We start from the raw sequence: 101,387 nt of genomic DNA, 5'->3' as shown, positions 1-101,387 counted from the left end.
AAAACAGATGCTGTATAATGTATGACTTTGGGTGATATAATAAGAAACATCCCCAAATAATCTAGTTTTCACAGAAAAGCAGATCAAGGGGAAAGGGGGGGGTGTAACAGTCAGAAAGTCAATCATTACAAGTCTCTGAAGAAATTAGCAGGAAACTGCCTGGCTTTGATATTTCTAGTGCCTTGTGTCTTCTTGTGTCGATAAGAAAAAGAAATTCCCAGGCTGGTTCCTAGCAACCATCCTCGCAACCTCCTCCCCTTCCCCCACTTGAACTCTCCGCTTGTCAACTAACACATTCTTACCTGTTTCTCTGGAAGTATTAAATATTCTGATTCTCTGAGAAACAGGAAGGGCCTCATCCACATCCATTAAACCAAATATAGTGTTGTTTGCCATTCACTTCTCATGGAATACAGCCAGTGGCTCTCAATCCCCAACCCATTTACTCCAGAATAGTCACTGGAGTTAATGGGCCTGTTCCAGAGTTGGTTGCAGACAATGCGGCCAATCTGCCAAGTGGTGCTGATGCTCTACATCCATTCATTCCAGTCATGCTTCACTGTTTGCACTGTGCTTGGTGGATATCACAGGACTGAGAACATCCAGAGAAAGAAACATATTGAAATTGTTCGGTGTTTCAGCATGCATTAAGTTTACATTCCCATTATAAGCATTCCCCATTAATGCCAATGGAAGAAGCAGCCACCTCCATCTGTATTCCTTTTATGCACATGGATCTTCTCCATCCATTGCAATAAATGGGGCAAGCCCCACCAGGCACACAAAAATCTGTGAATATGGGGCTCTTATAGGGGCAATTACCTTGTAGAACAAGAATATAGAACAATGTAGGATAGAATATAGTGCTGCCTCCACACAAGGATTTCATTGGCTTCTTGGAATTTTGTTATCATGTAGGAGAGTTGAATCTTCAGCTTAAGTTGTATAATTTAAGGTTTTAATGTATGAATGTGCATTTGTTGGGGGAGGGGGGACATGTTGTATAGAACCTGGACCATTGTGGAAAAACCTGACTGAGAACAAAACAAAAAATCAATAGTTTGCCTAGGAGTGGAGACGATTTGTTCATTTGCTTCACCATTCATTTGTTTCACATTTTTCCATTAAGCTGGAAGGGAATCCCAACTTCACAACACATTTACAAGCACTTTCTTTTGAGTTCTGTGAGCTTCAAGGGGGAATTCCCGGCTTTTGTTATATCCCTCCCCAAAGGCTGTTGATCGTTCAAATGTAATTTTTTATTTATCTTCCTTTTCTTTTTTAAAATCATAATACTTTTCAATATTTTTTTTCTCACTGCTTTCTCTTTTGGTCGTGAAGCATCTTTAAATGTGATTTATGTAATTTGGATGAAAGATAGACACACACACAGAGAGAGAGAGAGAGAGAGAGAGAGAGAGGCCGAATTTTTGTGGAATCCTGGTCGAGTCCTTTGAAAAGGGGAGAGAAAATGTGTGTATTCCAAAGGAGACGTATTTTTAAGTCCTATAAATCAGGCTTGTGGTGGGAAGAATTCTAGGCTGGAAGCTGGAGAAAACTCACCCCCCCCCTTCTTTTTTTTTACTGGTGAAAATACAGCGCCTTTTTTGTGCGCTGAAGTGCGCCAGCTTTTTCAGACAGCAGGAATGCGGAGTGTCAAGGGGTCAGGATCAATCCGGTGTGAGTTGATGAGGCAGGAAGGTGGAGAGGAATGTCAGGAATGTCGCTGTTTGTGTAGGACTCCATTCAGCCGATTGGCGAGTCCTGGGCGCCCGGAGTGTATAAAAGCAGCCGGGCCGCCTGCTTGAGACTCATACCGACGATCGCTCTGCTTCCAGGACAGAGAGAGACAGAGAAGCGGAGGGAAAGTGAGAGGCTGCTCTTGAGAGAGGGACACGCTTTTCAAGAGGCTGCGAAGCGACGCCGATCGGACAGGAGCGGCCCTCGCCAGCCAGCGAGATTTTTAAAAAGTGACTGCAACCCGCCCGGACCAGGAGATCCCCTCGCTCCCAGCAGCTCCGCACAGCTCGTCGCAAGCGTCGCCCGCTCTGAACCGCAGCGCCCGAGCATGCTCGCCAGGATGGGGCTCGGCAGCTTCGCCTTGGCGTTCCTCCTCGCCCTCCGTAGCCCGGTAAGCGCCTCCTCCTTCCCCGCCACGGTCGCCCAGCGAGCCTGGCTTCCTGGGAAGCGGGTGGTGGGCGGCAGCAGGGCTGGCTTTTCGCCGCGGCTTCCACTCTTTCTCCGTCGCCTCGCCGGATCCTGACCCGCCGTCTCCGCCCCCTCCTCTCCTCCCCAGGGGGTGTCCGGCCAGGACTGCAGCGGCCAGTGCCAGTGCGCCTCGGCGCCCCCGCGGTGCCCGCCCGGGGTCAGCCTGGTGCCGGACGGCTGCGGATGCTGCCGGGTGTGCGCCAAGCAGCTGGGCGAGCTGTGCACCGAGCGGGACCCCTGCGATCCTCACAAGGGGCTCTTCTGCGACTTCGGCTCCCCGGTCAACCGCAAGATCGGCGTGTGCGCCGGTGAGTACCGCGGCCTCGGCCGGAGCGGGGCGCTTTGGGCCGGCTTGCCGCCTCTGGGGGCAGCAGCCGCCGCAGCGTTCGGGGCAGGGCGGAGGCGCCTTCCGTGCAGTGCCCTGAGAAGAAGGGCCAGCGGTGGGGGCCGGGGGCTCCGATGTCAGGGGGCCCGGGAATCCGTTCTGGGTTCCAGTCAGAACTCTAAAGGAGCGACCCAAGGTGCTGAACCCGTTTTGGGGACAGGGTTTGGCACCTCGGATAGTCCCTCTGAAGGAGTTTTCTGACTGCAACCCAGCGCGGATTCCCAGCCCCCCCGGCTTCAGAGCCACCAGCCTCCGCTGCTTTAGGGATGCAGGGCACATCCCGCCCCTTCTCTCCCGGAAGCCTGAAGGAGTCCTTGGGCTCAGGAGCTGGGTCTGCAAGGCCTCCAGGGCTTCCGAGCGCTGACGAGCGGATTCTCTCTTCTCTGTGTGCAGCAAAGGATGGTGCCCCGTGTGTGTTCGGAGGCATGGTGTACCGGAGCGGAGAGTCCTTCCAGAGCAGCTGCAAGTACCAGTGCACTTGCCTGGATGGGGCCGTGGGCTGCGTGCCCCTCTGCGGCATGGATGTCCGGCTGCCCAGTCCTGACTGCCCTTACCCACGGAGAGTGAAGCTCCCAGGGAAATGCTGCGAGGAGTGGGTCTGCGATGAGCCCAGGGACAAAGAACAGACCGCAGTCGGACCTGCGCTTGCTGGTGAGCTGGGAGCTTCCTTTCTGTTCCATGTTCATGTTCTAGCTTGAACCGTACAGAGCCACCTCCCCCAGCTCGGCACCCTCCAGATGTGCTGGACTACAAGCCCCCGGGGAGGTTGTGGGACTTGTAGTACAGCCAGAACATCTGGAGGGCACCAGGCTGGGGGAGGCTGTTCCAGAGCATTTTCTGGTACAGGTTGCTGTGACCTGCATGCATTCCTACAGCAATAATATTAATGGATTCTGTATAATCTGCATGAAGCTCCTCGTGCTAGAATCTAATCCTTTTATTTTCACTATGCTTTTCAGCTTACCGACTGGAAGATACCTACGGGCCTGATCCATCCATGATGCGCGCCAACTGTCTGGTCCAGACCACGGAATGGAGTGCTTGCTCGAAGACGTGTGGAATGGGCATCTCCACCAGAGTTACCAATGACAATGCCCACTGCAGACTGGAGAAGCAAAGCCGACTTTGCATGGTGAGACCATGTGAAGCAGACCTGGAGGAGAGCATCAAGGTAAATAGCTGTCCACTGCTCTTTAGCAGTCACTCCTACAAAGGTGTTTCATAGCAGCCCTGTCTTGGAAAAACTCTAAAGCAAATGGATTTTCAACCAAATGCACATATAGTACAAGTGGGGTGTGCAACAACAAAAAGTTGCACTGTCAAGTGCTCCTGTTGAGGACCCTCCATTCCATTCCCTGTCCCAGCCAGTCTTCTGTCCCCGCCACCCATCAACAGGCAGGCAGCATTCTGTGGCCACTGAGTGTGCTCAGTCCACATTGGGTCCTTGGAGTCTTCTTCCGTTAGGGCAGCCTTCCCCAACCTGGTTCCCATCTTATGTTTTGAACCACAAGTCCCAGCATTCCTGACCACTGGCTTTTGACTGGGTTTTGAACACCAAACAGCTGGAAAGGACCAGGTTCAGGAAGGCTGTGAGGGGCCATATCTCAGTGGTTGAGTCCCTGCTTTGCATAGAGATGGTCCCAGGCTCAATCCTCCACATCTCCAGGGAGGGCTGGAAAAATTCCCTGGAGCACTGCTGCCAGTCAGTGTTGACATTATTGGGCTAGATGGACCAATGATCTGATTCAATATAAAACAGCTTCCCATGTTCCTAAGGCTGCCTTAGGTGTGTGTGTGTTTTCCTTAATATTTTTGTGCACTTTTGCAAATCTGTTCTAAAAAAGGATAGCACAAAATTGACTTTACTTTAAATGAATATGAAAAAAAAACCCTTCAAGGTACCAAACATGAGCAATTTGATACAAGCAGATTCACATGGATAAAAATCTCACTGAAGAGAACGGGGTTTTGAAGTAACAGGGACAAGCCAGCCAAAGCTAAGCACGGTAAAACTACAATCCTGTACATATCTACTCAGATGTAAGCCCACTGAGTTCAATGGGACTTACTTCCCAATAAGTTGATATAGGATTGCAGCCTAGTCTCATTTACTTCATTGAGCATATTCTTAACTCTACCAATAGAATAAACAAGTGCTTAACCTTAGTTGGATTATACCCAGTGGGATAGATCCAGATGAAGTCAGCTGAACTTGATACCAATGGGACAAGTTATTCATGACTTAATTGATTCCAATGAGACTTAACTAATTGTGTCTGGAACCAACCCAATGTATTTATGATTGGAGAGTAAGAAAACTTCTATGCTGGAAATAAAGTCAAGGTATTGGATATTTTGACTATCTGATATGTAATTATATGAATTCTCTCTTCCTTTCTCAACAGAAGGGCAAAAAGTGCATTCGTACTCCCAAGATCTCTAAGCCTATTAAATTTGAGCTGTCTGGCTGCACCAGCATGAAGATGTATCGAGCCAAGTTCTGTGGTGTCTGCACTGATGGGCGTTGCTGCACCCCACACAGAACAGCCACCCTCCCTGTGGAATTCAAGTGCCCTGATGGGGAGGTCATGAAGAAGAGGATGATGTTTATCAAGACCTGTGCATGCCACTACAACTGCCCTGGAGACAATGACATCTTTGAGTCAGTGAACTACAGGAAGATGTATGGAGACATGGCATAAAGCCCAACGAGAGACTTTGAAACCTGACTGTCAACTTGAACTGATAATTGCATCTCATTTTGTAAAACATGATTCAATAGCACAAGGTATTTAAATGTCTTTTTTAAAAAAACAAACAACAAACTCTTCCATGCAATGTAAGACAAAATTGTCTCCTGACCCCAAACATTGGTTTGAAGGAAAAATAAATAATAAGATGGACAGTGAGGAACGACAGCCAAGTTGTGCCTCAGAATAGCGTATAGGGGTGTTGATATATAGGGATTACTTAAGGGGACACATGCAGTCTTCAGCAGCATTTTCATGGTGTGGTAGCATGTGTCCCACCTAATAGTGCAATCGAAAAGGACCCTTAGCAAGGTTACTGACACTGGTTTTCGTGACAGTAACAGCTGGACTGGAAAATCTCACCCAGCTAGGTGCTAAGACATTGTGTTCTCTAAGAATGGCAATATTTCTGCTTTGATGTTCTGATTCAGATGGTTTGTTCAAAATGAATTGGAACTAGACTGGACAGCTTGTGGCAATTAATTTGCCTGTCACAAGCTAGATTTTTTAATATTGTATTACAATACTGTAATATTGTAAATACTGTGTGTGTATGTGTGTGTGTGTGTGTGTGTATATATATATATATATTGTACAGTTATCTAAGTTAATTTAAAGTTTTGTTGCCTCTTTTTGTTAATGCTTTGATACATCAGTGTTAGCATCTTTTTTTTTTTAATGATTCAAGGCTTGTCTGAACCAATGCATTCATTCAACGCATGAAATAGATTCTCTAATGGCAGTTCTGTTCAGTTAGTTAGAGGGGAGCAGTGAACTGAATTGATGCTTTGCTGAAGAAGATGCACCAATAACCTTTCAAAGCATTTCATCAAATCAAGGGCAAGGAGGGGGGAAATATGGTTCTCTCTGCCTTGATGAACAAGGCCTGAAGTAAAGTAAATGGCTCATTTGTAGCTGACCAATCTTTCCACCTGGAAACAGTTTGTTACCTGTTGAGAAGTGTGACCAAAAGTTACTTATTTGCACCTTTCTAGTTGAAAAATAAAGTATTTTATTTTTTATATAAACTGACTTGTGATTCTCTTGATTTGTGTTGGGTCTAGCAGTTACTAGGAATGGCATCTGTCTATTTTCACTTCACTGTATTCCAGCCAGTGCTTCAATGGCTAGTATTCCTTGATGCAAGGATATAACTACCAAAGCAGCCTAGGGCAAAAATAGTTCTGCATGCTTGAATGACTGGGTCTCTTGAGCAGGAGAACTTCCTGGTAGCAGGGCTGGCGTCAAGGGTAGGTATGGTCAGCACCTGCTGAGGGCCCACACCCCAGCAGGGCCCCACTGACAAGACCCCCTGGACTTGCTCCTCCTCTTCACCATTGCAGCCTGCTTGTTCTTCTGCCTCTCACTCTGGCTCAGATAATGGTGGTGGTGAGAAAGAGGAGCAGGAGATGTCACTGCCCACTTGCTCACCGGCTCCCTGCCTGTCAAGCAAGCAAGTGGTGTCAATGATGAGAAAGAGGAGGCGGTGCAATAGCAGCTGGTGACAATGTTGGTGAGAAGGTAGGGAGTAGGCACATTGAGGGTTTCTTGCCCCAAGGCCTTCAAAAACCTGGAGCTGGCATTGCCTGGCGTAGCCTCGTTTCCCATGCAAGCCTGCAATAACAATATTGCATAGCCTGATGTTGAACATCAGTGTCAGCTAGCAATATTGCTGAAAATCTAAACAATGAAATCTTGAGTTCTTGAATGCAAAGCTACAGAGAACATTATATCAATCCTGTTCTTTTAAAAAACAACAGCAACAACAACTCATTATCCTGAACAAATCCATCCAGGGATAAAATTCATTAGCCACATGTTACCAGATCCTGCTTTCTATGGGCACTGTCTGCGATGAGTGCTTTAAAACTTCAGTCTAGGAAGGATCATAAAGAATAAATGTCGAACTTGGATTTAATTCAGTGGTAGGTCTTGGATGTAAACTAATATGCAGTGCAATCCTATGCATGTTTTCTTAGAATTAACCCATCCACCCTGCTCCTTCCCCTGTGTTCAGTCATAGGAATTCAGCCTTAGGGAGCAATATGCCTCATGTGGACACTGGCTGGTCAGGATTACACCCTCGGTTTCACTGTAGTGAAACTCCTATGTTCAGATTCAAGCCAGGGGAGTCCCATAAAAGACAGTTCTCCTGAGTCAGGAATTTCCACCACACTGTCCTCCTCCACACAAGGGTTTCCCCATTCAAATGCTTGTGTGTTTGTACTCTACAGCACGCACAGTGTTCAATTTGGACAGCAGGGTTTAATTGGCTTAAATCTAAGTGATTGAACTGTGGGGACCACAGCTTTCTCTCTTCACGGAGCAGAAAACATGACCTATTAATAGGAAACAACTGTAAACTGGTGGCCCTCTGGTCTAGAATCCAGTTAAGTCAGTGTACTTGGATTTAAGCCAATTTAGGCTGCAATTCTATACACACTTACCTGGGAGTAAGCCCCTCTGAACTCATTGGGGCTTACTTCTGGTAATTGTGGATTGTGCTTTTACTCGCATTTATTTTGATAGATGTAAGTTGGTATCAATCCAAGAGTTCTGGTTTAATTGGGTTGTGGGATGGCTAAGAATTAGAAATATTGCTATATGTTGTTGTTTTCAAACATGAAGGTTATAGCCATACACAATTCTTTCCAGGGAGATATGTCTAGTGCGGTTTTCACTCTGGCCTTAAGCCAGGGGTGGGCAACTTGTGGACCTCCAGATGTTTTGGCATACAACTCCTATCAGCCCTAGCCAGCATAACCAATGGTGAAGGTCCATGGGAGTTGTTGGCCAAAACATCTGGAGGACCACAAGTCGCCCACCCTTGCCTTCGGAGAACATGCTAGCTGAGATGGCCATGGGCTGAGGACGTACTGTGTCTTGATGGCGCCCTCATTTTGCATAATATGAATAGGTGAAAAATTGCTTTTTAGAAGAATTTAACAAGATTTGCATATTTCTTCATATTGGGTAAGAAAGAACTTGACGTTGGGGGAAAAAACTGTCAGGGGAAGCAAAAGTGACAGAGTCATCCACCCAGGTCCAGGGCTTTGGGTGCTTTGCTCTTTAAAGTCTGGATTTGAATCCCTGATTCAGCCATGTCTGTGGTGCTGAATTAGGGTTACCAAGGCCACTTTTTTTTCTGACAGGCTCCTTAGCTTTACCAGCTATATGACAAGCAGGTATGACATGGTTCTCTCTATGCTGGGAATAGCTGTGCTTATTGAATTTGGCTAGTGCAGAGAGGTAAGAATTCAGTTTCGGTTTATTTACTGTTATAAGACTTTACCAAAATTTACACATTTCTTCATATTCAGGACAGAAAGAACTTGAGATTTTAGAAGTCTGAGTGCAGGAGAAAGCAGAACTAACAGATTCTTCCACCCCTCTCAAAAAAAGGGGTGCCAAAATATACATAGCATATTAGCTTCTGCTCCCCAGTAGTATTTGTGTCAGATTTTGATATAGCCATTAATTTTCAAGGGGAAAGGTCAGACATACATATTGTAAGTCAGCTAGGATTGCTAGCTGCTCTACTGCTCTGCTCCCTGTCCCTTGACAATTGCAACTACTTGAAAGATAAATAGACTGTACAAGGACAATTCACAGACCATTGGTAATGGTGAAAATCCCATCCCTACAGCGGATGTGGATCAGTTAGCATACACAGGGAGGAACTGCATCCCACTAAAGAAGCATTGAAGAAACACTTTAGGAATCCAGAGAGGGCATCTTTCAGAGAGCTACTGCTAGGTGAGACAGGAAATAGGAAGAAAGTGATGCCAGAAGTCAATGGCTGTAGTCATTGCTAAACTGCTAAATCTTCAGTCCTTCAACTGGATTAATTTTCAGGTCTGATGTTTACAATATCATGGTTAAATTAAATGGTGCAGGGCATGTCTACATAGAAAGTGCCCATAATTTTAAAGGAAGGAAGTATCTTATTACTCCCAGCTAAAAATAACAATATTGTCATCACCTGCAGACTGTAGGGCTTACATTGGCCCTATAATTATTTCCATCTGCAGTGCAGTGCAGATAGCTGACAATCTCTGTGGGCTTCTATGCGGCTTGAAGGGATCAGATGTGATCTACAAATGCATCCAGATCTCATGAAAAGCCCCAAAGGGTTATGCCCTTTCTCTCCATGCTCCCATAAAGATTTTAAACAAACACAGTTCTTTCTAAATGCCAAAGTAATTACACCACTGAAGAGATACATGCATATTGATCGAACTATAGACATAGTTAAGAGTGCACTGGAAATTTGATGAAAATTACTTTTACTGAAGAAGGAAGAGGAGGAGGAGGAGGAAATTTTTTTGCAAAGTTGGTAAAAAAAATCAATATCAAATATTGAATTGATATAGGCAATCAGATCCTTAATTCCAAACTATGCTGCAGCAATTGGCAAACAGGGAGAATCAGACTGATCAAAATAACCTGACACTTTGCATGAACATTGGGCCATTTGCCAGATCAGCAAGCAGGATCTGATCTACAGGACCCTTGGGTAATTATTCACCATACTTTGCTGTAGAAGTTGTTTTTAAAAAACATACTTTCTTTAAAACATATACATCAGTCTTCAAGAATCACAATCAGCGTGTTAATTCATAGGGAGGCTTGTAAGAATAGTTACACTTAATAGGAAAATGTTCCATAAGAACAGTTTAATTTACAGCCATAATTTTGATTCATGGCACCACACTTAAAAATGTCTGAATCAAATGAATTAAAGCAACAACAAAAATACAGCTGTTTCAATAATACCCTTGAACAGACAGACAGATTGTTATCACCATCTTGTCTGTCTTCGTTACCTTGTTTAAGGGGTGATCCCAACATTACTTTGCTCTACTGCTGTCTTTACAGTTCTGATAAGAAAGAAAGGACAAAATGGTCCTCCAGGGTGTGTACATCAGGCTTGTGCCTGGCCACTTGACATTACAAAGACATGGATCCTCGGCCATTTACTTCCTGAATAGCAGGGATGCAATACCTCTTTCAGCCAAGGGCCAAATTTTATTTCAGAGAAGCTTTTGAGGGCCACATTTCAGTGGTGGGTGGGACCAAAGACAAAAGGGTCTTTTTTGGGCCCCCAAATGCCCAAAATATTGTAGCTCAAAGCTCTTACTGCCAATCACTAAGCCTTAGAAGAGGTGTTTCAGCTTTTTAGAATGGGGGAAAAATCTGCACAAACCAACAATTGGTGGTTGGGGAAAGGGGGTGGGGCCAGGAGAATGGGGTGGGGCCAATTGGGGAAACTGGAGGGCTGGATTTGGACTCCCAGAGGGCTGGATTTGATCCCTGGGTCTGAGATTCTGCATCCCTTCTGAATAGGAGCACATAAGCCAGAATCTGTGCCAAGCTTACTTGCACAAAGAAACTTTCAGATTTCCAAAATTCACCTTGGATTAGCCCAAAGCAACAAGAGTTTGATGCCTCGTCAGTTCACCCATCATGTCCCCACTGTTCAGATTGCAAACAGTTAAATATGATACATATTTGCCTGTGTTCTGCTCCAGAACAAACTTCCCCTCACATCTGTCTCCCCCATTGCCACTTTGACTCATGTCTACCATGTGTTTTGTTCTCATAAAACAGCATGGATTGGCCCTATATTGAGACAATCTAGAGATTACTAAGCATAGTTCAATGAATAACTCACTGAAATAATCTTTTAACCACATAGATACATAGCAATTATAATGACATAATCCATTTGATCCTAGCATAACTGTTCTATTGCACAGGAAATATTTGTCCTACCGAAAACCCAAAGAAAACATGTGTTTTATTTATCACTTGTGTTCCTGCCCCCTATTTTTTTTTCCTCCAAGAGCTCAGGGCTATATACATGAGGTTATCCCATTTTCCAGTTCATAACCTTGAGAATAGGTCAAGCTGAGAGATTATGAATTCCCAATTCCCCATTTCCTTATTAATGTTTTTATTTAAAACATTTTTAAAGATGCAATCCTCTGGTCCTGGGGTGGGGGCATCCCAGGGACCATAAGAATTTTTGGATATCCTTCTCTGAAGGTACCCTTAATGTGGCTACAGAAAGATCTACAGCCAGTGCTTCTTGGATGCCAGAGAAGGCAAAAAGGAGGCATGCAAGGCCGGCCCTACCATTGGGCAGAGTGAGGCAGCCACCTCAAGTGCCAGATGCTAGAGGGGCCAGGGAATTGCAGTGAGGTGTTGGAGAACAGAGCTGCATCTCTTAAGCTAACCTGCTGCCCTCAAGTGTGATAGAGGCCATTGTCCCATTGCCAGTGTTGAAGTTAGATTCAACTGCCGGTCCAGACACCTTTTGTACATGGTATGGGGTGGGGTGGGCTTTTCCTTCACCTCAGGCACCAAAATGTCTTGGGCCAGCTCTGTGTGTTGGGGCCAAATCAGGAGAGGCTCTGTATCTCAGGGATCCAAAGCCCTCTCACTTCTTACACTACCCTTATAAAGGGGCAAATACTATGCCAACCCTGGAGTTGACATACTTTATTTCCCCCCCATTGAGAGCAATGGGAGGGGAAAGGTTTAAAAACAACAGATGTAAAGGGGTGGAGAAAAAACTGCACTCCCCCCCTCCATTTCTCACTCCCCTTCCCCCATTAGGATTACTCTGTAAACCATCCTTCCTTATAGATACAAAGGTGGGGTACAAGTATAATACAGAATATAATAAAGCCATTAAACCACATCACCATAAACAAAGAAAGCTGCAGATACAACAGAGCAGACCAAATCAACCAATTAAAATACCTGGATAAACAAAAACGTTTTGAGCTGGTGCTGAAACAATTGCAGTGTTGGTGCCAGCCACACCTTCATGGTGTGAGCATTCCATAGACTGGACACCACAACCAAGAAGTCCCTACCCAAAGTAGGGTTAGGCATTCCCCCACTAGCCAAGGCTGGACAGGTATCTCTAGCTGCATCAAGCAGGGGGTTAGACAAAATGGCCTACAAGACCCCCACCAACTCTACAGTCCTATGATCTGTGATCAAGACTGGTACAAGATCACCCAGTGATGTTGTAGCTGAGGTGGAATTTGTACCCAGATATCTCCAGTTCACGTCCAGTCTCTATCCACTATATCAGGTTGGATCTTTGTCCCTGGCTAGGGGTGACTACCAGAATCATTTATGTGTGGACTGAAGGGGTGGCAAAGAGCATAAATGGGACACCAAAGGGATTTGTTTTTTTTGTTTCACCACTATCTCTGGCCAGCCTGCTCTGGGTAGTTGGCCTCAGACCTAGGGGCTGGAAAGCTGCTTCCCTCCCAGTTAGCTTCATTGGCTCCTGCTTGCTGGACTGGAAGCTGAGAGACCAAAGCAGGAGGCGTTTTTATTAAATACAAAACCACCTGCCAGCTTTTACATTTTGTTATTCATACTCAGACATTAATCTACTGTGATTGTTTGACAGTTAATTTGCTATGATTCATGAAGCTATAGTACTTTTCTGGTCAGATGTCTGGAGTCGCACAAGGGGTGGTGGGAAATATTGTTGGAGAGGTGCCTGCTTCTCCTTGCGACCCCCTCAGAGCCATTCCTGCCTATAACTGTGCCATGCTTTATTGTGCCACAAGCGATCACGTCACTTTCCCTCATTGTTTCAGCTTAGCATTCCATTACAATGCAGATGTGATCTACAGAAATGGGATTGGGGGGCAGGGGAAGTACTGGGTACTAGAGTCCAGTTGTGGTGCTGTCATCTTTGTTGTTGATGAAGTTGATGTTATAACATTCAAAAGACACCAGTTAAGGGATGAATTGTAAATATAATCTGTGACCACATTATGGAACAAATAAGACTTTTGTATAGAATCCAGTTGTTTGACTCATGAAGAACAAGGAGTCATTATGAAAATTGGCTTTTGAGTGCCCTGTCTAGAAAAAGTAAAACCCCAGTTAGGTAATCTGCATTCCTTCTTGTTACTGTAAGTCCTTTACCAAGCACGTAGAGGTGTAAGATGACACTTTAGCTATTCCTATTACTATAGCAAAAGTCATAAAATAAATGGGAGAGCAACATTATTCTTCCCCAGCCTTTTCCAACCTGGTGCCCTCCAGATGTTTTGGACTTCAGCTCCCATCAGCCTTAACCAGCATGGCCAATGGTCGGGAATGCTGGGAGTTGAAGTCCAAATCATCTGGAGGGCATCAGGCTGGGGGAAGCTGTTCTACCCACTGAACATTCAATTAAATGCTGCCTTTCTAATGTTGTGCTTTCAGTACACAATCCTTGCCTTCATTAGAAAAAGGCTTGGGTGTGGCTCTAACTCACGTAGATTGTGTTATGTTTTATGTTCTTAACATATGGAAACAGTTACCAAGACGTCTGTCCAGCCAGTGGGGAAGAAAAAGCAACGTAAGGCTTTGCCCAAAAAATGAAAGCAACCTGAGAACAGAAAGTGTTCAGTTAATATACTCTTTAACTTCATTTTCCATTTCTCCCCCCCCCCGCATTTCCCACATATGCCCATAAATGGAAGTAACCAAAATACCACATTTAAACAGAATTTTCAGCCTGACTTGAACCAGGAAATGCCAAAGATTTCTTAAGAGAACCTGTTCTGCAACCACACCGAGGCTACAGTTGGAAGCATACTTTCTTTCTGACATTGGATTAAGTGAGCCTTACCTTCAAGTAAAGGTGCTTAGGATTTCACTGCCTGGTTTTTTATATCTTCAAAGGTTTGTGCAAATCAAGGAATCGAGTTAAGGACATGCTTATGCAAAAGTAAAATATTACCGATATGAAATTATATATTTAATGGGTCAAAGATAGTTGCCCTGATCTAGTTGGAACATACAGGCCTCTCTGTACATTTACCTAGCTTATTGTGGAGTTGCACATGTTGTAAACAGATGCTGCAGGTATGATTCCTGACTTCTTTCAGCAGCAGGCTTCTGCACATACACGCAGGATATGCTGACATTTTCTCTCCAATGTGTATACTAAGTGTTAAGTTACCTCACAGAGTTGCTGAAATGCTCCTCCTGTGAAGGAAGGGCGGCATAAAATGAATAATAATTTGAAATCAGTACCTAAGAGCTCCTAGGTAATGAGGCCTGAGCATGCTCAGTGAAATGCTGACTGACTGTTGGGAGGGGGGGTGGAAAACTGGAAGGAAGAGAGAGTGGGGTGGAGTGTCCTGGAAGAGGACATAACTGGCTGGCTGGAACCTTGAATAGTCACACTGTAACATTTTGTGGCAGATCCCACTTCTATTTGTGATATTCTCAAATACATTAGCAGAGAGCTGGAAGAAAGGGGGGAAAGAGCTCGTGTTCTAGTTCACACAATGCTGTCAACTAGTTCAAAAGCTGCTGCCACAGGCAACTTTCTTCTTCTTGCTATCCTTGAAAAGACTGCAGCGCTCCACAAGAAAATTCTGAATAATTGGGCCGCACTGCCACCATGTGGCGGAGCCGCAGAGCACTCAGGAACCAGCAGAACTTTTGAAGTTGCTTCTTGACCCCACTGGGCGTTCTCCTCCGGGGTTAAACCGCAGCTTCGCAGGGAGGTCATTTTTCATTGGGACTGCAGTGCGAGGTGGGGGGCATGCTCAGAGTTGTAGGGCTGTTTTCTAGCGCTGGGCTGAATATGTCTTCCTTTTTTTTCCCGACCATTCTCATTCAGTTTGATTGAAAAGAAATTGTTTCTGAAAAGAAATTCAAAGGTGAAGAAAATTTCAGAGAAATTCTCATAGGTTGGGTTCTGGGTGATTGTACTTACCTTACTTAGGAGGTGGCCAAGGACTGGGTGCAAGTGTCCTGTCTTCAGTGTTCACTCATTTCTCTGGGAGCCTGTGGCCTCCTCAGCTTCCCACACTTTAATTAAAGCCCATCATGAGGTAATTCCTCCCACAGGGCTTTTTGGGATCAGGAAGTGCAGGTACTCTGGGAGGCTGTAAAGCAATGGAGAGATGTATAATAGAAAGAAAACACACACACTGCGCTTTTGGCCACCGTCAAATTTTCTCCTCCATTTTTCTGGTCCCCTCCTTCCCTTCCCTCCACCCACAATGCCCCTGAATGACATTTGGTTTGAGGCATGGTGAAGGATGCAAAATGGTGAACAGGCAGCATCACCACTTAAAGTGGCAGCACAAAAAACAACAGCCCTGAAGAAAAAAAAGAAGCTGTGCTACAACCACTGCTAATAGTGAGCTCCACCGCTAAGAAAATGTTTGAGAATTTCTCTTCCCCCTGGAGAAATTCAATGAAACTTCCCTGCCACAAATAGGGTGGAGAATTTTGAGAGCAATTTGTGCATTTTTTTCCCGTGTAAACATTCATAGGATTGTGCCCTTAATTTATTTAAGGTTTTCTTCAGAAGTGTAAGGGTGCAATCCTATGCATGTTTAGAAGAAAAAAAAGTCCTACGATTCCCAGCATGCCCCAGTCAACCATGCTGGCTAGAGCATGCTGGGAGCTATAGGACTTTTTTCTGTCTAAACCTGCATAGGATTGTGTCCTAAGAGAAGTAGAGAAATCAAGCCCAGCTAATAAAAGATGTAAATGCATTTACAGATAACCTGTGTGGAATGAATATGGTTTATATGAAATGGCAATCCCCATTATTTTAGAGTGGCACTGAATTTTACCCAAAGCTGACCTAAACCATAATTTAAGGCGAATATGAGATTCTGCCCCTTCATGGATCACTGCCTTCTTGTGGCGAAGGGGCTTGCTTAACTCAGTGAAGCCATAAGCTATGTTGTGCACAGCCACCCAAGACGGACAGGTCATGGCGGAGAGTTCTGACAAAATGTGGTCCACTGGAGAAGGAAATGGCAACCCACTCCAGTATTCTTGCCAAGAAAACCCCATGGAATGTATCACAAGGCTAAAAGATATGATGCTGGAAGATGAGCCCCTCAGGTCGGAAGGTGTCCAATATACTACTGGGGAAGAGCAGAGGGAATTTCCAAGTAGCGCCAGAAAGAGTGAAGCGGCTGGGCCAAAGCCGAAAAGACACTCAGCTGTGGATGTGGTAGTGAAAAGAAAGTCCAATGCTGCAAAGAACAATATTGTTGAGGAACCTGGAATGTAAGGTCAACGAATCAAGGTAAGCTGAAGGTGGTCCAACATGAGATGGCAAGATTGAACATCGACATCTTGGCAATCAACAAACTAAAATGGACAGGCATGGGCGAATTTAATTCAGGTGACCATTATATCTACTACTGTGGGCAAGAATCCCTTAGAAGAAATGGAGTAGCACTCATGGTCAATAAAAGGGTGGGAAAAGCAGTACTGGGGTACAATCTCAAAAACAATAGAATGATCTCAGTACGAATCCAAGGCAAACCATTCAACATCACAGTAATTCAAGTCTATGCCCCAACCACTGAGGCCGAAGAAGCTGAGGTTGATCGGTTCTATGAAGACCTACAACACCTTCTAGAACTAACACCAAAAAAATATGTCCTTGTCATCATAGGGGATTGGAATGCTAAAGTAGGAAGTCAAGAAATCACCGGAATAACAAGCAAGCATGGCCTTGGTGTACAAAATGAAGCAGGACAAAGGCTAATAGAGTTTTGCCAAGAGAACACGCTGATCATAGGAAACACTCTTTTCCAACAGCACAAGAGGCGACTCTACACATGGACATCACCAGATGGTCAATATCAAAATCAGATTGATTACGTCCTTTGCAGCCAAAGATGGAGAAGCTCTATACAGTCAGTAAAAACAAGACCTGGAGCTGACTGTGGCTCAGATCATGAGCTTGTTGTTGCAAAATTTCAGCTTAAATTGAAGAACATAGGGAAAACCACTAAACCGTTCAGGTATGACCTAAATCATATCCCTTATCAATATACAGTGGAGGTAAGGAATAGATTAAGGGATTAGACCTGATAGACAGAGTGCCTGAGGAACTATGGATGGAGGACCGTAACATTGTTCAGGAGGCAGCAACTCAATCCATCCCAAAGAAAAAGAAATGCAAGAAAGCAAAGTGGCTGTCTGATGAGGCTTTACAAATCACCAACATTCGCTGGATCATGGAGAAAGCAAGAGAATTCCAGAAAAATGTCTATTTTTGCTTGATTGACTATGCTAAAGCCTTTGATGATGTGGATCACAACAAACTCTGGCAAATTTTTAAAGAGATGGGAGTACCAGACCACCTTACCTGTCTCCTGAGAAACCTGTACAAGGGTCAACAAGCAACAGTAAGAACCGGACATGGAACAACCGATTGGTTCAAAATTGGGAAAGGAGTACGACAAGGCTGTATATTGTCACCCTGCTTATTTAACTTATATGCAGGGTACATCATGAGAAACACCGGGTTGGATGAATCACAGGCCAGAATTAAGATTGCCGGGAGAATTATCAACAACCTCAGATACGCAGACAATACCACCCTAATGGCAGAAAGCGAAGAGGATCTAAAGAGCCTCCTGTTGAGGATGAAAGAGGAGAGTGCAAAAGCTGGTTTGAAACTCAACATTAAAACAACTAAGATCATGGCATCTGGCCCCATCACTTCCTGGCATATAGAAGGGGAAGAAATGGAAGCAGTGACAGATTTTACTTTCTTGGGCTCCAAGATCACCACAGACGGTGACTGTAGCCATGAAATTAAAAGACACTTGCTCCTTGGGAGGAAAGCGATGGCAAACCTAGACAGCATAGTAAGAAGCAGAGACATCACCTTGCCAACAAAGGTTCATATAATCAAAGCTATGGTTTTCCCAGTAGTAACGTATGGCTGTGGGAGCTGGACTATAAGGAAGGCTGAGCGCCGAAGAATTGATGCCTTCGAACTGTGGTGCTGGAGAAGGCTGTTACGCGTCCCCTAGACTGCACAGAGGTCAAATCAGTCAATCCTAAAGGAAATCAACCCTGAGTGCTCCTTGGAAGGACAGATACTGAAGCTCAAATATTTTGGCCACCTAATGCGTAGAGAAAACTCACTGATGCTGGGAAAGATTGAAGTCAAAAGGAGAAGGGGACAGCAGAGGATGAGATGGCTAGAAAGCATCACCGATGCAATGAATATGAATTTGAGCACACTCCGGGAGAGAGCGGAGGACAGGAAAGCCTGGCGTGCTATGGTCCATGGGGTCATGAAGAGTCAGACATGACTGAACAACATCAATGAGATTCTGCTTAGGTTAAATATTTGTAGACATTTTGAGGGAAGGTAGAGGGATTTCAAGATTAACAACATATGTTTCTGAGGGTCTCCACTTTCCCATCTCTAACTATAGAGGTTCAGACACCCCTCCCCACCTGTTGAAAGAATTCATGAGGAGAGTGCATGAGGTAGCCCCACCCACTGTAGCTGTGCACTGCAGATGCACCACCCACACTCAGATGCTGTGGGAGTACTCTCCACACATACTGATCTGCATGCATTCCGCTCCTTCATGTGAGGTGGGCCTCTGGTACATAAGGTTTCTCCTCACATGGAGAAGCTCTATGTGTTTACATCAATATACATAGAGAGATGTTTCCCATGCTGAGACAAACACGGCCTTTCCCCGCTTCCTGCTAGACCATGCATCTGACCAAAGGACAAGCCCGGGCATCTGTAGGGGCCAAATTTTGCATTACTCCGCATCTGAGGCCTTGACTCTTCCCCCATAGAACTGAACCTTATGTTCCTTACATGCAGGAAAATCACCTGGAGGACAAATGATCAGGTCATCTCAGGCTGTTGATTCATCAGTATGCATTTCCAATTCCTCTCTGGGAATTGCTCATCCTGCATAGAAATTCCATTCTCTTTTTTTTCTAAATATATTTTTTATTTATTTTATCTTTATAAATGACATATACAATACCAAACATACCAACAACCTGATCAATACTAGAATTTCCCAACAATACAATATTCTGATGAGGACACCATAATAACAAAAAGAGAAGGAAAAAGGAAGAAAGAAAGAAAGAAAGAAAGAAAGAGGAAAAAAGGAAAAGGGAGGAGGAGGAGAAGAAAAAGGAAGAAGATTCTTTCCCCTTCCTCCCCTCCCTCTCCCTCCCCCTTAAAGAATTAAATTTAAACTCCAATACCCCCCAACCTCCGATGCCATTCTGTTTTACAAACTATATCTATAACCTCAACAATCTTACAGTTTAATAAACAACCTTACATTTCAATATCATATCATCAATCTTATATCCAAGAAACAGGTCTACAGTTCATTCCCAGTAGCCTAGATGATGATGATGATTAATAATAATAATAATAATAACAACAACAACAACAACAGAATATAGTGTTATATAATAATAAAACTTAAAATAAACCTTCAACAGTCAGTAATATATTTTATATTTTATACTAGATATATAAGTACTATATATAAGATCCCCTTCATGGATCACTGCCTTGTAGTGGCAAAGGGGCTTGCGTAACTCAGTGAAGCCATAAGCTATGCCGTGCAGGGCCACCCAAGACGGACAGGTCATGGCGGAGAGTTCTGACAAAATGTGGTCCACTGGAGAAGGAAATGGCAACCCACTCCAGTATTCTTGCCAAGAAAACCCCATGGAACGTATCACAAGGCTAAAAGATATGACGCCGGAAGATGAGCCCCTCAGGTCGGAAGGTGTCCAATATGCTACTGGGGAAGAGCAGAGGGAATTTCCAAGTAGCGCCAGAAAGAGTGAAGCGGCTGGGCCAAACCCGAAAGGACGCTCAGCTGTGGATGTGTCTGGTGGTGAAAAGAAAATCCGATGCTGTAAAGAACAATATTGTTTAGGAACCTGGAATGTCAGATGAATGAATCAAGGTAAGCTGGAGGTGGTCAAACATGAGATGGCAAGATTGAACATCGACATCTTGGGAATCAGCGAACTAAAATGGACAGGCATGGGCGAATTTAATTCAGGTGACCATCATATCTACTATTGTGGGCAAGAATCCCTTAGAAGAAATGGAGTAGCACTCATAGTCAACAAAAGGGTGGGAAAAGCAGTACTGGGGTACAATCTTAAAAATGATAGAATGATCTCAGTACGAATCCAAGGCAAACCATTCAACATCACAGTAATTCAAGTCTATGCCCCAACCACTGAGGCCGAAGAAGCTGAGGTTGATCAGTTCTATGAAGACCTACAACACCTTCTAGAACTAACACCAAAAAAAGACGTCCTCTTCATCATAGGGGATTGGAATGCTAAAGTAGGAAGTCAAGAAATCACCAGGATAACAGGCAGGCATGGCCTTGGTGTACAAAATGAAGCAGGACAAAAGCTAATAGAGTTTTGCCAAGAGAACATGCTGATCATAGCAAACACTCTTTTCCAACAGCACAAGAGGCAACTCTACACATGGACATCACCAGATGGTCAATATCGAAATCATATTGATCATGTCCTTTGCAGCCAAAGATGGAGAAGCTCCATACAGTCAGTAAAAACAAGACCTGGAGCTGACTGTGGCTCAGATCATGAGCTGCTTCTTGCAAAATTTCAGCTTAAATTGAAGAACGTCGGGAAAACCACTAAACCGTTCAGGTATGAGCTAAATCATATCCCTTATGAATATACAGTGGAGGTGAGGAATAGATTTCAGGGATTAGACCTGATAGACAGAGTGCCTGAGGAACTATGGACGGAGGTCCGTAACATTGTTCAGGATGCAGCAACGAAATCCATCCCAAAGAAAAAGAAATGCAAGAAAGCCAAGTGGCTGTCTGATGAGGCTTTACAAGTAGCTCACGAAAGAAGGGCAGCGAAAAGCAAGGGAGAAAGGGGAAGATATACCCAACTGAATGCAGAGTTTCAGAGAATAGCAAGGAGAGACAATGCAAAGAAATCGAGGAAAACAACAGAATGGGAAAGACTAGAGATCTCTTCAAGAAAATTGGAGATTTCAAGGGAACGTTTTGTGCAAAGATGGGCATGATAAAGGACAAAGAAGGCAGGGACCTAACAGAAGCAGATGAGATTAAGAAGAGGTGGCAAGAATACACAGAAGAACTATACAGGAAAGATCTGAATGTCCCTGATAGCCATGACAGTGCGGTCACTGAACTTCAGCCGGACATCCTCGAGAGTGAAGTCAAGTGGGCCTTAGGAAGCATTAGTAACAACAAAGCTAGCGGAGATGACAGTATTCCAGCCGAGCTATTTAAAATCCTAAAAGATGATGCTGTTAAAGTGCTGCATTCAATATGCCAACAAATCTGGAACACTCAACAGTGGCCACAAGACTGGAAAAGGTCAGTTTACATTCCAATTCCAAAGAAGGGCAACGCCAAAGAGTGTTCAAACTACCACATCATTGCACTCATTTCACATGCCAGCAAGGTGATGCTCAAAATCCTACAAGCTAGGCTTCAGCAGTATGCGAACCGAGAACTACTGGAAGTACAAGCTGGGTTTAGAAGAGGCCGAGGAACTAGAGATCAAATCGCCAACATTCGCTGCATCATGGAGAAAGCAAGAGAATTCCAGAAAAACGTCTATTTCTGCTTCATTGACTACGCTAAAGCCTTTGATTGTGTGGATCACAACAAACTGTGGCAAATTCTGAAAGTGATGGGAGTACCAGACCACCTTACCTGTCTCCTGAGAAACCTGTACGAGGGTCAAGAAGCAACAGTAAGAACCAGACATGGAACAACCGATTGGTTCAAAATTGGGAAAGGAGTACGACAAGGCTTCATATTGTCACCCTGCTTATTTAACTTATATGCAGAGTACATCATGAGAAATGCCGGGTTGGATGAATCAGAGGTCGGAATTAAGATTGCTGGGAGAATTATCAACAACCTCCGATATGCAGACGATACCACCCTAATGGCAGAAAGCGAAGAGGATCTAAAGAGCCTCTTGTTGAGGGTGAAAGAGGATAGTGCAAAAGCTGGTTTGAAACTCAACATTAAAAAAACGAAGATCATGGCATCTGGCCCCATCACTTCCTGGCATATAGAAGGGGAAGAAATGGAAGCAGTGACAGATTTTACTTTCTTGGGCTCCAAGATCACTGCAGACGGTGACTGTAGCCATGAAATTAAAAGACGCTTGCTCCTTGGGAGGAAAGCTATGGCCAACCTAGACAGCATAGTAAGAAGCAGAGACATCACCTTGCCGACAAAGGTCCGTCTAATCAAAGCTATGGTTTTCCCAGTAGTAATGTATGGCTGTGAGAGCTGGACTATAAGGAAGGCTGAGTGCCGAAGAATTGATGCTTTCGAATTGTGGTGCTGGAGAAGACTCTTACGAGTCCCCTGGGCTGCAAGGAGGTCAAATCAGTCCATCCTAAAGGAAATCAACCCTGAGTGCTCATTGGAAGGACAGATAATGAAGGTGAAGCTCCAATATTTTGGCCACCTAATGCGAAGAGAAAACTCCCTGGAAAAGACCCTGATGCTGGGAAAGACTGAAGGCAAAAGGAGAAGGGGACGGCAGAGGATGAGATGGCTAGATAGCATCACGGATGCAATGAATATGGACTTGAGCACGCTCCGGGAGAGAGCGCAGGATAGGAAGGCCTGGTGTGCTATGGTCCATGGGGTCACGAAGAGTCGGACACGACTGAACGACTGAACAACAACAAATATAAGTACACATTGTACCCTCTTAGAAATTCCATTCTCTTTGAAATCTTCCATTGTCTGAGTGGCTGGCAAAGGACGAAGAAGACTAAACCATGCTGTAGGCTGCTTTAGTGAGTTATTCTTAGGATTTAGATTGCTGATAATAAAGTCGTAGCTAGTTAATTCTATGTTTCATTTGATAAGAAATATACTAAATTGGAAACTAGGGTTGATGTAGTTCTTTTGCCTAGCCTGAGGTTGGACTTACTCATGCCTTGACCATTTGGTGCATCCTACCATGGTTTTAAGGAGAAATTATGCTTGCTTACATCTTGCCCTCCAGGCACCCACACTTTTCCTTGGCCAGGAAAGATGCCCCATGTTTTCCTGGCCATGTATTGCCTTATGAAGCATCTAGCCTTACTGATAAAAGAGGGCTCCTTCTCACTGCTTAACCCATCCTGCCAGCTACTGATGGAAGCAACGAACTGACATGGGTCAGCTCACAGGAAAATTCCTCTAGTATAACAGTAAGGATCAGATGCTTCATAGCCAGTGTGGTGTAGTGGCAAGAGTGTTGGACTAGGGGCTGGGAGATCTGGGTTATAGTTCCCACTTGGCCATGGAAGCTCGCTGGGTGACTTTGGGCCAGTCACAGACTCTCAGCCCAACCCACCTCACAGGGTTGTTCTGAGGATAAAATGGAGAGGAGGAGGATAATGTAAGCCACCTTGGGTTCCTTGCAAGGGGAAAAAAGGCGGGGTATAAATGCAATAAATAAATAGATAGATGATAGATATAGATAGATGATAGATGATAGATAGATAGATAGATAGATAGATAGATAGATAGAGCGAGCAATACAGGACCAGAATATCCTCCCCATCTGGATTTGGGCCTGAAAGACCAAGGAAAACTGTGGATGCATGGAGGGTAACTTGTAAGCAAGCACAATTTCTGTCATTGCACAACACCGCTACTAATTACGGGTCATGTCTGTTAAGGCTTCGGCCTTAGCTTCCCGTTTCCTGGTTTTGTGGAGCTTGAGCCAACATGAGATAGCCTTTACTCTGGTCTTAAACCGGCAGGGTTTTTAAATCACTGAATACCAAAACTTAATCCATGTTGCATCTTGCACTAATGAACTATTATAACAATGTAATGCCTCCAGTCTCTTCCCTGTTCCTCTAGGTTTGCTCTATCGACTAGGTCAACAAAGAGTCTTGTAGCACCTTAAAGACTAAAAATATATTATGGCACAAGCTTCATCAGATGCACAGAGTGTTATCCTCATAAATGTAAGATAAATGTAAAAGGTGCAATTATAAATGGTAATGAAATGCAAAAAAGCACAGTCTGTGGTGATTCAAATGGAGATTGAATGTATGCAGAATACGTAGAGTGACCATTCACAACATGAGTAACTGTTGATAGCATAAGGGAGGTTCACACACACACTGAAAGAAGATGGAAGGGCGGGTCACAGTGCCAAGTGAGCTAGCCCAGTCCCCACTGCAGCCAGTGGAGGCTGATGGCTCTAATTTGGGCGGGGCTTTGAATCCATCCTGGGTTTCAGCCAGCGCTCTAAAGGAGCGATTTGGGGGATAGTGTTCAGCACTTTGGAAAGCTCCTTTAAAATTCTGGCTGAAACCCAGGATGGATTCACACCCCGCCCAAATTGGAGCCACCAGCCTCTACTGGCTGCAGCCATACTCCCACTGACTGTCACAGCTGAAATGCTTCCCTACATGGGAAAGGGCTCTATGCATGCACTGAGATAAACGCATAGAGCACCTCCACATGAGACGAGGTGGTGGTGGGGAGAGACCTGGCTCACTTAGGGCTGCCCCAAGGAGCTCTAGGAGGGGCTGTACGTGTGTACATCAGTATGTGCCTTTCCCCCCAGCTGAACATGGGGATGGTGAACAAATGTTCCTGCTGTGGAAAGAGGCAGGTTGTGTGGCTGCAGTATGCATTAGCAGCTTGGGGGGTGGGCAGAGTTAGCCCATGCAGGCCCACACCCCTTCTGGTGTTCTTTCACTATGTTGGGGGGGGGGGTCATCTGAACTCCGCTATAATTAGCATTGCTAAGGTAAGTTCCAATTCACTTATTTCACATTGGAATCTCTGTTTCAAATCCCTCTGTTAGAGAATGACAATTTTCAGATAAGTAAGGACATCTCAGGAGACTGAGAGCTTTTCTGCAGGAGGCACTTCTTATGCGCTCGTGATTGCTTTCTCACAGTTGTTTACAGGTTCTTTAGATGACGTTGTGATCCTCCGGTTTCGCTTCTGCACTTTCCCAGGGTTTTTTTAGAACGGGAAAAATGGGGTATTATTTCTGAAAGCGCTGTTTCTTCTTATGTATTTGCACTATTCCGCTATAGCACATCTCCACCTAGAGGTTAAGTAGCAGGAAAGCAGGAAAGCAAAAACTGTGTGGAGCTCAAATCTCAATTCTGCGACAAAACCAAAAGTAGAAACACATCATGCTAACCCCCACCCCACAACTCTCTCTTGTGATTATATATCAGGCATCGTGCTGCTGAGCATATATTATAACCTGGTTGCACTTCAGGAAAATCCGAAGCTTTTAATGGAAACTTGCAGAATAAAATGTGGGGTTAATTCTTGGATGGTGGCCATACTGCTTCATGGTATTTATTTTGTTAGCCAATTCCTGCGCTTGGAAACATTTCTTTAAATCTTACTGTGTCTGAAACACTTGATGGCACTATTTCACTGTGCATACACATTTCTGAGGGGAGAAGGTAATACTTTGCACTGAGCATATGACATGGGATCACCTTTAAAGAGCAGCTTGGGCAAGGTATATCTGGACTGGAGTCTTAACTTTTCCCGCTAATTGCTAAGATCTTATCTAGACAGTACCTAGAAGTCCCCATCAAGAGATCTGTTGCTATATATCGGGGTGGTGAACCTGTGCCCCTCCAGAAGTTGTTGGACTACAACTCTCAGCAGCCTCAGCCAGCATGGCCAATGGTCAGGGATGATGGAAGTTGGAGTTCATCTGGAGCGCCACAGGTTACCTACCCCTGCTATATATAAAGATCTTCCTACACCTCCACCCACCACACTAAATAGATGGCCACAGACACATGGCTATAATGGAGCATTGTGGAGGAGGGAAGAGAGCAGCATCAGATGGCCTTTCTAAAGAGCCATTCAGCCAACTATGCTTTTGAACAGAACTCCTGAGCTATGAAGAGCTTTTTATAGCTTGAGTCCAGACACACTGGGATTCCTGCTCTGCCAGTATATTTCATTTTTCTCCTATTCCTTTTTGATCTCAAAGAAGAAGGACAGCTCCTCATTTAATCCTCAAATGGGTGATCAGCTCTCAGGAACAACAAGGGAGAGGGCAGGGAGATCCTTGCATGCAGCCATGGGCCCCTCTCTGACTGTATGTCATCTTCTGTGATGAAAACGTGGCCAAGGCTGGCTTACACACAGCGGCTGACTGGCAGCTGTGTAGCCAGCCTTCCCTGCTAGGTGGGGCAGCCACATTTCTAGCTGGGGCATTTTGGAGGAGGAGGTGCATACACAGCACCAGCCAATCCGCACACGCACACACTCCACCTTGACAGTTAACTCTCCCTTGAGGGTCCCTCCTTCTAGTCTTGTTCCTCACCTTTAGATTTTCCTTCCTGTTGGACAATCAAGGGAAAACATTTTAACTGGTTGCTATATAAAGAACTAAGCGATTGGAAACTAATTGTGGAAAGCAACTGGGGTGGTTCTTTTTTTACTGATTGCTGGGTTGATTTTTCTGCCCCAAAACCCTGAAAAGGCATCATGCTGAGTTGCGAACACTGGGAAAATCAGAAATTAAGCTGGAATTACAGCTGAGGTGGCCAGCCAGCCAGCCAACTGTAGTGTGCACAGCAATGTTTCTTTTCCTCTAGGGCTGTTTTCATCCTTTGCCATCAAGTACTCAGGAAAAAGAAGAAGAAAAAATAGCCACTATGATTGTGAGTATAGTGAGTTCTGGAGGGAGCACTCCTATGGCCCCTAGACAGAGTCTGGGAGAGGGAGGGCGGATAGGATAGTTCAGATTCCTGAATCTGAGGTTGGAGAACTTTCCTGAGGGTTTTTAAAGCAGGGAAAATGGAGTGTTATTTGTGAAAGCAAAAGAGAAGGTATGTTCCTACTTGCATAATTGTGTTATTCCACTACACCACTATGCCACCTAGAGGTTATGCAGTGGAAAAGCAGGAAAGGAAAAGCTCTTTGTGTAGAGCTTGGATCTCACTTTTGTGATGAAACTGAAAGAAGATACAGCGGATTAACAGCCTCGAGTAGAAAAACTCAATACTGCATTTTCCTTGGTCTAAAAACCCCCATGAACGTGCTCCTAAAAAGCAGAAGCAAAAGTGGAGGGTCACAATGTCGTCTAAAGAACTCACAAACTACAGTGACTAAGGAATGATGAGCACACAATAAATGCCAAATGTAGAAATGCTCATAGTCTCTGTGTGCATTTTGAAGGGGAAAGCCCTGATGTAGTTTTTCTGAACTTTCTGTTAAGGTATCATACTTGTGCCCAGGGGATCCAGTCAAAGAATATATAGATACACTCTTAAGACTCGCTAATCCAGTGCATACCTGTTCAGGATGAGGCGTACCAATGGCTATTCCAATACAGCATCACAAAGGGTGGCATGAATACTATGAAGATGTTGGGGCAGCGTGTCAGTGAGGAGCCATAGATCAGTGGTAGATCACGTTTTGCATTCAGAAGGTCCTAGGTTCAATCCCTGGCATCTCCAGGAAATCAGTAAGTGTTGATAATACTGGGCTGGATGGACCAATGGTCTGACACAATATTAGGCAGCTTTTTATGTTCCTATCACAGGCAGGCACACCAATGTGAATGCTTAGGGCTATCAGCAGGAAGCAAGTGATACAGAGATAATCAGTTGACATGTTAGCCTCTGGCAGAAGTTGAGGAGCACTATTGTTGGCTGCCTGCATATAGAGTATTTGTGTTGTGTAGCATGTATGTAAGGACGCCACCTTCATTTCACCAAGTCTTAAAGCATAATACCTACATAATAGGGCTGTTCACAACCCCCACCAACCCCCACACACATATAATCAACACATGGAAGGAAAAGCAGGTCTGTGACCATTGGCCATCCGCACATTGAATGGAACATTGGCATGTGCAGCTGTATATACATAGGCTCTCCAAAGCAACATGAACCCACATCATGCTAGGATTCCTGCTGGCTTGGAAAGCCTATGTACTTAGAGCCCCCTTGCCCAGGTTTCACTTAACCCATGCCATTGGAAGGCAAGACTGGGAGGTGCAGGGATGAAATCAGCCAATATGATCCTTCTTCTTCCGTGTCATATGGAAAGACAGAATGCATGTGGGGCAGGCAGAGTGGGGCTCCTTTTAACAGCTGTGTAGAACATCTCATTGTCTGGTGTGTGAATAAAGGTCTTCCACAAAAGGAATTTCACAACTGAAAGAAAAACATAAAAGGGAATGCATCGGTTTCTAATAATGAAAAATATAAGGGGTTGTATCCAATAAGCCCATCTCCCCAATGGAATGACTTCCATCAGTTGAACAGGGAGGGGTGAGTCAGGGAACCTCGAGAACAGATTTTGCATGAATGTGGTGGGCGGGATGGAGGAAAGGAGGGGAACGTCCTGTTGTGCATGCAAACATCCACTCCCGTGATGTTGGATTTCAACCAAGGTCTGTCTGCGGTAGTACTTACTGTGTTGCATGCTTTCACATGTGGACCTTCTTTATGTGTTTATATATGAAACATACAAAGCAAGAATTGGAGTTTTGGATGAAATAGCACATTGCCCTGCCATCTGAGTGCGCATGTGTGTGTGCGTGGGGGGGGGGGTCGCTTTTCCAATCTCTGCAGGAGCCACAAGGTGTATTAGGAGTGTTAGTAGCCCTTCAAAGAAGAACTAATCTTCTGATAAAGAAACCTAGAAACAATACATATAGCAGAGTTGTCTCAGGATGAGGTACATACTACAGCAGCTGCTTGAGGTATGTTTTGTGATATAGCTTGGGTTGGGAGAAGGGGAAACAAACCACCAGCTAGCACAGCTATATCTGTAATAATTAGAGCTAAGATTAATTTGGGGGAAAGAACAAATACTTTACCATTTTTTATCGTTCGGATAGTTTCATTTGTTATTAACATGTACTGCATTTGAAGAATAGTATTTCTGCTGATTTGCAGAGTATGTATATAACAGTGATTCCTGCTAAGGGGCAGCAGGAACTCTAAGCATGGAGTTACCAATTTCCACTGTGGAGTCAATTGCAGCACAAGATGCTATTTTGGTTGAGGTGTAACCTAAACCAAAATAGAAGTCTTCTGGTTGCTGGCTTCAGCTCCATAGTAACACTCAGAGGGTAGTTACACATGCAGCACATGATCTATTAAATGGTGCAATGTTCCAAATATAATTGAAATACACCATAAATTACAGTGGATATACCAGAATACAGTACAGGGTGAAAAACAACTTCAGAACACGGCTGTATTTTTATATAATATTTATATTATTTTTCATTTTTGAAATATACAAGTCAGTTTATTCACCTTTAATTAATCCACTTTGTAAAAAACATACAAAATAAAATAACTCCAGTACACTTTATGTAGTTGAAAAGAATGGTTTTTCTCACATGTGTGTCTGTTTATGTAATGCTAGCAGATTGGCGTTAATATACAAAACTTCTACCACACTCATGTGGATAATGAGGCCAAGAGAAATTGCTCCCCTCTGTTACACTTGATCCATAAAATGTCCCTGAGATACAAATGTTGCAACAGATTCTTTCCAACTCTCATTCTGCTCAAGAATCCTCAGAAAATGTTTAAAGCGTTTGTTTCTTGTAATATAGTCTCTTTCCAACGGAGTACAAAAATTAAAGTCAGGCTTTACCAAAACTTGGCAAATATGTTTTCAGCTGTAAAATATTAGCCACAGGCTGTTTTCTGTCATGGTAAAAGCTAAGACCTGTGAGAAGTTCTACGTCTCTGACTCGAGCTGCATGAAACTTCATTCTCTCTTCAACCCACAGGGACTCAGGCTTGCTGGTCTGTTGGAAGAGCAAAACATGGGTTAAAAAGTTTGATACAGAGATGCTCTGTTACTGGGTTGACATATTCAGCAGTCTACAAGGAAGCCAAGAACCTAGAAGATAGGAAGCTGCCTTATATGGACTCTGACCATTAGTCCATCTAGCCCAGCATTGTCAGCACTGACTGGCAGCGACTCTCCTAGGTTTCAAGCAGGACCCTTTCCCAGATCTACCTGGAGATGCCGGGGATTGAACCAGGGACTTTCTGCATACTCTACCACTGAGCCACAGCCCCTACAACTTGCAATAAAGGCATACATTTCAATGAATATATGGAGGTGTACCCCCTTCATGGATCACTGCCTTGTTGTGGCGAAGGGGCTTGCATAACTCAGTGAAGCCATAAGCTATGCCGTGCAGGGCCACCCAAGACAAACAGGTCATGGCGGGGAGTTCTGACAAAATGTGGTCCACTGGAGAAGGAAATGGCAACCCACTCCAGTATTCTTGCCAAGAAAACCCCATGGAACGTATCACAAGGCTAAAAGAGATGACGCCGGAAGATGAGCCCCTCAGGTCGGAAGGTGTCCAATATGCTACTGGGGAAGAGCAGAGGGAATTTCCAAGTAGCGCCAGAAAGAGTGAAGCGGCTGGGCCAAAGCCGAAAGGACACTCAGCTGTGGATGTGTCTGGTGGTGAAAAGAAAATCCGATGCTGTAAAGAACAATATTGTGTAGGAACCTGGAATGTCAGATGAATGAATCAAGGTAAGCTGGAGGTGGTCAAACATGAGATGGCAAGATTGAACATCGACATCTTGGGAATCAGCGAACTAAAATGGACAGGCATGGGTGAATTTAATTCAGGTGACCATCATATCTACTATTTTGGGCAAGAATCCCTTAGAAGAAATGGAGTAGCACTCATAGTCAACAAAAGGGTGGGAAAAGCAGTACTGGGGTACAATCTTAAAAATGATAGAATGATCTCAGTACGAATCCAAGGCAAACCATTCAACATCACACTAATTCAAGTCTATGCCCCAACCACTGAGGCCGAAGAAGCTGAGGTTGATCGGTTCTATGAAGACCTACAACACCTTCTAGAACTAACACCAAAAAAAGATGTCCTCTTCATCATAGGGGATTGGAATGCTAAAGTAGGAAGTCAAGAAATCACCAGGATAACAGGCAGGCATGGCCTTGGTGTACAAAACGAAGCAGGACAAAAGCTAATAGAGTTTTGCCAAGAGAACATGCTGATCATAGCAAACACTCTTTTCCAACAGCACAAGAGGCGACTCTACACATGGACATCACCAGATGGTCAATATCGAAATCAGATTGATTATGTCCTTTGCAGCCAAAGATGGAGAAGCTCCATACAGTCAGTAAAAACAAGACCTGGAGCTGACTGTGGCTCAGATCATGAGCTGCTTCTTGCAAAATTTCAGCTGAAATGGAAGAACGTAGGGAAAACCACTAAACCGTTCAGGTATGACCTAAATCATATCCCTTATGAATATACAGTGGAGGTGAGGAATAGATTTCAGGGATTAGACCTGATGGACAGAGTGCCTGAGGAACTATGGATGGAGGTCTGTAACATTGTTCAGGAGGCAGCAACGAAATCCATCCCAAAGAAAAAGAAATGCAAGAAAGCCAAGTGGCTGTCTGATGAGGCTTTACAAGTAGCTCACGAAAGAAGGGCAGCGAAAAGCAAGGGAGAAAGGGGAAGATATACCCAACTGAATGCAGAGTTCCAGAGAATAGCAAGGAGAGACAAGAAGGCCTTCTTAAATGAACAATGCAAAGAAATCGAGGAAAACAACAGAATGGGAAAGACTAGAGATCTCTTCAAGAAAATTGGAGATCTCAAGGGAACGTTTTGTGCAAAGATGGGCATGATAAAGGACAAAGAAGGCAAGGACCTAACAGAAGCAGATGAGATTAAGAAGAGGTGGCAAGAATACACAGAAGAACTATACAGGAAAGATCTGAATGTCCCTGATAGCCATGATAGTGCGGTCACTGAACTTCAGCCGGACATCCTCGAGAGTGAAGTCAAGTGGGCCTTAGGAAGCATTAGTAACAACAAAGCTAGCGGAGATGACAGTATTCCAGCTGAGCTACTTAAAATCCTAAAAGATGATGCTGTTAAAGTGCTGCATTCAATATGCCAACAAATCTGGAACACTCAACAGTGGCCACAAGACTGGAAAAGGTCAGTTTATATTCCAATTCCAAAGAAGGGCAACGCCAAAGAGTGTTCAAACTACCGCACAATTGCGCTCATTTCACATGCCAGCAAGGTGATGCTCAAAATCCTACAAGCTAGGCTTCAGCAGTATGCGAACCGAGAACTACCAGAAGTACAAGCTGGGTTTCGAAGAGGCAGAGGAACTAGAGATCAAATCGCCAACATTCGCTGCATCATGGAGAAAGCAAGAGAATTCCAGAAATACATCTATTTCTGCTTCATTGACTACGCTAAAGCCTTTGATTGTGTGGATCACAACAAACTGTGGCAAATTCTTAAAGTGATGGGAGTATCAGACCACCTTACCTGTCTCCTGAGAAACCTGTATGAGGGTCAAGAAGCAACAGTAAGAACCAGAGATGGAACAACCGATTGGTTCAAAATTGGGAAAGGAGTACGACAAGGCTGCATATTGTCACCCTGCTTATTTAACTTATATGCAGAGTACATCATGAGAAATGCCGGGTTGGATGAATCAGAGGTCGGAATTAAGATTGCTGGGAGAATTATCAACAACCTCAGATATGCAGACGATACCACCCTAATGGCAGAAAGCGAAGAGGATCTAAAGAGCCTCTTGTTGAGGGTGAAAGAGGAGAGTGCAAAAGCTGGTTTGAAACTCAACATTAAAAAAACGAAGATCATGGCATCTGGCCCTATCACTTCCTGGCATATAGAAGGGGAAGAAATGGAAGCAGTGACAGATTTTACTTTCTTGGGCTCCAAGATCACTGCAGACGGTGACTGTAGCCATGAAATTAAAAGACGCTTGCTCCTTTGGAGGAAAAGCGATGGCAAACCTAGACAGCATAGTAAGAAGCAGAGACATCACCTTGCCGACAAAGGTCCGTCTAATCAAAGCTATGGTTTTCCCAGTAGTAATGTATGGCTGTGAGAGCTGGACTATAAGGAAGGCTGAGTGCCGAAGAATTGATGCTTTCGAACTGTGGTGTTGGAGAAGACTCTTTCGAGTCCCCTGGACTGCAAGGAGGTCAAATCAGTCCATCCTAAAGGAAATCAACCCTGAGTGCTTATTGGAAGGACAGATACTGAAGCTGAAGCTCCAATATTTTGGCCACCTAATGCAAAGAGAAAACTCCCTGGAAAAGTCCCTGATGCTGGGAAAGACTGAAGGCAAAAGGAGAAGGGGACGGCAGAGGATGAGATGGCTAGATAGCATCACTGATGCAATGAATATGAACTTGAGCACGCTCCGGGAGAGAGCACAGGACAGGAAGGCCTGGCGTGCTATGGTCCATGGGGTCATGAAGAGTTGGACACGACTGAACGACTGAACAACAACAACAAATGGAGGTGTACAAAGACTACAGTATCGAATAGCTAATAGCAGCTATGGGGATGATCTGCATTGATCTGTATTCAGGGGAAAGGGTTGGATTCCCCTCTCTCTTGGGCCACAGCTGCATTCTAAATCAGCATCCTCCTCCTCCAGCCATGGCTGCTTTTATAAAAATAATCTTTATTTGGGGAGTACCGAACATGGAATTCAGATGTAGTGTCCAGTTTGGCACTCAACCATTACCTTGAATGGGAGCCCCTGTCCACCCATTCGAGAATCTAGCAATCCCACTCTCCCTCAGAGTAGCATGGACAGTCTAGTATTACTAGGATCCCAAGCAGCCTGAGTGTCAGACCATTAGGTTTCTCTATGAAATGTGCAGAAAGGAAGGTTCTGCTGGGAAATCAAGAATGCCTTGGTTGGTACAATGAATTGTTCCGGTAACAGCATCACAATCTGGATTGCTCCTCTGCTACACGGAATAGCTATGAGACCCTTGTGACACATGCTCACATATCAGCCATGACCAGGGCTGTTCTGGACTAAATAAAATAAAATAAAAATTCTGTGTCCAGACGTGAATGACCAGACCTATATAAATTGTGCAAGTCCAGTGCACTTGCATATATTTGTACAGCTTCTGGTAATTATGGAGCAAGGGTGGGGGAGCTATGCAGGTGCTGAAGGCCCATCCTTAAAGCTTCAAAGCTTTCAGCATGCACTGCCTGCACACTTTCAAGCTTATGTTTACATCCTAGAAATGTGCACCTAACAGAACATTATGGATTTGCTGACCTCCTGGAGAAGCATGCTATATGCACAGGTGGGTTGTATAGAAACATGTGTACTTATCTTATGTATGAAAAAGCGGTTTACTCACAACACAGCTTTCACTGTTGTCTTCTCTGTGAGGTACAAGGTAAGATACAACATCAAGGGATCCTTCACAGTGCAAAGGAGTCTGGGAAATATTTTTACAACTTGTCAACATAATGAAGTAGTGAGTGGGAATCAGGACTTCTGAATTACTTGAGAGTCTGGAATAAAAAAAATAAACATCAATATTTTAGACTTTATTCTTATAAGTGTTTAAAATGTAACAAACCACAATGGCATGGGTAGAGAAAGCTACAAGCATTTAATAAAGACAAAAGTGTAGCGTTAAAATAATTTAGTTCAGCCTTCCCCAACCTGGTGTCCTCCAGATGTGTTGGACTGTGACTCAATTGTGTCTAGAGATGCTGGGAGTTGTCCTCCAGATGTGTTGGACTACACCAGGTTGGGGAAGGCTGATTTAGTTCCACTGGGTGCAGTCCACCAGGACATTCCTGTACAAACCCTACAGAAATTAATCATACAGCAAAGCATCCTGGTGAATCACACCCTTGACATCAAGGCCATGAAATGTGCTTAAATGAAATCTAGAGAATATCAGTTGAATTAACTGGGCAATGGTTTATCATTTTTCTGCAAACGCACTTTCCTGTATTTATTTATTTGCAAGTATTTATAGACAGCATACATCTAAAGCAGGGGCGGGTAATGTGTGGCCCTCCAAATTTTTGGTGTACAGCTCCCATCCACCCTAACCATTGGCTATTCTGGCTAGGGCTGATGGAAGTTGTAGGCCAAAATATCTGGAAGGCCATAAGTTGCCCACCCCTTATTTAAAGATTCCAAATCATCACAAATCATAAAAACAGAAAATAAAGCTCAATACATAGAATATATCATATCTACATAAGATGGAAGGCTAAACTACACAGGGAACGCTTGCATAAACACATGAGTCTTCAACATCCACCTAAAAATAAAAAGTGTAGATGCATGTCTAATCTTTTAATACATTTTAAAGGAAAACTATCATAGTTTTCCAGTTAGCTCGATTGATAATGCCAAAGAGTTATTTTGAACTATGATGAGCTATGTTCTAAATATTAGCCAAATCTAGACAATTATAATAGCAACTCTGATGATGTAATTAATGGAAAAAAAATAGTGCATGATATTGGGTCTCTGTGTAGCTGACTCTCAGTTACAAATTACTTCTTTGAACTTTATGCCATGATATTGGTAGACAGATCCCTCTTGTTGGGAGCTAAATTGGTCAGTTTTATAATTTGTGGAAATAAAGTTTGTGTGGCCTATTGAGCCAACCTGGTTCACATGTAACAACAACCCATTGTTTAATTAACTATGATTTGTTGAATCATGCATTGTCGTTATGTGCGAACCCAGAACTATGGGTAAACTATGGGTTGTTGACCACAAACAACCCATGAAGAGAAGCCATGATTTGTTGTTGGGTTGTGAAATGTGAATTGTTTATACAATGGGTTGTCATTACAGGCAAACCCAGAATTGCGGGTTTCGCCAGGCTACAGAGGCAGTAGGCCAGAGTGGTCAAAAAATGCAGCCACTTTACATGCCAGTACTGCAGTACCACAAAAGCATTTAGGATACAGGGAGGGAGCAAGTGAAGGAGGAGGGGAAACAAACAATCCCAGAACTCAGAAAACAAACCATGGTTTGTTAGATCGTCCGCCAGACAAATCCTGGGTAGGACAACAAACCATGGGTTAAATACACATGCGAACTAGGTCAGTGAAAAGAAATAAAATCCACTCAATATACTGTTTTCTGCATCCTCCATTTATTTTGATAGATCCCCCCAACAATCGCCATTTAAATTAACAGTGGGTGAATAGCATCAGCAACAATATTCAACCTGATTGTGCCCAGAGACCAGCCTTCCCCAGCCTGGTGCTCTTCAGATGTATTGGACTACAATTCCCACCATCCCTAGCCAGCATAGCCATTGGCCCTGTTCTAAATATTATATATATATATATAGTAAGTAGTGATGCTTGAGAAGTTTGATCTTTGTGAATTCTGACACAAACAGACCTGATCCACATCTCTCGGACTAAAGGGAGAATCAAATTTACTTTATCCACCAGTGTTTACTCCTCCTGAATGTCCCAGTGCAGTTCTCAACTCAGAAACCCAATCAAATTATGTTAACAAAATAGTATTTTGAGAGAAAATATGTTTAAAAATGCAAAGTTTTGTGCGGATTTTTAAAGGAAAAAGTAATAGGTTCTGCCCAATGGCTGAACATATGCAAAAGTGACATGGAACACAAATAGACTGATTTGCCCATTCTTAACTGGAAGCCACCTTAAGCACTCTATTGAGAGTGAGGAAGTGGGATATAAATTCCATAAATAAATTGGGGCTGTTCACACAACATGCTAATCCACACTCAGTGGTTGAGTATGGGTTGTTTTGAACTGTGGTGTTTTTTTGTGTGTTGAACTATGGGTTATCCTGTTGTCTGAACACAGCCAGGGTGACTTGTTAGCTATGCAGAGTGGCTTATTTTTCTTTAGAGCCCATGGTTTGTTGTTGAGTTGTTCAGGGTGGTTAACAAGCCACACTGCATGGTTAACAAGACACCCTGGCTGCGTTCAGACAACATGATAACCAATCCTGCAGAAAACATGCTGTGTGCAGACATCATGCTAATCCATGGTTCAACAAACACCCCACGGTTCAAAGCAACCTACACTCAACCACTAAGTGTGGGTTAGCTTGTTGTGTGAACAGCCCCATAAACTGCATTTCAGCTGATGTTTCTTCCCAGAAATTAAGTTTAGCAGGAACTTCACTTCAGCATCCAGTGGCATAAAATTATAGTGTTTTTTTGTTTTTTTAAGATAGCTAAAACTGACATATGCCTACCTTTTGACTTCCTCAGGTGTATCATATAAGCCATTGTAGTCATAATCAAACACAGGACCAGTGATCACATTTACGCCATTTCTGGCTGAAGCATATGTTGGCAGTAGGACCGCATTAAAATAGTTCCATATCACTGGAAGCACAATGGAGAATTTTAACAAGGAAATGCCAAGCCTTTAATAGAACAAAGACAATCGAACACATTGCTAGATCACAGTGCATCTCTTGTACTCCCCTCGGTAAGACCATAGGCTGCCTTCATTTTACTTATTTGTCAAACCAGTTTTGTGTGGAATTAATGCATTCTGCTTCACTAAGAGTGGGTTGCATCACCACCCCCTCAGCAAGCTGGGCCCTTGAAGTTATAAGGCAAGACCTAACAAGGATCCCATCTTTGGCATGCTGGAGGCCTCAGAGAAGGGCCAGCCCAAGACAGTTTGATGCCTGAGGCGAAGAACAAGATGGAGCCCCCTCCAGTTGTATGTACAAAAGCCTACTGGTCTGCAGAGGAATCCATTCACAATGGGATAGTGTCCTCCACTGCACCTGAAAGCTGCAGATTAACTTAGAGGGCTCAGAGCAGGCTGCTTGGCACACAGCTATCTTCTCCAATACTTGATGCAGCCTCCCAGCATCTGCTCCCTGAGGTAACAGCCTCACTCTGCCTAATGGTAAGGCCAGCCCTGCCTCAAGGTGTATGAGGCAAGGCTTACTGAGGCCTGGGGGACATTCCTGGCTTAGCTAGGCCTTGATTTGTATCCTCTGACACCTCCAGTATGTCAAGGGAATGGGGTTAATTGCTTTGACCATCTCTTTTGTATTTCTGGAATGGGCCTGGAACCTTTTTACAAGCAGCAGTCCCAGACAAACCCATCAGTGTGGACACGGCTTCAGGTACTAGTACTTTTTATTTGTCAAAAGGAAAAATATGTGATTAATCTTTACCTTGAAAAGCAGGATACATTGGCACAATATTGCTTGAAAAAAGTCCTTCATATTTACTATTTTTTCCATCCTTTATCAGATCTAGAAATATAAAATGTATAAACCACTATTTATTACTAAACTGGCAGCATTTTCAAGATAAGATTTGAATGAAATGACCGAAAGATCATTCTAATATTTTGTATAAATGAATTATACTAAACACATAAATTCTAAACAGATTGGTCAGGATCTAAAACAAGCTCTGCAAGCTCAAGGAGAAATTGGGCTTGTGTGTCACAAATATCAGCCCTCCTTACCACATGGCACCGCCCTCTTGCAAATCTACAGGAGTTTCAAATGAACTTTGTGATATGGCATGAGGGTCTGCTGTTGAATGAGAAAAAGTTAAAAACAAACAAACAAAACCTCTTGGTTGCTCCTGAAATAGCTCTTTCAATGCCAGCCATTGGTGACAACCCAAAACAGATTTAGACTGCAATTCTATGCACATTTACCTGGAAGTAAGATCCACTGAACATGGCTCTTACTCAGGGAATTGCACCTGAGTAGCCACACCTAGGATTGTGCTGTTAGGCACTCTTAAATCACCCATTTTAGTGGGCTTAAGTACACATCATTCTGCTAGATTTTGGCATCTTAGTTGGAAATAGGCTTGCCTAACTGCAATAGGTCTCACTTTCAAATTAATGGTACTAAGGATTTCAGCCTTCATCTTTAATTGGAAGATTAAAGAATTAAATATTCTTTATGGTACGCTGGAGTGCACCCTCCTAAGAGTCCAACCCAAAGTTCCACAGGAGTTTGGATGAGCACATTGACCTTTCACACGAGCAAAGGCTCAGGGACACTTCCATACATGGGGATGCCACTGAATCTGGGCATATGTGTTTATAGGACCAATCATCAAGGCCAATCCACCAATTTCTTGAAGAACTTGATACAGAAGATATCAAAGTTTAAATGTCAAAATACATGCTCAGTGCCATCATCTGTGGAAGGCATCACAATTAAATTACCAGTTTCCCCACAGAAATACACGGTAGCTTTCCTGACTGCCTTTTCTGTGCATACTGTGGGGAAATCTAACCATTTTAACATGCATGCACCATTCACAGTGGACACCTCTGTGTCTATATTTCAACATTTACATTTTTGTATCAATTTCAAATTTAAAGTGTATGCTGACAGGGCTTTATATTATTTAACCATCTGCCAACCATAATTACTTTAAATATTTAATTAGTAAGATTTTACTGAGTCAGTAACATCTTTATAAATATCAATTAGGCATTTTCTATGTGGTCTTTTGATTCTCTCCAGCGCATTATCCTTATATATGGAGCAAGCTTGTCTATGCATTTTAAAAATGTGTAGACCCTTTATATAAAAGCAGAAATGGCAACTCTTCCTTTGCCTGCTGATAAATTACTCTGCTTAGAAATGAGAAAGGAAATGGAATTACTTGGTGGGAAAAGAAATCCATAGTTTAGCTGGGGACGGCTTTTGTAAAATGAACAATTCTGGCCGCCATTTAAAGGAATGCGATTGTCAACCTGGAAACAGCTTGGGGTGGATTTTGCAGAACCATTCCAGTTGTCCTAGTTAACAAAACAAGAGCATCAGTTGCTGTGCATGCACATTACACATAATATAAATTTGTGATATACAGACCGTAACTTGGTTCTAGTAGTACACTACTATTTGGCTATGTTTATGAAATGGTTTCACCTCTGAAGTCTATTTGGTTTATGGTTATCCCAGGCTCAGCTAAGGTGGCTGAATAGATGAGTTTTGAAGATCTCTCTAGTCATAGGATTTTAAAGTTTTACTCCATTGTCATGGTCAGACCATGTCCTAGTGGGATTTGAACTTACAGCATTACTTCCCTTCTGTGGGGATGGGGAACCCATTCAGATGGTCCCACCCCAGGAGACTGAAGGAATCCAATGGATTTCTGAATGGCTCTTGGGGATTTTCCAACGGAGAGAGCTGGTGATCCAGCTGAGGCCCTAGTCTCACTGTGGAATGGTGAGATGCAGAGGGCCATGGACTTGATTGCACCTGAGTGGCCTCTCTGGTGCTGTGGAGCCGACTGTGCCCTGGTATATTGGGAAGCTATGATCAATGAAACAGGCTGGACATCGGCTAGAGTGCAAATCATGTACAACTTGAGGAGAAGATGACTGAGCACGCTCTACAGCACATGATGATGCCTATTGCATGGCGGTGTGGGAAGCAAAGAAGACCTATTTAGCTGCCTCCACTGCATCCTCAAGTAGTCGTCCAGTGGAGCTCTTTTGGGTGGTCCAGGGGCTATTAACACTCTCCTCAACAAATGGGGCCCTGGTCCCCTCAAGGGCCTGCTGTGACCTTTTTGCATTGCACTTTGAGGACAAAATCACTTGTCTCCATGGCAAACTTGATGCCATTGTTAGCGCAGTTCCACTCGAGGTGTCTGACGCCACCATCTGCCCAATTTTGTGGGATCAGTTTCAGTTTCTGTGACCTGATAACGTGGGCATGTGATCAACCATGTGCCCTCTTGTTCCTTGCCCCTCCTGACTAATAAAAGTTAGCTGAGGGGGGTATGACCAGGCGGGTCCAGGGTGAGTTGAATGCTTCTCTAGGGGGAAGGGGTGGTGCCTGCTGTCCTTAAGGAGACAGTACTGCAACTACTCCTAAAGAAGACCACTCTATACCCAATGATATTAGACAACTGCTGTCCAGTTGCAAATACCCCTTTCTTAGGGAAGGTACTGAAGAGGGTGGAACAACTGCAGGTACTCTTGGAGGATACTGATTATCTAGACCCATTCCAATCTGGGTTTCTACATGGTTATGGGATTGAATCAGCCTTGGTCACCCTGACCTTTACTGAGAGAGAGACAGAGGGAGTGCAACCCTGTTAATTCTACTCGATCTCTCATCAGCTTTGATACCATCAACTGTGGTATCCTTCTGGATCGATTCCATGGGATGGGCATTGGGGGCACTGTGTTACAGTGGCTCCAGTCCTACCTGTGGGGTCAATTTCACAGAGTAACATTGGGTGACCATTCCTCAGCCCCTTGGCAATTGAGCTACGAGGTGGCGCCGGGTACCATCTTGTCCCCAGTGTTGTTTAACATCTATATGAAGCTGCTGGGAGAGGTCATTGGGGGATTTGGAGCCAAGTCCCTTCAGTACACTGATGACACACAGCTCTGTCTCCCTGTGACATCTGAATCAAGAGAGGCTGTGCAAGTCCTGGATCAGTCCCTAAACTGAGTAATGGGCTGGATGAGGGTCAATAAACTGAAACTGAATCCTGGCAAGATAGAAGCCCTGTGGGTGAGTGGTTCCCAAGTCTGGGAGACAGGCTCATTGCCTGTTATGGATGGGGTTGCACTCCCTCTGAAAGATCAGGTTTGTAGTCTGGGGGAACTCCTGGATCCATCACTGTTGTTGGAGGCCCAAGTGGCTGCAGCAGCTCAGAGTGCCTTTTCCCAGCTTCAGCTGGTTCACCAACTATGGACTCTCCTGGACAGGGATAGCTTGGCCACAGTGGTACAGGCATTAGTAACCTCAAGAGTGGATTGCTGCAATGCATGCTATGTGGGGCTGCCCTTAAGGCTGCTCCGGAAGCTGGAACAAGTGCAGAACGCAGCAGCTCGGCTGCTGTCGGGAGCTGCCCCTCTTCAGCATGCAACTCCTTTGCTGAGGGAACTGCACCAGCTGCCTATTCACTATCAGGCCAGGTTTAAGGTTCTAGTACTAGTGTACAAAGCCCTAAACAACTTGGGACCAGGATACCTAAGGGAGCGCCTTCTCCCTTATCAACCTGCCTGGTCACTGAGGTCATCAGAGGGCATGCTCCTGGTGGTTCCCCATGGACCTATGGCCTGATCGGAGTCCACCCGGAGAAGAACCTTCACTGTGGTGGCACCCTTTCTTTGGAACTCCCTGCCCCTGGAGGTCAAGCAGGCGCCAACACTGTGCCGCTTCCAGTGCCTCCTGGAAAAGAATTCTTTTCCAGGAAGGATTCCTTAACTGATCAGCCATGGTTTCTATTGGTATTCTGTTTTTAAAAGAACAATTTTAATATGGTGTTTTAATTCTTTTTATCTTTTTATCATTTAAACTTTTATGTTCACCACTCCGTAATCTGTTTTAGATGTCAAGCGGTATACAAATGCTGTAAATAAATAAATAATAAATAAAATAATTCTACACATCTGCCTTTTTTCTCCAGACCAGGAATATATGTGGCCCTAATTTTGAAATACGTCATTTCAGAGCTTCAGACATTTTTTCAGATGATGCTGGACTCCCACCAGCCCACATAGCTAATGTGGGACAAGCTGCCTTCAGGAGCCCTGAACTCCAAACACCAGAAGTGAATGATGTGCATGTATTGTGGGCCATCTGGCCTTTGTCAAACAGAGGACTGTCACAGTGCAGGGCCTAACTTCAGGCTGCTATGGAAGATCCTAAATGCACAAACTCCTTCTACTTCTAATCAGTTCAAAGATGAGTGACGTAAATTAGCTAAATCCTCACTTACTTGTCCCTTATGCGCAGAACTGTCTCCTATAATATCTATGGAGCACCACCTCTCTCTTACTTAAACCCCAGCTGAAAACCCATCTTGTCTAAGAACCGTTTGGCTTAGCTCCTTAGGCTTCATCCCTGACTGAAATGGAGCCTACGTATGGCTCGCTACTCTTGTTTCTCCTGCCGCTTGCCACCACCTTCCTTTTCCCTTAAGTATAAAATGTGCCTTTAATTACCAACATACTCACATGCTTGTTAATCGTATAGGCACTCCACAAAGGCATCTTGATGTTCTGGCTAAATCCATTTACATAATGGTGGTTGTGAAGAAGGCAATAGGTGTGCTTCTTTTGGAGTACTCTGGGCCTCCCAAATGGCAAACTGTCTTTTTCTATCTTCTTTACTAGAGTAGGGAGATGAAATTCAACCTTTATATATTTCCCCAGAGAAGATTTTCTGCTTAAGTACAAAAATCAAAGTAGTTATAATGCTTACTTTCTGAAGTAGTGAGATTTATCTGCGGTCGAATCTGTGGAAAGCCCTAGACATAAGAGAAAGCAAAAGGTGAAGACAAGTCATTTTGTGTAGCATCATTCTGAGACAAAGTGTTGCTCATTAAAAAAAATCAGTAACATCTAATTCCAGAATGTCCGTTATCTCCATGTGCATCTTTCTGACGTCCAGTGTGCTCCTTTGAATGTTTTGTAATGTAGCTTGCATTTTTTTACTATATTAAAAAAATATGAGTGCTAGAAGGGTCCCATTTATGGACCCATTCAACGCTGTAACAGTCTTGCTGTAATAAGGGTTTCTTAATGTAAGAATGTTCAGATTTAATTCTTATTTGAGATTGGTGAGTTCTCCCTTGCTCAACTTGGATTAACTCAGAAATGATCTGAGCGATTCCCCAACTCCTATATCAGAAATTACTCAGATCATTTTCTGAGCTCCAAATGGTGATGGAACTACTGGGAAGAACGGAAGTCTGTTGTTCTCCCCTCCCCTGCCCCCACCTATCTCAGTGCCCTTGGCACACTGGAGTATCCCAAGTCCCAGGAGCCCATGGGAGATATAAGGATAGTTCTTTCTACTACCTTCTCCCCATGTATTGCTGTTGTTGCTCCTACTGCCATTTGGGTAAGTAAAGGGAAGGGCATTTGCAGGGGATAGGGAAACCTGGTGCAGATAGGGACAGGGGAGGATGGAAGCTAGGAATTCCTCTCCAGTTAGGATTTTGATCTGAACTGGAGGCTATTTGCGTTGCCCTTATTTTCGCTGTAGTCTACGTAAATCTTTACGTAGACTACAGGGACCAAATAAGGAGAACAAATGGCGGCGCCCCATGGGGGCCGCCATTTGCGTACGCGCTTTTTTTTTTTTCCAAAGTCACCCGTGATAGGCTACGTAACAATTAACGTAGCCTATCACAGTTGACTTTGGAGATCTAGCCTTTGATTAACAATTAACAATTAACGTAGCCTATCACAGCTGACTTTGGAGATCTAGCTGACTTTGGAGATCTATCTCTAACTTTGGAGATCTAGTTAATTGTTACGTAGCCTATCACGGGGTTTGTTTGTTTTTTTACTTCACTTGTAATGGCGGCGGCAGCCGGTTGAAAGACCGGCTGCCGCCCCCGCCCTGACAAAAACCCGCCGAACCGCCGCCGGGACCCGCCGCCGGGAGGGACATTCGTCAAAGGTAAGTCCCATCCCGGGGGGGGGGGCGGGGGGGCGGAGAATTTCACCACCGATTTCGGGAGGCCGAATGCGTTGGCACTCGGCCCCCCGAAGTTTCGGGGAGAAATTCTCCCCCATCCTTACATCTGAGGCATACTTTTACAAGCCCCCAAATACGTCTTCAAGCACAGCTCAGCAACACTTCACTGGCGTCTCTAGATCTACAGCTTGCCACAAAAACATGCTCAACTATGATACATACATGCCAGGCTTAAATCGGCAAGGGGTGGCTTTTAGTGCATAATATTTTAACATGATTTTATTCTAAATTGGCATTGTTAGTTGATCTCAGACTGCAGAATGGAACAGGCAACAAATGCAGTCTACAACTATTTAATAGATAAAGTATTTAATGAAGTCAAGTAGTCCAAACTCTAATGTTTAGCAAAGCACATCTTGAGGGACTCACATCCAAATTTGCCCATACATACACCAATGAAAATGGGAGATATTACTCCTATTACAGACATAGAAATTTCTCACTGAGATTGCGGAACATCAAGTGATATTGATAAAGATAATACAGTGTTACACAGCCTCATCCAAGAGTGCAAATAATTGCTAAACGTTTTTGTTCATCTGAATACTTACCGATAAATTACACAAACAGCCCAGATCATCTGCAGAGGTTCTCCTCCCCATGAAAGGACATGTAGAAGGATTGCTTTCTTCCTTGGGATGCTTTGGGATATAACTGGCTTTCTTTAAAAGGTGGTTGAGGCTTCCATGAGTTCCATTGTTGGGGGCTGGTGTCACGTCAAGCAGGTCTGCCATGGTTCAGAAAACAATGACAAACATGTTCAAAAATACACTTTTGCACTGCAGTTCGCATGTAATTATAATTATGAATATGATATGCCTTCAGAATTTCAGTGCTTATTTATTTATTTTGTATTAGTTGTATTAGTACTTTTATGCTGCTTTGGCCAAATGTCCCCCAAAGCAGCTCATAAGCATAAGTATATAATATACTGAAATTTTAAAAATCACAGATCAAAACCAGCAGTCACTAAACTATATCTGCATAACAATAAATATAGCAGTAAGAGGAGCCATCATTAATAAAAACAACAAAAACAACAACAAAACAATAAAAAGCATCGAGCAGGTGGTTGGACTCGATGGTCTTATATGCCCCTTCCAACCCTACTGTTCTATGATTCTATGATGTTATAATCAAGGGGAAAACCAATCATTAAAAAACCCCATCAAAACAAGACAGGCTTTGCAAGATATCTGAAGGCAAGAAAGGAAGGTCCCATCAGGGCCTCAGCCTTAGGTCCTGTCCCATTTACTTATCAGTATACTTCAGATGTAAGTCGGATGTGGAGTACAGCCTCCTCTAAAGTTATCAGTGGGCAGGCAGAATCACATGGTAATGAGCAACCCTTTAATATGACATAGTATTCTGGTCACTGCCCCCAAAGCATTGTCTTATCATAGATAGAGGTCAGGTTGGGACCATCTGTCTTCTGAAAGGACACACTAGCCTAGCCCTAACTTTCACTCAACCTGCAGAAACAGCCTGCCATCAAAAGGATTTCCCACTCACTTCCCTCACAATATCACTGCAGACAATGCAATTGCTTGAGACCCTTGAAGACTGTGATGCTGCTGGTAATAAAGAGGAAGGCTAAACTTCCTTTCTCAGTACAGCCCAGTCTCACTAACACAATCTCAAGCACACAGGCATTTCAACTGTGATTACTATTTACTAGTAAGTGGATTTCTCCTTGAATATTCAGTTATTTAATAATAACAGGCAGGACACTAGGAACACAGTGAACAGTATAACCTCTTTTTTGTGGCAGTGTTAGGAGACACCTAAATCATTTTTTTAATAGATGCCTAGAAAATGCGAGAAACTATTGACATAAAGGGAAAACAGATAACGAATTTGGCTGATCAAAAGATTCAGGTAACCAAGGTCTGTACAACAGGGCTTTACTGTACAGCTTCCTTGACCCTTGTAGAGGATAGACAATTGGGTTTTACCACTTTGTCTTTCACCATTTATAAGAACGTAAAAAGAGCGATGCTGGATCAGACCAAGGGTCCATCTAATCCAGCATTCTGTTCACACAGTGGCCAAAATATAGTTCCAAAATTCAAGACAAAACAAGTGAAGGGTCCTTATGATTAAAGTGAAGGAATCATGTGGCTTTTTGCCTATATCCAAGAACCAGTGGAACTCAGAGGCACTATTCATGCATTACTCACGTCAACAGGGTAAGTGTGGTGGAAGGGACAGTGGAGCCATGCATTCAGCCCCACGGCACCCCCAAGACTGTGCTGCATCTCCCACCCCTGCTCTTTGTGTAATCAGCAAGCATCTGAAGGAGGGAGCCTCCTGTACTCCCCATGTGATTTAAAACCCTAACTATGCATGAACAGCTTCCATGAGCGCTTCAGAAGGCAGGAGGAGCAGAACAACTTTGAGGGCGGGCCTAAACGCACGGCTCCACTGCCCCTTTCAGCACACTGACCCTATTCATGTGAGTAATGTGTGTACAGGGCTAGAGTTTCCGTAAAATACCAAGTAGACAAACAAGTTCTGTATCAGGTTCAAACACTTATTTCACGGGGTAAAGGCGTTTGGAGGTAGAATCTCCTTTAAATGAGGGGCAGTTAGACCAAAGCAGACAGTACTTTGAACGTTTGTCTACCATTTCATTTACTCTACAGTAGATGCAGGGCCCCCAATCCAGATCTTCAAAGCTCCCATATTCCCAACCTGGATCAGAGGCCCTGTGCCTACTGTAGAGTAAAAATAGCTGCTAGGCCCACATTTAAAATGGTATTTGTTTTTGGCCCTTAGCAATTGCTAGGGAGAGCTGTAATAAAAAAAGAGGTGAAGCAAGATATGGGAAGCCTTGGAGAATGAAAAGAGAGGATGAGACTCCTAAGGAAAGACCAGAAATCAGAAAAGGGTAAGGAGAAAAGACTGAAAAATTTAGGGTTGGGCCCAAATTCCAATTCTGACAGAATCTGAGATTGGCACTGGCATAGAAAAGACAATAGATTGCGGCAGCTTCTCAATATAAGAAATACAGCCATAATGAGAAGTAAAACTCCAGTCTAATCAGAAATATTTTTCAAAAATGGTTTTGAATTTAAGAGACAGCGTGGAAAAATTCCAGCTATTTTATCGTACCACACATTAAATTGTAGATTTCTATGTTTTCAAAGGGATCAACTTCGGTTTGAAACTTGAATCCAGGTCCAAATCCAATAAACAGAGCCTAGAACAAAACCAAAATTCTATTTTAACTTGGAACATTCATTTTGTCTTCAACTGATCATTGCTGAATTCCTTTGATTACAAATGCAGTCTTAACGGATCTAAAATGGACCAGATTTGTTTAAAAAGTATTTCTGGGAAAGTCAGAGGGGCCTTTCATTGTGTTCATATAGGGTAGCATCCTACTGTGTCCGTGCACTTGTAGGAGTGACCGCTTGTGCAACATGGCTTTGGAACTTCTAAAAATAAACTGAACCTAGCAGAAATGCTCATTTCTGGAATGGGGCAGATCAGCAGCGCTCGCAGAAGGGAGCTCCATTGACCTACCCCAACCTGGAAATTAGCATTTTTGCTCATTTCCGGAGTTATTTTTAGAAGTGCCAAAGCCCCATTGCACAAGTGGTCACTCTTGTGAGGTCAATGGACCCAGCAGAGGCAGAGCCACCCTGCTGGATGCTGCTGTTAATCTGCAATGTGTGGAGAACATGCAGTTTAGCATAATGTACATTTTGCTCACATCTGCTTTTTAAAAACCTCTCCAGCAGAATCCATGCTGCTACATGTAGCTACGTGTCCTTTAAAGGGTGCTATCTCCAGTCTTATATATCTTTACCTAAATCAAACGGCATACAGAAAATCCATACAAAAGCAGGTCTAATATGCCTGGCATGGGACTTAAATTGTTGTAGATGTTCAATTTGAGGTACTTCTACTTTCTTTGAACAATTAGAAAACACACCAAATCATACACATTTCTGTGTCATGATTTAAATTTTACAATTTCTTTATAAGCATCCAGACTATTTTATTTGTTTATTTATTACATTTTTATACTGCCCAATAGCCAAAACTCTCTGGCCAGTTCACAAAAATTAAAAGCATAAAATGCAACATGATAAAACGTAACCAAAAACAACCTTTTAAAGTTTAAAACAGAATAAAGCCAAAGTAAATAGCAGAGCAAGAGCTAGCAGCAGTGTACAGTTCTAAAAACACAACAAAAACATTTAAAAAACAAAACTGGAGGACTAAACAGTCTACAGCTGTGTTGAGACAAACAGAAGCAAATAACAGGCTTTTTCATTCCAGGCAAACAGGTTTGTCATCTTCTGTGGTAAATGTGTTTTTTTCCCCTTAAAAACATCTGTTATTTTCGCAACCACTGCTAACTTCTACTATAAAGGACATTTGCATGCAGTCCTTCTCAGACACGCTTCCTACAGTAAAGATATTTGTTGTTGTTGTTCAGTTGTTCAGTCGTGTCCGACTCTTCGTGACCCCATGGACCATAGCATGCCAGGCCTTCCTGTCCTGCGCTCTCTCCCGGAGTGTGCTCAAGTTCATATTCATTGCATCGGTGATGCTATCTAGCCATCTCATCCTCTGCCGTCCCCTTCTCCTTTTGCCTTCAGTCTTTCCCAGCATCAGGGTCTTTTCCAGAGAGTTTTCTCTTCGCATTAGGTGGCCAAAATATTGGAGCTTCAGCTTCAGTATCTGTCCTTCCAATGAGCAGTCAGGGTTGATTTCCTTTAGGATAGACTGATTTGACCTCCTTGCAGTCCAGGGGACTCGTAAGAGTCTTCTCCAGCACCACAGTTCAAAAGCATCAATTCTTCGGGGCTCAGCCTTCCTTAGAGTCCAGCTCTCACAGCCATACATTACTACTGCGAAAACCATAGCTTTGATTAGACGGACCTTTGTCGGCAAGGTGATGTCTCTGCTTCTTACTATGCTGTCTAGGTTTGCCATCGCTTTCCTCCCAAGGAGCAAGCGTCTTTTAATTTCATGTCTACAGTCACCATCTGCGGTGATCTTGGAGCCCAAGAAAATAAAATCTGTCACTGCTTCCATTTCTTCCCCTTCCATATGCCAGGAAGTGATGGGGCCAGATGCCATGATCTTAGTTGTTTTAATGTTGAGTTTCAAACCAGCTTTTGCACTCTCCTCTTCACCCTCAACAAGAGGCTCTTTAGATCCTCTTCGCTTTCTGCCATTAGGGTGGTATCGTCTGCGTATCAGAGGTTGTTGATAATTCTCCCAGCAATCTTAATTCCGACCTGTGATTCATCCAACCCGGCATTTCTCATGATGTACTCTGCATATAAGTTAAATAAGCAGGGTGACAATATGCAGCCTTGTCGTACTCCTTTCCCAATTTTGAACCACTCGGTTGTTCCATGTCTGGTTCTTACTGTTGCTTCTTGACCCTCGTACAGGTTTCTCAGGAGACAGGTATTTAGCTCTTTCCAAAAATCATGCTTTCAAGTACTATTGCAACCTGCACAGATAACCAATTCAAGATATAATGGAGATCTCTGTGATCTAGCCAGAAGCTGCTCTATTCATCAGAAATCAAGCAGGAAGCGCTAACAGCCTAGATCCTAGAGCACGGTGTTGAACCTCTTTCAGCTTAAGGGCTGAAATCCATCTCAGAGAAGCTCTCGGGGTCTGCATTCCAGTGGTGGGTGGTGCTGAAGGCAAAAGGGGCAGGGCCAAGAATACAAGCATATTTTAGCTTAAAACTCTTACTAAGCCTTAGGAGAGGCATCTCAACTTTTTAGAATGGGGAAAATCGCAAAGGCCAGGAAACTGCCAAATGATTGGCAGTCGGAGAAAGGGGTGGGGCGGGGAAGGGGGCATGCCCATCTGGGGAACCTTAGAGGGCCGGACTAGGATCTCAGATGGGCCTCTTATACTTGAAAGGGATCTGTGACCTATAGATTTGGCCAGTCTGCTCTGTAGATGTACAGAAGAGTGAATGTTGGGTTACCCAGTCTCATCCCATCTCAGCCCAGTCCCAGCTCACAAAAAGGAAGAGATGGCAAATTAAAGGAAAATAAATGCCACTACTCTGGCTTTGGCTGATTAAAATGAGCATGTTTCATTTCTTTAATACAACATGGAAAGTACCAAAAGAGGGAGGGGGCAGGTTAGCACACTTGCTGTCAAGGCTCAGGACTTCTTCTGAACCACTTCAGAATGCAGGGGGAGGGCAGCTGCATATTAAAAATTCCCTGTGTTCGAAAAGCCAGCATATCAGTAACAACAGTTCCCACCTAGCTTTGTCTCTGATGTGCTCCTTTTCTATGTGAGAGATCTTTATTTACCTAGGGACAGCATTCTTCTTACATAAATTTGTCACCTGCAACCACAAGAGCAAGACATGGTGCCTTTTTCTAAAATACATTGATTAGATCTCAGGTGACTTCCTGCAATGATCCACTGAAAAGAAAAATCTTGAGAGATTTCCTTTTCAGAAGAAAAACAAGCAACTAAGTGGGGAGGAAACAGCCTTGGTGGTCCCTTACCAAGCTCCCAGTCCCATATAACACAGATAAGTGGAATGAGCATGAATAAGGGGGACAGAATCCCAGCAGGTAAGCAGACGTGAGGAATGTCAGTGGCCAGGCTGGCCCGGCTCGAGTGAGAAACACAGAGACCCAAAAATGGAGGACCATGCTTGATCCTGGCATCTTCTTTAAAGTTCACCAAACCTACTCAGGCTCCTTAGATGGCTTGGAAGGACACAGAGGGGGGTCCTACTTACCTGCATATTTGCAAATACATTATCTGACCCGTGGAATCCACCGGTGCAATACTTGATTTCAGGGGGCATCCTACAAAACACAGACATTAATATGTAATAACAGTGCCTGCCAGAATATATTATAGAAAAACCTTGACTAGTTCAACCTCCTCCTTTTTGGCTTTCCTCTTTCACATTTCAGTCCTTTCACCACTACCCAAATCAGCTCTGCCAAATTCATTCACCTCTCCCATTGCTTAGCCCGTGTGATGCCCCTTCTCAGATCTCTTCAGTGGCTTCCATATCAGCACAAACTCTTTGTCCAATCCCTTAAGGTTGTCCTATCCAGCAAAATTCAGCCTCAAGATCCTGCAGAGTTCCATCTGGCCGCAAAATGGCAACAGGCCTTCTCTGTGGTGGCACCCTCCCTTTGGAATGACCACCCCTCTACGATGTATCAGGCACTGACGATCATGTGCCTCCGATGATTATTAAAAAAAATAGTTATTTACCCTGGCTTTTCCCAGCCATTAACTTTTCTGAATGTTTTTGTGATTTCATAATGATATATCATTTTATAATTTGCTGTAAACTGCTTCAGGATTTTTAAAATGGGAAGCGATATACAAATATTCTAAAATAAATAAATAATAAATAAAATCCAGGGAAAAGAAAAGACGACTATTCACTTTGGATTTCTGTACAAGACTAGGCTAAAAACAAATATCATTTGCTCCCACTTAAGAGAAATGATTAGAAAACATGGAAACATACCTTCTGTGCCATGGCATAGGAATGAAACAATGTGCTGATGTGTGGGTAGATTTAATAATGTTAATCTTTTATAACCAGGGATGAAAAAGCAGTAACTTACCGAGCAAGTTGCCACTGCTGGTCCATATAAAAATTCACTTGTTCAATCCGGTCGTTCTTGGCATAATGAAATCGCTTGGGGAGCAGGTGCTTCATGTATGCCTTGAAATGTTGATCTGGGACCAAGCACTGAAATGTTGAAATTAAGATCCATATTTCATCATAATGCTATGCTTGCAAATTGCAAGTGTTCTCATATAGCTAAACTCTTGAGTGGATTCTATAGAAAACCTCAATGTAGTCTTTTGATGCCACCTCCTCTTTCTGGTTCTCTCCCCCCCCCCCATACATGCATGCACACACACCACAGACCACCCCATACATACCCCACACCACAGCATGGGGCCTCTTCCATGTAATCTAATCTCATGCTTCTGGGATGAAATCCCACATGGGCAGGCCTGACAGTGTGGGTGTTTCCCAACTCACCACCAGTCTGTTGGGAGTGCCAGTGTCAATCACGTCAGATTCGCACACTACTTTCTAGCAGCATGGGATTATGCAATGAAGAAGCAGCTCCCACGTTGCTGGATGTGTGTGACAAGGGGCCAGGATATATCAAATCAAGATGGGCAAACAAACTCTATATCTGATAAAAAAAGTTTGTAGCTAAAAGCCGTTGACAGGGAAGAAAGTAATGGCAATACTTACTGTAAGGTTTCTGACAATGCCTTCATAATCAACTGGAAGAGTTAGATGAAATAATTAGTTACCTGAAGGTTGAAAGAAAAATGAAAATAAAGGACTTCCTAATAAGTAATGGTTATGTAAATATTGCACAATCTTCCTTTATGAAGTAATTAGCCTCTTTTTTGCCACAGGCTAATCACTATCAGAAGTAACTCTGTATCACACGACACAGCACAGGGATGCCCTAGGCCAGTTTAGACAGGGCTATGCTGGCAGCAAGCTGGCTTGGCTGAAAAAATTCCCCAGTCTTATATTTAACAGTCAACTGTCTTGAATAGTAAGATATTTTTGAGTGCTCAATACAGTGGTTAAACCAGTAGAAGGAACTGTCAACTTCCTAGAAAGTACTCAAGATTTGCACCAAGAAGTTGTTATCTGATCATGGTCTTGGGTATATACTCATACAGTTTAATTGCTTTAGAATGAATGTACTCTATATTTTTAACACAGAAATTAATTGCAGCCTAAAAAAGAAAGTTAAGAGACTTTAGTCCATGATATTGTTGACGTGGGGGCATTCTGACTAACCCCAGGTCCTAACAGGGGTTGTCAAAGTCTGACGGAAAGATCTCTCTCTCTCTCTCTCTCTCTCTCTCTCTCTCATTCTCTCTCTCTCTCTCTGCCCCTCCAGCTGACCTTTGTTCCTGAATTCATCTTTCTCCCACAGAAGTGAATCCTTTCTAATAAGTATATGTACACAGATTAACTTTCAAGTGGCTCCCAGCAATGATCAACTGTAAAAAAAAAATCTTGGGGAATGTCCTTTACAGAGAAAAACCCTTAAAATGCTCTGATTATATTATAATAGTATAATGGATTATGTTCCCAGACAGATGATGAGTAAGATGAAGCAGAATGAATTCCAATTCAGTTTGAGCAAAAGTATATATCTGGCATGGGTTTCTCAAACCAACATGGCACTGCCAGTGTGCAAAGTGCTGATGGGCTGGGGAGAATTTTCAGGGAAGAAACAGTGAGCAGAAAGGGGATGCTTAACCCTTCCCCACAAATCACTTTTCCCTCAGCAACTCTTCTCCTGAGTAATTCTCTCTCAGACAGGATTTGCAAAACTTGTTTGAAAATTAACTATAGAAAAGCAGACGGTCGGGGGGGGGGGGCGAGAGAAACTACAGATAGATGAAAAGAAGTACATGGGAATGTATTAAGGACTACCTCTCCTTTCCATTGCTTCTTCCTCGCAAAGCCCCCATCAGCCACCCAGCTTTGCATACTGGGGGTAAACATGGGATAGGGAATCTTGCGCTTGCCATTGAACATGTAAGTTCTGCCTTTAAACTGACAGACCCACTGAATAGAGATCAGATGTCAAGTTTTGCATAACCATAACCACTCTTAAATGTTTCTGCCTCCAGATCCATTTGACCTTGACTTGAGATGCTGACAACTGTTCAGATCCACTGATCTCATTAGAAAAGACCATGTGGCCACGTCCACTGGCAAAGCAGTAGCATCTTTATGTTGTGCATGTGTGTGTTTTATCTCTCAGACATCATGTAACAGAGCAAAGTTCAGGTGCCATCGTGTGTTATTATATAACTAAATCTTTGAAGCATTTCAGATGCAGATCATAAATGTAATCTTTTATTTCTTTTAGTTTCCATTTTTATCCTGCTCTTTCTCCATTCATAAGGAACCAAAGGTCAAAGGACTGAAGCAGGGAGAGTATTTTGCTGTTGGTAGGACCATTATCTCAATTGGTATAATTTAAAACCTATAAAATATACAAGAAGTAATGCAAATTAGTCTAGCAGTTACATACAAGAGAAATACTCATCTGGCACATTTTGGGGTCTTAAGCGAGCTGCAGGGCCAGGTACTACAATCAAATCTTCAACACTATCCAAGTATGTACTCAAGTATGCTGCTTTGCTGCAGCTAGCTGTTTCCATCCCTTCAAAGAAAAAGAAAAAAAGAAATTTAAGAAATAGTAGTTCACAGATACTTTTTTTTAATACGGCGAGGAAACAAAGCTCACCAGGTGTAACAACTACCTGCAAGAAACCAACATCTAAGTCAGGGGTACGGAATCACTTTTAGCCCAAAAGCCAAATTCAATTTTATAGAAGCTTTCAGGGGCTGCATTCTGGTGGTGGGCGGGGCTAAAAATACCAAAAGGGGCAGGGCTAAAAAAAACACCAAAAATACCAGCATATTATAGCTTAAAGCTCTTCCTACCAGAAACTAAGCCTTAGGAGGGGCATTTCAACCTTTTAGAATGTGGGAAAAAAGCTACACAACAGCCAGGAGACCACCAAACAATCAGCGGTCACGGGCAGAAGGCTGTGGCCATTTGGGGAACCTTACAGCAAAAAAAAAAGTTCAAACACACGTTCCAAAAATACTTTCATGTGATCCAAAGACTATGAGTGCTACCAGACAAGGCTTACATCCTGCAATTGCCCTACCTCATTCACCAAATTTTACAACGAATTGGGGGGGGGGGGGCGGGGAGAGAGAAAGACAGAGAGAGAAAGAGAGATGATGTCATCTTCCATTTTTAACCCTCTCCTCTTTTCACACTGTTTCTTCCACCTATTTTCTTACAGGAAAAATATCCATTAAGGAGGAAAAGATAGAACACGTGCACAATACCTTTTGATTTGTAGTGCTGGAGCCCTCTGTCTGGAAGCACCCCAAACCTTTAGTGTATAAATTTCTCATATGCAGAATTTATCTAAAATTTGATTCATGCTTCAGGTCAGCATATGTAAGTCATTGGCTATGAGATAGGCGGGAATGGTGTTTCTCCCTTCTCCTCCTGATGTATCGAGTAACTGACCGTAGTAGACGAAACAGACAAGCTGTACAAGAGTGATTTTCCGGTTCGATTATGATAATTAACTTAATAAAGCTGAGCGTCTGGGGGTTATAGTTATGGTAACATTTTTTATCCCACTGACGAAGGCCCTTGGGGTTGAAATACATCTGGGACAAGTTGATGTGTATTAGTATAACCTACTATATGATTATTATAAATCAGGGATTTTACTGTGCTTTTGGACTGTTGATTTTTTGGGGGTACAATTCTATATGGTTTGTTATATAATTAAATTTTTATAACTACTTTTTACACTGTATTACAGATTAGTTATTTCATCTATTTTTTATTAAAATCTATTTAATGGTAGCTCCATCCTAATTTTCCGCTTTACAAACTCTCTTAAACCCATTTTGCTTTGTGTGTTGATTTTAGTTTAAGATAAATCCTTAATTAATATTTGCAATTTAAATGAGCTTACCATGATCAGAAAGCAGAATAACGTTAATGCAATTGTGCAGTTTCATTTGCTTAAGACCATCCATCAGCAACCCAACCATCTTGTCCACTCTCTGCAATGCAAGAATGACCTGCAAAACGCATAATTTAACATTAACATACATGTTGAACACAGAAATTAACAGGTAACATACATGCTAATGGGTGGTCCCTCCACAACTGGTGTCCCTCCACAAAAAACATAAATTAACAGGTAACATACATGCTAATGGGTGGTCCCTCAACAACTGGTGTCCTTCTGATGGAAGGCATCTTTCAGTGGAATGGGAAGGGAGTGATTTTCAGCGATTCCTTCTCCCTCTGCAGTCCCTGCCTCCTCAAATCTGCTTCAGAGGGTTGGGGGCCCTTCAGAACAGTGTGAAAGGTGGCACGGGGTGCTGTAGGGAGAGGGGAATCACCAATCAGATACACCCAATGGCTCTTGATGTTTTCAGCAGCAAGTTGCTAATATTAAATAACTTTTACTGCTGGGCCTGTGATCGCACTACTGATGACCCACAACTTTATGTGGAGGTAACTAATGCTGGATGGCTGTCTAATCGGCACTATAGTTGAAATGAGTAACCATCAGTGAATATCTGTGCTTACATAGGGACTGTCCATAAGAAAAAGCCCATTGAGATAAATGGAGATTTACACAGGTATTTAGGGAAGCTTCACAACTATGGTCAAAGGACGATATGCTTTATTTTTGATAATGATAAGATGTTTTAAGTTTTAGGCTAATAGACATTCATACACATATTGTTCTTAAAAAGCTACTGGTGTGAGGGGCTCATTAGCTTCCAATCAAACACATATTTAATAATAATAATAATAATACCCACATCCTTGGACCACTATGGAACTTAATTTAAAATCAAAACAGATATAATATCAAGTTACTCACTTCACTGCTGATTGGTCCAAACCTGTGACCTGAGGAATCTGGTTCTTCTAAATACAGAGTGTAAAAGTGTGGTCTATATCAAACAGCATCAAAATTTTAATATTTTACATATAAATTGAAAGAAATGTGAAAATATTTAAATTCAAGGTAATTCATCAGAAATAATTATGCATTAAAAAACACAACTAGCGCTTTTACAGCACTTTACATAATGGGACGTATCCAATTTGTCACTACTGCCAATGGAAATTTACATTGTTCATTAGTGATTTCTAGCACAATACCAATAGTGTGTGCTGGCATGACCAGTCTCACCAGCAAACACTACTGGTGTTGTGTTAGAGGTTGCTTGCACTGGCACAATGTAATTTACTTTTGCAGTAGTGTTGAATAGTGCCCAATATATCTGTGCTACAATAGATGTATATTAGAAAGCTGGTGTACTGTAGTGGCTGAGAGACTGAGCTATGAAACAGGAAGTCCCTGGTTGAATCTTGCCTCTGTCATAGGTGGCCTTAGTTTGCAGTCTTACCTACAATACAGGGGATTATAATGCTGACCTACTTTACAGGGTCATTGTAAAGATTAAAAGTAGATAATGCACGTAAAGCACTTTGGACATTTAAAAGTATGATATAAATGTCATTGCCATTTATTTATTTGTATTTATTTTTTATCAATTTTTATTAAGTTTCAACAAAACAAAACTAACAAAAAACAGGAACAGACAATTTAAAAAAAGAAAAAAATCACTTTAAAGGTCTCAGTTTCAAATATATTTGGTCTGCTTTTATTGAAGTTTATGTTGTTATTTACCATCACGTCACATATACCTATATACTGTGCCACCCACTTTCTATTATGCGAAGGTTTATGCCACAATAAATACATTAACTCTTGAAGGTGCTACAAAACTCTTTGCTGTTTTCGCTGCAATAGACTAATATGACTACCCTTCTGAAAACTGTGCATTATTATTAACTGAAGGAAAAACAATAAATATTCGTGGCCCTTAAGTACATGCAGCCTAATTTACCACAGGACACTTTGTTATTTTTGCTATCACAGACAAACACAGCTACATTTCTAACACAACTATGCTTCTGGAGTTATTAACTGAATAAACATATTACAAGGAGTTTAAGATTCTTAGCTCAGAAGCAGGCCTAATTTGGCAGTATTACTAAAATGCACAGCAGCATGTAGAGATAAATATAAAGGCTTGGCTTCAGAGGAACCCAGCTCATGGGATACTCCCACTTGCGGAAGGGTATAAGCAATTTTCATCTATTTCCCCTTCTCTGGCACCCCCGCTCCAAATCTACTCTGAATGGCTGGGGAGAGCCTCCAGAACAGTGTGAAAAGTTGTGCAAGGGATTGCAGAAGGAAGTGGGAATCAGTGAAAATTGCTTCCTCCCTTCTGTCAGCAGGAGTCTCTGCAGGATATGATATCCTTCTGTTCACAGAAGAGCAAGAATGGATCCAAACCAAATAGTATTCAAGTTAACCATTATTGTTCTTGTTTTCTAATATTCTAAACACAAGTATAACTTTGAAAATGTTGTATTTACCTTTCCTCTTCTGGTAACTCTAGCCATCTAAGAAGCGTTACTACTCTTTCTTCAAATGGTATTGATCTAAATCAGAAAACACAATAAAAACTTTAACTCAGAAAATCTGTGATGGATGGATGAATGGATGGATGGAAGGAAGGGGGGAAAGCTGCCAAAGGGAGGGAGAGAGAGTGATGCTGGAGAGAAAGAAGGAAAGAAAGAAGAGCCAAAGAGAGAAAAAGAGAGTGTGTGCAAGAGGAAGGAAGGAAGGAAGGAAGGAAGGAAGGAAGGAAGGAAGGAATACCAGAGAGAGAAAAGGAAAGAAAAACAGCCAGAGAGGGAGAGAGAAGGGGACACTCCTAATATTTTATGTAATCCACCCCCACATCCTCCTACAGCAGTTGATTTGTGGTGGTGCCTAGGGCACTTTTTTAAAATGCCAAATGTGCCCATGTATCCAAAACAGTTGGAGACCTCTGACATAATGTCTTTAGTTCTTCTTTCATTAATTGCTGTTCCTCAGTTTACAAAGTCTCACCCATTGTATAATTTGTAGATATTTGGAAAACTTCCATTAACGTTGACATCTGAGCCAGGCCAGAAGTATGAAGCAGATTTCAACCCTTGATACATAGCTGTCAGCCAAATCTGTACAAAAAGACAAATAATTGTTACTTGTGAATTATTTCTATTGATGGATTTGGTGGAATACAGTTTGCTGCTTCAAAAAGGGTTTCCTGGATTTTTGCCGGCCAACACTTTTCTTCTTCCAGGTTGTTCAAACCTAACAAATATATGCAATTGCGTAACTATTGGGAGAACAATATTCTGCATTGTCCTTGTACTATCCCTCTTACAGTATAGTGTAAGTTTTATTTATTGCTTGATTATTCAGTAAAAAAACTTATTTTAAAAGGCTACTCCCAGCCACACAAGAAGCTGTCTTAGACCCATCCAGCCCAGTAGCCCTCCCAAGGGTCTTTCATATGACCTGCTACCTTCTAAGTGGAGATGCTGAAGACTGAATCTGGGACTTTCAAGGATTCCTCTGCTCCTTAGGGATTTCAGCATTCATGTTGATAATCTCTCTGACTCAGCTGCCTCCCATTTCCTCTCTCTTTCCTTTCCCTTTGACCTTCAGCTCTGGACAGACTGCACCACACACTGCTTTGGGCACTGTTTTGGTCTTGTATTCACAAAGAACTGGAATGTTTCTGACTTTTCTGCAGCCAAACCCCCTGCATGTTCTGCCTCTTCCTCCTTTCATGATCTCTAGTCAATTCATTGGGAAAGGAGTATGACAAGGCTGTATATTGTCGCCCTGCTTATTTAATTTATATGCAGAGTATATCATGAGAAATGCCAGGTTGGATGAATCACAGGTCGGAATTAAGATTGCCGGGAGAATTATCAACAACCTCAGATACGCAGATGATACCACCCTAATGGCAGAAAGCGAAGAGGATCTAAAGAGCTTCTTGTTGAGGGTGAAAATGGAGAGTGCAAAAGCTGGTTTGAAACTCAACATTAAAACAACTAAGATCATGGCATCTGGCCCCATCACTTCCTGGCATATAGAAGGGGAAGAAATGGAAGCAGTGACAGATTTTATTTTCTTGGGCTCCAAGATCACCGCAGACAGTAACTGTAGCCATGAAATTAAAAGACACTTGCTCCTTGAGAGGAAAGCTATGGCAAACCTAGACAGCATAGTAAGAAGCAGAGACATCACCTTGCCGACAAAGAATCATATAATCAAAGCTATGGTTTTCCCAGTAGTAACGTATGGCTGTGAGAGCTGGACTATAAGGAAGGCTGAGCGCCGAAGAACTGATGCCTTCGAACTGTGGTGATAGAGAACACTCTTATGCGAAGAGAAAACTCACTGGAAAAGACCCTGATGCTAGGAAAGATTGAAGGCAAAAGGAGAAGGGGACGGCAGAGGATGAGATGGCTAGATAGCATCACTGATGCAATGAATATGAACCTGAGCACACTCTGGGAGAGAGTGCAGGACAGGAAGGCCTGGCGTGCTATGGGGTCACGAAGAGTCGGACACGACTGAACGACTGAACAACAACAACAACAAGACAATTCATCCAATAGTGCTCTCAGAAGCATTATCCTCTCTTCCATATTGCTCCTCTGCCTCCCGGTTCCTCTGTTTGTTTCCCCTGTGCAAAATTTTAGATCGTAAGCTCCTCAGAACAGGGGCCTGTCCTCTTATACTCTGGACAGCATATGATGGAGCTATATTTAACTATATGGACATAATAATAATAATTATACTAATAATAACCCCTTCATGGATCACTGCCTTGTTGTGGCGAAGGGGCTTGCGTAACTCAGTGAAGCCATAAGCTATGCCGTGCAGGGCCACCCAAGCGGACGGGTAATGGCAGAGAGTTCTGACAAAATGTGGTCCACTGGAGAAGGAAATGGCAACCCACTCCAGTATTCTTGCCAAGAAAACCCCATGGAACGTATCACAAGGCTAAAAAATATGATGCCAGAAGATGAGCCCCTCAGGTCGGAAGGTGTCCAATATACTACTGGGGAAGAGCAGAGGGTATTTCCAAGTAGTGCCAGAAAGAGTGAAGTGGCTGGGCCAAAGCCAAAAGGACACTCAGCTGTGGATGTGTCTGGTGGTGAAAAGAAAATCCAATGCTGTAAAGAACAATATTGTTTAGGAACCTGGAATGTAAGGTCAATGAATCAAGGTAAGCTGGAGGTGGTCAAACATGAGATGGTAAGATTGAACATCGACATCTTGGCAATCAACAAACTAAAATGGACAGGCATGGGCGAATTTAATTCAGGTGACCATTATATCTACTACTGTGGGCAAGAATCCCTTAGAAGAAATGGAGTAGCACTCATAGTCAACAAAAGGGTGGGAAAAGCAGTACTGGGGTACAATCTCAAAAACAATAGAATGATCTCAGTACGAATCCAAGGCAAACCATTCAACATCACAGTAATTCAAGTCTATGCCCCAACCACTGATGCCGAAGAAGCTGAGGTTGATTGGTTCTATGAAGACCTACAACACCTTCTAGAACTAACACCAAAAAAAATGTCCTCTTCATCATATGGGATTGGAATGCTAAAGTAGGAAGTCAAGAAATCACCAGGATAACAGGCAAGCATGGCCTTGGTGTACAAAATGAAGCAGGACAAAGGCTAATAGAGTTTTGCCAAGAGAACACGCTGATCATAGGAAACACTCTTTTCCAACAGCACAAGAGGCGACTCTACACATGGACATCACCAGATGGTCAATATCGAAATCAGATTGGTTATGTCCTTTGCAGCCAAAGATGGAGAAGCTCTATACAGTCAGTAAAAACAAGACCTGGAGCTGACTGTGGCTCAGATCATGAGCTTCTTGTTGCAAAATTTCAGCTTAAATTGAGGAACGTAGGGAAAACCATTAAACCATTCAGGTATGAACTAAATCATCTCCCTTATGAATATACAGTGGAGGTGACAAATAGATTTAAGGGATTAGACCTGATAGACAGAGTGCCTAAGGAACTCTGGACGGAGGTCCGTAACATTGTTCAGGAGGCAGCAACTCAATCCATCCCAAAGAAAAAGAAATGCAAGAAAGCCAAGTGGCTGTCTGATGAGGCTTTACAAGTAGCTGAGGAAAGAAGGGAAGCGAAAAGCAAGGGAGAAAGGGGAAGATATATCCAACTGAATGCAGAGTTCCAGAGAATAGCAAGGAGAGACAAGAAGGCCTTCTTAAATGAACAATGCAAAGAAATTGAGGAAAACAACAGAATGGGAAAGACTAGAGATCTCTTCAAGAAAATCGGAAATATCAAGGGAACATTTTGTGCAAAGACAGGCATGATAAAGGACAAAGAAGGCAGGGACCTAACAGAAGCAGATGAGATTAAGAAGAGGTGGAAAGAATACACAGAAGAACTATACAGGAAAGATCTGAATGTCCCTGATAGCCATGATAGTGCGGTCACTGAACATGAGCCGGACATCCTCAAGAGTGAAGTCAAGTAGGCCTTAGGAAGCGTTACTAACAACAAAGCTAGCGGAGATGACAGTATTTCAGCTGAGCTATTTAAAATACTAAAAGATGATGCTGTTGAAGTGCTGCGCTCAATATGCCAACAAATTTGGAACACTCAACAGTGGCCACAAGACTGGAAAAGGTCAGTTTACATTCCAATTCCAAAGAAGGGCAACGCCAAAGTGTTTTCAAACTACCGTACAAATTGCGCTCATTTCACATGCCAGCAAGGTGATGCTCAAAATCCTACAAGCTAGGCTTCAGCAGTATGTGAACCGAGAACTACCAGAAGTACAAGCTGGGTTTCGAAGAGGCAGAGGAACTAGAGATCAAATCGCCAACGTTCGCTGGATCATGGAGAAAGCAAGAGAATTCCAGAAAAATGTCTATTTCTGCTTCATTGACTATGCTAAAGCCTCTGATTGTGTGGATCACAACAAACTGTGGGAAATTCTGAAAGAGATGGGGGTACCAGACCACCTTACCTGTCTCCTGAGAAATTTGTATGAGGGTCAAGAAGCAACAGTAAGAACCAGACATGGAACAACCAATTGGTTCAAAATTGGGCTAGAGCATCTGTATTCCAGCTTTTAGCATTTCACTCTCAAGACAGCATCCAACATATAACAATAAAACCAAAACAAACAATAACACTGATAAAATCACATACAATAATAGTGGCAACAACAAACAGATAGCAGCATAAGAAGCAGCATCGTTGAGATAAAAACCTTAACAGATGAGTGGAAACCAAAACTCATAAAATAAATTTTCCTTCAGTGCTCAGACAAACAGCAGGATTGTTTTGATGTGGAACCTGAAAATAGGAAATAGCCTGGAATAAAAGCTTCTTGGGAGGAAAGCTATGGCAAACCTGGACAGCATAGTAAGAAGCAGAGACATCACCTTGCTGACAAAGGTCTGTCTAATCAATGCTATGGTTTTCCCAGTAGTAACGTATGGCTGTGAGACCTGGATTATAAGGAAGGCTGAGCTGCGAATAATTGATGCTTTCGAACTGTGGTGCTGGAGAAGACTCTTACGAGTCTCCTGGACTGCAAGGAGGTCAAATCAATCAATCCTAAAGGAAATCAACCCTGAGTGCTCACTGGAAGGACAGATACTGAAGCTGAAGCTCAAATATTTTGGCCACCTAATGTAGGAATGTCAGAGAATTCCACCACGGATTTCGGGGCGGCCAAATGCCAGTGCATTCGGCCCCCTGAAATCGGTGGCGGAATGGCCTGCCCCTCTGCCCCCCCAGGACAAGACTTACCTGGGGTGGATCTTCCGGGTGGCGGCGGCTCTGGCGGCGGCTCCGGTGGCACTTTGGTGGCGGTTCGGTGGCGGCGGCGGCGGCCGGTCTTCCAACCGGCTGCCGCCACCACCATTTCCAGTTAAAAAAAAAAAAGTCGTGATAGGCTACGTAAAGATTTACATAGCCTATCACGGCTAGGTTTTTTTTAAAAAAAGATGTGATAGGCTACGTAAATGTTTACGTAGCCTATCACGTCTGATTTTTTTAAAAAAAAACTCGCGCGTATGCAAATGGCGGCGGCTACGGCCGCCACCATTAGCGTTTCTTATTTTGGTACGTCTTAGTCTACGTAAATCTTGACGTAGACTAAGACGTGCCAAAATAAGGAACGCAAATGGCGGCGGCCGTGGCCGCTGCCATTTGCATATGCACGTTGTTGCTGTTGTTTTTAAGTCCGACGTGATAGGCTACGTAAACATTTACGTAGCCTATCACGGCTGACTGCAGGGACGCAAACAGCAGCGGCTACGGCCGCCGCCATTTGCGTCCCTGCTAGCCAGCGGCCGGATGTCCGGCTGCTGGCAGAGCCAGCCGGCGGCTCCGCAGAATCCCTGCGGAGCGGAGCCAGCTGGCCAGGATTCCAGGGGGAGGGACGGAACGCCTCCCCCCGGTGAGGATTCCGGGGGTAGGGACGGAACGCCTCCCCCCCACCATCAACATAATCCACGAATAGGTAAGTGACTTTCGTACATCCCTAACCTAATGCGAAGAGAAAACTCTCTGGAAAAGACCCTGATGCTGGGAAAGACTGAAGGCAAAAGGAGAAGGGGACGGCAGAGGATGAGATGGCTAGATAGCATCACCGATGCAATGAATATGGACTTGAGCACGCTCCGGGAGAGACCGCAGGACAGGAAGGCCTGGCGTGCTATGGTCCATGGGGTCACGAAGAGTTGGACACGACTGAACGACTGAACAACAACAATAATAGTAAATTCATACAAATACATATTAATCTAAAAGAGGTTCCACTTATATTAAGTAAAACAAAAACATATTATAAAGTTTAAAATCTCACTTCTTTGCATTGATATTAGCATATCTCATGGCAGTATACTTAAAAATAACACTTACTGGCTGTCCTTGGTACCACTCTGGGTTAAACTTTTCTGGATTTCTGAGTGTGAAGAAAGTATTTCTCTTTGGATCATACATTTTGTTATCCACTAGGCCATGGGATTCTGGGTAGAGGCCCTGCAAGTAAGATTGATTCATTATATATAGATCAATGTTGTTCTATTTCTGTCTGGGACATAAAACTGCATTTGGATAATAATGACTGGAGCTCCATCAAGCTTGCTCCTCATGAGCTAGGCTTAATGGACTACAATAGTGGTTTTCAAACTGTGTTCAACAAAATACTTTTGCTTACATTTACCTATCTCCCCCTGCAATGTGCAGCCTCAAAAGAGATGTGGGTGCTTTCTAATATATACTTTCTATTTACATAGGAGAAAAGTGAGTCCCAAGAGAGGTTAGGAGGTCATGCCCCTTAATGCAGAGGTGGGGAACCATTCTTAGCCTGAAGTCAAATTGGCCCTAGGCCAGGACTAGTGGGAAAGCATCACATTTCACTAACACAAATGCATAACACTTAGGAGTAATCCTTTGTTGGGATAAAAATCAGACTTGTTCTAAATGGTTGGTTCCAAGTCTCTTGACATACAGATTTTCAGGACTGGCTCTACACTCTACTTTTGCATCATCTTAGTTAGAGGTGGTTGTTACCCAGATGATGATCAGGTCCTTTTAGGTTATTAGACTAATAGGCTTTTACTTCAGGAATGGCATCCTCTGTGGAATCAGGATTTTAGGGAAACAGTGGACATTATGGATGCCAGAGAAATCCGCAACAGATTCAAATGAGTTTGGATTTCTATGAATCCAGCCTACAGATTCCACAGCGGACCAGGCTTTCTCTGAGTCATGTGGATTCCGCAGACTTGCGGACTGCTTTTTCACCTTGGGGAGCCGGAAGGGTATTTGTGCTAATGTGCACTAACTAATTTGCATTAGCGCAAGTGCACATTAGCAACTGCGCCAATGCAAAATAGTACTAATCCGAATTAGCACAAGCAGAACTAAATTCTGGTAAAAAGAAAAACAATTCCATCAATGAGCAGATGAAAGATGCCCTGACAATCTGCGAAAAACAGCTGGAACAAAACAAAATTTGTACCTTGCAAGGACATGTTGCAAGGACACGTTGCAAGGCTGAACAGATCCTGAGTTTGTGAGAAACATCTGGTTATTATGGGAAAGGAATAAGGAAAACTTCTCTTATTACTCCCTGTCAGTTATCATGCATGAAATAACATGGAAGCTCTACCTTAGGATACCCACTTCCCCCTCCTTCTTTCCCTGCTCCTCCCACTCTCCCTCATTGCTGGTGCAGTCTCTGTGGTCTCAGAATATAGACATTTCACATCACCACATCTTTTCAGCACACATTTTCTGCAAGACTTCCCAAACAGCTGCCAAGCTACTGAACTACAGCCAAAAATTCTCTAAAAATGTTTTGATTGTATAATTACAGGCTCTCTTACACCAGTTAATGTTATGTCTTACAAATGAAATGAACTAAAAATGAAATAGAATTAAAACAGTGTTATTCCTTCACAGGGTGTATGGAGTAGGGAGGGGGCAGGAATAATAAGTCGCTCTTACCGTGGCAATGCTATAATGATTGGGAAATGTTTTTGATGGATACACTGGTCTCATGCTACGACTGTATGTTCCACATTTTCCTGGGAGCGGGGAAAAATAAAATTAGAAATGCCTAAAAATTCCATAGTTATAGATAATTTAACTTTTCATATCAAATATTTATCGGGGGGCAGTATCCAGTGGGGCACAACCACTAATGTAAATTACATTGCACTAGCATAAACTACTCTAGTGTAACAGATGGAGTATGTACGTTTGGAAAGAGTTAACAAGAGTTAATTGGAAGTTAATGTGGGTGTGCTCATTCTGACCAGGTGTGCATTTAAGCGAAAGCCCAGAGGTAGAAGGGAAAGTAGGGAGGAGGAGACATTTGTCCAACTGTTCTGAGTTCTTGTTGAGTGAGTTTGTTGGAAGAAAAAGATTCATGGACAGAGCAGGAGAGGCTTCAATAATGAGTTTAAGACTGCTATCATAAATTGCCTGTTTTCTCGGGAGAAGAAGGATTGCTGGGCTGTCTCTACTGAGACAAGAAGCTGTACACAACTGGAAGCTGAGGGAAGGTTCCCTTCACGGTGTGAGGACTCAATCATTGCAAAGTAGGACCTGGTGGCTACTACAGTGTTGAAAGCTGAAAGGTGCCTGTTTTCTCCAGAGGCCAGGACAGTGGGTGAGTGAGTAGAGAGACAGAGAGAGCTACCCTGTGGGAGTGCTATGAGACTTTGAGTTTGTAACTTTGGGATTAATCTGCCTACAGAGACAAGAGGACCTGGGCTATGCCTCATAGTTACATTTTGCTCTATTGTTAAAGGTTTATGGGGATGGGCTTTGATGTCTGTTAGGAATGCACTATTTGTCTAGAATGTATTACTAAATCCCTCTGTTAACTGATTTGCCCTAGCCTGAGTGTGTGAGTGAGGTTCACTGCTTGGAGGTAAATGCTAAGACCCAGGTTACACTAGTGCAATACCAGTATTGGTATTGGCTTTGCGCTACAGTAGTTTACGCTAGTGCAATGGAATTGGTGCTAATAGTGGTGCCCTGCTAGATAATGCCCAGAGTGTTAAAATCATGTGACAAAATGAATATTCAGCAACTCCATTGAAGACTATTTCCCCACATACATTTAAAATGTGGTAGCTGATATGAACACAAATGTTTGGAGGAAGCACCACCAGCTGGTCCATTCAGGCAAAACAGTTCCACCACACGGTTTAGGCAGTTTTTCTCCATGGGTCCTTTTTGTACCCAAAAAGGGTACAACCCCTTTTTTCAGGGGGGAGATGAGAGTGGCCTTCTGAAAATCACCCAGGCCACCCAGTAAGCTGCTTTACATAAACTGTGGTGGGAGAACCACGTGTGGAGTCTGTCCACCTTGCAGCTGTGTTTAAAGTGGCTATTTGCATGTGTCAAGTGGCCCTCATAAACATGAAGAGAGCAAGCTTCATACAGGAACTTTGGATGTTAATGTTTTGCCACAATAACATAGATCCTGAAACGAGCTCTGCCTTTTCCAGTATTCAGTTTATCACCACCAGACATTACTAGAGCTTTAAACTGAATGTTTGGAAATGCATGAACAGCTGAAAAGGCATCCACTGATTTCTTTGGGCTTTCATTTTTAGTTGTAATATAAAGAACCCACAAAAGCCATCTTCAGAACTCGTGCTACCATAATACACTCTAAAGAACACCCTCTACGTCTCATTTCTTTCAGTAACATGCCACTCATTTCAGCTCTCAAATAAGGCGATGATGATCTCCAAAAAGTACCCTGATAACAGACAACCTGGCCTGTTACTGTTAGTAGGTCCTCAGAACTTTCTCCTTAACTTTGACTCCCCTTTTCACACAATGGACTCCTCTGTTTAAGCAGAACAAGGTAGCATTAGGTAAGAACTGGAAGAAGTCCAGCTTATCTACCCAAGCAAATGTATGCCTTGTAGTCAGATAATTTAGGTTTTTGACAAAAAGTAGAAATGTTAATTTTATTACTCTCCAGAATGGTAACTATGTTAGTCTGATGCAGCATAAGTAGAGAGACTTGTGGCACCTTAAAGACCAACTAATTTATTATGGCATTAGCTTTCATAGCAGACCACAGTCCACTGTGGATAAGACTTTATATATCTGATGAAGTAGGCTGTAGTCCATGAAACAAATATGTTGCAACAGATTTGTGTGTCTTTAAGGTGCCACAAGACTCTTTGTCATTTTATGTCATTCAGCTCACTAGAAATTTCTGGTATCAGCTCATATCAAAGCATCTCAAAATACTAGGAGATTTCAGGCAGAATCCTTGCATGAGTGGCCAGCCCTCAATTCTGGTCCACACACTGCCAGCAATGCCATTTCCAGCCTGTAAGGTGCCCCCTACCACTTGTGGAATGGCTGTGTAGTGCTTCCGTGGGCAAGTTCCAACACGAGTGAAAACTCTAACTTCTGGAAGGGGCAGGTCAGCGGAGCTCCATACGGCCTCTGCCAACCTGCCCCTTCCAGAAATGAGTGTTTCTGCTAGTGTCAGGGCTTGGTCCCAGAAGTGCTATGTTGCTGTTCCACAAGCGGTAGGGGCAACTGTGAACCAGAAATGACAGAACTGGCTGCGTGTGGACCAGAATCGGTGGGGCTATCCACAACCACAACAGTAGCATTAGATTCTGCCCCAAGTTCTAAGCCAAAGGTTTAGACCAAATGCTACACTGTGTCACCATTAAACTAACTTAGCACGTGCTTATATGATGTGCTATAGCAAATAAATGTACCAAAAAGATAGGCCAGCAAATGACTTTTTAGCGTACTTGTGTTCTATTCAGATTAGCTTTAGTGCTATTCAACATAAATGATTAAACAAATGTAAATTAGAATTACAATGCAAAAATTGCTAATAGGTAATCTCAGCAACCTTTGTCTCTCACTTTCTTCACAGCTTTTAAGGTACCTCTAAAAAAATGAAGGCACGCAATCCTATACACACTTACCTGGGAGAAAGTCCCATTGAACCAGGTGGTTCTTACTTCTGAGTAGACATGTATAGAAATGAAAATGAAGGGCTTCCATCGAATTATTACATTACTAAATTACAGACCTAGGTCTGCAAATGTCTGCCCCTTGAACTGATACAGTAAATCTATTATTCCCACTGGAGGAACAGGGAGTGGCAATTTCCCATTCCTTTTGTGGTACCCCATGCCACCTCTCATGCTGTTCATATGCATGCATTGAAATGGATATATTCACATTTATGTAGCTACAGTTTTTTTCTTTTTCTCTTTTGTTTTGTATTGTTGAAATTTTAAAATAAAAAAATTTAATGCACAAGAGTCAATAAACAACATGAACACTTTCAGGAAATGGGAATAACAACATATATTCACACACGCACGCGCAATGAACAGTAATGACAAGACATCCTTTTCTGACTTCTCTCTGCCTCCCCTCTCATAGCACTATAGAGCTAGAAATCCAAAGAAACAAATGATGTTTTAAACTATATATGTTTTCAAAGCAACTGAACTTCTTTCTAACTCTATTCTGTTTTTTAGCATTCTGCTGCCTTCATCCCCAGTACCAACTCCTAAGAGGAAAAGAGTCTTGTCTCACCAAATTTTCCACATTTGAGAATGTGGTCACTGCAAAATGATCGCTGTCCAGCCACAGAAACTGTTGCTTTATCACGTCAACACTTCAAAGGACCCAAGCTTGTCTCCATCAAACTCACTCTCATCTCTTGAACCATCCCCTGCTTTAACGCCCCCACCCCCATTCTTATTTGGGTCCCAAGGAGTTTTCGGGAGCTATAAAGAGCTTAGGAGAGCGGACATCAAGTGAAGGGGAAAAAACAGCTGCTTAAATTATTATTTTCCTTAAGAGATCAACATGCTGTTGCTCAGACAAAGTAGCTACTCACGTAATTTGCTAATAACAGGAAGAAGTCCGCCCCATGTGTGCAAATATTCAGCTCTGAATCCATCCAAAGAAAACAACAACACTGGAGGTTTTGTAAATCTGAGCAATTAGAAATGAGACAGTTCAAGACATTTGATCATTATTAACTCATTTTCTAGACACTCTTTCAGGGGAAGACGTTTTGATTCAGGCAGGCCTTTGGTATGTAAGCTGGTCTATTGCTGATGGAAGGGGGTTATTAGGTTGGTGCTGTTTATTTCTTTTATTCCTGTGTTTTTAATTTATCTGTATTCATAGTATAATTGAGATTTTGTTTTTAATCTGTATTTTACTATTAGCCTCCTTGAGCACCTGTTTTTTGGCAGAATGGTGGGATATAAATTAACTATAAATAAAGATTATAACCCCCTTCCAGCATTCCCTTCCATGCGATCACCAGTACCCATTGCCCTCCACCAGGTGTGAAGAGTGGAGCCTACTCTACATGCATAGGCTCCACCCACAATTTAGAAACTTGCACAGGATTCTACATCAAGGGCGTAGCTTATGCACATGAAGAAGACTCCCCTCTTCAGACCTTCCCCCCAAACATGTGGACAGGGGGAGGGGCCAGCATAGGACATGACAGCAGGGATAGAGCCAATTGGTGCTATTTCACTCTAGGAAAGGGCCAGACATCTACAGGAAAGATTGCTGACCAGAAATATGTAAAGATCATAGAATAGTAGGGTTGGAAGGTGCCTACAAGACCGTCGAATCCAGCCCCCCACTCAATGCAGGAATCCAAGTCAGAGCATCCATGACAGGTGGCTGTCCAGCCTTGTCTTGAATGCCTCCAGCATGGGAGAGCCCACCACCTCCCTAGGGAATTGGTTCCATTGTCGTATTGCTCTAACAGTCAGAAAGTTTCTCCTGATGTTCAGTTGAAATATGGCTTCTTGTAGCTTGAGCCCATTATTCCGTGTCCTGCACTCTGGGATGATTGAGAAGAGATCCTGGCCTTCCTCTCTGTGACAACCTTTCAAGTACTTGAAGAGCGCTATCATATCTCCCCTCAGTCTTCGCTTCTCAAGGCTAAACATGCCCAGTTCTTTCAGTCTCTCTTCATAGGGCTTTGTTTCCAGTCCCCTGACCATCTTTGTTGCCCTCCTCAGAACCCTAACCAGCTTGTCTGCATCCTTCTTAAAGTGCGGTGCCCAGAACTGGACACAGTACTCTAGATGAGGCCTAACCAGTGCTTAGTAGAGGGGAACTAGTACTTCCTGGGATTTGGAAGCTATGCTTCTATTAATGCAGCCCAAAATAGCATTTGCCTTTTTTGCAGCCACATCACATTGTTGGCTCATATTCAGCTTGTGATCTACAACAATTCCAAGATCCTTCTCACTTGGAGTGTTGTTGAGCCATGTATCCCCCATCTTGTAACTCTGCATTTGGTTTCTTTTTCCTAGGTGCAGAACTTGGCATTTATCCCTATTAAATGTCATTCTGTTTTCTGCCCAGTGCTCCAGTCTATCCAGATCACTTTGAACTTTGTTTCTGTCTTCCAAAGTATTAGCTATCCCGCCCAATTCTGTGTCATCTGCAAATTTGATCAGCATTCCCTCCACCTCCTCCTCCAAGTCGTTAATAAAAATGTTGAGGAGCACTAGGCCCAGGACTGAGCCCTGCGGTACCCCACTTGTTACCTCTCCCCAGTTTGAGAAGTTCCCACTGATAAGCACTCTTTGAGTCCGATTCTGTAGCCAACTGTGGAACCACCAGATCGTTGTTTCATCTAGCCCACTTTGTGCTAGTTTGCTCATCAGGATATCATGGGGCACTTTGTCGAAAGCTTTGCTGAAGTCGAGGTATATTATGTCCACAGCATTCCCACAGTCCGCAAGGGACGTTACTTGATCAAAAAATGAGATCAGATTCATCTGGCAGGATTTGTTCTGGACAGATGTAACTAGGAGCAAGATAAGACATGCTAGACAAGAGACTAGCAAAGATCTGACTATGTGTATAACCAAAGGCAGCTAGAGCAACAAACATGTCAGAGAGTTCATCTAACTCCTCAGTGGCCACAAAGAGCCCCTCTATGTCATTGTTTGAGGAGAGGGAAGATGGGAAACAGCATTCCTGATGGAATTCAGTTAGGAGTCACTTTTTTTTTTATATAAGACATGCTGCAAAGGGCCTAAAGTGGAGCTCAAAGGATTTAGGTTGAATATCAGAAAAACTCTGTAACTCTACTTAGCATTGTTGTGGACTCTATATCACTGGGGATCTTTAAGAACAGGATAGATAAATAATGGATAGGGTTTGTTTTGATGTACTTGATCCATGAGGCAAGAACAGCTGGGTGACCTTTTAAGTTCACCCACATATCCCCTACATCCCAAAGTATCCATCACTAGAGATGAGCACTGAATCTGACAGAGATGCTGCAGGTAGGATTCCTGTTGCTGGCAGGGCAGTTGGCTTGATAATTCATGAACCCCACCTCCCTCTATCAAATGTAGCGATGAAATGTACCAATGTTTTATGGGGGAAGGCTGCTTAAAATAGCGTGAATAGTGCTGCGTGGGATTGAGACCCAAGTATGTAACGAAGACCCGTGGACTCGCCAGCTATGTTGTCTCCCGGGAGGACAGATTAGAGACGTGACTGAGAGGTTGCCTGCACTCATAAAGCCCACTGACAGGTATCCCTTTCTTCTCATCCATGTGGGAACAAATGATACCACCAAGTGGAGCTATGAAGAAATCACATCAGACTTTGAAGCTTTGGGAAGGAAACTCAAGAACTTTGGGGCCCAGATAGTTTTCCCATCCATCCTTCCAGTAGTTAGAAGAGGGATAGAAAGGGAAAGAAAAATACTCTGGGTGAATGACTGGCTACGAAGGTGGTGCCGATGAGAGAGATTTGGATTCTGGGACCACGGGCTATACTTCCTGGAAGATGGGCTGTTAGCAAGGGAGGGGTTGCACCTCACAAAGGCTGGGAAGAAAGTGTTTGGCCACAGCATGAAGAACTTCATCAGGAGGGCTTTAAACTGAATCCTACGGGGAAGGGAGATGTAAAGTTGGGAGTAACAATGGACAAAGGCTCATGCACGGCAATGGAGAGAACATCTCTAATAGCGCCCAATAATAGTCTTCAGACACATGTAGGAAGAAAGCCAGACTATGAAGCACATGGTCTTCTATGTCTATATACTAATGACCAGAGTATGGGAAACAGAACGAGCTTGAACTCTTAATACAAGAGGGAAATTGAGACTTGGTGGGATGACTCTAATGACGAATACAGCAATTGAAGGATATAACTTGTTCAAAAAGAACAGGAGAAACAGAAAGGGAGGTGGGGTTGCACTGTATGTGAAAAATACATATCTCTGCACAGAAATACAGGAGGATGAGCTTGGTAGCCCCATCAAGAGCATCTGGATAAAAATAAATGGAGCAAAGAATAAAAGGAACCTGATAGTCGGAGTCTACTACTGGCCACCCAACCCAGGAGAAGATGAGGATGAAACTTTTGAAAAGCAAATAGCCAGTGTTTCAAGGAAGCATGATGTAGTAGTAATGGGGGACTTCAATTTCCCCGATATTTGTTGGGAGACAAATTCTGCAAAACATGGCCCCTCCAGGAAATTCCTGACTTGTGTGACGGATAACTTCCTCCTACAGAAAGGAGAGGAAGGAACTAGAGAATTGGCTATCCTAGACTTGATCCTAACCAACAGAGATGACTTAGTGGATAAAGTAGCAGTTACAGGAACTCTGGGGGAAAGTGACCATGTTATACTTGAGTTCATGGTTCTAAAGGAAGCAAGAGCCGAGTGTAGTCAAACTCATACCCTGGATTTTAGGAAAGCCAATTTTAATAAACTCAGAACAATGATCAGTAAGGTCCCATGTCAAGCGACTCTAATGAGACAAGGAGTCCAAGATGGGTGGGAGCTTTTAAAAAAGGAAATTCTCAAGGCACAATTACAAACCATTCCAACAAAAAGAAAAGGTGGAAGACAACAGAAGAAGCCAATGTGGCTTCACAAAAAGCTTAGAGTTGACCTGAAAACAAAAAAGGACACATATAGGAAATGGAAAGAAGGCCAAGCAACAAAGGAAGAGTACAGGCAGGTGGCACAGAATTGCAGGGATGGCGCCAGGAAGGCTAAAGCTGAGAACGAGCTGAGGTTAGCGAGGGATGCTAAAAACAACAAAAAGGCTTTCTTTAGCTACGTGCATAGTAAAAGGCAGAGGAAAGAAATGGTTGTTCACCTATTAATAAGGATGGCAAAATGATAAGAGATGACAAAGAAAAGGCAGAGGTGCTCAATTCCTACTTTGGCTCAGTCTTCTCCCAAAAGAGGGTCTATGACCCCCCTGGCAAAGGCGAAGTACAGACTGAAGGAGCAGGATTGCAGCTTGAGATCAATAGGCATATGGTCAAGGAACATCTAATTCTGCTGAATGAGTTCAAATCTCCAGGGCCAAATGAACTGCATCCTAGAGTAATAAAGGAACTGGCCGAAGAACTCTCAGAACCACTGTCTATTCTCTTTGAGAAATCATGGAGGATGGGTGAAGTCCAAGGGGACTGGAGGAGGGCTAATGTGGTCCCTATCTTCAAAAAGGGTAAAAAGGAGGAACCTGGGAACTACAGACCAGCCAGTCTGACATCAATCCCTGGGAAAATTCTGGAGCGGATGATAAAGGAATCCATCTGGAAGCACCTTGAAAACAATGCAGTGATTACTCGAAGCCAACATGGATTTGTCAAGAACAAATCCTGCCAGATGAATCTGATCTCATTTTTTGATCAAGTAACCTCCCTTGTGGACTGTGGGAATGCTGTAGACATAAAATGCCTAGACTTCAGCAAAGCATTCGACAAAGTGCCCCATGATATCCTGATGAGCAAACTAGCTCAAAGTGGGCTAGATGAAACAACTATCCGGTGGTTCCACAGTTGGCTACAGAATCAGACTCAAAGGGTGCTTATCAATGGGACCTTCTCAAGCTGGGGAGAGGTAACGAGTGGGGTACCGCAGGGCTCAGTCCTGGGCCCAGTGCTCTTCCACATTTTTATTAACAACTTAGAGGAGGAGGTGCAAGGAATGCTGATCAAATCTGCAGTTGACACGAAATTGGGCGGGATAGCTAATACTTTGGAAGACCGAAACAAAGTTCAAAGTGATCTGGATAGACTGGAGTGCTGGGCAGAAAACAACAGAATGGCATTTAATAGGGATAAATGCCAAGTTCTGCACCTAGGAAAAAGAAACCAAATGCAGAGTTACAAGATGGGGGATACGTGGCTCAACAACACTACAAGCGAGAAGGATCTTGGAATTGTGGTAGATCACAAGCTGAATATGAGCCAACGATGTGATGTGGCTGCAAAAAAGTAGGGATGTACGAAAGTCACTTACCTGTTTGTGGATTATGCTGATGCTGGGGGGGAGGCGCTCCGTCCCTCCCCCCGAAATTCTGGCCGGGTGGAGAGGTGCTCCGTCCCTCCCCCCCCCCCGAATCCTGGCCGGCTGGCTCCGCTCTGCAGGGATTCTGCGGAGCCTCCGGCCGGCTCCGCCAGCGGCCGGACATCCGACCGCTGGCTAGCAGGGACGCAAATGAGACTCTTCTCGTTTGCGTCCCTGCAGTCAGCCGTGATAGGCTACGTAAATGTTTACGTAGCCTGTCACAGCTGATTAAAACAAAAACAAAAACGCGCGTACACAAAGGGCAGCGCCCATTGGCGCTGCCATTTGCGTTCCTTATTTTGGCACGTCTAGTCTGCGTAAACATTTACGTAGACTACGGCGAAAATAAGGGGAACGCAAATAGCGTAGACGCTACGCTATTTGCATTCTCCTTATTTTCGTCGTAGTCTACGTAAATGTTTACGTAGACTAAGACGTGCCAAAATAAGGAAAGCAAATGGCGGCGCCCATGCGCGCCACCATTTGCGTACACATGTTTGTTTTTGTTTTTTTAATCAGCTGTGATAGGCTACATAAATCTTTATGTACCCTATCACGGTGTTTTTTAAAATTTAGCCGTGATAGGCTACGTAAATCTTTACATAGCCTATCATGTTTTGTTTTGTTTTTTAAACTTGGAAATGGCAGCGGCGGCAGCTGGTCGGAAGACTGGCCGCCGCAGCTGCCGCCGCCGAACCGTCACCAGAGCCGCCACCGCCAGGAAGTTCCGCCCCAGGTAAGTCCTGTCCCGAGGGGGGCGGGGGGCCGTTCCGCCACCGATTTCGGGGGGCTGAATGCTCTGGCATTCGGCCTCCCCGTGATCCGTGGCGGAACTTTCGTACATCCTTACAAAAAAGGCAAATGCTCTTTTGGGCTGCATTAATAGAAGTATAGCTTCCAAATCCCGGGAAGTACTAGTTCCCCTCTACTCAGCACGGGTTAGGCCGTATCTGGAGTCTGTGTCTAGTTCTGGGCACCGCTAGGGATGTACGAAAGTTCCGCCACGGATCTTGGGGAGGCCAAATGCCAGCGCATTCGGCCCCCTGAAATCGGTGGCGGAACAGCCCCCGCCCCGCCCCCCGGGGATGGGACTTACCTTAGGAGGATCTTCCTGGCGGCGGCTGCAGCGGCCAGTCTTCCGACCGGCTGCCGCTGCCATTTCCATGTAAAAAAAAAAACACGTGATAGGCTACGTAAAGATTTACGTAGCCTATCATGGCTAGATTTTAAAAAAAACACCGTGAAACACTACATAAATGTTTACGTAGCCTATAACGGCTGACTAAAAAAAAAAAAAAGTTTCTTATTTTGACATGTCTTAGTCTACGTAAACATTTACGTAGACTAAGACGGCGAAAATAAGGGGAATACAAATAGCGTAGCATTTACGCTTTTTGCGTTCCCCTTATTTTTCGCCATCTTAGTCTACGTAAATGTTTACATAGACTAAGACGTGTCAAAATAAGGAACGCAAATGGCGGCGCCCATGGGCGCCGCCATTTGCGTACGTGTGTTTTTGGTTTTTTTAATCAGCCGTGATAGGCTACGTAAACATTTACGTAGCGTATCACAGCTGACTGCAGGGATGCAAATGGCGGCTATGGCCGCTGCCATTTGCGTCCCTGCTAGCCAGCGGCCGGATGTCCGTAGAATCCCTGCGGAGAGGAGCCGGCCTCCCCCTCGGCCAGGATTCTGGGGGGAGCGACAGAACGCCTCCCCCCCAGCATCAGCATAATCCGCGAAAAGGTAAGTGACTTTCGTACATCCCTAGGCACCGCACTTTAAGAAGGATGCAGACAAACTGGAGAGAGTTCCCAGGAGGGGGACTGGAAACAAAGCCCTACGAAGAGAGACTGAAAGAAGTGGGCATGTTCAGCCTTGAGAAGAGAAGACTGAGGGGAGATATGATAGCGCTCTTCAAGTACTTGAAATGTTGTCACAGAGAGGAAGGCCAGGATCTCTTCTCGATCATCCCAGTGTGCAGGACACGGAATAATGGGCTCAAGTTACAGGAAGCCAGTTTCTGGCTGTACATCAGGAAAAACATCCTGACTGTTAGAGCAATAAGACAATGGGACCAATTACCTGGGGAGGTGGTGGGCTCTCCCACACTGGAGGCATTCAAGACGAGGCTGGACAGCCATCTGTCAGGATGCTCTGACTTGGATTCCTGCATTGAGCAGGGGGTTGGACTCGATGGCCTTGTAGGCCCCTTCCAACCCTACTATTCTATGATTCTATGAAACAGGTTCTGTACTTTCCTTATCAGAGGATGTATTCTACTGAAATGAATGATACAATCACACTTGACAATGACAAATGGCAGAACTTATTGCCCACAACAGAGGTTGATTGAAAGAAATCAAGGCAAGAGCAGTGACTGATCCAGAGACACAGCCAGCAGCCTTGTTTGTAGGTGGATATTTTGGGCTCACAGGAGACTTTAATAGTATTTGATGAGTTTCTCCCTCTTGTGATATGCTAGCAGTTATCTCACAACACACTAGTGTGCTTCAGCAGACAGAGCACAATACTTTAAATAACTCTTCCAGCATGATTGCCTGATAATTTTAAATACGGTTTATATCCGGACACACTGTAAGGTCTCAGCTGTTTATCATAAGGCTTGGCACAGTCACTCTCATTGCAGAGATGCAGTAGAATTACCTGCCTAGTGTCATGGTGCAGAACCCAGCCACCTATGTTGCCCCAAGGAAGACCCAGATGTGGAACAAAGAGACATTGGCTGCTCCAATCAGCACCTCCTCCTGTGCCCTCCCAACCTGAAGATGTAGCCCTTGCACCTTCTCTAGATTCCGAGGGCAAGCCCCCAGTTGTGTTTCCCATCCCCCTGTCTCATAGAAAGCAGCGCTCTCATAGAACCAGATAAGGACACTTTAAAAAGCACAGCCACCCCTCCAGAAGGTAGGACCAACTGCAGAACAGGTCTTGCAAACTTTCACATGGCTTCAACTCTTCACTAAGGCAATATCCTCCATTGCCCACAGAAGAGGGGAACGACAGTCAGCAGAGCTCACTGGGAGCTTTCCGTGGTCCTGATAAGGCCCGCCTGACTCTGGATGTGTCTTGCCAAGTCAACTATGTTCTCTTGAAACTGACTTTACTAGATGTGACCCTGCTTACAGATACTTTACTGATGTGACCTTTAAGTAAACCAGCTACCACTTCCCAGCAGAAGGGGACATCCTCAGTAGAGGGTTTCCCAGAACCATTAATCATGCAGAAACATGCTGCTGAGTTTCCTTCTTTGCAATCTGTTTCTTGCTACAAATGTAATTGCTGGTGTACTGTTCATTAGCCTGTTCCTTGAAGACCTTTTACTACCATCCTGCATTATTATTCTATGGAAATATTTATATTGCCACAGCCGTATGCCTTTTGAAAAAAGAAAAATGTAAAATCAAGCATAAATGTCCTTACCCTTCTGGACACTGAAGTTCATTTATGTCCTCACATTTATCTTCAAGCCAACTTGTCTTCCCTTATTTTAAAAAAGCACACATACATTTTTACTATTATTCTATTCTATTCTATTCTATTATTATTCTATTTTATTATTCTATTCTTTATAAGGAGAAAAATTGATTTGCTACCATCCTACCTATCTAACTGGTGGAAGAATTTGAAAACACTAAGTTACCTGAAATTGAAATTCATGACCCTTGTAATTCAATATCTTCTAAAACTGATTTTATATTTTTGCATAGTCCGAGTACATCGTCTAGGATCTCATCCTAAGGTATAGGTTGGGAGCCAAAGAACTTTGGAGTTAGTGGTCTTCGGGCTTGTGTTACTTGAATAAGCAGCCCCTTTGCCACATTACAAAATGGGTTTTGATACTGAAGGGACTTTCAGAAGCGGTTTGAGATACATTATGGGATCTGCAGTTTGTTTGTTTAAAAAAGCCCAAAATCCCACTGGGAATGCACATCTGAGGTGCCTCTTGGATCCTAGCTCTGATTTTACTTGCTATTGTACTTGTGTTTCTTGAACAGTACCCTACTATGCTGAATGACAAATCACTTTTAAAATGGAGAGAAGTTGGCTTTTCAAATCAAAATCCCACTGTGTCACACAAATCCTTGGGCAATGCCTCCAGTTGCCAAAATACTGGTCTCCTGTGTGGAATCAGTGACAGCCCTTGATCAGGCAAAGCCAGAGCAGAGCCAGGGCAGAACCTAGGCAGAAGCTGCCAAAATCTGCCGATTCATGGGCACAGACTGGGACTGCTGTTTACAGTTTTTCAAGCCCAGATACTGGTTACCTGACATAGGCTTGGATCCAGACTATGTCAGTTGAACTTAATTCCCATTAAAAGTTAGTCACAACTAACTTGTCCCACTAATTTCAGTGGAACTGAAGTTCAACTAACTTAGTCCAGATCCAGGTCATTTATTCTCATTGGTTGGATCAATAACATTATATCTAGTTGACAGCTCTAGGTATGCCTACAGTAGTCCTTTGACTCCCAGCAAAGGATAGATTTCCTAAGATTTTTTTTTAATCAAAGCAACTACCAATTTGTTTGACAAAGCAGAGTAAATACCACCCCATTACTGCATCAATGATGCAAGCATAAAGCAAACAGAATATTTCACCTTGACAAACTGAGTAATAATTGGCACAGCAATTATTATTTTCCACACAATCATCTGAACAGGAGCAGCGGTACTCTGGCCAATTCTTCTCACCACACCGAAACTTGGTACAGGTCCATATATGAGCTACAAACACAGGGAACCCACTTTTAATTAAATATGGCTCAGTTGAGTAATGCATACAAAGAGACCTGAATACAGTTCTATGCCATGTGATTATGTGGCTACAAAACAAAAGAAACCATTTGCCTGTACTTCCTGAATTACTTTTTAAAACCAAATAGCCATTTTATTTTCATCTCCATAGATAACTATCTGGGCCAGCGCCGGGTTTGAGGGGGCCTTGGGCAAGGTGACCTCCATGGTTCCTCTTGGCTGTGAAGGTGTCTCTCCCCACCCCCACCTGGCTTACTGGACAGTGGTGGAAGAAGGTAGTTGACTACAGAGGAGGAGGAAAATTGCCACAGCCAGCGCTATTTTGGGCCCTACAACACCTCTGATTTGTTCCCCTCTCTGTACCTGCCCACCATTTCCTGCCACTGCCCAGGAAATGCTTTTTCTGTAGCCACCCATCCAGAGTAGCACAGGTGCCACCTTGGAAAAACCTGCATTACTCTGGGTGGGCAGGCACAGCGAAAGCAGCAGTGGCCAGCAAGGGAGCAGAACTGCTACTTTTGCTTTTGGGGGCAGGTGGTGACAACAGAAGCAGACAGCAAAGAAGCACCACCGCCTGCGCTACTCTTGGTTTTCCAACCCCTCTAAACATTTTCTTCCTTTTCTGATACTCAGTGGAGTACTGGAAAAGAGATGTGGGGGGAGCAAGGTAGGCTCTAATGTGGGTGATGCTTGCAGTGGACAGCCTGGTGCCACCATCTTACGGTGGGCAATAAAATCTGGCCTTGCAGACATTATTGGACTGCAATCTCCATCATTACAATTGGCTCCCTAGCCATTGGCTTTACTGGTAGGGCTGACAGGAGTTGTACTCATCTGGAGGGCTGCAAATTGCCCACCCGTCCTCTAAAAAGTGGCAGTGGGAAGGCACCATTTAGAGAGGAGAAGCAGAAGGTGGAAAATGAGTGTTTAACTCTAGTCCTGTTGAATGCATGTTCCCTTCACTTCCCTCCCCCAACCATGGCAAGCACATATCTGGGAATTCCAGCTGCGAAAACGTAGCCAGGAAAAGGGGACTGCAGAGGAGAAGCGGTAGGCAGGGAAGCATCTAAACACTTCCACAGAACAATAGAAATAACCACTGGAGCCCGTAAAACAAAATGTGTTGGCCGCAGGAAAAATCCAACGTGTTTTAAGCAAACTATGATTGTGCGAGATCGCCATAGGATAACAGCTGGTTTGTCTCTTCCAGCTTACCCATGAGCTGAGCTGCCTCAAGAACTGGAACATTAGAGAGAGGGAGAGGGAGGAGATGCTTACCAGGTTCTATACATGCGTCTTCAAAATCTAAACAGCAGTTTCCAAGTTTAACACATTCTCTGTCACAGCGGCAGCTTCCAAACGTTCTCTCATAGCAACGACCTTTGCATGTTTTGACTGAAATATTTAACATTTACCTTTGTTAGGGATTGAACACTGCTATTTCATGTCAGTATGAGCTTGGTATACACTGGAGTATGTGTGCATGAAACAACGGACTCCCTTCACTAACCAATAAGTGCCTTGACACCCCCAGGGTTGGATCACCAGGCGCAGGTCTGGGGACAGCCCCCAAATGACCCCCTGATAGACGGCCGTGCCTCCTCCTTCCCCTTTGACTCATTGGTATAAGGGAGTGCTATGGCAGCTGGCTGGCCAGGGCTGCAGCCCCTCGCCACACCATTTTAAGGGAAAGGGTTCTTATATTCCTTAACTTCTGAGTAGCAGCGAGCTGAACCAATCAGCTGCTGCCTTTGGAGACAGCATGGCCTATGAGGGCACAAGAGCAGCAAAAAGACCACCACTGGGTTGCTCCTGTGCCCTCATTGGTCGCGCCCTTCCCAAAGACAGCAGTCTCGGCTGGCCAGCTGCCACAGCACTTGCTTTTATCAGTGAACAAAATGAGGAGGAGGCTGCAGAGCAGCAGCAGCCACAGCCCCCACCCAGGAAAACATAAAAGGGGGACTGGCAGGGAGCCCACTGGGAAAGGAACTTCCCTGCGACTGCCGCAAGCTTAGCAGCACCTCTGAAGAAGTCGACCTTCCTGGTATAACAAAACAGAAGTGTCACTGGAGGTGGCACAGAAAAATCTCCCCTCCTCCATTATAATGGTGGGGAAATTTAAAATAAAAGAACCCACTTGGCTGAAAAGCCCAGAACCCACCCCCACCCCCAAACACACACACACACACACACACACACACACACCTTTCATCCCAGCATGAGCTAGCAGGCCTTGGGATGAAACAGTAGATCAGCCACTTCGCTTCTCCCCAGTCTCACTTAGGACTGCACTGTTAGTCATATGGGCAGCACAACCCTCTGCATGTTTACTCAGAAGTAAGCTGCTCTGTGCGCAACAGAACTTACTCCAGGCAGGTGTGCACAGGATTGCAGCCTTAGATAGCAACCCTAACACATTTACTAGAGAGTAAGCCCCACTGAACACAGTGGGAATTATTTCTGAGCTCTGAGTAAATACGCAGAGGATCATGTGGCTAGTTAAAGCTCCTTTCACTTCTTGACTAAAATGACTTTAATCAGGTGCCAGTCCCAGTAAAACCGTCATCATTGGCATTCCTAATTTGTATTGTGACCAGGTTCTTATGGAAATGTTATGAGAAATGGACAGATTCTCATTAAATCTTAGGAAGAGAATTTGGAAAACTATTTTATACAGTGCAAAGGGATGCTTAAAATAACAATTAATTGTTTGAATTACCTCATTCATGCGTAGCATATACCCTCACCTGCAAGTCCTTAACATTTTCAGATTTTAAAAAGAAAAATACGTTTCATATTGGTACTCAAGTTCAGTTGTTTCATAACATATAGAGAACCAAAATGGAATGTGTCAAGAATTCATGCTCATGCATTGAGCAGGGGGTTGGACTCGATGGCCTCGTAGGCCCCTTCCAACCCTACTATTCTATGATTCTATGAATGGTGGCCTGTTTCCCTCCAGATGACATCAGGCTGTCACGTATGATGTAACCACCTGGGATTGGGTGTTATCCAGAGGCTCCTGGGCCCGTCCGCTCAAGGCCGAGCACAGTCCCTGGTAAGTGGGAAGTGAGAACAGCTGGAGTTGGTGGGGCATCCCAGCCTCTTGGAGGCCAGGGCGGTCCACCCAGGGACTGAGCCAGTGAGTGGCTGAAGGAAAATCTGCCCTGGGTTGCCAAGGCTGGGCTTTCAAAGAGGGCTGAGGTCAAGGCGTGGTGTCTCCCTTCATCCTGGTGGTCCTGGACCTGGAGATGGCTGGTTGCTATCTGGGGAGATCCATACTTAGGTATGCAAGGGTAGGCCAGGTAGATTTATTATTTTGCTTGGGTGTGCGTTCATGAAACTCTCTGTATACAGTTAAGTGATTTGGCTTTGTACCCTCTTGTGTAACTTGCTACTTCCATTCTTGCCTTTCCCTCTACCCCTTTATTTGATTTTAGCAAACCTATATCCAACCTTTTGTTGGTGTGATCTCTCTGCACAACCTCAGTGCTAACTTCAGTGCCTCTTGGCTTAAGAGGGTGGCTACTAGGTACTGGGGGTGGGGGGGCTGAAAGGCCGGGTTTGGCCAGTCCTGTTTTGGGGAAGGGGATCCCGGGATTGGGTCATGTGAGCGGTCCTCCCTCACAGGGAGGTTGGGGCTGGTCCCAGCGGCTGGGATCCTCCTTCCCTTCCCTTCACAGGATGCCATCCTTAATGCATGCAAGATGCATCAATTGCATCAAAAGAAACTCAAATACATATATTAGCATCTTTCATTACTTACCATCTCTTGTACAGCTAGGTTTCAGTCCAAATATACATCCTAAGATTATTGTTAGCACAATGACACATAATACCTAGAACAGAACACAACACAAAACACAGTCAAGGACTTATAACACTAATTCACACTACTTATCTTGACTCATACAAACTGAAGTAGTGTCCTTACTTATTTTCATTTGAAATGGAATTGGCCTTGGGTCTGTCAAATACAGATATTCCAAGAGCTGATTTCATTAACAGCTAATGAAGCAATATGCTGAGTCGCTGGTGGGACGGCAAGTTTTTTCAGAGTGAAATCAGCCGTAGCCAATATAAGTTGCACAATTTTGCCCAAATGTTTATTAGCACAGCTCTAACATGTTGCCATCAAGAAGTCCATGTAATACAGCACATGCAGCAAACATCAGTAACATTGCTGGGAAGCTTCTGTCAAGCAAGGGAGCAAAACGGTAATCAACCAAATACATATAAATTTACATTACATTGTAAAATGTTAAATACCAGTAAGAATTATTTATGATACCAGCAAGAAGTAGCCTTTTTTCCAGATCAAGGAAGGGTAATACACCCAACCTCACAACCCATTCTATATATTCAGCTTAAAATGAAGTTAGAATTATTTGCCTCACGAAATGGATTACTGCAATGCACTCTGAGGGGCCACCCTTAAGGCTGGTCCAGAAGCTGCAGCTAATGCAGAATGCAGCAGCTCAGCTGTTGCCAGGAGCTGCCCCTTTTCAGCAAGTAACTGTTGCTGAGGGAACTGCACTGGCTGCCTATTCAACACTGGCCAGGTCTAAGGTTTTGCTACTAGTGTATAAAGCCCTAAACAACTTGGGACCAGGATACTTGAGAGAGCACCTTCTTCCTCACCAACCTCCCAGTAACTGAAGTGTTCAGATAAAGCATTCCTGGTGGTTCCACGTAGCCGTATGGCCTGTTTGGGATCCACCCAGAGTAGAGCCTTCAGCGTGGCATCTCCCTCGCTGTGGAATTCCCTGCCTCTGATGTCAGGCAGGCACCAACATTGGCACTTGCTGGAGACATCTGTGTTTCAACAAGCCTTCCCCAATTGACAAGCCATGGTTTTTACTGGTATTCTGTTTTTAATAAAGCTTTAAATATTTTGTTCCATTTTATTTTTATTGTTCACCTCTCCGGAATCTGTTTAGATGTGGAATAGCATATGAATGTTGTAAATAAATAAATTAAATTAATGTTCAAGCAGATCTTCTGCTTTGGGTTTGGGCGCCATTCTTATCCTGTAATTTTTGTGTGTTTTATCTCTGTAATGTATTTGTTTCATCTATTTTTGTTTTTAAAGTTGCTATGATCATTAGCCACTTGGAGCACCATTTTCTTGGGATAAAGGCGAGGTACAAATCAAATATATAAATAGAATGCAAGGGCACTATGGAAAACGGCAACCATGCATTTGCTTCTCCCCATACCTCCATAACATCTAGAATAACTTGCCTATGTCCAGAGACTGCCATGCTGTGCCCTTCCCCACCTCTATACCACATAATTGGCTAATGCTGGCAGGGTGAAGTCAAAGAAATGTACACTGACATGATGTCAGGACACTGGGTGAGTTGTCCTAGACCTGACAAGGGGCAATGCAAGAATTAAACAGGTGGCTGCTGTTTGGGCAGCAAGGACACAAAGTCAGACATAGTTCTGGCCAACTGAGAAATAACGATTAAGGAAAATGTACAACAACCGGACATCTTTCAGAAAGTAAATAAAAGTTTCTAGCATTATCTAAAAACTACACATTTACTGCTTCCAGATGTCAGCCAGGCATTTGCACTTCACAACCCCTGTTCCCAATGATTAGGTTGAGGCCATCATTTGAAGCTTAAAAAGGTAAAGGTGTCCCCAACCAGTTGTGTCCGACTCTAGGGTGCGGTGCTCATCCCTGTTTCTAAGCTGAAGAGCCAGCGCTGTCCGAAGACGCTTCCGTGGTCATGTGGCCGGCATGACTGAACACCGAGGTGCATGGAACGCTGTTACCTTTCCCGCCAAAGCGGTACCTATTTATCTACTTGCAATTTCTTGCTTTCGAACTGCTAGGTTGGCAGGAGCTGGGACTGAAGACGGGAGCTCACTCCGTCACACGGCACTCAGGTCTTGAACTGCTGTCCTGCCGACCTTCCGGTCTGCAGTTCAGCGTCTTAACCCAACAACTAAAAGTTAAAAAAAAGAAACCGAATCTTTTTTGGCCACTGACTATTAACTGCTTGTGGTGATGCTGGAATTATTGCTGGATGAACTCTAATAAGATGAAGCCTAGAGATTCTTATTCTGTTGAATTAAACAAACAATGGAAAAACCTTTCCCTAAGAAAATTGGGGTAAAAAACATATACTAAATTGAGGTATGATCTGTATTTAGCTATTAAACCTTCTTTGGAGAAAAAAACATTTTTGTCTAATGTATAGAATTGAAAAACTCAAACAAGAAAAGTATTGCGAACATTCTTTGTTTGGGCACAGTACATCGGGATAAGTGGGAAATTATCACGTCAGCCCATTGCATGGCAGAAGTGCCACAACGTTAAGTATCACAGGCCTCGGAGAAACTTAAGCAGCAACGTAGCAGCCATGGATCGGTTACAGCCACCTCCTCCCCGTCTTACAAACGCTAAGTATGGTCACTAAGAGGAGCCACTCAGTTCTGCCGTTCAGCCAGTCGACCGTTAATGCTGTCAATCCCAGCAGTGTAGTGGTACATTTTGAAGTGCAGGTGCTTATCGTGACAGTTGCTATAGTCACAACCCCAAGGAGTGGGTAGCTGTGATGATTCATATAGATGTGTGAGTGTGTGCATGGATAAGAGAGAGGGTGGGGCGGGGGGAGAGAGAGGTTGAAGAGCAGTACCTAGCATAATATCTAATTTATGGGGATCAGCTAATAGTCATAGAACAGTGAGCTGGACCAAAAGGGCAGGGTAGTGGCTAGTACACTGGACTTTGGCTGGGAGACCTGAGATTGCATAAGGAAGGGAAAGAGAGTGATGCAGCTCTTCTCCAAACAGTACAAAACCACCAACTCAAGAGCTTCCAGCAATTTCTTTTCCCAGCCAGCACCACGGAGAAACACATTTCAGAGTTGACAAACCAGTTCTATCAGTTTTAATCCCCATCAAGAGCAGATCCTTTGTAAAGCGAATGGGTCTTACTTGCCTGTTCAAGACCAAGCCACCCCACAAAATACTTTGCATTACAACAGGAATAGTTACAATAATGCATTGCTGCTGGGGAAAATCAATTTACCCCCAACTACAATGAGGATTGCAGCTAGGCTCAGAGGGGACAGGGAAGGGGGGTGGGGTTGCAGACAATGTGATCATCCCTGCAAATCACAGAGTCCTCCTAGCACTTCAACCCTGTGAGGCCTGGATCTACTACAACAATGGTCGCTTTACTCTCATGTTCTCTCTCTCCTGAGTTCTAAGCCATCTGGTGTATGCACTGGTGCAGACACAGGATGAACTAAAGTCACAACCTGGCTTTGTCCAGGCATCACCAGCATGTCCTCCTTCAGTCAGAAGAGGGAACCTGCAAATTTGTAAGAGTGGTCCAACAAAATTGCTCCAGTGAAAGTCCCATTGAATTGCAGGAAAATGTCATAAGCACAGAACATGGATGGAGGGTGCCAAAAGTAGTGAAATATTTATTTTATTTTATTATAAATAGGCACTTTTATTCATAAAGAAAGAAGAGCATATCAAAACTCTCAAATGATCTTCCAAAAAAGCTAGACAACAAAACCTGGTGCATTTATAGGTGTAGCAAGAGTTAAAACCCAAGGCCCCAGACTGTTTATGAAAACTGGACAATGCTTAAACATCATCTCTCCAACTGTCTTATGTAAACAGTTTCACATTACAAGTGGATCAACGCATCTTAATGAACAGTCGCCACAATATCATCCCGGTCTGGAGAAAGTATTAATCTTTTCCTGTGGTCAGAAAGTCTTACAGAAATAAGCTGCACTGATTCATGTCATTCTGGGTTCTTCAACAAACCACACACAGGCAAGTTCACAGCACCACAAACCTCAGAACATTACAGAAGAATTCTTGTATTTACAACAAGCTGGTTGGGCAGTGGGGTGGGAGGACCCAGGACCAATGCACAGTACCTAGAACTTGAAACAAACTTGAACCACATGAATGATCAACTGGCAAAAGTCAAGAGCATCTCTATGATTTTAGTGGAACAAATCAAACTGAAGATTAATGTTTTTGAAAATATTCATAACCATTCATTGACTGGAATGTACAGTGTAGTTAATTATTATTTAATAAATAATCAGAATGAGTATCTGCTGTGATGTAGCAGTCCTATTTGTAATTACAATAGTTAATTACCAATTATTAACTAGCATAATTTTCTTGTAACAACTTTCAGTAGGTATGTACTTTCGTACTGGCCGAGCACTCTCAACAAGCAGCACAAATTTGTGGCTTCCAATATTCAAAGATGCAGAAGAAAGATGAAACGGACATGGTTTTTATTCCGTGCATCAGCATAATGCCCAAAGAAAAACATGCTCCTCATGCAAGAACTGCCTAGACAGTTGATGTCTTACCCATAATCCATACACACTTTTAAACGTTTTTCCAAATCTTCCTTCCTTCCCTGTGCCCTTTTAACCAATATGCTCTGTTACAATTTTGCTACCACTTCCCCAGATCTTGATGTGTGATGTACTTATGGATTATCCCCAAACAGGAAATAGGAAGATGGAGGCACTTGCACTTCCTGCCCCTCCCCATCTACATTTCCAAACATTCAAAGCTACCCAAACTCCTATTAGGAATTACAATTGGGAACTTAATTAGCAAGATCTAGGTTAGTTCTACTATCAGTCTTTGTGGTAGTATCACTTCAGACAAGTCTTCAAGATAGTATGAAATCAACTGGAGTGGGGGGAGACTGCAGCCAACCACTAGTAGTCTGGGAATGGCTAAAATGTACTCTGTAACTGGATTCTTGAGAAAATACCACAGGAGCCTAAACATTACATATAATCTCAGGGAAAGGGAATAATAACTGCTTCTCCAAAACAAACAAACAAACAAACAAAAACATCATATTATTCATTCCTATCAAACATGGCTTCTATGCAGGATATTATAAACTTGCCTACGACACTTCATTTTATGTTCATAATGTAATGGAAAGCCTTGAATGGTTTAGGGGTTTTACAATCCCCAGTCCTGCTATCTTTCTGGTGTGAGAGATTAGACCTGTATATGAATTACCTTCAGTTCAATGGATGGACCAAAGCTGTGTATGCAAAGCTTTGGGTACACAAATTGGTCTACGAAGCAAGTGAACCATGGGCATATCTGAATGTGCACACATCACTGAATCACAGCATTTGTTAACTATAACCAATGTAAAATTGAACCAAAGATTCAATTCAAATTTCATTGCCACTTCAGGTGAAGACAGTGGTCTTGCTCAGACATCTGAAGATGTGTTTTTTAAAAGTATATCTCCATGATACCTCTTATATGACATAGCTATAGGGCCGTGGTGGTTTAGTGGTTAAGATGCTGAACTGCAGACCGGAAGGTCGGCAGGACAGCAGTTCGAGACCCAAGTGCCGCGTGACGGAGTGAGCTCCCGTCTTCAGTCCCAGCTCCTGCCAACCTAGCAGTTTGAAAGCAAGAAATTGCAAGTAGATAAATAGGTACCGCTTCAGCAGGAAAGGTAACAGCGTTCCGTGTACCTCGGTGTTCAGTCATGCCGGCCACATGACCACGGAAGCGTCTTCAGAAAGCGCTGGCTCTTCGGCTTAGAAATGGAGATGAGCACCACACCCTAGAGTCGGACACGACTGGTTGGGGACACCTTTACCTTTTTTTTTATACCTCTAGATATGGTAGTGATGCCCTGGAAAAGAGAGCAATCAAAGATTCCATCTGCAATCCTAAAATAGCTTGAAATTAAATTCCACTGAGATCTATGGAAACTTATTTCAGGGAAATGTGGCTCAAATTACAGATGCTTCTTTCTTCCATGGATTTTTTTAAAAAACACAGAGTAGGATAGGCTGCTTCCAGATTAGGCTTTTATTGTATGATCAGACTGACTGGGTTCAGACAGTCAATGGGGGAAACAACGCAGTATAGGTTGTTTCCCCTGCCCTCAGGGGTGCCAGTTGCGCATTTCACAGCAACTTACAAGCAGGCCGATCCGAGGCTGCACATCTAAAGTGGTGGCACCACACACAGCATGCAAACCAGGAAGTCATGGGTTACTAGCCCTACAACTTCTCCTTGTGGGTGAAAAAGCACCCCAGGAGGGTCGTTTTGAGCTGAACAGCAATGGAAGTGAGAGAGAAAATAAATTAAGCAGCCTCTCCCAACAGCCGTTCTTCTACTCAGATGCAGCCAGCTGCTTTGAAGTTGGAAAAAATGGAGGAATGAAACTCTGTGTAACCTGTAGTCTGAGCCTGTGTAACTCATGCCTGTTACTTGAAAAAAAATGTCTTCAAGCCCACATATAAAAGCACTTTACCTAAAAATTAAAAAAGCATTTGAAACGCAAAGCAATGAACATTACAGAAATAAAACTGAGAAGCAATGGAACGGTTTTAAAAATCCAGATTTTTTTTAAAGCACTCTTTGATCATCCCATGCATTGTAACTTCCAGGCATTCTTGAGCAGGATTTCAGCATAAAGTCACACAGCTGTAGAACACTGGAAGAAACATGCTGCAGTTGAGTTTGAGGTTTTGGAAGAACGAAGCAAATGTCCAGTTTTGCTGTGAAATGTATTTTTATGCATGCTTGTATTGGAACAAACTTTTGTATTATAGGCATGAGTCTCTGTCCCCTTACTGTTTCCTCTATGTGGGAGGAAGATGGAAAGCATCAGCCTGTAAACATTGTGCCATAATGATTATATGCGCTGAAAGCAGGTGGTTAGAGAAGCAGGGAAACATTTTTTCATGCTCGGCAGAAAGCAGTTCAGTAGCACAGTTAGAAAGTTCTTTCAGATGAAGACAGATAAAACAACAAAACCAACACAAATTTGGTCATTGTTTCCCAACCCAGGCCCATGTTTCTGGCCCACACACACAAGCATCTTTAGGAGACATGTCGCATATGGGTGATATACCTCTACTCTAAGCCACAGGGCCATCTTTATCCCACACCTGTACTTTGCTATTCTGCATCTGCTCCCTGTTCTCTAGGCGACTTCAGCCTTTCATCCTTCATACTCCTGCTGTCCGTGTAAGTTCTATCTTGGCCACTGACTATCTTTGTATTCCTCTGTGAAGCACCTTGGATAGCTCCTTTAGAGCTGTGACTGGTTCTGTCTGAAATCTGGAGCACATTCACTGCCCCAGTAACATCAGAGCCACCGTCCTCCACTGCAAATGTCTTTGGGTGCTTCAAGACAAGGCTTTTATTAAACCATCACCCATGACATTTTACAGGGGGTCCAGAGGTTTTGTAGCAGTTAATTTGTAACCCTCCTGTGTTTTCCCACCGCTTCTTCCATCTTTTTTCTGAATAGAAAAAAAGGCATTTAAGGAAGAAAAGATGAAATAGCTGCACAATACCATTTGACTGTTTGTGACAGGAGCCCTCTATTAGGAAGTATCCTTCTCTTCCTCACTTCTAACATAAAAATTTACTTTCAAAAGCAAGCAGTGCTCATCAGAACAGTCACTATTCAAGCATGCATTAAACAAAACACAATCTTGCCAGAAATTAATGGATGGCCCCCATGAAATTCTAGGTCAGTGTATTTTTGTGTAAAAACAAAACAAAACATTCACTCACATATCTCTGACATTACTCACTTCTTTGACATGTCACCCAGACCATTTGGATGAGTGAAATTGCACTACTCTAATCTCCTTTTTAGATCTCCAGCTCTTGCAGCCACTTAGAGCACAATCCTGTGCATGTTTAGACAGGCATGCTGGGAGCTGTAGGCCTTTTCTCTGTCTAAACATGCATAGGATTGCACCCTTAATCATACATACCATTCTATCTGCCCCCACACCCAATTTTAACTCCTTCGAGGCTATTTTGGTCTGAAACTAAGGATTTTTCCTTTACTTTTCTTCTGCAGATTCACCTCTTTGTTGCATTATCACCCCTCATGGAGTGAAAAATGATACTCCACTTTGCCAAAGAATATGATATATGCATGCTTAAAGTAAGCATTCACTAGCATTGAGGCCAAAATGTTTTTTTTTTAATGTCTGTGAGGCCAAAAGATTTAAAAGAAGCCAGAAGGCAGGCCTGCACACGTCCAGTTGAATCTTGATATTTCTTTAACGTGTTTTGCTCTCTACCTCTGTGTTGACAGTCCTACACCTCTAAGGACATTTCATGCAGCACAGCCATTGGCACTATAACACTGAAAAATACAACTGCAAAAAGAAACATACCATGAAAAGCATTCTCTGCCTTCTTACTACATGCCAATATGAAATGCTGCGTATAAATTCCCATCTTGTTACCAAAGCAGGTTTGTATGCTTTGGTATGAAGAAGAAAGAACATTCGTGAATCAAAGGCTCTGGAGCATTTGGAGATGTTGAATAACTTAAGGGCACGCTTGCATGGTTTACTGCTTTAATGTAAAATTGAAAGTGCAACAATAAGCAACACTGCGCACGCACAGGAAGGTATCCTATTGCATGGAGTTTAGTGTGCTTTCTTCCTGTGTGAACTGAATTGTCGATGACCAGAAGGCCTGTACATAACAACAACCCATCAGGTACAAAAACTGCTGGGTTGTCATGCACGAGCAAGGACAAGCAAACATGCTACCTGCAGCACACCTGCCCACTTCTGTGTTTACCACACAACTCACAATCAGCTCCTTTGTAGGTTCTGGAACATGATGTCCAAACCTAGACCACTGGATTGTTTAGGTGCTAAACAACCCAGCAGTCTGGATTCAGATGTCCACAGCCTACAAAGGAACTGATTATGGGTTGTGCAGTAAAAGTGGAGGTGGTGGGCAATACTCCCACTCACCCCTGCTCATGGACGACAACCCATCAGTTTTTTAACTAATGGGTTGTCATTGCATACAAACCAGGTCTATGATTTGCCTTCTCCACTGTCAGCAATGTTAGTTCCCAGGGGATTAACATGTGCTGTACACAGTTGACATATAAAAGTTTCAAGGGTGTTAGAGCAGGGCCCTGTCCTACCAAAAGCAAAGAAACAAACAAGCCCATGCAGAAATGTGCTCAGATAGCCCTTTTGGGGATAAGTGGAATGTATGTGTTATGCAATAGCAATAAGCACATGATGAAGACCACTTCACATGGCTGAAATCAGTCTCAGATTAGCGGCTTCCCAAGGGCTGATTTTGTGCCATGTACATGTCCCCTTATTTGGCAACTGCATGTGGGGTGTTATGGGCAATCACCCCTCAGAACTCTGAAACAGTCACCCCCACCCATCCATCTTGCCACCTATTTGCTGTGTATTTGCAGAAGACACACGCGGCATGAAGTCTGTCAGTGCCAGCATTTGGCAGTTTCTCCTGTGTGAAACATTGGAATGCCTTTCAACCTGCTTTGACCTTTAAAAACTCAGGAGTTTGACCTGAGTAAAACTATTACTTCTACTTCACAAAGCAATAGGCTGAAGGGCCCAGTCCTATTCACAGCTAAAGTGGACACGCCCCAAAAGTATTAGTATGAGCTGTGTGATTTCTACCAAAAAGAACAAGATAATTTTGAATGAATTATTTCCAGTCATTGTGAAGAAACGTTAACATGTATATTAGGAAATTACAACTCTTTTGCATGCAGATGTAGGCAGTTATCTGATAGCTGACCTATCTAAGTACAGAAACTGCAAAAAGGGAGTTCACATGCCTAGTTCAGCAGAAGACGAGAAGAAATAAGAGGAATACTTACATGGATCATTTGTCTTGCATCATTCTAGTACAGGGTTAGTCAACCTACTGCCCTCCAGATATTTTGGAGTACAACTCTCATCAGCACCAGCCAGCATGGCCAATGGTCATGAATTACGAGAGCTGTAATCCAAAGCATCTGGAGGGCACTGGATTGCCGACCCCTGTTCTTATATTAGCTTTGCCCTATCACAGCTTTCCTCTGAAAGAGATTAGTGCACTTGACACACACAAAAGCAAACACCATTAGATTATTATTCCTACAGCTTCAGTGCTTCTCCTTTCACCAGTTCACACTTACAGAAAATAGGTAATTGGGGCTACTGGGGCTGATGGGACTTTTAGTCCAAAATAGGCAACACTTGAAAAACTACAATGATGGGATTTTATTTTAGAATTGACTAAAATTATGTCGGTTCTAAAATAGAAATCTTCTTGTACTGTTGTTTAAGGGCCACGCTACACACGGCATGGGAGATCTATCAAATCTCCCCACACCTTTCTGTTTCCTAAAAGCAGCCACAGGTGACCTCAGTTGGCTTCCCCCTAGGAGCAAAGTCTATTTTTCAGAGAATCACTCTCCCAAGAAACCCATGTTACTAGGAGCGCATGCCAGGATTAACTGAAAATTTTGCATGTTCATGTGACACACATTAGCTAAAACGTTTTATCTGTAAGCACAGACAACCAGAGATCCTCCCCCCTACCCTTTGCTATAACATTTTGCTCTTAGTTATGCCAACCTTGGTATGTAATTATTAAAACAGCAACACGATATTAATCCTTGTCCGCACACTACACATGCAAACGGCAGCATTATATCATCTATGCAGAAGTGGTTGGTATCAAAACTCCCAAGTGCACAGACCAGATAGCAATTTTTAAAAGTTCTTTTGATTCAGAAATCAAATACTGCAGGCTTCTTCCAATCCAAAGTTCTATGCTCACATGAGTCCCACATGCTGACACGTTGCATGAGAACTATAACAATTCTCCAAGGAATCCGTTGTTTATGGATGCAGTTCATGATATATCATGATGAATGACTAATCACTATGTGGTGTTAATAAAATCATCACTTTCAAAGCATCTATTTATGAGCCTAAAACACTCCATCAGGAGTGGCCCAGCCATGAAACAACCTCTGGTGTCCCAGAGCCCCAGTGGTAGCTTCTTATATATAGAATATCTTGTATTAATACACCAAACACACCAAATTCCTTTGTACCACAGGCACATTCAACTTCATAATGCTCCTTTGTCTGATCTCAGAGCTTTATCCACTTATTGTCTACATTATGTATTCCTCCATTTTCTTGGGCAGAGACCATTACAGGACACTGCTTGATAATATACAAGGAGTATATACAAGGAGTTTGGAAGTTTTTCTACTTGATGTTTGTAATAGAAGATAATGCTAATTTTAACAGAAGAGAAACTGCACTGGTCCATTCACCGTTCTCTTATATAGAAAAGGCACAGATAGCCATGTTGGTCTATAGCGGGGCAGGGGGGATCCAAACTCTATGGTAGGGATATACCTTAATTATGAGGGCCAACCAAAATATCACAAAACAGTGAGTAAGCTTTCAAGTTCCTCAGAACTCTGCATCAGGCTGGATGTTAAGCCAAACCAGGGAGGGGTGAAAGGAGAGAAAGCTGGCATGACATTACAGCCAAATATCTGCCAATGTAAAAGTCTAAGATGGTGAAGATTTGAGTCCTGGAGGAGGCTTGCAGACTTAATGGGATTACCCATGTGTGAACAGATTTCATGCTGTTGGGACAAAGGAACAATCATGGAAGATTCTCCCATTCTTTTGAAGATATAAAATGTAGCCATAAGTTGGATACCCATTACTTGGATATCGTACTACCCTTATACAAATCTATGGTACACCCACACTTGGGATACAGTGTACAGTTCTGATGACCGTACCTAAAACAGGATATTGACAAGTTGGAAAAGGTACAGAAAAGGGCAACCAAAAAGATTAAGGGGCTGGAGCAACTTCTTTATGAGGAAAGGCTACACATTCTGGGACTGTTTAGTTAGAAAAAGGGTGAATAAGGGGAGACATGATAGAGGTGTACAAAATTATGCATGGTGTAGAGAAAGTGGATAGGGAGACATTTTTCTCCATCTCTCATAATGTTAGAACTCAGGGTCATCCCATGAAACTGATTGGTGGGCGATTCAGGACAGATAAAAGGAAGTACTTCTTCACACAGCATATAGTTAAACTATGGAATACGCTATCATAAGATGTACCAATGGCCACCAATTTGGCTGGATTTAAAAGGGGATTGGACAAATTCACGGAGGAAAAGGCTATCAATGGCTACTAGTCCTATATGGCTATATATGGCTATATGCTATCTCCCATATCAGAGGTGGCATGCCTATGTACACCAGTTCCTGGGGAACATGAGTGGGAGGGTGCTTTTGCACTCATATACTACTTGTGGGTTTCCCACAGGCAGCTGGTTGGCCACTGTGTGAACAGAATACCCTTGGTCTAGATGGACCCTTGGTGTGATCCAGCGAGGCTCTTCTTATATTGTTATCCTATTCTTATATCTATTTTTTAAATTTCTGTCATACGTTGCTATCTTTCATGCTTTTTTCCCATGCTGTAGATCAGCAACACCTCCGTGTCAAAATATTAAATGACTAACTGTACAGAGATCATAGTCTATACCTCATAAAGGTTTTATGCCCTACCGTGCACAAAAAAAGAAATGTAGCACTGTATCCCAATTCAATTAGTCAGCTTAGTGGGCTGATTTGAGCTATATAGCCAAGTCCCCTACTTGAACCAAGTCCCCTTAGTTCATGGGAAACAAAGATACTAGGAGCATTTTATCTAGAAAAAAAGATCAGGGATGAGATACTTTGTAAAGGATCCCAGAAAGAAAACTATTATCCCATCTACTAAGGACAAGATACAATGAAATGGGTGTAGAGCAAACCAATTTTGTTTATTCAACAAGATCTCATAACTCTTTTGGTTTCACAGAGCTAGTGAAACAATATATTTCACTGGGTCAGCTTTGCGCTTCTCACAGTAATACTTCTGTTGCAAATGAGATAGCAATTGGCAGCTTTGCAAAGTTAGTTTGGGATGATTTATGGTCACATCACACAGGGCCGGTGTCACCACTCAGCCTCTTCAGGGTGGCCCACCAATGCTGCCGCCTGACTTGGGCAACTGCAAGCCACCATTTTAAATGTCCTACAATGGCCCAGAGTGGCACTATGTCAGGTGCCCCAGGGCATTTTAGGGAAATTACAAAGGTGACCACATCATGCTGACTGGAGGGGAAGCCACGTAACATAAATCAGAGGAGCACCATCACCACGTAAGCCCACTGGGGAGAGCCCTGGATGCAAGAGGAGGCCCATGGAGGGCACCGTGTTCACTCAAGCCTTGATCCATTTCCCAAATGGAAGCTAATTCCAGACAGCACATTGTGGGAAACCCATGATGTCTAACAATTCTACACATAATTTTCTCCTTGCAATGTGTCAGGTGACTATTACTGCCCCTGTCAACAACAGATCAGTTCTCTAGGTGGAGCTAGAATGGGAGATATTTTCCTTAGCACACCAGTTTAACTTCAGATGTATACAAGCAGTGTCCCCAAATCCATGGCTTTTATTTTTATTTAAAAAATATTTTATTACTGCAATTATACTTCAGTTAACCATTTCCAGGGCAGTTTACAATAGGATATACAGCAATGTTTGACAAGGTCTCCCTATAACCACCTGACAGCAGCCAAGGCTGGCAAATGGTGTGTCAACCTCTGCAGCACCAATGTGCCCTCAAGGTTCGGGGGGGGGACTTGTGGCCCTCCAGATGTTTTGGCCTACCACTCCCATCATCCCTCACCACTGACTATCCCAGCTAGGGCTGATAGGAGTGATGGGGTAGGCCAAAACATCTGGAGGGCCACAAGTTGCCCACCCCTTGTCTACTAGGTGCTGTACAAAGGGGCTGGAGGAGATCTCACTACCATGGCACCACCATAACTGTGGTGCAATACACTTTGGCTACAAAAAAAGTGTAGAAAAAAGGAAACAACCACCACTGCAGCCAGCAACTAATAATGGCATGTGTATGCTGCAGAACTGCAAGGGTCAGAGATGAGAAACAAATTGCAGTATCCTTCTAGCATCTTGTTTGTTGTCTTGTTATTCATTTCCAGGTGTGTATTGTTCTTTCTGAAAGACTTCAGTAATTCCCTTTATGTTTTTTTCTTGTGGTGTAACTGTGGGAGTTTAAAAATAGGTACGGCAATTGCACCTCTGTTGCTGAAGCAGCACGCAAGCTATTTGAGCTGCACAGAACCCTTCTTTAGACAAATTCTCAGCTAGATATCTGGTAAGATTCCTTTCCAAAGCATACTTCTTAAGATCCATCAGACAGATGCATCCCAGAAGACTGGCCACATTATTACTCAGCAGCAAGAATGTGGCGGCATTGACCAAAAACTGCTTTCCGTGACAGGATCTTAATCACAAAGGCTGCAGTCCTGCCTGCACTCTGTTTTGTGCACTGGACAATGAGACATACTTGAGTCAGAACTTCAGCCTTAACCTACTCTCAGATCCCTGGGGTGATGAAAACTCTCCATGTCTTTGCTTCACATTGATTCAGGTCCAGAGTATTCATCTTAACAGCGTGCCGCTGCTGCCTTAGCCATAACAGCGAAACACTGTTGCATCAGTTGTTCTCCTCTAGGATAGCGCTGAACCCAGCTGCACTGGACCTCTGCCCCAAAAAAGGAGTTAAGTTCATTTGGAGATATTAACACACTTCCCACTAAATTTCCATATATAGGCAAGTCCTGCAAAAGTGTTTTTGAATGATCAGGTTTCTCATCAAAATGTGACGAAGATAAACATCCAAACCAACCCTAGCATCACACTAAACAGCTGCCAGATCAGGAGTGGTCAGCAAGGAGATTGGTGGACATAATTAAGCCTTCCCCAACCTGGTGCCCTCCAGATGTTTTGGACTGCAACTCCCATCATCCCTGATCATTGGTATGCTGACTAAGACTTATGGGACTTGGAGTCCAAAACATCTGGAGGGCACCAGGTTGGGGAAGGCTGCAACACACTATATAATCTTGACTATTAATTCACAGATGTGATACAGGTGAACCTGGAATGACTAGCAATATGCGGTGAACCCTCTTTGTTTACTGGGTGCCACACACCAAACTGTTTGTATGCCCCACTAGGAGTATGTATAAAACAGCCTTCCCACCACCAGTGGCTAATTTCAACAGAGGGAGATGCTGGGCTTAAAGCCTATTTGACAGTCCCATCATCCAACTGGAACCTCCATTGTTCGATGTCAACCCAGTAGGGATGGATTGTAAGTTGTTAGGTGTCGAAGGAATCCCACTCTACACATGCTCAGAGGCACCGGGTTCTTTATTATTTATTGTTTCACATGTTCCAAGGCTGGATCATGGCATCGAAAACCACCGCTGATGAACTCATGGCTGACATCAAGCCGGTCCATCACAAAGCCAGTATTCGTCTATATGGGCAGAAAATGATTTCCAAAGGATCTGTGGTTTCTAAATCAAGCTGTATCCAAGACATCATTCACAGCAGATGGTGGAGCTGTCCTTCCCAGGTGCATTAGCAAAGGCTGTGTAGCTTTATGATGCCAACCATGAACGGAAATAACTACGGTTCCTTAAGCCAAAGCATCACTACGTGGCCCAAAGGCACTTGCATCCCTCTCTGTAAAATGTATTAATATTAAGAGTAATACGGTATCACTTTTAAGCGCTACCCTTCCTCCTATGAGCTCACGGCAGCACAGAAGAGAAGAGACCCCACTGTACCCTCACAACAACCCTGCGGGGTAGGCCACTTGGCTATCCAGCGGGATTCGAACCCCGCTCCCCCGCGCTCCGAGTCCGATAGCGCTCTGTTCCCGCTGCACCGCAGAGGCCCGAGAGGCTCCGCCGGGCTCCGCGCGGGCGGCGCCTCCTTACCAGGGAGAGGATTTTGTAGCTGGGGTCCTTGGCTTTGGCCCGGGCCGCGGCTTTCTCCGGCCCCTCCGCCACCTCCATAGCCGGCAACATGGGCTCCGCGGAGGAGTTGGGCTGCTCTGCCCCGCCGCCGCCGAAGCTGTTCTCTTGGCAGGTGCCCGCGGGCCGGCCGCCGCTGGCTTGGCTGTTCCTCAGGCCGCCGCGCTCCATAGCCCCGCGGCGCGACTCGCCCTCCGCCTCCCGCGCCCTCCGTTAAGAAGCGCCCGCCAGCTGCCCGCGCCCCGCCTCTCCTGGCTCGGCGGGCTTCCCTCCGGCGGCTCGGCAGGGGCGAGCGAGGAACTGCGCCTGCCGGATCCGCGGTTTCCTGTCTCGCTTCCCCGCGCCGCCGCCGCCGCCGCCCCCGATCTCCGCGGGATGGGGGTGGCTTTCCTTTCCAGTGGCCATTTCTGCGGCTCTTCCTCTGGCCCGCGCCCTCCCACGACAGGAGGAAGCCGCCCCTCTCAAGCAGATGTATAAGAAAATTATTATCAGTGGCGTTTATAGCCCACCTTTTCTCCGCTTGCAAGGCAGCTTGCACAGCCCTCCTCCTCTCCGTTTTATCCTCGCAACAACCCTGCGAGGCTGGTTACGCTGAGAGTCAGTGACTGGCCCAAAGTCACCCAGTGACCTTCATGAGCGGGGACTAGAACCCGGATCCCCCGAGTCCCAGACCAACCCTCTAACCACTATACCACATTGGCATCATCATCCTGTCTCCTCATAGAGTTAAAAGCAGCCATGCCCAACTTTGTGCTGTCCAGATGTTTTGGACTGCAGTTCCCATCATCCCCGACCATTGGCGATCCTGGCAGGGATTAGTGGGACATGTAGTCCAAAACGTCTGGCGGGCACCGGGTTGGGGAAGGCTGGTTAAAAAGAATGACCTCTTGATTCAAGTGAGCTCTTGATTCGAATGAGATA

General features: G+C 43.7%; 2 protein-coding genes across 2 annotated transcripts; one reads left to right on the top strand and one right to left on the bottom strand.

Annotated features, from left to right (window-relative positions):
* The first annotated feature begins 1,813 nt into the window (after positions 1 to 1,813).
* Positions 1,814 to 6,371, top strand: CCN2 (cellular communication network factor 2). The gene is made up of 5 exons (XM_084827538.1): positions 1,814 to 2,131; positions 2,297 to 2,516; positions 2,987 to 3,244; positions 3,553 to 3,764; positions 4,999 to 6,371. The coding sequence occupies exons 1-5, from the start codon at positions 2,069 to 2,071 to the stop codon at positions 5,293 to 5,295; spliced, it is 1,050 nt and encodes a 349-aa protein (XP_084683664.1). The 5' UTR covers positions 1,814 to 2,068; the 3' UTR covers positions 5,296 to 6,371.
* Positions 6,372 to 29,419: 23,048 nt separating this feature from the next.
* On the bottom strand, positions 29,420 to 100,892 carry ENPP1 (ectonucleotide pyrophosphatase/phosphodiesterase 1). Its single transcript, XM_084827536.1, has 25 exons — positions 100,431 to 100,892; positions 84,487 to 84,559; positions 81,999 to 82,115; positions 80,565 to 80,690; positions 79,387 to 79,447; positions 70,474 to 70,571; positions 66,570 to 66,649; positions 64,977 to 65,096; positions 59,090 to 59,199; positions 58,570 to 58,635; positions 56,999 to 57,071; positions 56,072 to 56,180; positions 54,592 to 54,723; positions 52,773 to 52,804; positions 52,123 to 52,250; positions 51,270 to 51,339; positions 47,636 to 47,723; positions 45,073 to 45,248; positions 43,238 to 43,283; positions 42,991 to 43,145; positions 39,672 to 39,807; positions 38,207 to 38,287; positions 37,262 to 37,394; positions 34,398 to 34,554; positions 29,420 to 29,976 (listed from the first exon to the last, which is right to left on the bottom strand). The coding sequence occupies exons 1-25, from the start codon at positions 100,635 to 100,637 to the stop codon at positions 29,809 to 29,811; spliced, it is 2,742 nt and encodes a 913-aa protein (XP_084683662.1). The 5' UTR covers positions 100,638 to 100,892; the 3' UTR covers positions 29,420 to 29,808.
* Positions 100,893 to 101,387: the final 495 nt, after the last annotated feature.

This window comes from Heloderma suspectum, chromosome 1 (assembly GCF_057233095.1).
Source record: "Heloderma suspectum isolate Gila_16-S chromosome 1, 16-S_ref, whole genome shotgun sequence".
Taxonomy (NCBI): Eukaryota; Metazoa; Chordata; class Lepidosauria; order Squamata; family Helodermatidae; genus Heloderma; species Heloderma suspectum.
Note: the sequence above shows the minus strand (reverse complement) of the source record. Positions and strands in the feature narration are given on the sequence as shown.

What these genes read in the sequence shown, in the direction of transcription:
- CCN2 (XM_084827538.1), top strand. Translation starts at nt 2,069, where the DNA reads ATGCTCGCCAGGATGGGGCTCGGCAGCTTCGCCTTGGCGTTCCTCCTC. An exon ending in TCCTCGCCCTCCGTAGCCCG is followed by an intron (nt 2,132 to 2,296) that starts GTAAGCGCCTCC and finishes TCTCCTCCCCAG; the next exon opens with GGGGTGTCCGGCCAGGACTG. An exon ending in ACCTGGAGGAGAGCATCAAG is followed by an intron (nt 3,765 to 4,998) that starts GTAAATAGCTGT and finishes CTTTCTCAACAG; the next exon opens with AAGGGCAAAAAGTGCATTCG.
- ENPP1 (XM_084827536.1), bottom strand. Translation starts at nt 100,637, where the DNA reads ATGGAGCGCGGCGGCCTGAGGAACAGCCAAGCCAGCGGCGGCCGGCCC. An exon ending in CAGCAGTGGCAACTTGCTCG is followed by an intron (nt 51,340 to 52,122) that starts GTAAGTTACTGC and finishes TGTGTTTTGTAG; the next exon opens with GATGCCCCCTGAAATCAAGT. An exon ending in AATGTATCCTGCTTTTCAAG is followed by an intron (nt 37,395 to 38,206) that starts GTAAAGATTAAT and finishes TTGTGCTTCCAG; the next exon opens with TGATATGGAACTATTTTAAT.